Source organism: Ananas comosus, linkage group 11, assembly GCF_001540865.1.
Source record: "Ananas comosus cultivar F153 linkage group 11, ASM154086v1, whole genome shotgun sequence".
Classification (NCBI taxonomy): Eukaryota; Viridiplantae; Streptophyta; class Magnoliopsida; order Poales; family Bromeliaceae; genus Ananas; species Ananas comosus.
The window spans coordinates 12,706,355-12,827,707 of NC_033631.1; the positions used below are offsets into that span (position 1 = coordinate 12,706,355).

General features: G+C 37.3%; 17 protein-coding genes across 47 annotated transcripts; 6 read left to right on the plus strand and 11 right to left on the minus strand.

The window, feature by feature from the left end:
- Positions 6,665–10,059, minus strand: LOC109717281 (protein indeterminate-domain 2-like). Its single transcript, XM_020242959.1, has 3 exons — positions 9,057–10,059; positions 8,512–8,911; positions 6,665–7,777 (listed from the first exon to the last, which is right to left on the minus strand). The coding sequence occupies exons 1-3, from the start codon at positions 9,226–9,228 to the stop codon at positions 6,907–6,909; spliced, it is 1,443 nt and encodes a 480-aa protein (XP_020098548.1). The 5' UTR covers positions 9,229–10,059; the 3' UTR covers positions 6,665–6,906.
- LOC109717282 (5'-nucleotidase SurE-like) lies at positions 14,800–18,929 on the minus strand. Of its 2 annotated transcripts, XM_020242961.1 has the most exons (11): positions 18,687–18,929; positions 18,478–18,656; positions 18,195–18,289; positions 17,583–17,650; positions 17,440–17,483; positions 17,065–17,142; positions 16,823–16,976; positions 16,073–16,219; positions 15,848–15,958; positions 15,323–15,388; positions 14,800–15,232 (listed from the first exon to the last, which is right to left on the minus strand). In XM_020242961.1, the coding sequence occupies exons 1-11, from the start codon at positions 18,834–18,836 to the stop codon at positions 15,134–15,136; spliced, it is 1,191 nt and encodes a 396-aa protein (XP_020098550.1). In that variant the 5' UTR covers positions 18,837–18,929; the 3' UTR covers positions 14,800–15,133. The 2 variants fall into 2 exon arrangements, with proteins under 2 accessions (XP_020098550.1, XP_020098549.1); XM_020242960.1 differs by having other exon boundaries at positions 18,478–18,929.
- LOC109716915 (myb-related protein 330-like) lies at positions 23,069–28,568 on the minus strand. Of its 3 annotated transcripts, XM_020242530.1 has the most exons (5): positions 28,340–28,473; positions 24,518–24,694; positions 24,155–24,284; positions 23,941–24,068; positions 23,069–23,857 (listed from the first exon to the last, which is right to left on the minus strand). In XM_020242530.1, exons 2-5 carry the CDS (start codon positions 24,648–24,650, stop codon positions 23,346–23,348), a joined length of 903 nt encoding a protein of 300 aa, XP_020098119.1. In that variant the 5' UTR covers positions 24,651–24,694; positions 28,340–28,473; the 3' UTR covers positions 23,069–23,345. The 3 variants fall into 3 exon arrangements, with proteins under 3 accessions (XP_020098119.1, XP_020098118.1, XP_020098120.1); XM_020242529.1 differs by lacking the exon at positions 24,518–24,694 and having other exon boundaries at positions 28,340–28,568; XM_020242531.1 differs by lacking the exon at positions 28,340–28,473 and having other exon boundaries at positions 24,155–24,304; positions 24,518–24,632.
- Positions 30,169–32,017, minus strand: LOC109716916. Its single transcript, XM_020242532.1, has 3 exons — positions 31,679–32,017; positions 30,878–30,977; positions 30,169–30,446 (listed from the first exon to the last, which is right to left on the minus strand). Exons 1-3 carry the CDS (start codon positions 31,953–31,955, stop codon positions 30,374–30,376), a joined length of 450 nt encoding a protein of 149 aa, XP_020098121.1. The 5' UTR covers positions 31,956–32,017; the 3' UTR covers positions 30,169–30,373.
- LOC109717002 lies at positions 32,291–34,281 on the plus strand. Of its 3 annotated transcripts, none has more exons than XM_020242640.1 (3): positions 32,291–32,463; positions 33,238–33,504; positions 33,836–34,281. In XM_020242640.1, the coding sequence occupies exons 2-3, from the start codon at positions 33,318–33,320 to the stop codon at positions 34,057–34,059; spliced, it is 411 nt and encodes a 136-aa protein (XP_020098229.1). In that variant the 5' UTR covers positions 32,291–32,463; positions 33,238–33,317; the 3' UTR covers positions 34,060–34,281. The 3 variants fall into 3 exon arrangements, with proteins under 3 accessions (XP_020098229.1, XP_020098230.1, XP_020098228.1); XM_020242641.1 differs by having other exon boundaries at positions 33,241–33,504; XM_020242639.1 differs by having other exon boundaries at positions 32,292–32,463; positions 33,258–33,504.
- On the minus strand, positions 37,890–41,329 carry LOC109717393 (graves disease carrier protein-like). The gene is made up of 7 exons (XM_020243160.1): positions 40,501–41,329; positions 40,094–40,179; positions 39,784–39,991; positions 39,538–39,667; positions 39,030–39,214; positions 38,703–38,834; positions 37,890–38,410 (listed from the first exon to the last, which is right to left on the minus strand). Exons 1-7 carry the CDS (start codon positions 40,666–40,668, stop codon positions 38,294–38,296), a joined length of 1,026 nt encoding a protein of 341 aa, XP_020098749.1. The 5' UTR covers positions 40,669–41,329; the 3' UTR covers positions 37,890–38,293.
- LOC109717391 (protein IQ-DOMAIN 1-like) lies at positions 45,710–48,785 on the plus strand. The gene is made up of 5 exons (XM_020243159.1): positions 45,710–45,920; positions 46,043–46,282; positions 46,732–46,959; positions 47,717–47,830; positions 47,947–48,785. The coding sequence occupies exons 1-5, from the start codon at positions 45,855–45,857 to the stop codon at positions 48,661–48,663; spliced, it is 1,365 nt and encodes a 454-aa protein (XP_020098748.1). The 5' UTR covers positions 45,710–45,854; the 3' UTR covers positions 48,664–48,785.
- On the plus strand, positions 49,462–52,323 carry LOC109717394 (probable cytokinin riboside 5'-monophosphate phosphoribohydrolase LOGL1). Of its 3 annotated transcripts, XR_002218177.1 has the most exons (8): positions 49,462–50,362; positions 50,545–50,642; positions 50,784–50,814; positions 51,237–51,336; positions 51,452–51,522; positions 51,614–51,757; positions 51,932–52,080; positions 52,257–52,323. XR_002218177.1 is itself a non-coding variant. In XM_020243161.1 (7 exons), exons 1-7 carry the CDS (start codon positions 50,219–50,221, stop codon positions 52,019–52,021), a joined length of 678 nt encoding a protein of 225 aa, XP_020098750.1. In that variant the 5' UTR covers positions 49,463–50,218; the 3' UTR covers positions 52,022–52,232. The 3 variants fall into 3 exon arrangements, 2 of the variants coding, with proteins under 2 accessions (XP_020098750.1, XP_020098751.1); XM_020243161.1 differs by lacking the exon at positions 52,257–52,323 and having other exon boundaries at positions 49,463–50,362; positions 51,932–52,232; XM_020243162.1 differs by lacking the exons at positions 50,545–50,642; positions 52,257–52,323 and having other exon boundaries at positions 50,204–50,362; positions 51,932–52,232.
- Positions 53,957–59,537, minus strand: LOC109717573 (casein kinase 1-like protein 2). Its single transcript, XM_020243420.1, has 14 exons — positions 58,986–59,537; positions 58,845–58,885; positions 58,208–58,277; positions 57,968–58,116; positions 57,560–57,655; positions 57,391–57,461; positions 56,913–56,974; positions 56,359–56,422; positions 56,167–56,251; positions 55,958–56,084; positions 55,764–55,846; positions 55,620–55,680; positions 55,261–55,403; positions 53,957–54,617 (listed from the first exon to the last, which is right to left on the minus strand). The coding sequence occupies exons 1-14, from the start codon at positions 59,059–59,061 to the stop codon at positions 54,324–54,326; spliced, it is 1,422 nt and encodes a 473-aa protein (XP_020099009.1). The 5' UTR covers positions 59,062–59,537; the 3' UTR covers positions 53,957–54,323.
- Positions 61,649–67,168, minus strand: LOC109717608 (probable magnesium transporter NIPA9). 2 transcript variants are annotated; one of them, XM_020243466.1, is made up of 9 exons: positions 67,009–67,160; positions 66,162–66,260; positions 65,813–65,942; positions 65,203–65,291; positions 64,989–65,045; positions 64,838–64,896; positions 63,447–63,567; positions 63,044–63,192; positions 61,649–62,397 (listed from the first exon to the last, which is right to left on the minus strand). In XM_020243466.1, exons 1-9 carry the CDS (start codon positions 67,117–67,119, stop codon positions 62,178–62,180), a joined length of 1,035 nt encoding a protein of 344 aa, XP_020099055.1. In that variant the 5' UTR covers positions 67,120–67,160; the 3' UTR covers positions 61,649–62,177. The 2 variants fall into 2 exon arrangements, with proteins under 2 accessions (XP_020099055.1, XP_020099056.1); XM_020243467.1 differs by lacking the exon at positions 61,649–62,397 and adding an exon at positions 62,403–62,864 and having other exon boundaries at positions 67,009–67,168.
- LOC109717610 lies at positions 68,064–70,240 on the minus strand. 3 transcript variants are annotated; one of them, XM_020243471.1, is made up of 2 exons: positions 69,729–70,240; positions 68,064–68,436 (listed from the first exon to the last, which is right to left on the minus strand). In XM_020243471.1, exon 1 carries the CDS (start codon positions 70,101–70,103, stop codon positions 69,753–69,755), a length of 351 nt encoding a protein of 116 aa, XP_020099060.1. In that variant the 5' UTR covers positions 70,104–70,240; the 3' UTR covers positions 68,064–68,436; positions 69,729–69,752. The 3 variants fall into 3 exon arrangements, with proteins under 3 accessions (XP_020099060.1, XP_020099059.1, XP_020099058.1); XM_020243470.1 differs by having other exon boundaries at positions 68,064–68,466; XM_020243469.1 differs by having other exon boundaries at positions 68,064–68,347; positions 69,729–70,238.
- LOC109717609 (single myb histone 4) lies at positions 70,785–76,286 on the minus strand. Its single transcript, XM_020243468.1, has 5 exons — positions 75,916–76,286; positions 75,084–75,283; positions 73,898–73,982; positions 71,609–71,692; positions 70,785–71,310 (listed from the first exon to the last, which is right to left on the minus strand). The coding sequence occupies exons 1-5, from the start codon at positions 76,063–76,065 to the stop codon at positions 71,020–71,022; spliced, it is 810 nt and encodes a 269-aa protein (XP_020099057.1). The 5' UTR covers positions 76,066–76,286; the 3' UTR covers positions 70,785–71,019.
- Positions 77,402–92,510, plus strand: LOC109717607 (transcription factor bHLH87-like). Of its 12 annotated transcripts, XM_020243460.1 has the most exons (8): positions 77,402–77,610; positions 77,696–77,781; positions 78,950–79,001; positions 79,173–79,457; positions 80,862–80,910; positions 81,786–81,958; positions 89,863–90,069; positions 90,240–92,510. In XM_020243460.1, exon 8 carries the CDS (start codon positions 90,286–90,288, stop codon positions 91,519–91,521), a length of 1,236 nt encoding a protein of 411 aa, XP_020099049.1. In that variant the 5' UTR covers positions 77,402–77,610; positions 77,696–77,781; positions 78,950–79,001; positions 79,173–79,457; positions 80,862–80,910; positions 81,786–81,958; positions 89,863–90,069; positions 90,240–90,285; the 3' UTR covers positions 91,522–92,510. The 12 variants fall into 12 exon arrangements, 8 of the variants coding, with proteins under 8 accessions (XP_020099049.1, XP_020099047.1, XP_020099046.1 ...); XM_020243458.1 differs by lacking the exons at positions 77,696–77,781; positions 78,950–79,001 and adding an exon at positions 79,622–79,694; XM_020243457.1 differs by lacking the exons at positions 77,696–77,781; positions 78,950–79,001.
- On the minus strand, positions 94,268–96,653 carry LOC109717828 (protein transport protein Sec61 subunit beta-like). Of its 3 annotated transcripts, none has more exons than XM_020243755.1 (2): positions 96,551–96,653; positions 94,268–94,791 (listed from the first exon to the last, which is right to left on the minus strand). In XM_020243755.1, the coding sequence occupies exon 2, from the start codon at positions 94,772–94,774 to the stop codon at positions 94,532–94,534; it is 243 nt and encodes an 80-aa protein (XP_020099344.1). In that variant the 5' UTR covers positions 94,775–94,791; positions 96,551–96,653; the 3' UTR covers positions 94,268–94,531. The 3 variants fall into 3 exon arrangements, with proteins under 3 accessions (XP_020099344.1, XP_020099346.1, XP_020099347.1); XM_020243757.1 differs by having other exon boundaries at positions 96,464–96,600; XM_020243758.1 differs by lacking the exon at positions 96,551–96,653 and adding an exon at positions 95,301–96,415.
- On the plus strand, positions 97,047–98,765 carry LOC109717097 (40S ribosomal protein S30-like). Of its 2 annotated transcripts, none has more exons than XR_002218119.1 (4): positions 97,047–97,133; positions 97,285–97,422; positions 97,642–98,088; positions 98,228–98,765. XR_002218119.1 is itself a non-coding variant. In XM_020242772.1 (4 exons), exons 1-3 carry the CDS (start codon positions 97,130–97,132, stop codon positions 97,692–97,694), a joined length of 195 nt encoding a protein of 64 aa, XP_020098361.1. In that variant the 5' UTR covers positions 97,047–97,129; the 3' UTR covers positions 97,695–97,729; positions 98,228–98,765. The 2 variants fall into 2 exon arrangements, 1 of the variants encoding a protein (XP_020098361.1); XM_020242772.1 differs by having other exon boundaries at positions 97,642–97,729.
- Positions 100,028–105,828, minus strand: LOC109717096 (vesicle transport v-SNARE 11-like). 3 transcript variants are annotated; one of them, XM_020242771.1, is made up of 6 exons: positions 105,706–105,828; positions 102,752–102,887; positions 102,573–102,631; positions 102,293–102,481; positions 101,027–101,197; positions 100,028–100,414 (listed from the first exon to the last, which is right to left on the minus strand). In XM_020242771.1, exons 2-6 carry the CDS (start codon positions 102,843–102,845, stop codon positions 100,262–100,264), a joined length of 666 nt encoding a protein of 221 aa, XP_020098360.1. In that variant the 5' UTR covers positions 102,846–102,887; positions 105,706–105,828; the 3' UTR covers positions 100,028–100,261. The 3 variants fall into 3 exon arrangements, with proteins under 3 accessions (XP_020098360.1, XP_020098358.1, XP_020098359.1); XM_020242769.1 differs by lacking the exon at positions 105,706–105,828 and adding an exon at positions 103,165–103,324; XM_020242770.1 differs by lacking the exon at positions 105,706–105,828 and adding an exon at positions 103,030–103,313.
- LOC109717095 lies at positions 103,817–110,708 on the plus strand. 5 transcript variants are annotated; one of them, XM_020242763.1, is made up of 8 exons: positions 103,818–104,151; positions 104,235–104,501; positions 104,586–104,633; positions 104,738–104,799; positions 105,626–105,962; positions 108,647–108,929; positions 109,982–110,059; positions 110,207–110,708. In XM_020242763.1, the coding sequence occupies exons 5-8, from the start codon at positions 105,688–105,690 to the stop codon at positions 110,255–110,257; spliced, it is 687 nt and encodes a 228-aa protein (XP_020098352.1). In that variant the 5' UTR covers positions 103,818–104,151; positions 104,235–104,501; positions 104,586–104,633; positions 104,738–104,799; positions 105,626–105,687; the 3' UTR covers positions 110,258–110,708. The 5 variants fall into 5 exon arrangements, with proteins under 5 accessions (XP_020098357.1, XP_020098352.1, XP_020098355.1 ...); XM_020242766.1 differs by having other exon boundaries at positions 104,589–104,633; XM_020242765.1 differs by having other exon boundaries at positions 104,246–104,501.

A 121,353-nucleotide genomic window follows, 5' to 3' on the forward strand; every position in this document is an offset into this window, starting at 1 on the left:
CCTCGGCAAACACGGGCCCAGGTCGATCGATCTTGTCAAATTAGAGCATACTATAATTCTAAATTAGGCCTTCGGGCCCACTTATGTTGTCCTCTGGGCCGGTAAATATTGTATGGAGACCTCCCTCTACAATTGTAATACAATCAATCATATTTAAGGGTGGTGTTTGCTTCCTCACAAAAGAGTGAAAACTGTTTTTAAATTATGCTCTTTTTTTCTTTTTTTTTTTACAATTTTCGTTTTCCGGATAAAAAATTTGAATGACAAAAACGGTACTTTTACAAGAAATTTGAGAAATTTTTTTTACAGAATAATTATGTTTTTAGGATCCAGACAAGTAAAAAATATCTTTCCAATTAGAAAATTATTTTTTAAAAGATATTTTTTGGAAACCGAACATCGATCTCCTAAATCAAATACGTATTATAAAATTAGTGTAAAAGTAAACTTTTCATCGGCGGAATCAATTGCACTGTATGGGATGAGACGCTTGCTATAGATTTGTCCCGAGTCTCTTGACTTCTACAATGGTTCTGATTCCTTTATATCTAATCTTAATTACCTTTTACTACTTTTTAAGTTGTTTTAATCACACTTGTATAGCTTTTCAGAGAAAAAAAATCACCTTTTAATTAATCAATGTTCTCTTCGTTGACCACTCCGCTATTTGTGGGCAATAACATATACATGCTCATTAATATTGTTGACTTTTTTTTCTGGGGGAGAAAAAAAAAGAAAGAGAAAAAGCAGTGGATGATAATGTCGTTTGTAGGACCAACCGGAGTAGCTCATGAGATGATGAAAGACGAGAGGGGGGTGGGGTGTCACATGGGCACTTGTCTTCTCCCATTGGACGTCAAATCCCATGCTTTTCCCACCCATTTCTTTAACGAGCGAAAATTGAANGTACACACACATGACACACCACACACCATTACACCAACACCACACGTGAAAAGAAAACCCAATACATGCATTATTGGTAGTAGGATTATAATTTTACATCATCTTTATCTAAAGAATATTTTTTTCTAATAAATTTTTTTTTAATGAAAAATAAAAAAGAGTAAGCAAATATCGGGCACCTTTCGATGACAGGTTGTATTACACCCTCTTTTTCGTTTGGTAGTATTGTCGTTTTAAAATTTTCAAAATGCTATTTTTATATAATTTGATGTACTATAAAAAAAATTTCTTTATTGTTATAGTTAGCTAGCTTATAATATATATATATATAACTAAATGATAGAGGATAATTTATTAAAAAAGAAAAGCAAATGAAAATTTTCTTTAAGTTTTTGTTTTTTTACTGCCACCTAAAGGACTTTGGAATATTAAAGGATTAATTGCAAGTAATCCGCAATCCATACCTACACTTTTTGATATACAATTTTTTTTAAAAATGCAAAATAAATACAATATCAAAGAAGGCTTTAGCATTTCTTTAAGAATTAAAAGTGAAAAGTCTACAGTTAAGAGAGAGAGAGAGTTTGACTGGGCTACTATCGGTAGTAAACTGCTCGGTTTACTACCGATTTGTTTTTGATGATAGAGTTTTCAAATCGACGATCGGCACCGTTAAACATGATTTAGACCATTTATATTATCTAGAAATCAAATTTCATGATTTTTTTGGCATCACTAACTGAACGATCAAAGGGTCATAAAATCTGAGCCTGGAAGACATTGCTGGAGCCCTGAGTGATTCAAGATCAGATAATTTTAATGGTCGATATGGCGCGTTTGCTCGTTTAACGGTATAGAAGAGCTCAAATCAACTAAATTTTTGTTAAAAAATTCTTTAAACTATTTAAAATAAGATCTAGACTCTAGATCTCAAATATAAAAATTGTATCATCACTTTTTGAAGGATATTCATTTCCAGCCATTCATTTTTCTGTTCACTTGATGGACAAGAGAACAATATCGAAAATGTGTGAAATTTAATTTTTAGATAGTTTAAATAGTTTAGATCATGTTTAACGATGTCGATCGTCAATTTGGAAGCTGTATCATCGAAAATAAATCGGTAGTAAACCGAGCCGTTTACTACCGATTGTATTCTAGCAAAACTCTCTCTCTCTCTATATATATAGAACTAGGATGGAATACTATCAATAGCACCAAGCTATTGGTGCTATTGATTTTTTAGCCTTTGGATTAAGAAATGGGTGATTAGGATAATGTGGGCCCTCTGAGGTTGAGTAAATGGTTAGTTGAGTAGTATAATCTAACAGGTAAAAATAATCAAAGGGTTAAATCTAACAGTAGAAAACTCGGTAGCGCCAAGCGTTTGGTGCTATCGATAGTATCCCAGCCGGACTATATATATATATTATAATCCTACGAGGACCACTCAACCATAATGGACTAATATCATTCTAATCCTATAATTTTTCATCAAAATGTCAAAAACTTGATAGTAAAAGGGTCAAATATTTTCAATAGTATTCTGGTCCAACTCTATATATATACTTGAAAGAAAGATAGTATATATGGTCCGGACTTCTTTTATTTTTTAAAAATAAACTTAACTAAAAATATAAAGCAACTAGAGTTTGAACTTAAAACCTCAAGTATCAACTATCATGTCCTTAGTCAACTATGTTAGGTTTGACAATAGTTTGCTTAATTTTGTTTTTTTCATATATGTTATATCTTTTAATCAACTATACTATCCTACTTTGTTAGCCGTCCATACACGTATGTACATTGTGTCGGCAGGTGTAGATCGATTATTTGGCCCGGAGGGACAGGGCGATCGAGGCCCCACCCCACAAAGAATCCTAGGCTGCGTGATGTTTATCCTTTTACACAGGACATTCATTGCAATTACAATAAAAGAAAAATTAATTATCATAAACAAATATCAATCTTCAAGTATGTATACTTGGTTTAAGTGCTCGGGTCAATAGTGATTTAGTCTCCGAAATTTTCAATTAAAACTCTTTCATTTGCAAGTTTTCTCATGCACTGCAGTTGTATCAGTGAAAAAATTTTATTTACGTTCGATGGAGAGTACATACAGATCCTCTCACTCTCATATCATGTTTATAATAATAATAAAAGTAGTAGTACTAATTATAATAATTATAGTAGTAGTAACGACATATATATGTGCATTAGTTGTGATAAGAATCTTGAGATTTAACGAGTGGTTAGAATAGAATAAATTAAACTTGGACTGTCGAGTGAGAGAGAGAGAGAGAGAGAGGTTTTTGAATAGGCTAATTATGAAGTCAAATCAACACGTGGGATTGCTTGTGTGGTGACGAAGCAAGCTCTTTTTTAACTGTTGGAAAGGCCCACGGGAATGGACAGATTCTCATCGAAGCCATCAAAGGTTGTGGATATATAAGGCATTTGTACACTTTTATGTAGGTGATAAGAGTGCTACTACGTACGTACCAGCTTAAATTACAAGTGGAATTGAAGAGGGATATGCTGCGCAGTAGCACATTAACACATCTGTGAGAGGCTTAGACCTACAATTTTGAAGTTAAATAGGAACTAGGAAGCGAATTAACACCAAAAATATCATATGTATATAAGATTGATACTTAAGCTATATATCTAGCTACTCCCTTTTATTTCAAAAAAAATTAATAAAGCTTAGACCATCAGTTTTTCTCTGATTTTTTTTTCTCCTTCGTTTTTCTTTTTTATATTTTTTGTTGCTTAAGCGGAAGCAAATCTTTAAATTGGAGTTTGCTTAAGAGTAGAATCTTATTTCAACTTACGTTGATAAGTAAAGATGCTCTACATAAACTTTTTATCTGCTAAAAGCCAGTAGCTTCCCCATGAGGCAGGGAACCTGCTGAAAAAGCCAACTTAATTAATTCCAAGGCCCATCAGCCAACCAAACAGTGATGCTTCACCTCTATCTAAAAGACAGGAAATACCATGTATGTATGTAGGAAATTTCCTCTTTCTTTTTTTTTGTTACAGAAATGTATTAAATTATTTGCTTTTGTTAGTTTTTGTTAATAAATTCGGTTAGATATGTAAATTAACGAGGCTTTAAACTTGACACCACAAGTACTGTTAAATTATATAAAATACTCTTTTTTTTTCTTCTAAAAACTTAAACCATTAGCTAGATAACGGTATTAATATTTAGTATTTCTTTTTAACGCTTCTTCTTGTGTCTAGACTCGAGGCATTTTGATAGACTCAAAATATGGACTTTAATTAAATGGAATAAAGTTAAAATTGCTTGAAGCCTGACGGGATTCGAGTTCCAAACTCAGTACCTCCCACTTTAATATCATATTTAATTATACAAGCAATCGTTATCTTTTTAAGCTTTTAGAGAACAATAGTTATTTCATATAATTTAATAAATAATAACCACCAAATTCTTAGCTAATTGCGTTAGGCACGATGATCGTAGGTAGGAAATTTCAATTGGAGCAATATTATCTGTACACCTAAAATATGAATACAAATCTTATACCGCTTAAATATTAAAAAACTGAAAATATTATTTTAATCTTTGGATGAAAATGTGTAAAATTTAAACCTGTTGGCCTAATGGCCCTAATCGACTATTAGATTTTGATGATAACAAATAATCACGATTATTGAACTAATCATTTATCTTGAGTTTTGTGTTTTAGATCTCTCTATCTTCAAAAAGGACTCAAGATGGGCAATATTATAGCACCAAGCTTCACCACTTGAAGCTGTGTTTGCTTCCTTTGTCAAAAAGACAAACTCACTCCATTCTTAAATCTGATTAATATTTTTACTTATGATTAGAGTGAGAAATTTGAGCAAAGTTTAAACTATTCATCTTATCACCTTATAAACAAATTTCTAAATTTATGATTAGGTGAAAAGGACGGTTAAATATTCAAAATTGCTCAAATTCTGTGTTCTGTAAAGTTACAATTTCTGGACCCTGTTCTGGGCGCCCGAAAGAGGATCCGAATCTTTTGAGACCTTTTGGATCCTACCTGTTTGCTGTTCGGGTGATCCAGAAACACAAAGACTGTTTGACTTGACAGGTTGCGACAACAGGCGGCGCGAAATCTGGGCGCCCAGATTTTGTGGAAGCAGCGGCGCACGCAATCTGGACTGTCTGGCAAGAAAGTCAGCACAACTTTCTAAGCGCCCACAACTTTTGAAAAGTTGTCCCTCGAGATCTGGGCGCCCACAACTTTCTGACGGCCCAAATCCAGAGGAAGCGGCGCGTGTCAGAAAAGTGGCTCCTCGTGTTCTGTGCACCCACAACTTTTGACGGCCCAGAACTTACGAAGTCAAGAAAAGCTGCGCATGTCAGAAAAGCTGTTCCTCGAGATCTGGGCGCCCACAAATTTTTGACGGCCCAAACATACAAAGTCAAGAAAAGCGGCGCACGTGGTCCGAGAAGCAGCTGGCGTGCACAAACTTCTGGGCGCCCGGAAACAGTTTGTGGGCGCCCGAAAGTACAACTGACAGATCTGTCCGAGGCTATAAATAGATGGTATTGAGGCCTCACTTTGCAACAACTTGATAGTTCATTTTGAGCTTAAAAACTTCAGTGATCTTAATACTCTTAGCTCTCAATTCTCTCTCTAAACTTGAGTGAAACTTGTAGTGAGATTTAATCTTGTAAAAAGAGAGAAAAGCAAATTCTTGAAGCTTGAAAGAAGAAGGAGTTGATGTGAAGGCTTGGTGCTTGCCCGCAAAAGCATCATCTAGTGGAGATCCAACATTCTCGAGTGTTGAGAAGTTGGCGGGGACGTAGGCAAAGTGCCGAACCTCGAAACAAATTGATCGTGTGTTTTTCGAGTTTACATTTCTTTTATTTGCATCGGTTTTTTAATTTGCTTGATTATTTGGATTTTTATTTTAGAAACCTAATTCACCCCCCCTCTTAGGTTGCCATTTTGATCCTCAAAACCTACTTTTTAGATGTAAATCTTACACCTGTATCTAAGAGTTTTTTATTCCCATAATATCTAAATAAATGTACATCTGAAAAGTGACTTTATATCTTATTACACAATGTTCATCCAAAGATCAATATTTGTATACTATTATCAATAAACTTTTTAATATTAAAAATTCAAAGGAGAGTTTAAATCCTTAGATAGATAGGTGTAAATTTTTCACCTCATTTTTGAACGTACAAATAAAATTTCTTTATCTAAATGAATATTATTTAACTTATTAAGAAATCCAAAATTCTCGTTTGTGAATGTACGTACTTTGCATTAATTGAACATACAGTACTCCGTATCAATTAATTCTGATGATTTATCATAAAATATCCTAGCATTAATTATAAAAGGAAAAATAATAAGCGGAGATAGATCATATTTAAATGTCGAAATAAATTATTAATGGGCATAAAATTTTCTATCATAATTGGAAGCTAAATATATAGTGAAAATATAGAATAGAATAGTTATTCGGTATTCAAATTAAATTTTTTAGAATATATAAATAAAATCATCTATTATCGTACCAAATTACGGATATCTAAGTATTTTTTAAAAGTAAAAAAGTCAAACTCTTATCTTCAAATTACTCAAAAAAAAAATTTTATACCGAATAAATTATTTCGACAATCGAACAAGCCTAAATTGGATATATCGAAACATACGAAAAAACCAAAATCAAATGCATGCGGTAATGAACGGAATAAGAGGTGCAGGGAACATTCAACCCACAAACATTAAGCTGCAACTGGAATTTCCTCTTTTTGATTACTGTATACCAAAGAAAAAGAGAGATGCTGAAATTAACATACTCCTCTCTTGCGTTCGTTGAGAGAGAGAGAGAGAGAGAGAGAGAGAGAGAGAGAGATTTAAACCATTGAGCCTTATATGAGAGCTACAAAAGACTCAAAAAGTTACCCATGGAATGATTGTGCCAATCTCCTCCACATTGCTTCCTTTTTTGGTGGTTGGTAGCTTCTTAAGGTTGATGATAGGAAGAGGGATTCATGCAAGGATCAAACCCAGCCATGTTGAAGATCTCTCTGGGAGAGAAGGCCCTCAAACCCAGGAAGTCCCTGGTCAACCCATCACCAACACCACCACCACCACCGCCACCAACTCCTCCTCCCTCCTCATTCCTGCTCCCATGGCTGCTTCTTAAGCTTCCCACACCATTAATGGCCCCTTGAGGAAGAGACCCATCAAGACAAGAACCCGAAGAGAGAGAAGAGACCATCATGTCGTGGAACACAGGACCACTCCCACCCACTTCATGACTTGAACTCAGGCCCAGCCCAAAGCCCCCATAATTAGCACTTGTACTGGTACTGCTTGTGTAGTGAGTAGTAGACGTGTGACCATTCTGTGGGGCTCTACTCATAGTTACACCCATCTGAGCTGCTTTTTGGAGCAGTGCAGTGGCTGACAAGTGAGGAGAAGCTGCTGTACTTAGAGACTGTTGGTGCTGGTTCTCATTTGGGTAGAGAGAGAAGGGCTTTTCAGAGTGGTTTAGAGAAGCCCATGATGGGATGATCTCTTTATAATGAGCTTTAGCCATTGTCAAATACTGTTGTTGTTGTTGTTGTTGGTCATGGTGCTTTTCTTCTATGTTGGAGAGCTGATCTTGATGATGGAGATCAAGATCACCATGGTTGCTATTTGTGGTGTGATCTTGCAGTGTGGAGAAGTCATGTGATAGTGTGGGCTGATGAGAGAAGAGGAGAGGAGGAGGAGGAGGAGGTGGAGGAGGAAGAGGGTGGTGATCAGTAACAGTGTTTGCTGTGATGGACTTTGCAGTCTCTTCAGCCAATGCATCACAGAAGGCTCTGTGGGTAATAAAGCTGTCCCTCCTGCAACATAAGACAACACAATGAAACAATAGTAGATAAGAGAATCACAATACAAATATAAATATAAATATATATATATATATATATTAATAATAATAATAAATTAGAGTATATATTAGACATTAATGGATGCCTTTTCTCTCAAAAAGCCCATGAAACTCCCAAAAAGATGTAAAAGAGAAATAGAAGGTCGACAGGAAAATAGAAAGGAAAGAGGAAACTGTTGTGTCTGCATTCTCATGATTAATTTCTTTCCATGTCTTAATGGTATATTTAGCTCTTTTTTACATCTCTCTCTCTCTCTCTCTCACACACACACACACACACGCGCACACAAACACACACACAGTTTTTTGGGTTCTTCAACTTTCCTACTATGTACCTTCATGACTAAAGGTCTAAATTCCCAAAGAAATGATTGTTCAACTAGTTTTTTCTATTTGTGCATGCTATGCTTCTTTCCATTAATTAATGCAAAAGCAAAGAACTTCATATATATACAATATATATATAATATATATACTTATATTATATATTATATTATATATATATATTATATTATATATATATATACTTTATTGCTGTAATTGGCGCAATCTAAAATTACATATAATGAGTAGAGTAGCTCCTCGATCATTAATTAGAAATAACAAAAGTGATCGATCAGTTGGAACTTAATTGGAATTGGTTATATAGATATGACCATATATATCATTAGTGAAATATTGATTTACCTCGAGAAGAGAGTGCCACAGTCACACTTGTACTCCCTAGTGCCACAAATCTTGCTATGGGCTTTCCAGTCAGATTGAACAGCATACTTCTTGGAGCACTTGTCACACTTCCACTTCTTCTCCCCATGCTTCCTGAAGAAGTGCTTCTTGATCCCAGTGAGGTCCCCAAGAGCCCTAGAGGGGTCATGGTGCACGCAGGACACTTCTGGGCATATGTACACCTTCTTCCTCACCTCCTTGTTGCTTGCCTTCTGCTTCAGCCTCCATGGCAAGTTGTGGCCCCTTCTGTGGAGCTGCAGGTTTTGATCTCTTTGGAACCCTTTGCTGCAGATCTCACACACAAACCTATTTGTTGCCATCAGAGTTTTTGGGGACAGTGCTATTACTTCTGCATCTGGGTCTATAGGTATTAAAAAAACCCAAGTAATTACAAAAAAATAAGAACATATTAAAGCCATCATCATAAAATAAATGAGAAGATTATGCAATAATACTGATCAGAACAACAAACATAATAAAGTAAGTAAATAAAAAGCAAACTTGACCTGGGTTTCCTGGGAGGCTTCTCTTCTTCTTAGCAGGATTTGGATTTGGATTTGGAGAGGCTAAAGAGGATTGATGGTTTGAGGAGAGGGGAGAAGCAGCAGATGCTGAGGTAGAAAGATTAGACATGCTCTCATCCACAGCTTGCTGGTGCTGAATTTCAAGCTCCTTCATTACCAAACTGCTTTTGACTGCGCTTTTGTTTTAACAAGTAATTAGAAGAAGCAGATAGGATTTGAGGCCACAGCAGTACCGAGGGGGACAAAAGAAACACTCAAGACAGATCTGATTTTCTTCTTCTTCTTCTTCTTCTTCTCCTAATTTTCTACTCAACTATCAGAAGGGACAGAAAGATATCAGAAGCACCAATTTATAGTAGCTAGGTTGCATCTGTGATGGGTCTCTCACAATTGTTAACAGTAAAAGAAAAAAAAAGGAAAAAAAAAGAGCAGAATAAATTGAGAAACACTGGTAGGTTGATGATAACATATCTTCAATATCTTCTATTGAGTTCCCTGCTCTCTATAGATGAGTGAAAAGGCAAAAGTTCCCAAGCATGAGAAGGACTCTAGTAGGAGAGAGAGAGAGAGAGAGAGAGAGAGAGAGAGAGAGAGAGAGAATATGGAACTACACCAAACCCTCTATAGCAGCTTATTAAAGAAAGAGTAAAAGAAAAGGTGGCTTTTAGTTCTCCATTGGTTTATATGCCTTCTTGCTTGCCAAAGACCAAAACCATGACCTTAAACAATATCTTTATCCAAGTGTCAGCTAGAGAAAGGAAAGCAAAAGCTGATCATAGAGATCCAATTGGCAACAAACCTCCTCCTATGTCTAAAAGAAGCTAATTTAAAGGAACCTTAATCAAAACTGATCATAAGAACTAGTACTACTGTTGCAAAGCACAAAAACCCAACAAAAATTGATTAAAAGTGAAAAGAGAGAAAGAAAAGAACGAAAATAGAGAGAGAGAGAGAGAGAGAGTATTGTGGATGAGAAGAAGCAATGAAGTGTACAAATGTCCACTCATTGAATACCCACACACACACACACACACTCTCTCTCTCTCTCTCTCTCTCTCTCTCTCTCTCTCTCTATCTCTCACTACACTGCTCTGACGTTTGCACTTTGTGTCTTTTCCTCTGATCTCTATCATACACAGAAATTCTTTTTTCCGCCCTTTCTATTAAACTCTATTTACCTCATGGGGGACCTCATTGTATCCAACATCAACTCATTAACTCTCTACAGTACTTATTATGTTCTCATGATTATGATTAATCCCCCAATCTCGACCGGAAATTTCTGTTATGTTATGCACTAATTTTAGAGTCAAGAGTTATCTCTCCAAGTTTTAAGGCACGTACACTCACATAAGAGATATATCGACCGTACAAACAAGTAAAGGCTAAATTTCACGTTATTATAAGTTCACATCATATAGAAATGCTATGAAATGTATATATATATATATATATATATATATATATATATATATATTTTACAATCCTCCATCCACATGTTCAGAAAATTTCTTTTAGCTTTGTTTTAATAGGTGAGAGAGATAGGTAGCACGTTACTCACTTCGTTTATTTTATTTAAAAATAAACTTAGCTAGAAATATGAATCAACTAGGATTCGAACTTGGATCTCAAGTACCAACCACCAAACCGTTTGTCACTTGCTTTAGGGACGGTCGGTTATATCTTATTTTTAGTTACTTAAAAAAATTATATCCTGTATTTGGGAGATAAAAATATAATCGTGTGTTTAGAATAAATATCATATTCAATTTTTAATTTATTTTTTTAGAATAAAATAAGTCATTTCGTATATAAAATATATTATTTCATTAGATCATGAAAATCAATACTTTTAAGAGTAAAATTAAAATTTTTAACTGTCAACTGCATAAGAAAATGTTTACGTGTATCCTTGGTATATCAGGAACTACGGTTTAAGAGAGTTACAGAATATTGCCACTGCATTAGTGTTCAATTAAGGCAAGTACAAGTGGAGTCCAAATCTGCTTAGTGTTCAATCTTCTGTACATTAAAGTTTTCAACGTAAATAGTCATATATATATATATATATATATATATATATATATATATATATATATATATATATATATATATATATATATATATATATATATATTTACATGCAAATAAAAATTCATTAATCAAATGCCGAATAAAGTACCATGTAATTGTATCTAATTAATTGGCCACACTCATAAACAGAAGTTATTTTAATAAACAGAAGTTAACAATGGTAAAGTTCAAGCAATTCTAAAACAAATTTAATCTATGAACAAAAGTAAAACTACTTTGTTTCTACGTTTTAGATGGGACTTTCTCATGTAGTATTCCTCATGAGAACTCTGGGGATGATGTTAGGACCCTGTGGGAGGGATGAAGACAAAAAAAATTTCCCAAGAGCATAGAAAGAGATCGACGACTCTTGCAGGTATCTAGTGAATAATATGGTTGGAGAGAAATAATATAATTTTTAGAAATAAATGATCGGATTCGATAGTTCTAGACAAAATCAACTGATTAGTCAATCATTGGAGGAGGTTTGTGGTTAATTGTCTCAGTCACGTAGCTAAGTTGATCTCTCCCAATAAATTAATATATGGATAGCATGCATGTTCTCTCAAAAAAGAAAAAAAAAATCCTCATCATTTAAAAACTAAAGCTACAGTTTCACTTTTGTGCTTACACTGTTATGAAGCTATATTCCTTTTATTGCAGTAACTTAATTGCTCTCCAAAAGGAGTAAAAGTTAAATGTTTTCCCTGTTTGGTGAAACCATGGATCGAGGTAATGGTAAATAAAAAACACCTCTCTTCTTTAGCTTTTTCACGATCTACATTGACATGATTGGCTCATTGATTAAACCCATCGCTAGGTGACATGCAATGTATACTCGCACCTTCTTTCAACAAACTAAATAATAATATGGGCAGGTGTCCACTATGCATTTCTTTTTTTTTAAAAAAAAATGTGTCATAAATAAATCCTGATACTTAATTTGCTTGTTTTACTTGGTCTTTGATTCCGGAGTTATTTAATGGTGTACGCTAGTATAGTATATCTATATATATATATACGTGTCTATGAAGCCGAATATATATATATATATATATAGTAGGGCTACTATACTTTTATGAGTATTAGACACTTCGTACTCATAAGTTGTTTTCGATGATGGGGTTTCCGAATCGACGATCCTCTCCATTAAATATGATCTAGAGTATTTGAAACTTCTAAAAAATAAATTTCGTAATTTTTTAAAATCTTAATAAAGTCAATCAAACGGGCATAAAATGAACGGTGAAAATCAAACGATGTACTAAAAATGGATGATCGGATCTTTCAATTTAAGATCGGAGTTATTGATCTTTATCTAGGTAGTGAATAGAATTTTCTATCAAAAATTCAACCTATTCCAATTCTTTTACACCGTTAAACTAGCAAGAATCCCATACCGGCCGTTAAAAATTGTCATTTTTGTGAGCTTTTGATCATAAGGTAAATGTTGTCGAAAAATTATGAAATTTGATTTCTAAAAATTTTAAATGCTCTCGATAATATTTAACGGTATGGATCGTCGATTCGGAAGCTCTATCATCGAAAACAACTTATGAGTACGAAGGCGATCGTACTCATAAGAGTATAGTAGCCAGACTCTCTCTATATATATATACCCATTGTATATTGTTGTATTATTGTGTTGATGATAGCGATCGATGTGGATTAACAAATCACAACTACGAAGGCGTATAATTTGTTCTCGATCAATACAAATGGTGTAATATTATTTTTTAATAACTTAAATTTTTTAAATAACCTATATTAGTTTATGCGTAAAAATTTAAGTTATTAAAAAGCAATATTTTATATTGAAAATGTAGAGAATCTATTAATATATATGAAGCATCATTTGGGAAATAATATGCAAGAGATTCCACAAATATTAAAAGAGTATGATGCACTTATACTTGGTTGAATGATTAGAGAAAGGGAGTAGATATAATGACATGCCAACAATCGGTAGTATTTTTTCCATTTTTTATGACAAAAATTATACAAATAGAGCCAAACATGGTTTTTGGACAAAACTTTTGAATGCTAAATAAGGAAAGTTAGAGAAGATCGTATCTGCAATGATACCAATTGCAGAAAAAAGGAAACCCATGCATTAAATCATTACTGCTTCAGAGAAATGGGAACAAATTAAAATTAATTATTTTGTAATAGTAAAAAAAAAAAAGAAAAAAAGAGTAAGAGTTAAACATGGAAAGAGGTAATTAGAAAAGCTGTCGAAACTAAAAGACAATGATGTAATACCATTGTATTTCCCTTCAAAGACCCACACGATTCATTAATCAATAAGAAGCTATATATTTGAACTTGTAATACAGTTTATTCAAAAATGAATAAATAGAAAAGCAAAATTGTAAGTTCAAAAGCTGAAGCAGATTAGCGGATCCATCTACTGAGATTAAAGAAATGAAAGTGGAGAGGATGTCGAAAAATTCGTATGTTGCAGCTTTTTGGAGTTATCATGTTCCCAATGGGTCCTGTGGACCTGTATTCTAACTTGGAAAATAATTAAAAAAAAGAAATGTTTGGAAAGAATAGTTTATACAAGGAGATGTTTGTCGATATCTACTTGTTTTTTTATGTTCAGGGATATGGACAGAAGTGAAGACATGAAATCCCAGCTCATCACAAGTTCATAAATCCCCCACATTCAAAATTTAAATCATTTTTTGATCCACTTATTCTCTCTCTCTCTCTCTCTCTCTCTCTCTCTCTCTTAATGGGTCTGTTTCCTGTGTCACCAACTAATCTCTATTGAAGTTTCCCAAGGGAAAATCCTGATCCACTTGATTTCACAGAGAGAGTATCCTTCAATAGGAAATTTTCTTATCCTATAATCATAGAAATTTAAATAACACAACAAGAATTTAAGTGTTCATTAGTACAGACCTGCTATTCTTCAAATTAGTAAATAATTTTCTCAATAAAGTTCAAAAGATTTGATAAAGATATATAATAAATCGTTAAAATATTTTGTTGTTAAAGAAAATAAATATTTCACGCCATTATGTGTCGGCATATATGTATTTTTTATAACCGGCACGTATTGGCACTGTCCGACAAGCACCATGTCGGCAAGTTTTCAGCACGACTCAGTGCCACGAAACTTAAATCAATGTAATAGACTATTAGAAATGAAAATTTCTTATTCTATGAAATATATTTTTAGATAACAGGCTATAGGAAATGATACAGTTAGCAGTACATTTTTTGTTTAATTTTGATATTCAGAATTTTTCTGCACACGCTCTTCGACTCACTATCCATCAAATGAAAAGATCAAATAACCACCTTCTCTTTTTTTGGCTGACAGTTGAATCACCGCAATTGGTGGAGATTGGTCTTCCATTTTAGATGGATGTCAAGATCAGGAGTGTACAGAAAAAAATGCACGTAAGGTTGCAGGAGATCTATGCCTGATTCGATCATCCTCATTCTATGAAGTTTTGAAATCGACTCCCAACTGAATAACTTTTAAGAGATTAGCAGAGATGTGAGCCAGGAGGATCTCAAGACCAAGCAGAAAAACACCAGACACAGAACTGCAGGAAATCTATGGCCGGATTGATCCCCACGGTAATATGAAAGCAACATAAGTTGGAAATTCAAAAATAAATATGAGGAGACCATATCATTTGCATATATAAAACAACAGTCTCCACTATAACAGCATTGGAACAATTGCTACAAGTTCAGAGATTTCAAGGTTAACAAGTTTCTACTTGCGAAAAAAGAGGGGGGAAAGTACTAAACACCCAGGAAGATCAATATAAGGGATTAAGGCATGGACATCTTTATGGTACAAAGAACAATTACCAATCAAAGAAGAGAAATGGTTCAATCATCACAGATTTTGAAAAAAGGGGGAAAAACTTAACAAAATAAACACCTTTAATACAAGGAAGGAAACACGATAAAGCGACTATAAAGGTATAGGAGTTAAGCATGTTAGCAAAGCAGCAGAGAGCTTACTCCCCTCCTGTTAGAGCGGAGCTAAGCCAATCTGAAGCTGAGGATTGGATCTCAGATTCCACATACAATTGCAGATGTATAGGAGTGACAGATATCTGCATATTATTGAACAGACAATTATTCAGATTACAAGGGAGAGAGAGAGAGAGAGAGAGAGAGAGAGAGAGAGAGAGAGAGAGACTCACAAAACCATTTTCCAGAGCCCTGAAGTCAAGATCCTCATCTAAATCTTCATGCCCCTTCTCCAGAAACTGCATTTAAAATAGAAAAGGTAGTTGAAGTTTCCACACTTGTATTTCTACTTTATGTATGAGAAAAAGGCTTCAGAATATGGAAATAAAGTTTGGGAAAATAGCCTAGTAGATTGGCACAGTCAACCAGTGGGCATATTCTTAAAAGAAGCAATGTCTATCATCTGCATGTATAGTGGGGTTTCTATAACTGCTGCTCTACATTGAAAAGCAGCAACCAAGCACTGCAGGAGAAAAGTTTTCGAAACTTCACAGCTTTTGTCAAGGCGAGAAGTTCCAACTTGAAGTCTCTACTTCTACTGCAATATGATTTGGAAAGCTCCTAGTGAAATTTTAGTGAAAAGCTATTAGTACTTCTTTGAACAACTTTACTCCATACAGCATCTCCAGAATCTCTAGCTATAATAAGCACTACAACTCTGCACTGCTCTTGCATCAGCTTCAGTACACAAAAATCACCTCTAGACGAAAGAGCTTCTTCACCACTTCTTGACTTTCCGGTTTTCCAGCTGGAGCAACTGATTCTACTTCGACGGTTTTTCTTTGAGCACTACTGCGACGAACAGCTGCCTGAAAAAAAAAAAAAGGGAGAGAAATTTAGAAAACTAAAGTGGTTGTGACAAAGCAACAAACATCGAATACAATCAAGAGCATCCACTATATATGGAATAGAAAGGTACTAACTGCTGCAGAGGCATCACGACCGAGTTGTGCAAGCTGAATACCAATGCTTTGATGCATAGCCATGAGTTGAGATGGACGTTTGTTTGCTGATATAGCTTGCCAGCTTGGAGCATATCTCCACTGGCTGTGTCTTGTCAGCTTGAAGCCCTGGCAAAAAAAAAAACAAAATAAGTAGATATTTATATCATCAAAGTTGAAATTTCAAATAGCAAAATAGTAAACGAATGAAGAGAAAGACCAAGAAAGCATGAAATCAGGGAAAGATTTTGGTAATCATCCTAATCAGTGGAAAATTGCAATAAGTCAAAGTAGCTGGTATTCAAGAAAGTAACAAAAGAGAAGCTAGCTGCACTAAAAAAAGGGAAAGAAAGTACTGATGAATAAACTGCACGAGAGGAGGGGGGGAAGGGAATTCCAGAGTAAGGACTAGGGAGCTAATGACTATTATACCTACTCTGGCAGTTTCAAGTTTGAATCTACCCTAGTCTGTTTGCACATTTAAACGGATGATAGATTACCTGTGTTCTTCTTACAAAGTTGTGCAACAATTATTTATGGCAGATTAAATAGAGACGATATATGCATTTGAATGATGAATCAAATTAGAAAAAAATGAGAGAAAAAAGGAACTGGATTGGCAAATTTATAGCATGAGCGCTCAAAAAGTCCCAATGAATCGTTGATAGAGAGAGAAAAATATGTTCTGGGCAGAATCCAAAATAAATCCCTTGAGGCTCGGAAGATGCATACCTTATTTGTGGAAGGTGAGCTGGGAATTCCAATGTTCAGCAAGCAGCTTTTAGGGAAAACTCCCTTCTCGATATCCTTAATGGCTGCATGTATCAAGGGTATGCAAACATTGACTGCATCAGTAAAATCGCTCTCTTGACTTTCATCCTGCTTCCTAATACATTTATGTAAAGTCCATCATGAAATTATATTAAGATCTGTAAACAAGAAAATAGAACAACAGCCTAGGAATTTTCATTTACCAATTCAAAGAGATTGCAATAGAAGGTATGCCACACAATAAAGCCTCTCTAGCACCAGCAACAGCACCAGAGTAGATCCTGCACAAAATGTCCATAACAGACGAGGAGAGCTTTAGTCCAAACATCCAGGAAAATGCAAGAAACTAAAGCATTTAAAATCATTTAAGAATGAAATATGCAGTGAATTTGAATGAAATGCCAAAAATTTGCAAAAGATCTTTACTATAGGATACTAAATTGGAGTGCAAACTATAGTAAATATTAACAGGGGTGCGGCCTATGTTAAAGCAACTCGCACCATAACAAAGTAAATTCTAGGCATTAATAGGGGACTAATTGATAGGAACAGGTTTGAAAGATGGTAGGAGTACGTACATCTGATGACCACAATTTGATCCCCTGCTAATTCCACTGATAACCTAAGTACCAAAGTAAACATTCTTGAATTATTATTATTATTTTTTTACAGTACTAAATTGATAGCGACATTTTAACAAAAACAGATGCCAAATGCATACCAGAGCTGGTTTGGTCGAAGAAAACAATGCTCCAGATAATGCTAAAGAAACACAATCAGCAGGAGTCCCTGTTGAACCAAAAATCTCAATGCGTCGTCAAAATATTTAAAGCTTTAATTTTCGCATAAGAGATCTTAGAAAGTGTGTTTGGTCGAGAAACAAATTCTTTGGGAACAACTTCCTATTTTTCATTATTATTATTTTTTACCTAAGTTATTTCACTATCCCAAATAACAAAGAATAAAAGTAATTTTCCCATTTAAAGTTTGATTCCAGCCTATGGAGTCAACTATGATGATGACAGTGACAATTATAACACTAATGATTACATAGATAGCTAGGATAAAGAGAGGGATAACACGACTACAGGATTTGGCTAAGATATAAGTTTCTAACTCAGTCAGAGAATAATCTGATTAGACCAGCTAATATTGTAAGCTATTTTGGTGTATGTAAGAAAATATTGGGTTTTCTACAGAAAATTGCTACAAATTGTTCTGAAACTATTAATGTGATAAATTTACAAATAATCACTAACTAATAGAAGCACAGAAGATTGACCAAAAAAAAAAAAAAAAAAAACCTAAATAAGATAACCAAACTGGATCTTACCGGATACCTCGAAAGCACTAGCACCAGTAATTTCTACAGAGGTTGCAGCAAGGGTCTCTCGAACTGTAACCGAATGCCCAGAGGTGGATTTGTCCCTTCAAATCGAAAGCTATTCAAATGAGAAATAACCAAAAAAAAGCAGAGTAACATTATTATCACGACCATTAACATCACTGCTGAATCAGATCGCAGAGTACCAATTAAATCCCAAACAATGAGTGAGAAGAGAAGGAGAAGGGAATCTAAAAGGGGGGGGAGAGAGAGAGAGAGAGAGAGAGCCCACGATTCGGGAGCACAGACGCTGACTCGGCACAGCTCGCCGCGGACGAGGCCGTCGACGAGAGAGGTGAGCCCCGGGGATCGAATCCCCTCGGCGTTGGTGACGAGAACGATGGGCTTCTCTGATCCATCCGCGGCGGCGTCGGGCTCAGCGGCGCCGGAGGACGAGGAGGTGGCCGCCGCCGCCGCCGCCGCCGCCGCCGCCGCCGCCGCATCCCCCTCCTCCACTGGCTTCGCATCGCCGTGTACGGCGCCACCGCCGCCCCTCCTTGCGGCGAGGACGCTCTGGATATTGGCGACGAGGGAAGAGGGCAAAGGGTCGGTCGCCGTCGTCGTTTCCGTCTCCTCGGGGTTCATCGCCATTGGAGAGAGAGAGAGGGGGACGCGAAGAGAGAGAAAGAGAGCGCGTAGGGGGGGAGAGAGAGAGATGGATCGATTGGTGCAGAGGGGAAGTAACTGTTGTGCTTTACGTGTAGTTATTATAAGCTTTATGATATATATATATTTTTTTTCTTTTGCTGAAAGAAATTACTAGTTACTGCTGTCTTAATTAGAGCAACGCGCTTGGGCATTGCTAATTAAACTTGTCACTAAAAGTTGGTCGTACCATCCAACTATCAATTTTTATCCTTTTTAATATATTAAAATTTTAATAAGAATTGTGCAAATCGTAGCAAGCATGGGCTGTAAATAAGGGTGGCAATCCGGCTCGTTGTTCACGAGTCAACTCGTTTTCAGCTCGAAATGAGTTCAATATCGAATCGCTCATTTAGTAAACAAGTCGAATATAAGCTGAATTTTTCAGCTTATTTAATAATCGAGCCAAACACAAGCTGGATTAGTCTCTGTTTATATATGTCTATATAACAGATCGATATATATATATATATATATATATATATAGTTGAGCTATGATACTTTTACAAGTATCACCATTATAGTGCTATTAGGTTTTAAGCCATTAGATCTACTTTTTGATTATTAATAGCCTTTGGATTACTTACCACCACCTACCACCATCATCTCAACCTCACATCTCTCCTTCCAAGAACTAAAAACACACAAGTATCACCCCCATGATATTTTTACAAGTATTCTAGCCCTACTATATATATATATATATATATATATATATATAATTTGATTTTCAGTAAAAAAAATAAAAAACCGAGCTCAATTATAAAAGGACTCATTCATATATAAAATTTCAATCATTAGATGAAAATCTAATGGATAAGATTTTATAAATTTATGTTTTATATATGTACAATTTAATTCATTTAACTTATTATTTGCTGGCCACCGCGTGTTCAGATCGTTTATTAATAAGCCGAATACGAATTAAATTTTTTGCTCGATATTTTAGCAATCAAGCTTGTGTAGCTTGCACGTGTTCAGTTTGCTGATGTCCCTAACCGTTCCTTTTAGTTGTAAACCTATCATGTCTCTACGTACTTGTCCGGATACAAATGATTATGGAATTGTGATGTCTCTACAATCCAAGTAGAGTTGTAGCTCTATGATTTGATTATCTAAAATCTAGTTTTATTTAATTAGATTTTATTACTATTTTAATATAAAACCCAAACAGGCTTTTAAACTCTATAGACGAAGATTATAATTCTTGGATTAACGATTGTAATCCGACAATCTCTTTGGAAATTTCACTTAGCATTTTTCATACTAATAATTCTGTTTACATCTTAGATGATTTGTAAACTGTTTTTTTTTTTTTTTTAGAGAGAGATAGCACGCTACCCGCTTCGTTTATTTCATTTAGAAATAAACTTAGCTGGAAATGTGAATCAACTAGGATTCGAACTTGGATCTCGGGTACCAACTACCAAACCCTTTGCTATTTGCTCTAGAGACGGTTAGTGATGATTTATAAACTGTTACTAATAATGTCTGAGAGCCAGCCAGCTAAGGAGCCGGCAAGAGGAGACGTCTAAGAGTTAAAAATTCGATTAGAATCGATCTAGGACGACACCATATTATTTCATACTAATTAGATTTTCCACACAAATATAATAGATTTGATTATGCTTAAGAGGTCTTCGTGTCCGCTACAAATAAAATGCAGAATAATAATTTTTTAGGAGAAAATATAATAAAATGATTGTGGTTGATAGGTTTAGTAAAATTTGGTGAAACTAACTGGTACTACATATTCATACAGGAAAACTCTTTACAAAATCGCTTTCCAAATGCTTGGTAGTTATATATATGAATGAACAGCTAATTTTAACTGCTAGATAAGTGAAGTGCACAATGCAAACTGTTCGAATCGTCGCACTCTTTTTAAAGTGTTGCTGCTGGAGTAACTAAAAAAAAATGGCGAAGTAGAATAGAGTGATCATCAGGATCTTTAAAGTGATCCATAATTTATGTACAGAAATTTTTTTGCTCGCCAAATGATTTGACGTAAAACTCTTTATCAAAATTTGTGTTAGTTTTAAATATGAATCAAAGGCTAAATTCAAATTCTAATGAAATTAATTAAAGACCTTTACGGAAAATAGAGATAGTGACTTTAGAACGTTAAGCAATACAAGGAAAGCTTGTGATACCAATTTAAAAGTATGTTGTATTGCGATGTATATTTCTGAAGTTTATCATTTATTAAATTCATGAATTTGTTATCCATTCTCACCTTTCAAAAACAAAGTGGCCCCACACTTTCCCTACTGTCGGAAAGAGAAATTATTGCTTGGAATTGGTTCACCACAATCTGCCGGAGATTTGCGCGGCGATCCATCATTCATTCTGGCCTTTATTGAATTCACCATCACCCAATAATTTTTCATCATCTAAAATAACCGACCGTACTTACTTAACGTTATTGACCAATAATTTGATGATTTATATCTCAGATTTTAAGTTTAAATTCTAGTCACTTCATACTTTAAATTGAATTTATTTTTAAAAAATATAAAAAAAAGAAGGTATGTTTCTATATAAATGGTGAACTTTGAAAGGAAGTGACGGAATAAAGGATAAATTATTGGGAGGTCAATGGCTAAACTGATGGACCGAGTTTATGCAATAATTTCTAACATTAGGACGTGCGTTCATCTTCCATCTTCACGGACTCAAAAGCATGACCAGCCACTAATGTGACCAATCAAACCCCGCCCCAAAAAAAAAGAGAAAGAAAAAAGACAAATCCATTATCTATTATTTATTAACCTATATGAATGCTCAATGATGCAAGTTTTTCTCCACCCTCACTAACCTTTTTTTAAAATTAATCTTTATCATGGCTTTTCCCCCTCCCCTTCTCTCTATTCAATGACATATAATCAATGTGTTTTTAATTTATACGTTACTGAGTTTTTCCTCTTCAATATAAGTTCTTTCTTCTCCCTCAAACAATTATTAATATGCAAAATTAAAAGAGGAGAGGTTAGTTTTGATTTCATAATTGATGTGGCAGTTCTAACCATTTCATGCTCAAAAGGGTGCAAAATCATGCAAACTTCTATAAGATTTTCATCGCCATCGTCGTCATGATTGCAACATTATCATCTCCATCTTCATACGACTTTTGTAGATTTTTTTCTTTAAATGGTAATTCTAGACATTATCAATTTCAATGGTTATATTGGTTAGTTCAATTCATACATTTCCCTACCCAAAAAATAAAACACACTTGAATTTTTATTTTCCAAACTCCTTTCTTCATCCTCTTTAATATTTTTTATTTTTTTTTCTATTATTTATCCGCCGCATCGCGCTGGTTACTACACTAGTTAGAATAGTATTTGGTCAAAGCTCTTTTAAAGTGTTCATAACTAATACGAGTGGTGCCCCTCTTTTGTAAATAAAGACCTCGGCCCACAAATACTGCTCAAGTAGCAGTAGGCATGGTCCAATTTTGAGGCCCGCTCAATCATCTCACAGGAGGCCCATTGGTGAGCCACTTTAGGTTGCGGAGAACTGGGACCTAGGCCCATCTTTATGTTAAATATAAAATTATAAACACCGTTCTCTCACAGCTTAAGATTTTAGAATGCAACGATTGTTTAATATGATATGGTATCATAGCAGGAGGTTCTGAATTTGAATCATGCTGGTTCATATTTAATTCAAGTCCAGGTCATAAAAATGTATTAGCTCTTACAAGTTTAACATTTAGATCTACCAATTCTTTCGGACACGATTGTATAAGATCAACATGTTATAAAAATAATTGGCTTTGAGAAATATTTCGTGTTTCCCTCATTCTACATACCATTTCTCTCTAGTTTGGACTTTGGAGTGTGGGTGGGTGGTAGAGGTAGAGCTTACGAGCAATTAGTAAGAAAATAAAAGTAGTATTTTTCACTTCAACAACCACACGTGACTTTGCAGTCCAATGAGCCGTTGAGTATTTATTTCAACTGGCCCCTACATATCTTTTATCAGACCCTCGAAAGCTACAACGCATATTGGAATTTAACTCTTTATAGACGTACGTTTAGTCCCTTCCAAATAACAAGGCTATGCTCCTCATCCTTAAAAAATCTGCAGCTTTAATTGATTTGGCCTATGCATTGTATTCAGATGAGAAAGAGAGAGAGCATGCATCTATTGTCCATATTCCGAGCGTTTCATACAACGTCGACAAGCATATGTTAACTCATCAAATTAATGCCAGTTGTAAGAGGCACACAGTGAATTGAATTCACGGCCACATGAAGCAACAAAAGAAGCAAGTATAGGGAACTCACCATGTGATATTCTTCTCTTAGGCCTTCAACTCTGCAGCCCACATTAGATGTACTTCCCAATCAGTCCATATATATATATATATTATATATATGTATATATATATGTATATCATCTTAGAGAGAGAGAGAGAGAATATGAGAGAGAATATGAGAGAGATTCTCAAGGAACCCAATGTGGCTGAATGCCAGGGTTCATAGAAAGGCCATCACCCGAAACTGCCAACGAAGATGACCCCAAGATTACATCGAAGAAATCCCCTGGACCGATAGATTCTTGAAGAAGATCAGATACACAAGGCTGAGCTCGGAAATAGGCACTGACGTGAGCATTCGGATCGATCTCATTTGATGCCGAAAGCAATGGAACAGTGCATTTTTCGATCTCGATCGGTTGATCGTACCCATCCACAAGCTTCACATCAGCACACTTGGTTTCTGTTAACAGTGTATTGATGGTGTTTTCGCTGCAGAAGTTAAGAGTGCTGTAGTCCTTTACATTTTGGCGATCACAGTCGAGAAGATTGAACTGTTGAGGATTTGAAGGCCACAAGGAACCATATAGATGAGCTCGTGTTATTGAAGGTGCAATTGTTGTCTCGACAGCGTAGCCGGCCATGCATTGGCCATCATATCCTCTTGTCGTTGCTACGCCATCAGGAATGTAGTAACTATCTGATACACAAATACTTTGTTATTTATTTTTGTTTTCTTTGTAGTAGATTTGCGTAAGGTTTTACTGCTGAAAATTTCATCACCTGGAGAAGGAATAAGGTTGAGACCATCCACAGCATGAGAGATGAGCTTTTTCTTTATTGTTGAGTTCCAAAAGTTCTTCACCTCATTATCTGTTCTCCCTGGGAGGTGCTTGGCTATCTGCGCCCATCTGTAAAGAGAAAAAAGTTTTGTAAAGACACATCAGATGTTAGTGAATATACATTCACCACTTAGATAATGAGATGAAGCTAGTGCCTGTTTCCTAGCAGTTTGTGGAGTTCAACTATAAGGGTTTCTTCTTGGTGCGAGAAGCTTCCTCTTTTCAAGTCTGGCCTGAGGTAATTGATCCATCTCAACCTGCAACTTTTCCCACATCTTTGCAGGCCTGTACTCATGACAAAGTGACTGAGACAAACACCCTCTCTACATCATTATAACTTTAGATAGAGGCAGTATATCCAACAATACAGACATAAAGGCAACAAAACACGTACACCTTTTATCTCCAACAAACAACGGAGAAAAAGAGAGGACAGGTTAAACTTTGAAGTTGTTTCTAATTCTATATATATGTATATTGAAAAAGTAGTGTGTAGTTAAGGTGAGAGGGGGTTGCACCAGCTAGCCTTGGAACAGAGCTCCAGCAACCATGGCCATAGGTGGAAATGTACTTTCTGAGCTTCTCATCCTCCTCAGGAGACCACAGGCCCCTCCTAACCTTTTGTTTGTTGCAGCATGAGTGATGGCCCATTTGTTAGTTGGTGCTTCTCTCCTACCACACAAGCCAACCATAACCTGCAGAAGCAGGTTCTCAATTATCAGTGTGGGTGGGGGGGGAGGAGGGAGAAAGAGAGCTGCAACCCACCAGTGGAAAAGTGCACATCAGCTATATGAGTACCCTGATGGTTGAGTAATGCTGAAGGTGGCACTAGCATGACTAAGGCCTCTTGTAGGGGGCTACAGGGCATTCTAGTAATTTCATGTCCATTTTGGGACTATATCCTCCAATACCATAATAACATTGTTGAGTTTATTTGGGGAAGTTTCATAAGGTACCCTTGATCAGTAGCATGCTATTTTAGCATGGAGGTGGAAGTGGATAACTAGTTTTAGCTCTACCCCAAGCTAAGTGCTTTATGATAAACCGCTGGTTATGTCCACAATAAACATACTGCTCTGATTTATGTTTACATTGCCTACCACCAGTTATACATGCATCTTTGATCAAATAATTATGCACAATATGCATTGAATTAATTCATATGACAGTTAAACTAACAGTCTAAGATCTAGTTATTGTCTTTCTATACTTGGCAACTAAAGCAATTTGATAAAAATATAAGAGTATTCCACCTTGATCCATATGACTTAGCCCAGTATACAGTACTCTTATATTTAGAAAACACAAAGTTCTTAGGTACCTACTTGTCATTACATTTAATATCATGCATTTGCCCACATATATTATTTTTACACTCACATATGATCTCTTCATGATTTATCTCTCTTTCCTTTTGGATCGAGGTTCCTATGCATCTCTAATATATATGAACTTGTTAACTATAAACATTTTAATTTTATGAGTTATGCATGAATACCATAAAAAACTAATTACTGTACATGCTTTCACGTGGGGAGAGGGGGGAGAGAGAGAAGATCACAAGTTTACTTCACAGAGCCTAAGGCTCTATCACTCTGAACCCCAGCCATGTGATACTAGTGCATGGCTCATGCAAAGGGAAGAAACAAGACAACCAAGTACGTTGCATGAGATCTCGCTAAGTGGCGTGGCTATTACGGGCCGCATACAATGTCATGTTGCTGCCTTCAATGCGACGCCTATAAATAGCAAGCAACCCACCAGGCTCACCTCGCCCTAGGAGGGAAAGGGACAGAACAATTCTTCCCTTCCTCTCTTCCCCCGCCATCATCTGATGTGGAGGCCTTAACTGTCAAAACTCTCAAACCCTTTCCGACCCCTTATTTGTCCCTTTCGTTGTTGTGACTTCCTTAAGGGCTGATTTTTGTTTAGGATAACAAAAATAAAAAGAAAAGGAAGACTGGGTGTTGCTTTCCTTCATTTCTTGTATTGGAAGGAAATTTTATGCAGTCCCAAACATGAAATCACCAAACCCTTGTTCCGAATTTCCTTGGTTATGATTTAATTTGATGGTTGATCTCGACCATGAGATTTTACGTCTTCCTTTTCTTCACTTTTTTTCTTCAAATGTTGATGTTGGAAACACGAATGAACCTAAGAATCAACTCCAGCTCAAGCAAATTCACTAGAAATTATTAGTCTAGAGTAACCTCAAAATTCTGAAACAACTTCTAGAATTAAGGTTTCAGGATTTCAACCTAAACTGCAAATGTCCTTGATTTGCAGTTCAGATATTTTTGCTTTCTGTAAGTAGAGCATAAGTACTGCAAAATGCCTTTATCTTCATTTCTCTGTAAAGCACTGCAGAAGTCCTATTAAGTATTTATCCCGCAGCATACAATGCTTCGTTCAAATTCAGCATGAAGACTACTGATTACAGAATAAGAAAATAATCACAGAATAAAGCCATAAAGCACGCAGCAGTAAATTACACTGCAAAAGACCACCAGCAAGTTCTTTTATCATTAGGAAACACCAAAATATGTCACCCTATCTGGTTTATTTGATGTAACTATTTTGCTCGTTGAGCTTATTTTCATGACAAGAAGAAGTATACTTGGCTATAACAGTCTGAACTTATGATCTGTCTTGTATTATGTAGGCTTTGCTTAGTTGACGCTCTATGTCTATTTTCCTTGGAACTTAACTACTAATCACATCAAGATACATCATCAGAAGCTGTAAAATCCTTTCATTACATATAATGCATCATGCTACTAGTCATATCCTTTGAATGGCTCATGCTACCGAGAATTTGAATTCCATTTTCAGGGTTCAAGAGCAGAGAAACCATTGGATTGCATCAGTGCTACTTTATTCAGCATCAGATACTGATTCTTAGAATAGTTTTTGTTTCTTTTGAAACTTCAGGGGAAATCTAGACTAGATTAATGGATAATGTAGGAGTCTTTAAACAACTGTAAGAGGTAGACAAATTTGAGTCTTTCTCCAGTGGTGATGCTGTTGAGTTATAATTTTAGTAAACCACTGCGAAATTGCAGTTAAAAGAGCTCAACTGCAGTGATCTAATGAATATGACAACGTGCTTTGAGTAGCTGCCGTGTTTAATTGTAGGGAAACAAGGATATATGGCATGCTACTGCAAGAATATATGGTGTAGAAAAACAAGAAGATGGGATTCTTTTGTAGCTGCCCAACTAGGCAGTTTCTTTCTCTTCAAGGGAAAATGCAATTACAAGAAGCTCACTCTGTTCAAAAGAGAGCTTAATTCCTCATTGTCCTTAAATCTTCGTCTCTTTTGTTTACTCTCCAAGGGCTATGTTCTCCTTCTCATATTTCTACAGTATTTTTATAACTTTTGGGAGGTTGGGATCTTCTTGCTATCGGTTGTACACTGATGAGGAAGAAAGAAAAAGCAAAGACAAATCCCCACATATCTTCTATGTAGCCATGCAGCTATGAAAAGTCAGAAGTTCAACAAACTGGTTGTGATCCCATGTTTGCCCGAGCAAAATCCTTGTGGAAAGTTTACTCCAGCGGTCCAACCACTTGAGCGCGACACATGAACTTCCAAAGTTTCTAATACAGGCATTGCCTTGTAGTGTTTACATTGATTGGAGGACATTATGTGTTTGAAACAATCAACAGTGAGACCCACAGCATTGAGAACCGAATCAGAGTCATTTTAGCGAACATACAATGGACCTTCGAAATACTACATGCATTGACCGTCCAAGCACACAAAATAATTGACTAAATTGTCAGAATAGTGAGCTGAGCCTGAGTATCTACAAATTGCAGTATATCACCATTAAAACATGAACAGAATTTGCATTTATTATTAGATGTTTCAGAAAGCATCACACCTTTCAATCCAATTGCAGCCAACTAGAACCAAATCGGTGCAACGAGAGCACTAAGTATCCATTCACAAACAGGGGAGCCCCAAGGGACTAGTAAAACTAACATAACAACTTAACATGAAGAAGTTCACTAACAATGAAACAATCTCCACGAAAAGCGAGGAGGCCGATATAGGCTAACTCTCTCTCTTGTAAACCCTAATATTCAGTAATTTCTTTTTGAAATGACCAAATCCCCAAAAATGGAAGTCATTTTCACAGATTTCCTCACCGAACAGGATTACAAAGGGCCAAAATTTCAGCAATAAGAAAACACATTATACTGCAAAAGAATCAAAGCAAACAAAATGTTCGAGGGGACCAAATGCGTGAGGTTTTATAGCAGTTCTACTATGTTTATGCACCAAACAAACTAAGAAACAACAAATCAGGTCGAATAACTGTTTGAATTCGTACACTGAATTCGCAGACCGCTGTTCCAATTGAATGCTTCAATTCGATTCCAAAGAGGAGGAGGAGATGGAGACGGAGGAGGAGCTCCACTTGCTCCGACCAGCATGAGAGAACGAGAATGGTGATACCAATCAAGGAAGAGGACGACGAAGGGCGACATAGTTAGGGTTTGGATTGGGGGTGAGCGTCGGAGAGGAAGAAGAAGAACTGAAGAAGGCCTTGGCGCGGAGGAGACGAACACTAATTTGACGATTTCTAACTAAAAGTCGGTGACGATATTAATAAATCAGCCGGATTTAGCGGAATGCAGTGTCTTCAACTAAGTCGGCAATTCCGAAATTGAAGACATTGCCGTTGTCAGAACTCGGTGGTGTGAGAGTCCAAAATTGCCGGATTTAAGCTGAAGTTCACGGAATTCAGTTTTGGAAGCCATTATGCTCTATTAACTCTGCTTAACATTTTATGTGATTTGTAAAAGAAGCTGCAGCATATCAGCCTCCTACGGAATGAAGCTCGATAATTCGATCACAATCTGTCAAAAAGAAAGCACTTCAAATATCAAAGGATTCAAAAGGAACAATTAAGTTCCAATTTTTTTTTTTTTTTTTTTTTGGGAGAAATTATTCCACATATAGAGGGGAGATTAATAAGGTAGAACAGTTATGTATGAATTGAGAGGGGGGCCAGTGGCTGCAATAAACATTCCTCCTCCATTGCACAGGCTTTTCGCTGGTAAATTTCACCGAAATTTGTATGGTGGTTTTAGCTATAACAGTGGCAGTGGTAAGCTTATATTGAATGTGGTGGAAATAAGCTTTACTTTCAAGGAGACAAGAATCTCTGCAAAGTAAAGGCAACAAATACTAACTGCAGGAATTTGTACTTGTGTAAGTACAAAACTAACATTGTTGTTACTTGTGTTTCACGCAGGACGTCTTAATTTATGCCTTTGATTGTGATGATGGGGCGATTGCAGCTCGTATTCCTCCTTTCTTCGATACATGCCATCGCAACGAAACGGACCTGGCGGCCTTGCCGACTTTTGCATGCAGGTGGGCATGACATGCAGCTGGAGGCATCCCATGAGAGTGATGGCATTAGACCTCCCTGCTCGTGGCCTGGTCGGAATCATCTCTTCCTCAATAGGACACCTCACCTTCCTTCGTAGGATCGATCACCTTCACAGGAATTAATGGACTTTTACGTTCAAATACCTTCCATCCACTGTCGGCCGCCGGCACCGATTGCAGATCCTCAGCCTGACAGACAACTTACTCCAACAACTTACTCCATGATGTGATCCCTACAAACTTCAGCTTTTGCTCTCACCTCACGCATTTTACTCCTTGGCAGCAACCATTTACATCGGTAAATACCCGACAGCCTAGGTTCCTGGTCGATCCTTTATGTTCTGGCTCTTGACAATGACAGCTTCACGCGAACCACCCGCAATCGCTAGCTAATCTCTTGGTTCTCACTGTAATATCTATCACGAGCAACCATTTGGTAGGCCGATCCCCCATAACCTCGGTTTTTTTTAACTATTAGGCATCAACTGAAAATATAACTGTAGTTTGGTTTGCTAAAAAGTGGTAACATTTGTTAGATTTAATGGAATCACAGATAAACTTGGCAAAATTCCCAATCTAACAAACCTGAGATAACCAAGAAAAACAATCAAAATTGGGATGTAAATTGTCAAAAACAACATGGGGAGCAAGGGCCTCAACAAGAACAATTGAACAACAGGTTTAATCACAAGAGATGAGTCAAGAGATGAGTCAGCTGTGCTAGAAGCAGAATAAAATGCACATGGATCAAACAGGTGCTTGAAAGGAAAATGGAGCCAAACTTTAATATTGCTCACGAAACAAAAAGAGGAGGATAAAAGAAGATAAAATATTCCACTATTATTACAGATGAAATGAATCATTTTTTCTGTTTCAAAGTTTCTAATACGGTAGTGATAATTGACATCAAAACAGTCTCATGTTACTGAGAGCAGCTACAGCAGCATAAGGAAACATATTCTGCATGTTATACAGTGATTCTTGCTCTACCTTTTGCAATTCTTCGAGCAATCACCCTCCGTCCACCTTTGGTTGCTTTTCTGATAAAGGAAGTTCACAATGTCAACATACTAAACATTTAATGATTTTAAAACAGCAAATTTACTGTCTAATAAACATTTCATCAATTAGCTTGCTTGAAAAACACTAACTGAAGTTACTGATAATCCGAGTTATCAAAAGACTATCAATCCCATCTTCAACTGTTAAGTTAAAAATATAACTATATCATCCTAACAATTCCTTAACAGGAAGAAGTGATGGACAAACAAAATTAGAAAACCCATTGTAGATTTTGGCTAGCTGATAATAACAATAGTAAAATAGATCGTATATTTGAAAAACCTTAGCATCTTATCTAATTTCTGGAGAATCTGATCAGCTAAAGAAAGCTCATTAGAAGTACTTGTCAAAGAAGAGCTCATGGAACTTTTAGAGAGAGAGAGAGAGAGAGAGAGAGAGAGAGAGAGACCGTGCAAGGAAACCATGAGTTCTTTTGCGCTTGATGTGGCTTGGCTGGTATGTTCGTTTAGGGAGTAGAACCAATGGCTCATTAGGCAAACCATCATGTCCTGCAACTACCAAATATTATCATTAACTACAAACCAGTACTCGTCGTATCAAAATTATAAACACACCAATGCACGTCAAATTCAAATTCATCCCATGCAATCCGTTGAAAGAGTGTTTAGTTATCATCATGCATTCATGCTTACATTGGCATACTAAAATTTCAAAAGAACTGAATCAAAAATTTCCAGTACAATAGCAGAAGTGATGAGATCTTAAGCCGAATGGATTGAAGAGACAAGCTTTTAACACTTAAACAGACATTTTTTGTTCCATGACCAAAATTTTGCTCCAAATAACTGAATATATAAGAAAAACAGACCCTGCAAATACGAACTAAAAACGAATTAACATACACGAAAGTCATATAATCAGCAAAAGGAAAGTGCTATCAATTAGCAAAATATAGTTACTACAAAAAATGATACTCCTTTCTAGTTTCATCCCATCTGTCAAAAAGCTATCAACTGCAAAAAAAACTAATCACAATAAGAAGATAAAAATATAATGATGAAAAAAGATCAAATATTTCGGCTCTATACCAACCAAAAAAAAAAAAAAAGAGGATTTCGCTAACGATCTCCATCGAACAAAATCCACTACTGGGTACTGTTTAGATCCTCAAAAAAACTAGATTTTGATGAAATTGAACTCGACAATAAGCACAGTAAAGTTCAAAACTTGAGAATAAACTTCATCTCACCGTCCTCTATGAAGAATCGAAGCGAAGGCAAGCCACAGGGAAACAAGAACCCTTCGGGAGAAGACAATTTCCGTACAGCTTCGGCGTCCCCTCCCACTTCCGGAAGCGGAGTTCGGTCGATCTGAAACTCGGCTCGAAACGGAGGCGCCCACGACCGGGTCGAAGAGATTGTGGGTAGAACGAAGGGTTTCGGCATCGACGGGGAACGGGTCGGATTGGAAAGGAAGAGTCGATTGATGAGAGAAGCTCCTGTGCGAGCTAAGGTTTTGGACGACATGTTCGGCTTCGGGGGAGATCTCAAAACCCTAGTTTCGAGATTATCGACTTGGGAGGACGACGACGTTAACTTTAAACCGGCAAAAAGGTCACTCAAACCGGACCACTCCGGTCCAAGCGGTCCATATTATTATTTATTAAAAGATTTTTTTTCTTTTACAATATTAAATTATTAGGGGAAAAATTTTAAATAGTATTTAGATTAAAAAAAAGTCTTTTTCATAAAAAACGAAAACAAGCATTTCGGAAAAGCACTTTATATAAATACTTAAATATAATTAAATATTATATATTCTTTATTTAATATGTATCGTATGGTAAGAACCGAAGTCGGCAGTACAGTAGTAAGCATAGCCGACTTCAGTATCAGTTGTTGCGGCGCATAACGAAGAGCGGTGGCAAAAAGCGGTGGCCTCGTACTTTAGCCTCTCCCCTTTCCCTTGCTTCGCTCCCATCGCTCAATCCTTGATTCGCCCATACCATCTCTAATCGAAGAACCCAAGCGACAGGTAACGAAGCTCTCCTAACCCTAATTCTTACATCTTTCTCAATCCCTCCTCTCCCCTATTCTCCACTGAGATTCCTACTGCGCAAAGTTCTCTTATTTATCTATTTATTTTTCCACAATTTCTTATCCATATTGTATCGGAAGGATATTGGATTAGCTTATGCTAGCTTGAATCTTTGTTGGTTTTGAAGGATTTGTTCATTTATGCGAATAGTTGCGTCTATATGCTGCGTACAAATTATAAAAACTCGTTTTTTGTCCTATGATGGGTTAAAAGTGGTTTTGTTTTGGAAATTAAATACGAGTATGAGCTCCTCAAAGTTATCTTTTTGGTTGTTGTAATGGTTGTTTCCGCAGTGGAGGATCTAGCTAACACGAAAATGAAGCAATTCATTGCCCCATCCAATTTTCTTCTGAACTTACTGTAGTAGTGATTTGATTCGAAGCGACTCTTTTGAGGAACATTTTTTTCTATTTTCTGGCATTATTACTTGGTTTCTCATGATAATGACTTTATAAACTTGAATTTGGTGAATGCGCCTTGGCTGAGTTGCTGGATAAGTTAGCATTCTATATTTCTATGATGCAATGGGTTGTACTTGATTAGTATTCAGAAACACTTTTAAACATCATTCGACAATCGGCATAGAATTTTTCTCCGCATTTTACTGATTAATCATGTTATTTTGTACTTGATTAGTATTCAGAAACAGTTTTAAACATCATTCGATGGTATATTTTCTTGCACTGTACTGATTAATCATGTTATGTAAAGAAGCACTTTTTTGCTTCCAGTTGGTTGATCGACAACGCAGTGCAAGTCACCTTTTGTTATAAGAAGAGATCGAACTAAACATGCATAAGGAGAAAGCTCATCATAGGGAGACTCATGGAACGAGCGATGACATTGATGAGGACACACCGGTCAACAAAGTAAAAGGCCCGAATGTATTTGAACGAGCCAAGGAAGAGATTGAAGCTCTTCTGGAGACTATCCAGTCGAAGGATGAAGCTAATCGTGATTCATCTGAAAAGAAAGATGGTAATTTTTTTTCAATCTAATGAATCAAGCATTTTTTCTCTTTTATTCTGATTGTTTTGCTGGTCATTCCATATCAGATCACAGTGCTCAAAAATGCTTTAGTGCTCTTGCCTTTTCTCTATGTTGTATTCCCCTGATCTTTCTCTGTAAACAAGTTTGCCGCTTTTAAACTATGGTAGAACTCAACAAGATAAGATTTACTAGTAAGTATGAGAATGAGGCTTACTAGGTAATTCTAATTTTCTTCCAAAGAAGGTGGCTGTCTCGATTTCGTTACATCATATACAAAAAAAAGTCCATGAACTGTGCTTTCTTCTATTTTCGTCTACAGCGGGGAAAGAAGTGAAAGAACCTAATTCGGGAGAAAAAGCAAAGGAAGGGAGTGAAGGTAGCATGCTCAAGGGCAAAGCCCATACGACGGAGACTCATGGCACAAGCAGTGACGTGGACGAGAACACACCCATTGATAAGATCAAAGGTCCAAATGTGTTTGAACGAGCGATGGAAGAGATCGAGGCCATTGTAGAAGCGATTCACCCAAGAAGAAAGGACTGATTCAAACTTGCAGCCGAAGAAAAGTAGAATTCGGGGGTTATCTCCTGCAACAAAAGTTTGAGAAATCCTGTTCCGTTTTGAATAAGAATTAAGAGTACGAAGACCTAAAAAATCTTTCGCTAGGTTTCTCTCTTTTTTCATAAATTCTGATCTAAATGCCCAGGGATAATGTACTAAAAACTTCTCTTTTCTGTGGAATGAAATTGCTGGTTGTTCATGGAATTGATTTGTTGTCAATGTCAGGTCATACATGATATCTGTTGATTGCAAGAAGGGTTATAGGAAGATGAATGGAAGAGGAACATTAACCAAAGAAAGACAGAAATTCTATGAGGACGACAATACAAATGCAAGACCTAAGTATGAAGATGTGTAAAATCTGATGTGTAAGTATAATAATCAATCTTACCTGCAAAGATCAAGAGGAATGAGAGATGCTATAGTACTATACGACTACTAGAAAACTTTGAGAAGGGTCTCCCTGGTTTCTAGGCTGTAAAATGTCCAGCACCTATTATATACACCATTTTGAAGCGCACTGCGCTTTGAACCTGGGAACTTTCGGTCCCCACTCAGATACCCACCAACTAGGTTACACTTAGGTCACTTCTCAAGATTTCTTGTTGGAGAGCAAAATCTATGAAAGTTAGCAAAATGCACACAAAAGAACATTGTCGCCTTTTCTTGTGCAGGATTTGCATGCCATGCATGAATTTTAGGGGTAATATATCATTGAGATCATTATCACTATAATCAATACTAGTTGGTTTTGAATCAAGACCAAGCTGGATAGAATCAACTCTTCTTTTTTTTCTTTTTTTTTCCTTCTTCTGAGTTGCAATATATGAATCACAAAATAAGCAAACCAATATACATATACATTCAGTCATCAAGGTTAGAGCAGGAGAGGAGAAAGAAGAAACCAATCCCAAACTAAAACTGCATCATAGGCATAATGCAACAAAAGAAACACAGGAAAAAGAAATAATTGATGATCAACATAGAAATATTCTTCTAGCTCCTTGACTTCTCGCAGAACTCGACTCCTCCTTGAGGTATCCCGGGAAATCCTATTTTCGTGCAAGCGTTGTCGCACCCCTCCGCACATTTCTCCGACGTCATCACAACCAAAGAGAGGCAGTGACTCACGCATTCGCAGAAGCAGTTTTGTCGCGCCTCACTCCGTTCTACAGAGGATAGAACTGCAATTAAGCAGAAACAAACCAAAATAGTTGCAGCCACCCTCTTGTGAGCCATTTCTTTCTTTTCTCCTTCCCTCTCCCCCTTTCTTTCTTTACTTGCACCTTTATATTGTTTTAGGGTGGTGAATGACTGAATATAGGAGAAAGTGTTTTAGTATGGGTTGGGTTTGTAGGGAAGGGTGGGTGGTTGGTTGGTTTTTTCTATGTTTGGTGTGTACTTAATTTCTATATTAGAGGAGCAATGAAATGGTGTTCCACTATTCTGAGATGGGCTTTTCTTTAGGTACTCCTTTAGTAAAGATGGAGGTTACCTGAATTAGTCAGGTGTGTTTTGTCCTGTCAACTCTATTCGACCAAAATTAGAGTTTCTATTTTTCCACAAGCCATAAAAATTCTGGTAGCAGATGCCTAAATTTGGCTGGTTTGACTTTCGTTACTCGGATTAGAAAACTCAATTTTAGTAGGGATTGTGAAGACTACATTGGATTAGAAAAAAAGCAAATTGGAGGTGTTGCAAATCATCTGAAAACGAATGGACTTTTTTTTTTTCTTTTTTTCTCTTGATATATTTTCCTTTTCCACTATTGAAAGGTCTACACTGCCCGTGATACCTTAGCTAGGGCTGGCAAATGAGCGAGCCGGCTCGCGTTAAACTCGCGTTCGACTCGATATTTGGCTCGCTCGAGCTCGACTCGAAATTAAATGAGCCGAGCTTGAACAAAAAAAAAGGCTCGAAATTCATTTCAAGCCGAGCTTGAGTATTACTTGGCTCGTTCGAATTAGGCTCGAAAAGCTCGAAAAGCTCGAATATGTATATATAGTAGAGCTACTATGCTATCGAAAGTATAGAGATATGGTGCTTTCGATTTTTTAATTCTTAGATCAATCCCTTTAATCGTTTTTTATCTTTGGATTAATATTATTATTACATTGTAGGGACCACTCAATCCTTAGACAGCGTTTAGTTAGGGGATAGGGATAAGAATAGGCCCTTACGCTAATTTTTTATCCGAGAATAGTAGTTCTCTGTTATCCCCATCAACACCTCCATTTTTTATATAAAACTACCTAAAATTGTTTTATCGCCGGGAACAACCCAATTTTCATCCAAACACTATTTTTCTTATCCCCATATTTGTACCTATCCCTGTAATAGCTAGTTCTTACTTATACCCGAACCAAACAGTACCTAAGAGTATTATTTAATCCTAGGGGAGACCGCAATCATCCCAACCATACAAATTTTAATCAAAGGGTCAAAAATTCAAAAACATCAAATTCTCTATATTTTCGATAGCATAGTAATTCTACACTATGCTATATAAATATAATATATTTTAATTATATATAGCTTGAGTGAATAATGTGAGTTTAGTTAAAATTGGGCCAATGTTGTTGGCCCATAAAAACAAACCCAATAGACAAATAAAAGAGCAAACTTTTACTAAATTTATATATTTTTCCTTCATTTCTTTCTTTCTTTCACAGAGCTCTAAATTTTCAATATGTTTCTCTCTTTCTCTTTTCCTGTCTCTCACCTTAAGTGGCCAAGCCGAAAGCCCTCTAAGTTACCAAGTAACATCATATGCCCGCCGTTGCCTACCTTGTTATTAATTGTATGCTTGAGAAAATATACGGAATATTTTTAAAGTAAAAAATTATTATTCATATAAAATTTTAATTTTAGTTATATATGATTGGATAGTTTAATCCAATATTTATTTATATAATTTATTTATTTTTGACTGCATAAATGAAAATGAATAATATAGAGATCGATGGCGGAAGAAAAGACATGTAAAGCTGAAAATATTAGATATTCAACTCATAAATTATTTTTTTTCATATTATAATACTATATTTCATATAATTATTTTGTACTTTGAACTATTAGACATATTTTTGTATCAAATTATAGATAATGTTCTATACAAATTAAACTATTGATCGTATAATGTTGAGAATTTCAAGCGGCTCGTTTAGGGCTCGAGCTCGCTCGACTTGAAATTAGGCTCGCTCGAGCTCGGCTCGAATTAATTTCAATCCAAGCTTGAGCTTAAATTTAGGCTCGAAATTAATTTCAAGCCGAATTTGAGCCGAGGTAAGGTCGCTCGAGCTCGGCTTGTTTCCACCCCTAACCTTAGCTGCGATTACTGCTTATGGCCAGTTTTTTTTTATAATACCGTACATATTCTTATCTACACCGAGCTTAATGGATGGGACCTAGAAAAAAGACCTCAAGAATGATTTGGATTTAAGCTCCCTCAAAATTGTTGGTGTTGGTGTTAACTAATTTTTCCTGAAGCCATGAACATTGATTAGTTGGCTTAGAATTGGTTGTTTGGTACTCTCCGGAGCTTAGATTTCTCATTGACAGAACACAGCAGCAGGTGGTGGAAAACGAAAATAAACGTGAGCAACCAAACGAGCTTACAATTTCACCTTTCTTTGAGCTGTAATTCACCTCAACAGGGGAATATACAAATCCAACGCACCTCACAGGAGAGGATGGTCTCCCACACAGATAGGCTACTCCTACTAATTAAAATAACAAGCCAAGAAAACCAATGAAAAGGAATACTATTTAAGTCCCATGATTCATGCAGAAATTGTCATTTCACAGCAGACTAGAGAGGAATGAAGGATAGTTGTGATAGCAATGGTTGCTCCTTATTACTTCGGACCAAAGTCTGTACATGAATAAAGCAAAAGGAAGCAATTACCGAAGAAGAAACAACCACAAATTGGACTTCAATCTTAGTCGGTTACAATGTATGAGGAAAAATAGAAACCAGAATAGTCTCCCAAGCCAGTGCTATACCAAATTAAAAATTGTAAAAGCTCAAACAATCTGTTTGCCAATTGTCACAATCAACTGGAATTGGAAATGACAAATCGGAGATGCACTCATTTCTTCCTTGTCCAACAATTTATGCAGATGCTATTTTCCATTTTGTGTTAGGGTCTGCGATGATTTTGTACAGGAGTTGTCTGAAAGGCAAATCCCAATCACTATTACAGCACAAGTTGCTTCATGCGGCAGCAGGAGCTGAAGCAGTGGTCTTCTGACTATTCTCTCTCGGAGGCACCCGTAGTAAAGTCTTCATCATGTCGTATGCTGTGAAACCAATGGCCACTGAAGGAACCACCTGCACATTTTATAAATTCATCACCTATACAATAAGGGAACTGAAAGAAGATCTTTGAATTATCCACAAAAAGCTGCCTGCTTTAAAATAATAACAGCAAGTTTATTACAAATATAGTATCAGATTGTACAATGTGCGATAAGAAGTTGTCAGGCAAATTACATTGTTGTTAGAAACTATATATTACTTATTAGAATCTAGTACCAGAAGTGGATATTTTTCCTCATCCCTCATCATGGATGATGATTTGTAACAAATAGGGGCTTACTATTTCATTGATGTACATCATTACCTTGACATAGTTGAGGCTCAGGCCAGCAAACAGTTGCTTCCACCCCTGATTATGAACTATCGTATAAAGCCCCTGTAACGTTCCTGTGATGCGAGGACCACCAAGATGATTCATTGGTTGCCGACTCTGGACCTATACATGAAGCTCAAAGATTAATAATTAATAAGGGGAAAGAAAGCCCCAGACTACCTATACTTTGGACTGCTTGCAAGTCGCTGTCCGAAGTTTAAAAAGTTCCAGCCCAATAGGAACCTTAAATAATATCTGATGGCACCCATTAAGCAAGAAAAACAGCTAGAAGGCACAGCTAGTAATAAAATAAGATACCTGCATCTGTCTCCTGACAACATCCAGTGGGTACGTAAGAGTCTGCCCGAAAAGACCAGCTAGGGCTCCACAAGAGAGGCGAAGTATGACAGACTTCTTGTACTCTTCAGGAACTTGGCTCTTCAGCTCTTCATATATGTAGAACTTCAGACCAGCATAAGGAAGGATGCCGATGAGTGTTGGGCCTGAAAAAACATAGAGTAATATAGGAGCCTCAACCCTATAAAACTAACACCTGAATATCATTCATCAACTGATTTTCTCAGAGACAAAGTCCTAAATAAAAGAACAAGATGGTGCAATTTATGAAGCCGCCTACTGGGAATTCTGCGACTATTTTCAGGCGATATGAGTTCAAATCTTTTACCGACAATAAACAAAGCTAGAAAGAAAAAAACCACTGTACAAAGATTCCACTGATGATATAATATGAGGAAGATATGCCATGTCAAATATCATCTTTTTCCCCATACGAATATTAGATGCATGATATAGGGAGTAATTATACCTACTCCACGGTAGAGAGAACGCACACCACCTTCAGAATACACACTCCTAAAAACATCTTTTACCCCACCATATGTTGGCTGGACATTAAAACCCCTTAAGCCATTACCAAGCTGACCTGGATTTGTGACCTGTGAGAATGAGTCAATAAGACTTTTAGCACCCAGGTTGATGGCCGCTACATAGAGGTTCAAATTATCCGACAGGAGTGAATAAACTGACCCTTCTAAACAAATATTTGTATTACCTGGTAGGCAAGCTTAGTCCGGGCCAAGTCCAAGGGATAGGTACACAGAACAGCAGTTCCACCAGCAGCTGAGCCAGCTAAAAGATCTACAATAGGTCCTGTGCCCAGTGAAGAATAATTATTCAAAATCCAACACCTATATTGCTCGTATGTCATGTAGTGAAGAGCTGCATATGGAACAATCCGAAGCACACTAGCACCATTTCCTCTAAAAAAAGAAAAAAGAGAGAGAGAGAAAAGACCAGAAGTTAATACAAGATATTAGATAATTCGGAAGGCAGGCACGTAAATCCACTCTCTTGTGACTTACTTGTAGAAGCCCTTAAAACCTTCATGTTGCCTCAGCTTCCTAAGAGATTTAAAAATTCCTAGGGATTTAAATCCTTCAGTCCTTGTCTACAAAATATAACAGAAAAGAAGAAGAAAAAAAAAAACATGTCAGTCTTTTATATGAACACATGTTTTGACAATATCTAAAGGGAATGTGTGATTTCGACAATTTTGAAACGCTGAATCAACAAAGAGAGAAGCAAAGAGAAGATTTTTCACCTACAAAGAAGTGATGCAACAAAGGATCATTACAGATCATAGTATCGCGACAAAGCTGTCTCACTCTTACTTACAAAAGCACCAAATTCGCCAAAGGTGATAAAGCATACATGTATTTGATGCATAAACAAGACAAGTAAGAATAACATAGAGGGCAAAGGAAAGAACCTGCAATAGAATCTTAACACGTTCCAAAGGGGCCACCGTCGTCTTTGAGAAGGCCCCGGCAGCTCCGCCGGCAATCAACTCCTTCACATAAACGGGCAACAAATCCAGCACACGCACATCAACATCCGCCGCCGCAGAAGTCAGCGTAGACCCTTGAGAGGAACCCATCTCTCCCAATCCCAGTAAAGCTCAAATCTTCAAACTTCAATAATAAGTAATTGTGAAAATGGCTATACAATCAATAATCAGAGCGAAGCTAGGGTTTTCCAAGCCGTAACCCTAGTCACCCCGCCTGCAATACGGCGAACTCCTTATCCCATCGATCTCTGGGGAGGCAAAAGGCGACGCCTTTGCGGTGGAAGAAGGGGATTCCACGCGCGGAACGAATGCCAAGAAACTGGAAGGGTTCCTTCGCATCCGAATCGGGCCCGGAGAGGAGAAGATACATCAAACGGCGAGAAAAATCGGAATTTTGGCCTTCAAAACCACACCAAAAGCTCAATTAAACCCAAACTTGCAACAAATACGAATCATTCCCATGGATCTACCACGATTTCGCAAATACCCATCAAAATTGAACTCAAAAGCGCCACCGAAATCGTGACCGAGAGCGAGCGAGAGAGATAGAGCGAAAAGAGAAGAACCGATCGAGGAAAGGGAAAGCGCGTGGCGTCGAAGAGAAGCGGGGACCGTTCTAGGGTTTGCTCCGTGACTTGATCGTCTCGGAACCCTCCTTCTCTTCTCCGCCCCTTTTTTAGGGTTTCCTCCTCTTCTCTTTCCTGCTCTTCTTTGTTCCTTCCTCCTCGATCTCGTGAGCGTCTCTTTCTCGCCGTTTATTAAAAGGGACACAGTCACGAGGGTGGGCAAGGTTCGCGCATACAGATTATTATGCGGAGACACCGCATAGAGGAATTGGCCCCGTGATTTCGGCCTTGGACTTCGTTAGAAGACGTTCACAGCGAGGAATTCTACGCTGTCACACTTGTACAACGTCATCAATAACAAGCCAATCACATTCCTTCATTTTAAACAAAAGTACAATAAAAAAATTTTTTTACAATCATGATGGGACATATATTCTTAAAAGGATTAATTTGATTGATTTGTTACGCCACGTCACTAATATACCCGTTGCATTCTAAAATTTTTCGTTCACAGCAAACCGAATAGTGCGTACAAATAATTATGGGTTAAGAGCTAAATGTGTCCCTAAATTTTAGCTATTTCCAAAAATATTTCTAATTTTCTAATTTTTACAATCAATTTCTAAACTTCACCAAACTGCTCTACAGACGATAAGAAAATATGTATAGAACACAGAGTTGATTGAGATATAAACCTTTATTCGATAAATTCTAAATAGACTAATAAGACGAAAACGATAAAAATTATAATTTATTACAGAATATATGAAAAAATAAGCTGTGTATCACGTAAAAAATTTGAACTCTGGAGTTGAAAGTATCAGCTACTAATGAAAATATTAGTTTCTAACGTCACATAGACAAAAAAGTTTGTGCATCTAACCCAATATTTACATGAGGAATCTATCTCCTATATGAATATTGAAGTTTATGCACGTGTCCTAACACTTGTTCTAATAAATTTATAATTTAACGAAAGAATGTATTTAGTGGAACAGGAATGTTAATGTCGGGTGACAGCTTGAATGGTGCATCTAATAACTTGTTTCTCAATTAGATTGCTTTCACAACTTGCACTTGCACCAGTAAAATTCTCCTCATTCATATAGTAATTAAATCGCTGGATAATCTATATCGATATTTATATCTATATCTATATCTATATCTATTCTATATAAATATATGAAAAGAGAGTTTCGGATACAGGTGGCGGAACAAAGCAGGGTGCGGGGTGGGCGGGGAGCGGGAAGGAGAGGGGTGGGGGTGGGCCCAGGCGGGTGGGGCCTATTCTTTTTTATATTTTTTATATTTTTAATTTTTATTTTTTCTATTAATTTTGAAAAGTGGATTTTTTTTAAAAAAAAATCTAATATAATTTTTCTCTCTTATTATAAAAATTTAAAATATATGCGTACTTTTAAATAGTTTAGATTATATATCTTAAATATAAATTTTAATTTTATAATATCGATCACTTAGATATAAATTGTATAATAAAAAATAAAAAAGCGATGGATGAAGTTTAAGTTAACTACTTATTTAATAAATTTTGTTGCGAAAATTACATGAAATACAAATTAAATTTGTAAAACTAAACGATACATTCAAAATTTGAAGTCAAAGTATCATTAACTAACTTAAATTTAACGTATAAAAAAGTTAAATTGTAAAAATAAAATTTTGAAAGGTTAGATATCTGATTTAAAATCGTTCATAGTCCAAAAATGTTCTGTACGTTTTTACTTTGATTTTAATATTAAACTTCAATACCATGTTTATAGTCTGATAAGCGATCAATTTCGTATTTAAAATATTTTGGAATATCCAAAATATGACCGGTCGATCTTTAATTTTAACAATTAAATATTTTAAAATTTATTAGATAGTTTAATATATTCTTTCCTCAAATAAAACTCAATTATATCTTTGTCTGAAATTAAAATATAAAAAGAATAAATTACACTTTTAATTCTCAAACTATAAGACATATGCCATTTTAGTTCTCGAATTTTAATAAGTTATATTTTTTTGCTCAAAGCATGAGGCACGTGAAGGTTTAGTTCTCAAACTTTAATGAGCTGCAATTTTGAACTCTAACTACTGCTGTTATAAATATAATTTATTATTCTTATATTTTTTTATTTTTTTTATCCTTTTTATATTTTTATTCTCATACTTTATTATAACAATTATTTTTTTAATTTTTTTTAGATTTATTTGTTTCAATGGAATTGATCCGCCGCAACGGGCGGATGCCTTCACTAGTGTCACATTATTGTAAAGATACGTGCAACAATATTCGTGTTCATCAAAATATTTGTGGCCATTTGGAATCTGAAAATCCCTACTAAAGTTAAATTTTCTTATGACTAGCTCTCAGAAAAAGACTGCCTATCATGGACAATCTTCTCAAAAGAGGATGGTCAGGATGTAACATTTGCTTCTTGTGTACGGTAGACCATTTGCTTGGAGGATGCATGGTTAGCAAGTTTCTTCTTTTCGTGCACCTTGGAGAGTGTCTCGTATACCCCCCCGTATACCCCCCCAACGAAGATATTAACACCGTCTGGAAGCGACTGCTAGAGAGACGTCTAAAGAGCGACAGTCGGAAGGCTCAGACACTAGTGGCGGCCACTTGGTGGACAATCTGGCGAGATAGGAATAACGCCATTTTTAAAGATCTACTCACTGACGTTTCTTTATCTTCCTATCGTATCGGAATGTTGGCAAAAGAGTGGGCCGAGCACTGTAAAACCAAGTGATGGAGGTGTATTGGTCTAGATCTAGGTTTGATTTTTTTCTTGTTTTTGCTTAAACCTTTTTTTTGGTCGCTTCTTCGCCCTTTCGAGGCCCTGGCTGCCTCACCTTATGTAGCCAAATTTATTGACTTAATGAATGAAACAGATAGCGTGCTACCTCTTTCTCAAAAAAAAAAAAAAAAATTCATGTTCATCAGAAGAAAAGGCACACTCGGCAGCGTTAAATTAATTTGAGTTGTCAATTTAAGTAGTCAACAAAAATATAGGAGTTTGTTGACATGATTTTTTTTTCGTTTACCAAATCACCAAACATTTTTACTTATTAGTATTTATAATTATTATACAAACAAGTCATAATACCTGACTCCAATTAATTAATTCAACACAATTTATACGTAGGCGCATGTTTTCTGCAATTCTAAATGCTAGTAAATTTTCCAAGTATGCGCATTTTTTATACAAGGAGTTGTTTTCTCTTGTTGAATCGAACCGACTTCGTCCTGCGCCCTGTTTAATTTGAGTTCTTTTTGTTAAATCGAGTTAAAAAAATTTGTACCAAAGAGTCGGTTTAGTTCACGATTTATAATATTCCAATATTTTTATATATTATATTGAAAATATTCAAATTGTTACTATACCTCACATTTGCATAGTTGCAAGAGGTATTAATAAAACAGTAAAATCACTATAAATTTCTAAATGGTATAAATACTATATTATTATAAATTACAAAGTATTCTTATTATAAAAATCATTAGTAGCCATGAATATGCTAGTTCTTAATTACTTTCGAACCATAAGTGGTTTCATATGAGCTAATAATGAATTTGCCTTTCCAAATAAAAAGTATATAATGTTTTCGAAATATTTTAAATTTTGAACTAAAAGTTTAAACTAATAGAGAACGATCTTCTTATATTTATGTATTTAACTTTTTTTTTTTTTTTTTTTTTTTNATATATCTTTTCTGCATAGATTATATTGGTCAGGTTTAATCTCTTTTGGGTTCCTTGTTATCGTGGGCCAGGGTTGAAGTCATCATAAACAAAGTAGGCGACATACTCCCGTAGAATTAAGGATTTTACAACCACTAATAAAAATGTCTACCAATCAGGAAAGCAATAAGAATAGCCTTGCTGCGCCCAATAAAGCTATTTTTTCCACCTTTGTTGATATGCTCATGGAGACTTTATACGAGAAGGAAACACGTCTTGCTTGTTCTTTACTTAATAGAACACCACGAATTCACGACGATTCATGAATATTTATTTATTATTTATTGTGACAATTAAAAAAAAAGTATCATCTTATCTCCGAAAGTAAATATTATTCAAACTTTGTTGAAATGAATAATATGCCAATGCGTGAGGAGGGGAATCAGGTAACGTGGAAAGAATTAGGCAAAAGGAAACAAAATCTCGGAATTGTTTAAAACAAATTACACGATCGAGGGTGAGGAATATAAAAATATTTAATCGGACGGGTTAGAACAGTGATTATACTGTGCATCCGCAACGAGACGAACATCCGAACCAGGAGGGAGACCCGTACGTCCTACGTACCAAACCCGGTCAAACTCTGTGGCCTGTAGGAGAGATGGCAGGGGCAGAGATGTAATTATAAGTAAACAGGAGGGTCAGTTGTGAGAGCCGATATCCCACAAAGCGAAAGCGCCGGAGCGGGTTCTCGGCTTTTCTCGCCCGTTGGGGGTTGGGTGGGCCCCAGATCCGCTCCGCCTCGCTTTCTTTTCAAAATTCAAATCCCGAACGGCTACAAACGTCGTGGAGCCACCACTTCCCCCCCCCCACTCCCTCGCGCTCTCTCTATCTCTCTCTCGCTCGTTTCAAGTTTCAACTCAGTATTATAATAACGAAGCACTCTACGCTCCCTTATCTCTCTCTAAACGATCTGAAAACTGTTCCTTTGGTTTTTGTGTTTTTGGGCGGGGGAGATGGGTGGATCAGGGAAATGGGTGAAGTCGCTCATCGGCCTCAAAAAGTCGGAGAAGGATGATCAGGTAATGAGCCTCCATAACCCCCCTATATCTCTTATCAAAATCAAATTTTTTTCTCACTGTGTTCGTGCTTTGAGACGGGTTTAAACTGAAGTGGGTGATCATGAAAATTGCATCTTTTGAAGGAGAAGGTGAGTGGTGGTGGTGGTGGAAGAAGCGGGAAGTGGAAGCTGTGGAGGAGCTCCTCCGGATCGAGAAGCGGAGGCCAGCGATCGGCTTCGGAGGCCTCCGACACTTCATCGGTTGCCGCCGATGCCTTCAATTCGGCGGTGGCGGCGGTGGTGAGAGCGCCTCCGAAGGACTTCAGGGTCGTGAAGCAGGAATGGGCCGCTATCCGCATTCAAACTGCTTTCCGTGGCTTTTTGGTATTAAAATAAAAAATTTGTTATTAGTTGTTACTACTATTCTGACACTCTTATGCTGATCTCTGGCGCATTTGAGTGGGTGATTTAAATTGCTTCTAATTTTGCAAAAGTTTGCTCGTGTTTGTTAGAACTTTAAACTTCCTAGTCATAAAATTGTGGTTTCTCTGTTTGTTATAGTATGTAATATTTTACAAAAGAAGTTATAAAATTGTTAATTTTGATGAAGAGATACTTCAATCAGATACACATAATAATAATAATGGGGTGCGCGTTGCGTGTGTACCTAAGTAGTGCCCATTTCAAAATGAGCTATTGTTGTTGTTCAGGTTGGTGTTATTACAATGTTTTTGAAGAATAATCAGTGCAGAATAAAAAGAAAAATTATTCCCTTTTTTTGGGGTTTAAATTTTGGCTTATATATATATATATATATATATGGGGTGTTTTAGGCAAGAAGAGCATTGAGGGCATTGAAGGGGATCGTAAGGCTCCAGGCGTTGGTTCGGGGGCGGCAGGTGAGGAAGCAGGCGGCGCTGACGCTCAAGTGCATGCAGGCGCTGGTGCGAGTGCAGGCGCGTGTCCGGGCCCACCGTGCGCAGCTCTCCGCCGAGGGCCAGGATGCCGACGACATGCTTGAGAATAGCCGCAGCGACTCGGATCCCGTGAAACAAGCTGAGGTGATTTTACTCTCCATCCTTCATCTCTTGCTTTCTTTCGGGTGTTTTAGTGGGAGATGCATTTATTGTGTTGTGCAAATGGTAGTGTAAGGATGCATTTCGTATTTAGGATTGGATTGGATAGGATAAAATGACGGTGATGTTGAGGGTGAGAGAGGTCGCTCACATGCGTCGGGAGTCGCTGAGGGGACAGCATGGGTCTGGTGGATCCAATGCATTGTTTCAAATCCAATCTTATACTTAGTCCCAACCTCGCAGGCGGGATTTGATTATACAGTTTTGGTAGGATTAATTGACAAAACCGGTTCCCACAATAATCCCAAACGCTCGCAACGTGTGACACCTCCTATCCGATCCAATCGTGGATGCCAAATGGGGCCTCGATGATTTCATTGTTTACCACTAAATTCTAACAATTTCAGTTGGAGTAGCACATGGTTGACTGTTATTACAATACTGCGCCTTATGTTGAACTGAGAATTCTGTGAATATTTGAAATTGTATCGCTTAGACCGATGTAAACACTCCACGGTAGTGCGTGCCATTTGTAGTTTGCAAGAAATATATATTATCAGTTTTCCTGCAGAGATTCATGGATGTAACTGAGAGTTCAATCTATTTAGCCCCTGAGTGAACAATCTTATGCAGTCAGATTATACTCTTTGAGAAATTAACTCATGGAGATAGCTTAGCCTTGCTTTGTTGACAAATTTTTTATGTCAACAAGATGAATCGGACAAGTTTGTGAATTTTGCAGGAAGGATGGTGTAACAGTCAAGGCACCGTCGAGGAAGTTAGAACAAAGCTGCAGATGAGGCAAGAGGGCGCCATTAAGCGCGAAAGGGCGAAGGCTTACGCTCTTTCTCAACAGGTATAAATTTGGCTTAAAGGCTGGAATTATACACTGTTACGCAGGAAACGACATAATTACACGTCCTTAGATATCAAATTCAGTTCTTAATAAAAATAAAGTAGTTCCTTTTGCAGCAATCAAGATCATCTCGGAATGGAAGATCTAACACTTCAGTGAATTCTCTGAAACATCATGAGACCGATAAAAACAATAGAAATTATAGCTGGTTGGACCGTTGGATGGCAACAAAACCATGGGAGAACAGGCTGTTGGAACAAAGCCAGATCGAATCACCTGATACACATTATTCAAAATGCTTTGAAGAAATCCAAGAACCAGGGTCTCAAGTTTCTAATTTCAGCTTGGTAAAGGTTAAAAGAAGCAATATCAGTACAAGGGTTTCAGCAAAACCTCCTCCTTTACTTCGTAACAACCGGTACGGAGCTCAATCTGCTTCCTCTTCTGATTTTCAGTATGAAGAGAGCTCTCCTTCATCTCCTTCTATTTGTACTTCAACTCCGATTTCTGGTAACAATCTCTTAGCATCAGAAAGAACAGAAGAAGCTGGTCATAATAGGCCCAGCTATATGAGCTTGACAAAATCGGTCAAGGCGAGACAAGGAGTATGTGCTGGTAAGGGAAATACAATTCAAAGACATGAATCTAGGGATTTGCAGTACCACAAAAAGTTGCCATTCTCTTCTACGATTGATTCGAAGAGCATTTCAGAATCGGATCCTTCGGTTTCCCTGAAGAAACTTAATCTAGCTTCTTTGAAGGGTAGGAGCTTGACGAGAAGCTTAGATAAGGAGAACTCATATTCTGACGGTAGATCGGCTTCTTTGTATTAGCAAGTTGCATGTAGGATTTTGATGCCTCGAAACTTAGAGATATGTGAGTTCTTTGTGCATGGTCTTTAGTTCCAACATCTTGTTGTTATTTGTGAAAATCGAATGTGTGGTGGTTCACTTAAGGGGAAATCTTGTACAATAGATACTACTTCTCTTTTCTTAAAAATGTATGGATGCTGATTGCTTAATGTTTTTCTTGCACTTTGGTTTCTATGTCATTTCTTTTTCTTCTTTCCCTTTTTACTTGGTTTCTACATCGTTGGTTGCGCTTCTAGTTTCGGGCTCATGTTCCTATTTCCTTTGTAGAAATCGCTGCAAAATGGAGTGAATTCCATATGTTTACTGATTAGTAGAGAGAGAGAGAGAGAGAGAAACTAACCTTTTCAAAAAGAGAGAGATAAATAGTGAGGTGGCAAATGATGAAAAAGGATTCCTTGGAAAAGCTATCAGAAAATTTTCTGGCCATGTTTTAAATTGGTTAATTAATCTGTGTCAGCCATCCATTCACAAGCTCCTTATCTGTGACCAGGGAATGATACACATTAATACATATATATATCTGAAGAGCTGAAATTGTCTGTAAAACTCCCCATCCACAAGATGTTTGCAGTGCTATTTTTGATTGGAAAGATGTTTCATATCCATATCTCTCAAACTGACTGAGAGGCCATTTATCTCAGTAAATGTCAAGTTCCCAAACTGAATCCACAAGACCGAGCCTGATCTATCCGTCGCAACGGTTTGGGTTTAGCCCGAGTTTAAAAACCGTAAACAAATTTCAATCAGGGTTGAATTGGGCTTCACATCAAATCTAACATGAATCAACCTAACCTGACATGCGAGCAACCAGAGTCGATCAGATTCAAACCAACCGAATCCGTCCTCATCCTGATTTTAGCCCAATCAAACATAAGGTTCAATTATTGGGGCTGATAAAATAATGAACAAGATTGATTGGATTAAGGAAACAAAATCCCGAGCAGAGGATATAAAAAGTTTGGATCAGTGTTGGAGGCTTCATGTGTTGGATTCCACCCAAAATGACACAGTTGCAGTCCTAACCAAATATATACAGAAACTTTTTTAAAAGCAAAGCAGTGTGAGTGAAAGGAAACAGGTTATGTCATATGGTGGTATGCGCAGCGTAAGGCGCAAATATTGGCCCTGAGACAAACATTCAGATCACCTGAATAACAAAGATAAGATAAAATTAAAAATTTAAGAAAATAAAATAAACTTAAATTAAAGAGACGTGAGGGAGCTTTCTCTCTTTCGGTCGACTTCCCCTCCTCCTCAACCTCAACCCTCTCTCTCTTTTTTTTTTTCCTTTTTTTTTTTATTTTTGTATCTTTCTTTTTCCCACCATGCTGTGAAAGAGATAGGACGTCAAAAGATTAAATTTTTAGGAGAAAGATAGAGAGACAAGAGATAGTTGTTGACCCTTTTTTGGGATTCGTTTGGAAACATATTGATTACAAGTAGAAAGAAGAAGAGGATTCTCCTCGATTTGGGTTCTATTGGATTCCGATTCCTGGTGCGTAATAACACAGTGGTAATGGAAACATCAGCAGCAACAACAACAACAACCATGGAAGGAGAGATTTTGAGCAAGTTTAAGAGGATTTGCGTCTTCTGTGGAAGTAACTCTGGGTATCGGAAGGTGTTCAGCGATGCGGCTCTCGATTTGGGTCACGAATTGGTACTCCCTTCTCTTCTGGGTTTCCTTAAAAATCTCATCTTGGATTTGCTTTGAAGCGTCTGGTTTTGTATCTTATTGGGTTGCTTTGGTTCCTGGGTTGTGGTGATGAGGTTGGATAGTTTATGGGTTTTCCTTGGCTTTGTGTTTATGTTAGCATTGGTGTGTGTTTGGATGGATTGTAGGTGAAGAGAAAGATTGAGTTGGTTTATGGTGGAGGGAGTGTGGGGTTGATGGGTTTGATCTCTCAAACTGTTCATCATGGAGGTTGCCATGTACTTGGGTAATCACTCTACTTATTTATAACTTTCTATTTGGTGGGGTTTTACTATGAATTTTATGGTTTTATTTTCTCTTCTAGTGAATTATTGTTAGCAAATTTACTGTTTATGTTTTGATACTAATAGTGCTAAATGATATGCAGGGTAATTCCCGCGGCCCTCAAGCCTCTAGAGGTACACAAAATTTTCCAAGTTTTCCTTTTTTTTTGGTCATTTTGTTCCAATTTGGTTCCTTGATGTTTTCTGTTTGTGTATTTGACTTTGGATATCTTAACCTTCTATTATACAAAATTGTTCTCGTCCTCTCATATCCTCACCTCTTCTCATGTAGTATGACAAGTGAGAAAGAAAGGATGTAAAATATGATAAAATTGCTCTCTTTACATACTGTAATGCAATTACTTGCATGAACAACTGATGTATGAGTCGTAAGTTTTGTAATTTAAGGGAGTTAATTTTCGAATAGTCCATACGGAATGCACAATCGTCTGTGGATTCACCACGTATCAGAAAGACTCTTTCTTTTGCGGTGATGTTACTTACTTTTTGGCTAAATTTTGTTGATCATTTACTGGTAGCAAGATCTATTTTTGTAGATATCAGGTGAAAGCATCGGGGAAGTAAAGACCGTTGCGGACATGCATGAACGGAAAGCCGAAATGGCTCGACAAGCAGATGCTTTTATCGCTCTTCCAGGTTTTTTTTTTTTCTTTAGCTTTTGAGCTTTTTGTTCAAGTTTTAGCACTCACAAACACCGGCAATTCAATCCTACAAAAAGGATCTTAAATTTTGCTTATTTTGGATCTTCAAGGAGGATTTGGAACGATGGAAGAGGTACTAGAGATGATTACATGGTCACAATTAGGAATTCATGAAAAACCAGTTAGTACCGATCTATTTGCCATCACAATTTAATGTGAATCCTTTAGTTAAAACCGAAATACCTAAATAACCGTCATCTATTTCTACGCAGGTTGGCTTGCTAAATGTTGATGGATACTACAATTCGTTACTCGCTCTATTCGACGACGGCGTGAAGGAAGGTTTTATAAAGCCCGCATGTAGGGATATAGTTGTTTCTGCTCCAACTGCAACAGAACTGCTAGTGAAGATGGAGGTTAGCTATCCATTTTAGTTTCTTATTCTATTATGTGAAGCTCACAGGACCTATTCTCTCTCTCGGATCGAGAACTTCTTACGGCATTACGCTAATTCTTTAAAACTGGACTACATACTCTTTTGTTTTTCTTTTTTGCGCCCTCTTATACTTTTTTCTTTTTTTGAATTTCAGCAATACACACCATCTCACCAAGAGGTTGCCCCGCGAAAGAGCTGGGAGATTTCGCAACTAGGCTATTCGAAAGCACCGAGTCCGACTTAATTGGTTCCTTGCACACCATATCTCTGATTCTTCTTCTTTTGGCAATTTGTGTCTCAGAGGTGCTTCCATTGGCCTTGACTGTTTAGAATAGTTTTCTATCTTACAATTGATATCCTAATAAAATTGTCGGTGCTTGTTTTGTGATGAACTGCGAATTAAGAATCTCTGTCCTTTTGCCAATAATTAAAGGTCGGAGCTTAGTGTGATTGAATTGAACTTTCTATCTTTTTCGCAGTATTGAAGCAATAGAGTGTGACCCAGAAGCTTATCTTAATTAAGAAGGTATTACTTTGACGTGTTCTCATCTCTTTGTCCTGGTTTGTAGGGGTGAGTCATGCACAATTAAGCTGACATAATTTCTTGAGTGTTTTTCAATTAATCGGAGAAGAAGTCATGCTAGTGATGGGATGGCATGTTTGGCTTGTTTCAGCCATTTGCTTTTAACTATATGCGTCCGTGCATGCACGCGTTTCTCTCAATCATTAGTTTAGTTGCAGTTGATTACATCACTTACTTGTTTAATGCCCAAATCGTTTTGTTTTGTGGTACTAGAGGTGACTTAATTTGTTTTGTCAAACATAAGTTAAATACAAATGATGCAGAGAATCGTAGATTCTGGGCCAATTTGTAATAAAAAATAGTTTCATATGATGTACTCTGAGGTGTATGTTGGGTCCTTCATTACCAACCTTTTTGCGTAGAAGCATGACCATTAGATTGTAACTAAGTGTTCCATAATTATAGCTCACCTGAAAATTAGAAATATATATGGAGCCAATAGAAATGAATGGTGATATAAATGCTGATAAAATAAGAGGTGGGAGCTGTTACAAGAGTTAAAAATGATCTTCCGTTAGAATAATAAAAAAAAAAATTCTAGAAGAGTAGGTTAGTATGCTGAGAAGATGAACAGTTTTTGTGGTTTAGGCTTAAAAGTATTTGACTGATAGATTAGAATAATACTGTAGTTGTTGGCAAGAACATGGGTGAGGTTGGAGACTTGCTTAGTGAAATGTTGGTCTTCTTGCTCGTTATTGATATAGGGAAGAAGAAGAAGATAAATCTTTATCAATATATTAAGAGAGTTGAAAACAGATCCAACTTCTTGAATTTGGTCAAAAGGATCAAATATTTGTTGCGGGCAACTCGGGGAAAAACAACTCAGAAACTAGTTGTGCAAAAGCAATACTATCTGTACATCTAAAAATGAATGTAAATCTTACACACTTTTCGTTTGTAGACTAATTTTTTTACACTAATCTTATCATAATTTTATTTTTTAATACTAAAAACTTAAAATAGTTCTCTAAACTCTTGGATTGGATTGGTGTAAAATTTACACTTAAAAGTTGGATGTACAATTGACATTTTTCATTGTGAAAAACAAGGCATACTCTTTAACTAAAAAAAGAGTACCCTATATACAAGTGACAGAGGTTTCGTTTCAATTTTTTTGTTTTTTTTTTTTTTTTGGGAAAAGTTATTGTGCTTAAAATTGTTGCATTAAAATGCATGATTTTGGTTGAAAGAATTCTTCCTAACTGTGCCACTTGTGAGGAGAAGATCATGACAGCGCCAAGTATCTGCTAATCTCAACTCCCACAACATTTTCAATTAAACAAATGGATCCACTAGGTAGCCAGCAAAATACATAGAGGCCATCTTGGCCCCAGAAGTCACTTTTGCAATGCAACAAATTAATTTTTATATTGTTTAAATGTTAGACAACCAAATGCAGCTTTCATAGTTTGTTTCATTACTCAAAAATAAATGGTTGATTTCGCCATCCAGACCAATCTCCAGTATGTCTGGCATGCCTTTGTCATGCCCTCTTCATTCCATCAATATTCCATATTTGCGACATTTTTAGCTTAGTTTTGGGAAGAAAAGAAGGCGAAAACATCAAACCATTAGACACATTACAAGCCTAAGAAATTTCGAACATCTTAGCAACCATCAGATGATAAACATTTGATGTCAAATGCGAACACAAAAGAATATTCAAGCAAGAAAATCGAATCACAAAGACCAAAAGACATGAAAGAGGAGCCCATCCACAGACCACCCATCACAATTTACAGACCCATGACTCAGTTTTTTTTGTTAAAAAAAAAAAAGGAAGTTGAAAGGCGCCTCTTCAGGCCCACCCTTTTCTTTTGCTCCCGTCGTTCACAACTGAAGGGGAATGAACGGGGATGAAAGAAACATACAGACCATATCCTGTCCTCTACATTACTAATTCTTTTCTCTTTTTTTCCTTTTTTTCTTTTTTTACAGGGTGCATATAGCATTTGCCGCGTACTTAGTAGTGGAGCCTCTCGTTGTGGTCGAAACTAAGGCCTTCAATGCCTTTCAAGGTCGACTCATAGCTCTTGACATTAGATGGGTGCCTCCCAGAAGAGATGTGCCGGGACTCAGCAGGGCCGAAAGGTGAGCTCCCCTGAGAAGCGGAAACCATCCGTAAAGCCCCAGGGCTTGCGTCCGTCATTCGGGTTCGTGAGGGGTCAGAGTCAGTGGGAAAGGCGTCCCGGCTGCTAGAAACAGCAGCTCGCCTTGAGGATCCGCTTGGCCGTCCCAAGAAAGTCGCACTGGATAGCTACATCATATAAGCTTTCTCAGTCAGAAATTACAAGGTAAACAATTATTAAAATATTGTACTTCTCATGGCAACGATATAGCCCTTTTTAGCAGAGCCACAAATCAACAGGGTTGACTAGGATTTACAAATAGGCTTTCAATTTGAATTCCGTGCCCACTCAAATCGCAAAGATGCGACAAAAACAAAGTGGAATGGTAAGGAAGATGCAGATATTTGACAAGCGACAAAATTACTATATACTGAAGGAAATAACGCAATGGAAATAGTTCTGTGAAAAAAAAAAAAAAATCAGCATTGTAAAGAATTTGCACAAGCAGCTCAGCAACCACAGTATCTGAATATGTGACTTTATGGCTAGAACATTTTGATATTTTTCGATGTTGCATGGAAGATCTAAGGCCCCAAGTAATTCTTTCATGAAGCACGATAAACAATTTGTTGCTATCTACGCGAACGCTGGGCTTGTCTAGTCTTTAGACTTTGGGACTGCAGTTCATCACGCAAGACTCCGATATATTCAAAGCAACATTCAAATATTTAAATACCCAGCAGAGAGATAAATTAATCAAATCTCATCTACTCTCCTTAAAAACAGGTGACTGCATAGAAGAAAAGCAGATCGAGTGAAAATAGAACTGACCATGGCATCTTTAGAAGCAGATGGATCATTCCCCACAGGACTCTTCTGCTTGGACGAGCTGCCTGTATTAACTACTGGAAGTGGGGCCCGCCGACGAGAAGGATCCATTGCTGCCCAACCACTTGTCCTACCTTCTTCACCACCTAAAGCAATTTAAAGAGCCGATTGAATCATCTGTTCAAAGAAACTATACAAACTCCACATACAGATAATAGGATGGAAGTATTTCTAAAATTAATAAAATTTTAGATAATTGTATTTCCGTAACTCAACAGGAACCAAAAGACCAGCTAATTACAGCTAAAAGATAGAAGCAAAATTGTAGCATCAGGGACGATGTCTAAAGATGAACAGTATACCTGATTGCCTCTCATTCACCACGGCGGGAGCCATGCCAGAGCTTTGTCCAGCCCCAGTACCCTGAGAAACATAAGAATATCAGCCACTCCTCCAAGAGCAGAAAATTCAGGAAAAAAAAGAGAGAATTTATGTGTGGGACTAACATGAACACGCTGAGGAGCACTAGCAATCTGTGACTGCTGATACTTCAGAATCGTCCAGTCAAATACATAATCAAACTGAAATCCTGCAAGACAGTGATAAGAACAATTATCACCCTTAAAAACCCAAATTTTCTACACATTCCTCAGTAATGGTACAAAAATCCCTTTGACTGAAGTATGAATGGAAAACCAACCCTCGCGGATGAAAAGGTCCCTGAACAATCTTTTAAGGTATGGATAATCTGGCTTATCATCAAACCGCAGGGAACGACAGTAGTGAAAATATGATGCAAATTCAGAAGGATATCCACGACATAAAGCCTGAAATTTGACAGAAAAAAAGGGATTAACTAACATAAGAGGAAATAGGACACGTAAGCTCCAAAACCTCATGCCTTGTTACCTCAATTGAAGTCGCAACTTTTCTTTCACTAATTTTTTCATACTTCTGCTTTTTGGTTCCGGCTTTTAGGCCCTGCCATGGAAGGCTAATAACAACAAAGACATGACTTAGATGATACGTACGTATAATGACTAAGACTGATACATACATTACAGGAAAAGGAAAAAAAAACAGTCAAATAGGGCAACAGACCTTCCTCTTAGGAAGTACATAAGTACATAACCAAGAGATTCCAAATCGTCCCTCCGGCTTTGTTCTGAGGCCCAAACAAAACAATGTCAAAATCTGAACAAGGATGCGCATCACACAACGGATATGACACAGAAAATATTCTACAAAGCAGTACTACGTGGATCAGCACGTGAATTATATGCTTATGCTGTTGCTTAACCACATCGCATAGAATGAACAGTCTAGAACAAATACAACACACAAAGATACATACTTAGACACTAGTACGATGCTTTTTACATAAAGCTATGTAAGCAATGAATATAGTTAAAACACTTGGGCATTAATTTCTACTTGCAGATGTTTATAGTTTTCACTAGCATTACATATAACGCAGAAATGTTTCACCAGCCACATACCACAGGTACCTTTCAGAACACCAGAAAAAAGCAAGAACAGTAAAGAACAAATGAAGACAAACTAACACATAGTGAATTAAATTAAGCACTTAAAATAGCTAGATCCTAAACGAATGTAAAGTTTCAAAAGCAGCACTGTGAAGACACTCTACTCACCAATGCCAAGATGCGTATTGACACTTGCATATCTCGCCGTCCCGGTTAAATTTTTGTTCTCTCTGCATTATTTGTGAGCGCATTAGACTAGAAAAAGGAGTTCCACTAATCCAACATTCAATACAACATCAATAGACAAGAAGTGGAAAGTTCAGTGCTATTGCTTCCAATTATAATGTCACTGAAGGATAAACTAAGTAAAGGGAAACAACTAAACTTAATCACTTCCATTAGAGTGGTTATTAACCCAAACTATCCCAACAGCTTAAAAAAGAAAAAGCACCATCTGCATAAGATGGTCCAATTATATCTCCAAACAAAAAAAAGAAAACGATGCCCATTGGTTTGTATGTTTTCTTAACATTGGATTGAGCTAGATTGCAACAATAAGCTAAAAAAATATACAAAACAATGAAACTGCAGTTCCCTTCATACATACAAGATAACAGACAAAAAATTAGTTATGAAAATATAATACCTATATGGAATATGCTGGTGCGTTGTAGTATCCCTGTACTTCTTGGCCAGGCCAAAATCTATCATGTAGACCTATAGGCACTCAAAGTAACAAAAAGAAATAGATAATAAACTTTATAGCAATAGATGTGTGGGAAAATACATATAATCGGGAAAGTATGGTGGTTCACCTGATTAGCTCTCCTTCCAAGACCCATAAGAAAATTATCTGGCTTGATGTCTCGATGGAGAAATGATTTGGAATGAACAAACTCCACTCGATTGATCTATAAAAGAAACTAACCAGAATTAGCAGCAATCACATTGATCTATTGTGACAGAAAACATCTGAAAAGAGCAGATCAATGAAGTATGATTAGGTGGAAGAAGATTTAAAAAAAAGTGTGAAAAGGGGCAGATTGCACTGGAGAAAGAATTTGAAAACATTCTGAGAAATTTGAAGAAATCAATGTACGTAACCACAAGTAAGAACATCCATTCGACCATTACAACAACAATACTCAAATACAGGATTGCAAAAGGTTCAACAACAATGGTGCAATTGGAAGTCCCATCAGGAACATTATCTAATACCATACCATCTGGTCGGCAAGCATCAGAACAGTCTTTAAAGACAGCTTTCTGCTACAAAAGTTGAAAAGATCTTCAAGACTCGGCCCTAGTAGGTCCATGACAAGGACATTATAGTCCCCTTCAACACCAAACCATCTGACGTTTGGAATTCCAGCTGCCAAAACCAGACCAGAGGAAGAGAGGTTAAGACATCCAAGAGTACAATTCTCAGGTGACATAAAAGAAGATGCAGGAGTTTCTATTACTTCCTCCTAGTAGAATCTTGTAAAGCTTTGATTCATATAGCAATTGGGGATGCTTCGTCTTCACATTTTCCTGTCAGATTTTCATAATAAATCAGAAAACAAATTTCAGCATAAAAAAAGCGAAGAGAATCACTGTTACAAACTTTGGCATAAAATTCATCATTCTAGGATAGTTTACTTTTTCAATTCCTAATAGTAATAAGGTTAGCGATAAAAGGAAAAGAGCAGTCTAAACTGCAATATACTCGCTAACTCTTCGAAGTAGTCAACCAGTTCCACAAAATATAAATAAATATAGATATAAATATCTTAAAAAATAGCAGGAATGCAAGAAGATAAGGGACATGTATGCGATCTTTTGAAAGCCTTCTCTAGCCTCAGGCAAAAACTAACGTGTATGATAAAACAAACAGTGTGAGTTGGTAGTGAAAAAAAAAAAAGGGAATGGGTTGTGACTTGTGAGGCAGCGAAGCTTCTTAGTTTACAAACTGCAACAAGTTATTAATAAAAACTTGACCTGAGAAATCACCAAATCATAATTTTCTAAACTATTCAGATACATTAATCACAAAACTAAGTAGCCACAATAGACCTTTACAACACCCAATATGTAAACTCCTAATGCTATGATACTTACAAGCTTAATCGCGACATCTTCATTGGTCTGAATATTAGTACCTACAAGAGTGTATCAAAAACAATAACGATCAGAAGTGCTAAAAAAATAAAAAATTGAACAAGAGGAAAAAAATTACATTCCCCAGGGATCAGCACAAACCTAGATAGATCTCACCAAACGAGCCGCTCCCGATCTTGCGACCGAGGCGGAACTTGCTGCCGACGCGAGGCTCCATCACCGCGATCAGAGATTCCGCACCTTAAAAATCCAAACCCTAGCCGCAGAATCCAAAATAATAATAAAAAAAGAAATGTAAACCGAGGAAAAGCCCCTCCTTTGATCGCCCTAGAGGATGGCAAAATCACCCGAGACCAAAAGAAACAACGGGCGCCGCAACAACACCGAAAAAGTAGCTGAGATCGACACCCATCGCGCTCAAAAACCAACAAAAAGATGAAAAAACGGCGAAGCAACGGAACAGAATCAGAGATCGATCCGAAAATGTAGAAGGGGTTGATTAAATAAATAGCGAGGAGGGGAAATTTTTTCTTCGATTTTTTTCTCTTTTGTTCTGATTTCTAGGGTTTCAGAGGAGACGAGGGGAGGAGACGAAGAGGGGGGGAATTAAGGGAGGAAACGGTCCCGAGATATATCGTATTAACGCATGCATCGAAACAGCGGCTGCGGTAGCGGATACCCAGTTCCCCGTTTTGCCCCCACCTTTCTCTCTCTCCAGTCTTATTCCTTTCTTTTCTTTTCTTTTTTTCCTTTTTTTCCTTTTTGGTCCGCTATCAGGCGTGATCTTTTTCTCTCCCCGGATTAGGTTTAGGGACGAGAGATTGTTGACCAAGGAATACACGCAAGTAAATATTATTTGTTACCCCTATTTGATTTGTATATGCATACAAGTGTGTTTTTCTGTTTATGTGTGTGTTTATTGAGAGGTTTGTTACGGTCTTAGTATTTTTATTTGTATAGTCCGTGCGGTTGTACAGTCCGTGCGGTGCTCGCTTTTCTATTCGAAGATGAGCAAATCTAGCTTATTATTGTAAGTCCGGACCTCCACGCCTTACGACTACGTATGCAACAAGGAGAGAAGAGATATAGACGTTCTCAAAAAATTAGTATTTCACTATTTAGAAAAATAAAATTATAATACACAACTCTTTGGTGTCACTATTTATTTTGGCCTTAGCCGACCCTTCTATTTATAGGCTTTTAAATATAATGAATCTAACTTATACTAAGTCACTACTGAGTGCACATTAAAACACAAATTAACTCATTCACTATCATATAATAATAAGCTCTTATAAATGTCTAGTGATCCCAAGAGTTGTCCATGACCTTTGAGTTTTCACTGGTGGTTTTAAAGACATTAAATCCAGCAGTTACGTCATCATTTGTCTCCCATAATGACAACTAATTTTGGGCCTCCTTTATAGCCCGCTCCGTTAGGAAAGTTATATCAGGGACTCAGATTGCACAATAATATCGTTAAATTCCTGACAGATTGCTGTGCATTTAGTGCAGAGTGATAACATTTTATTAGCATGCTCATGCCTCGGTGATGTGAGAAAAACACAGGAGAGATGGAAAAACGAATTTTTCTCCCAAGCCAAATTGGCTCTTAGAAACCGCGAATATGCGGTTGCTTAAAGGCCTCTTTTTGGTGTATTCTGTTCTATTTTACCTTTACCCCGGAGACGATGAATGACTTGCATACAAGTACACATTATGTATATAAGTGTATGTACGTGGATGCGTGCGCACAAGAAGGGTACGTTGCTACCTTTGGATTCAGGCACACGGGTGTCTTAAGCTTGGTTTTAAGTGCCCGTCAGTACGGATCGTATTCACCGTGTCGTATTGTACCAACAAGATATCGACACGATACAAATCTTGTGCCGATGACACAGATCAAAATACTCTATTCTTTAAATTAATAAATAATTTTTTCAATAAAGTTAAAAAGATGTAATAAAAAGATATAATAAATAGTTAGAATATTTTGTTGCTAAAGAAAATAAATATTTTATACTATTATGTGTCAGCATAATAATTTTTTTAACCGGCACATATCAATATGGCTCAGCATGTACCGTGCCGTAAGGTAAATTTCCAGCACGACCCTGTATCACGATACTTAAATCTTTGGTCGCAAGTTGAACAAAAGATCCCATTCTGCAGGAGCATCTCATCTCCTGGCAAAGGAGTCGTCAGCCGCCATATTTCGTCAAAGTTTCAGTTGGTCCATCCCCTAGAAATCGTCTTCTCCGGGGGATTGACCAACTCAGAAAAGCCTTGCAGAGAAAATGACTAGTCTCCCTTTCATTGGTTATCCAACGACATAACAGGCGTGGGCGACTTTTTCCTGTCTTACTTTCAATCCTTGTTGATCTTGAGCTATTTTGCCCAACCTAAAATTCAAATGGTAGGTGTTACATAGCAACCTAACTCCAAAGCATTATCCAACCTTATCTTCATAACAACAACAGCAACAGCGAACTCCAACAAAGAACAAATCAGAAACGTTAAAGCTGACTCTGATTACTCGTTCAACCAACAAAATAAGACAAGAGTACTGAGGTTCAAACGATTCAGGCGGTGGAGAAATAGTAGCTCACCCCCCCGCATTGAAAGCAAAACTGTAATAAAATTTTCAATTAGCAGCCGCCATCAGAGAGACCATGAAGATTTAAAATTTTAATTCCGTACATCATGCATGTATTGCAACCCACACACCACCCCAGAAGCAGAATCAGGATACTTTAAACACAACAATCAGATTTTTATCTCCTTTCCAATGCAACGTATCTTAATTTGACTGCTTCAAACAACATAATTTGAGTACTACTGGCATGCACGCACCATGAATACAGAGATAGACTACAAGGTACTTGTTGCAATACCTAACTTTCAGGTATTCTATAAAGTAGGCACGCGAACAATATGCAGCACACCAAGAAAAAAACAAGGGGGGTTCCGCAACAAATTCAAGTGCAGAGAGATGGGCAATATGGTATAGCACAATCCAAGCATCTAAACCCGGTAGATTGTACATCCTTCAGTCTAGATAAAGAACAATGTTTACAACACAGCTATCAAATCAAATCAAGAATATGTACCCCACCATGATCAAAACGAGTCCTGAAACAAATTAATGTAAAGAATGTTTTCCCTTTTTTTAAAAAAAGAGCATCAGAATCTGAAATCTTGAGCCCACTAAACTGACACCATTTATGCCGGGTTTGCGGCATGTATACAGGGCTTCTGCATCATCAAAACTTGAATTTGAGAATCGGGTGGTGTCGCAGTGTCATCACTATAAAGATCCTTTTTGATGGTTATCTAAGCCTTTTCTTTTGCTGAAGAACTAATTACATGATGCAGAGTTGACGCATGGACTACTGTGCTTGGGCTTGAATCCTTGATACGGACTGAGCCAGTCCGCCTAATATTGTGATTCCTTTCGATATTACTCCTCACTAATCGCCGCAAAGGCCTAGGTAGGAGTGCAATTATGCGAGCCGAACTAACAAGAAGAATCACCCCAACAATGATGAAGACCCTGCAGAAAATAAAATTGGAGCATTTTACTATCACTCCATTGGTGTACTTAAATGTATGTAATAGTAATAACAATACTTGTAGCTATCCCACTATATTACAACGCCTCCAGAAAGAAAAACAAATGCCTGCACGTATATACTTCTGTGCAACACCCATCGATCAACTCTCCATCATCTCATATGTCAATCTCTGCTGCCCACTTAGGCCCTAGTTTGGTGATACATTCTCCAAAAGTAACCCCTTTGATGCCATAGAAACCCAAAAATTGGAAAGCACTCAGGAGCTCAACTGTTTGATGACACAAAATCACGGTGTGAACCCCCATGGGAGAAGCAACCAGCTTGACGCTTCTCTTGTGGAGATTTCCACTGCCAATTCATGACATAGGACCGAAGCTTCAAAGTGTTTGGAAACACACTCCGAAAACAGGCTTCAAAGTCTTTGGAAACACACTCTGAAAACAGGCTTCAGTTGCAGCATTTTCTTAAATTAAAAATCAAATAATTGGATAAAAGGAAGGTGATACTATGGAGGCATGATAGATAGGTGGCACACTGATTTATAGATGCACCTTCATTAAAATGAAGGTGAATGATTTGGGAAAGCTGATAATGAGAATAAACAAAAAGTTTTAGCAATGTTACCATCCAAGTAAGAGAGAGAATCGCGCGGCAGGAGCTGCTGGTATATGCTCACCAAGAGCAAGCATACCAGCTAGCACACCAGTCACAATAGCTGCCACAGCGGCACAAGTAGATACTACAATAGCCCTTCCATGCTTCAGACCTCGAGTCTGCCCAAATTATCCAAGAACTTATTCAATATTACAGCTAAGCTCAACCTCATAGATAAAAAAACTGAGTTGATTTGCATCATCAACATATGAATCTAGTACATAAAGCTGCCAAAATATGCATTGGAGCCATGTAGGGTAATCTGTTAAAGGAGGAAAAAAAATGGGGGCACAGAATATAGAAGTTACGTGGCATGCCACATTTGTAGCAAGTTTAAGGATCTTCAAAACTAAAGGGAATAAACTAAGAATACCTGATAGACGAATCCCATGGCACTACAGCAAGCACTGATGGAAATGGATACAGGAACAACAATCTTTGAAAAGCCTTTCTCTGAGAGAACAAAACCCATCTTTGATATCACAGATGAAATCCTGCAAATATCATGTAGCTATATTAACATTCAACACAGCATGTCCATAAAATGGGCTTCAAGAAAACAAGAGCAGTTAGGACTCGTGGCAATACAAAAAACTAGAACGAGAAACAAAGAACTTGGATGAGAGTAGTCTTTAGTAAGGTTATAAATTAGGAAAATCATCAGAGTACCGGATATGCTGAACTCATTAAGTAGAATTCAAGTAGTCGATGTTCTGTGATCTGCTGGTCGGATGTTTTACCATATCCTTTATTTGATCTGGGTTAAATTCAAGATCTCTCATTTTAAGGCCTAGTTTGGTAATGTGGTAGCTAAAAGCACTATTTTTATATTATAGAAAGCCTAAAAGTTCCAAAAGCGCTTTCAATCTTCACTTTTTTATAATTTATACTATAAAACTACGGTTGCAGCTGCCATTGGAGAAGCGTGTGGCTACATGCTTCGCTAGTGACGGTTGCTACCGCAATTTTGAAGCATTGGAGGAGGAAAAACTGTAAACACATTAGACTTTTGGGCCTTCTATAATATAAAAATAGTACTTTTAACCACCACATAACGAAACTAGGCCTAAGTCCGATAACTGTTTTAAGGGACCAGACTCAAAGGCCAGTTGCATAATCTGGAAAGGTTCGAGGACTTCATATGACAGTTCTAGCTAGCTCTCTTATTTAAGAACTAATAACAAGCTTTCTACTGCAAAAATCTATAGTGGGAATAGAAAACTATCAGAAGTGATTAGCTACGTTAAATTACAGTAATTGCAAGTGAAATATCACATTAATTACTCACTACTGAACTTAGAAGTCTATGCATAAAAATGGTAAGAAAGCTTTTTATATAGAATGAAGCCACAAAAGTCTATCTCCATTCTTCAAATGGACAATTTATGATACTCATCAATGGAAAAAGACCAGTCAGATTATGGATATAACTAGCTCACATCTGAAGATGGAATACTATCTTGTAGCTGCTGCACGCATATAAAAAAATTGTTAAATTATTTAGCATTCATAAATCAGACTGAGATCACCTCATTACGGATGTAGGATTCCAGTGACCTTTGTCAACATAAAGAAATGCAGATGCCTAGTATAGCATATAGCACTTTCTATATGACCAACAAGACAGTTAAAGAAATCATCAAATTATCCACTATTATATCCTCAATTCACATTTCACAAATAAAATAATAAAAGAAAGATAAATTAAACTAGATATGAATATCAGTTTGTGCACAAAGAAAGAGAGGGACATCACAACATTACCCAAATAAGATGCCTGATTCCAGACCGAATATAATTTCCTCAACGACTTCAGAGTTCGTCTGCAAAGAAGATAAAGCATGGAAAATATTGCAACATTCACAAAATTGTATAGATTTTTCTAATTACAAGAATGCCTAAGAGAAATGCTAACCAGTTCCTGTTCACGCCGCCGACTTTTATACGCATGAAGCCAAGCATTCAGGAGGACCTGCAGTCTCATGTACATCATCAAAAAGTTCTCAGAAGGTAATAATATACAAATCACAGAGGGAATAATCGAACGAGCTGACAATTAAGATCGTCTGTTTTGCTACCTAAAAAGTAAATCAAAGATTGTGAAATGCAGAATAGGTAACTGGACTCACAAACAAGCTGGCAACTGATATAACAAGCCAAGGTATGCTGAAAAGAGAAACATCAGAACCATCTTGCTCCTCACCTCCAATACCAACTCCTGCAATAATAATATAAGCACAACTTTCTGATCGATCAAGTAGTTCTATTTAGTGTGAGATGACCCTAAATACTATGCTTCAATTAATAACGAATTGATGCCCCATGAGGATCAAACAAACCAAGTGCCGCCTAAACCGTTTGAATATGCATTAGAAGAACAAACAACGGTGGCCAAAGAGAGCTGTTCTGGGGTCTATACAAGGTAAATATTAGGCATCATTCACATTTTTTTTTTCCTCTGAAAACAAATTCTCGGACAACTATACAAGGTAAATCTTAGGCCATGATTGGTACTGTTGCCCCTTTAGGGGATGCACCAATGAGCAGTCAGTTATTTATGCTCTTTAAGTAAGGACTAAGTAAACATTTAAAAGTTTGGGGTATCAAATGTCCAACTCAAAATTCAAGAACCGAATTAAAACTCAACATGTAAGTTTAGGAACTAGTAATACAATTTACTCCACCAACATTTTATTGGCAGCAGCAAGAGAAAAGTAATCAAGTGAGAACTTACATTACCTATGGTGCCAATACCAGCTAATGTGATGCCCACCCAATCAAGAGCATTCATTACCTCCTTGAGATAGAAATGGGAGAACACTGAAAGTATAGCAAGTCCACAACCAGAAACAGGCTGAATAACAGAGACCTGCAAAAAGAGTATGGCCATTACAACAAGGTATGACAGTAAGCATACAAAAGGAAAGTTCTTCTCTTCATTATGCTCAATAGCTTTGGATGCAAAATAATGGAAGAAAGTAAGGGGCGTGCAAGGAGACGATCAGATGATACAAGAATGAAGATGGCTACTAAGCACAATAAGTTGAATTGTTGAGGAAGGGGAAAGTGAAAATTTGAGCTTACTAACCGGGGCTTGAGATAGCGCAATCAGCATCAGTACAGCACCGGATATATCCATAAGGAAGCCTGATATCCATAATTTGTTGAAAACATATGATCTGACCACCTAAAATAGAATATTCATGTCATATTATGGGAATTTCGGGTACTATGAAGAGTTAACTTCTTTACAAGTTGCATAACAAACAATAAAACAAATAGAGCTAACAGGCAAATAACCAAGTGACTCCATTCACCGCCCACATGGTTGAATATCACATGCCGAGAAATCACGCATAGATTTTTCTAATCTCTATGGTTTAGAATCTTAGATTGACGCTAACAAGTTTTGAAGTTTTCAGTATCTCGATCCATTCATTCCTATGAATCTCTGGCATGGCAGATAATGCACGACAACAAAAGATTATCATATTTGGAAGGCATTCAATGTTATTGACTACAATTTCACTACTACCCAGATGTCAAGGATTTAAAAAAAGTTAATCATGAATTGATAGCCCAATGCAGAATTTGAAGCTTCATGCTAATTGGTATGATAACCCATAAATAATTAGCTACTTCATGCGTTATATTCAATAACCACAAAATCAAAATCTTCTCCAGAATCCAGATGCTATACGTTCGTAAATAAATTACACGTAATTGCATCCAAATACTGTTTCACCGATAGGAATCACTATAGGGATGTCATATTATTCGAGGAACTAGCATTTGATCGCACTTCTTAGCGCTGTAAACTATTGAAACTAAATCCACGCTATGCGAATCGAAACCTAATCTCATCGAAATAAGAAAAGAAGCAACCACGATGGGGATTAAAAGGCGCAATAAGATCGGCACAGCGAATCATATACCTTGAGCTTGAAGGAGAGGGGAGGGAGAATGAGGGTGCCCTTCTTCTGCAGCACCTTCCCGATGTTGTTCCCCGCGGTCGCCAACAGCGTTAAGCAAATCGATTCCCACATCGCGAGATCCCGATCCCCGATCCCCGATCCCCCACCACCACCACCGCCTCCTCCTCCTCCTCCTCTCTCTCTCTCTCTCTCTCTCCCCTTGCGATCTCGGCGAGGTTGGGTTTTGGAGGGCGAGAGCTTCTCCTTCCGATGGCTCGAAATGGTTTCCTTTTCCACCTTGGCCCTTTTAAATGTTGGAAATGGGGAGCTGCGTCCCTCTCCTCCTCCGCTTACGTGTAAAGAGTGGGGCGTCCGCGTCCACGAGTTCACTCTTCATGGGCGGAGCGGATACAAGTAGTTGGAGCGGCGTATGGATCCGAATACCCGTTAACCTGGCCTACTTTCCTGGGCTTAAATTGGAGGCCCATTTTGTATTTATGCTGCCTAACACTACTGGACTAAAAGGAGTTTCCTACCCCAAATACGCTCTTCCCGCAAAAAAACAAAAAATAAAAAAGAAAAAGAAGAAAAAGGGTAAATGACCACTCTCTTTGTAAACTCTTACTTGGACTTTGTCTATCTATACCCTTTTTTTAATATATATTCCCTTTTGGGCCGGGGAGTTTTAAGTTGACCTCACCACCATTATTTTGAAGATGGGCTTGGGTGAAGTGGGCTCAAACCAGGAGGGCTCATCAGTCAAAGCCTATTTGATCTTCCTAAAATCCTGCTATCCAAATCTCACCCAGATAATACTGTAATGCAATTTATTAACTTACTAAATGTTAAAACATGAGAATGGAACTGCAACCTCACAGAACAAAAGGAGTTTAAGAGTTGTTGTTCTCTTAGTACCATGTTACATACCGAATCAATCCCATAAGAAATTGTCTAGCAATGTACTGAACAACAAAAAGCAATCACCCCTTAATGGAATTGCAATTTAACCTTCTCCAAGAACAAAAATACCATCTCAGCAACCACATATCCCAATCTACACTCGAAATGCAAGAAGGTTACAAAGGAAAAGTCAGATCTTATTACCAACATTGCGAACTACACAATGTATTGTTCATAGATATGCAGAACTTCGGCAAACAAAAAAGGATTAATATAGAAGAGTTGCAGCAGCCTTAGGCAGCTCAAATAAATACATCTTCCAACTGGATAAAATAAACTAATAATGGTTACTTTATAACAAGCTAATGCTGCACTTTGGAGTCGGAGCTACGAACAAAACTCTGAGAAAGAATGATCCAACTGAAGAATCTCCAGCACTAACCAAGGCGGCCACTGTTCCCTGTCAATGCATCAACACAGCATAACTTAGTGCACCGGAGTTTGTCTTCTTTCCCCAATCAAATGTACCGGAAATGGTAATCTGTAATGCTGCAGTTTATAATCTCTAGAAAGCTTAGTCTGCAAAGACATGCATATTAATGAAATATAGTGCAAAGAAAATGGGGAAGGAGATGAAGAATGCAATGAAAATGATAAGCTTTCAATACCGCAGTCCATAATATTAAGAAATTTTAGTTCGCAAAGCAATGTAAATTTAAGAGAAATGCAAAAAAAAAAAAAAAAAAGGAGATGGAGAATCACAATTTGTTCTTTTGTTTATCGGAAACAACAGATCACACTTGATGTGTAAGAAAACAAGCAACCGAATCAGCCCAAAACCTTACTAATGTTAAGAAGCATGTCAACTATCGAAAATAACAGCAGCTAGGATATCCTACCATGCTAAACTTATTTACACGAAAAAAAAAGAGAGGATGTGTTACTGTGCTTGAATTTTGGAAGGTTGTAACCACAAAGTTCGATCATAAGATGAATCACAAACTAAACTAAAACATAAGATCGGATTGGAAATATCTTATCTTGTTAAGGATATATTTGAATGCTAATGAAAATCAAAAGGGAACAACAATGTTCCGCGAGATAGTTAACAGTCATCGATGATTATAACAATTTCCCCGAGACTGATGAACTATCTCCTATTTTAGCTTCCCAAAGAAGATGTTCATTTTCCTTCCTGAGTAAGTACTTGGAGATATACCGAAACATCGAATTCTACTGCATGGTGTTGTTGTTCTCAAAAATCAAACTTGAAACCGTATGGTTGCACTCGTGCTTTTAGAGATACACCAAGAATTAAGCCTACATCATCCAAATTAACTGCCTAACATGTATATTGAACATTAGGATCTTAAAATAAGGAGAAATTCCAATTGGTATTGCAACAACAGCATACAAATTTCCACAGGATTATTAACTGATTAAGTTCCTCTACCACATTCAGCTTTACAATTAAAAAAAAAAAAAAAAAAACATTAAGAGGTAAAATTAAACAAGCACAAGCACATGGTCACTAATTTGGGCATAAGCATGCAAAAATAGGAAATCCAATAATAGAAAAAGAAAAAAAATACTAGTCGAAGGATCCTACTGAGGAGTAGATTTTGAGAGAAAGCACTACACTAAGCAATACGGATAATAAGATGAAAAAGCAAACACTCCATGTGATGGGGCAAAGAAAAGGAAAAAGTTCCCAATTTTAATCAAATGCAATCAAGTTGAAAAAAAAAAAAAAACCCTTAAAAACCCAATTATTGATCAAATCAAGCAAAACCCGACAAAAAGTTCTCAGCTTTATAAGCATGTGATACCATTATACCAACCTGGGGGGGGCGGAATCGAAGGATTCACCACCAACCGTAGAGGACCTCATGATACCTATCCTTGAACCACCTAAAGCTCTTCCTAAACGATCCCTTCACCTTCCCCTCCACGGAGTAGGCCTTGTACGAGGCCACCCTCTTCTTCCTCTGCAGCTCCGGGTCGATGAAGCCCCAGCCGTTCTTAAAGGACTTGGATCTCCTCGCCTCGATCTCTCCGGCGCCGCGAGATGGGGCGGGGGAGGACGAGGCGTAGGAGGTGCTATACGACCTCAAAGGAGGAGGAAGAGGAAGAGGAGGCGTGGTGGGTCCGTTGCCGTACGGCTGTATCTGCATGCGGGCGTCCGCATACGAGGTCGATCGGAACCCCCCCTCCATGGATGCTCCTCTCTCTCTCTCTCTCTCTCTCTCCTCTCTCTGTCCCCGCGGGTGTTTTGGTGTCGTCGGGGTGGACTGGGAACAGGGGAGAGGAACTTTCCAGGGCGATGGTGGGACTCTACGACGCGCAATAATAAGCGTACGTATATTTATGGGTAAAATGTATGTATAGACCTCGTACTCTCCCGATTTTGCGTTTCGCACCTTAGAAATATTTTGAATCAAAATTTTAAAACTTACTTGGTAGAAAATTTTTTTGATTTGATAGTTGAAATTGAAAGGGTAACTAAGTTGAATTAACGAAATTTATATTTAGCCAACTTTGATTACAGCTAAAAAGAGAAGCATTTATATAGCTTGTCATTGAAGATCCTTTACATCTTCTAGAGACGCCATAGGCAAAAACTTTTTGCAGTTAGAAGTTCGTTTCAGCTCCATGCTCAAGTCTATACCGAATATCTGACTTCTTACTTCTTCTAGAAAGCTGAAAAAAGCGAGGCAGATAGAGAGAAAAATCTAATTGACTAGAGTAACACCAGGCCCACAAAGCACGTTATCATAGTTGAAATATCGACCAGGAAATGCGCTGTTCTGATGTAGATGATGATTAAGGGGAAATTTGACATACGTAACAAGGGAATAGGACAACTGGTCAAAGAAGCTCTGTCATGCATAGCGCACTTAACCATACATCTGGGGTTGTTCAATTAGTAAGGTAACCGGTGAAGCAAGTTTTAATGTACAAAAAATTCGAAAGCCACTGAAGTTGTTCTCCAGAAGCATCATAAAAGATCCACAATGCCGCTTAAGCCGTCATAACTACTTCACCCCGAGAACCTGTAACATAAAAAAAGAATACGAAAAAGGAAGTACATGCGACAACTCGAAAGAAAAACAAATTGCTAGAAGTAAACAATCAACATAATTTCTCTGTACATCTTTCAAAAATCTCTCTAGCTAGGGATAACAGTGCGTCGCTCTCCTCCGCCAACTTCGCGATCTTCTCAGCCTCCTTGACTGCTTCTGACGCTAGAAATGATTTTGCCTCGGCTTCTGCTATTTTGTATGCCACCGCCTCTGCGTGGCTTATTGTGTTAGAGTTCGCACAGCTCTGTGCCACTCTCGAGCGGTTGGCAGGATCTTTTTGTTTCGGGACTGGAGTTTTTATTGCAAAGGAAGAATCCTTCAGCCTGTAACCCTTCTGCACCTGCAATTACCAAAATTTCAAATTATTGCCATCCCGTTAGTTGGATTTTGAGGATGGATTCATCTTTCTCATGCATGTGTATGAAGGCAGGTCCTCTATTTTACAGATTGATACATTTAGAGAAGAGAATTGTAAAATTTCCCTTGAGCACTTCAATTTAAGATTAGCTCCAATAGAACCATTAGTACCTCAATTGAGTGGAACTGGACCCCAAAAAACTATAGATTTACATGAACACATAGAATACATATACTACATAGCAAAAGGAGCAGGAGCAGGATTTGAAAACCACATTTACCTTTTCTATTTTACTCTGGGCAGCAAGCCGCCTTAACTTTGAACTAAGCAACCTCCTAAAAGTTTGTGGCACCTCATGCTTTTGCTGCATCAAACAACAAAGAAGCCGAATCAAGTTATCAAGGAATATGCAACATTAATCTCAATCACTATGGAATTATCATGGCAATATTTGATAATATATATATATATATATATATAGAGAGAGAGAGAGAGAGAGAGAGAGAGAGAGAGAGAGNGGCTGGAGTACTATAGATAGCACCAAGAGCTTGGTACTATCGAGTTTTCCACTGTTAGATTTAACCCTATGATTATTTTTACCCGTTAGATTATACTATTCAACCAACCACCCACTCAACCCTAGGGGGCCCACATTACCGCACATTTCTCAATCCAAGGGCTAAAAAACTAATAGCACCAATAGCTTTGTGCTATTGATATATATATAGAACTAGGCTGGAATACTATCAATACATAGGGTTAAATCTAACGGTGGAAAACTCGATAGCACAAAATCCTTGGTGCTATCAATAGTATCCCAGCCGAACTCTCTCTCTCTCTCTCTCTCTCTCTCTATATATATATATATATATATATATATATATAGCTCAATCCTAGGGGGCCCACATCATCCTAACCGCATATTTCTCAATCCAAGGGCTAAAAAACTAATAACACCAATAGCTTGGTGCTATTGATATATATATAGAACTAGGCTGGAATACTATAAATACATAGGGTTAAATCTAACGGTGGAAAACTCGATAGCACCAAATCCTTGGTGCTATCAATAGTATCCCAGCCGAACTCTATATATATATATATATATATAGCTCAATCCTAGAGGGCACACATCATCCTAACCACATATTTCTCAATCCAAGGGCTAAAAAACTAATAGCACCAATAGCTTGGTGCTATTGATAGTATTAGCACCAATAGCTTGGTGCTATTGATAGTATTCCAGCCTAGTTCTATATAGAGTCCGGCCGGGATACTACCTCTAAAATTTTTAGGTGTTTAACCTATGTTTCTGAGATAAAGTTTGACAATGAGAATCTAAAGCAAGTTTGCAGGACCACGTGGATGGAACATCAACAACCATATAAATACAGTAGATTAGAGAAATAAACAGTTTAGGCTTGCATAGGTTTGTTGAAGTCCTACAACATGAACCTTAGAAGAATTATTAGTCCGTAAGTTTAAAAAGTGGAATTAAATTAGTAAAACTGAATGAGTCTAGGGATGCAAACGGAGCGGATCTGGGGGCGGGAGCCCTTCCCCACCCCGCCTCCGGCCCCGACTAGCAAAATCCCGCCCCGCCTCCCGCCCCGAATCCGTGATGGGTTAAAAAATACATCCCATAATCCGCCCCGCCTTGTAACCCGCCTCCCGCCGGCGCCCCAAATCTGCCCCGCCAACTAATATTTTTTATAAAATTATAATATTATTAATATTTTGTAAAATATAAATTAATAATTTTTAATAATATTGTATATATAATTTAACAATATTAATTATAAAAATAAAAAATATCAATCACAATTCAAAACAAAATTCAAAAGTTTCAAATATATTAGAAATGAGAGTACTAAGTTATTTGTATTTTGAACTTTTTTGTAAATACATTAATTATTTTTTAGAAATATTTTTTTAAAATATAAATAATTTTCGGGGTGGATTCGGGGCAGATCATGGCGGGGAGGATTCGGGGCGGATCAAAATTTCTCCCGTTTCCTGCCTCGAATCCGTCTCGGATCATAAAATTTGCCCCGTTTCCCGCCCCGAATCCATTTATCTTCTCCCATTTACTGCCCCCGTCGGGGCGGATCGGAGCGGGAGCTCCACCAACCCGGATCCGTTTGCATCCCTAAATGAGTCCCATAGAAAACATATCAACCAGCAACAAGCAAAAAATAGTAGCAAGCATTATTTAACTATGGAACATTACCATAATTTAGATGTTCGTCAGGCATTTCTATCAGCTAATATATATGCATATTTGCAAATTATTAGACAAATTATGCATGATACTTGGGCAACTAGTAAGAGGCCAGTCGAAATAGGAGGTCATAAAGTATAACTAGTACGGATCTAGTAAAATAAAGCAAACCAAAAACATTTCCTACCTATGACTAATCTTAAGACCCTATTTATTCACGTAAGCCTTGGGCAATTGTACTTAATAGGAGGCGAGCATTTTTTTTTTAAAAGAAAAACAATTTTACTACTCTTAACTGAAAAAAAGGAGCCAACAATTGAATTTCATTTGGCAGAAACCTTAAACAACCTCTATAAAGCTACATATTGCACCAATTTCCGACCCATTTGGTTCTTGTAATGCAGCAAGAGCTTCGATGATCATTGCATTGTACCTGATAAATGCAAATTCAAACAAACAACATAAGGCTCCAAATCCAGACGTGAGCGACTCAAAAGCAGCAATGTAGAAGTTTAGTTTAACAGGAAAAAAATGTTTCCAGTCATAACTAACTCATTAATATTTCAACCACTAGGCCACTTAATACGGTTCCTCACAGAAGTGAGTGGTAACTACCACAAAGAACTAAGATAAAGTAGTATCTTCATTGTCCAATCAGCAAGCAAAAGGTATACCCGGAAATGGACAAGGAGCATAAAGTATACCCGGAAATGGACAAGGAGCATTTATGCCAGAGGGTGTGGCAAGTGGGGGAAATATGGGGCGTTATTAGGAAGTAGTGAGATGTGGGGAAAAGGAAGAAGGGGCTTACCACTCTGACTTCGGTGTGGTGGGGTATTTGGCTTCAAAGAAATAATGACATTTTTAGGGGAAGGAGTAGATCACCAAGGCAGGTATAGATGGAAACAAGTAGGACAGTCGAACTAAGGAGTGAACATTGCAAACGTTAGTATCGTGGGTGTAGGAAGGCGGAGCCCTCTAAGCCTTCTTATTATGTCTTCTTTGTTTTCCTTTTGTTTTTCTTTTATTTTGCCAGACATCTGGAGACCTTTTTGAGTCAAGCTTGGTTTACTTATGTAATGAATGAAGCTACATCTTTTTCACAAAAAAAAGGGCAAAAAAGAAGCAACTTACATTTCTCCATTGAAAAGAAACAATTTAATGCACTCAATTCATGAATAGTTACAAATTTAAGCCTTGAAGCTTGACCATCATTTCAAGTTCGTCCTCATAGTTGAATATGACAGTTTAGTCCCAGAAGCCTATTCTCCACAGTTATACCATCCGAAAAAGGCACAACATAAGTTGCATAATTATACTATTCTTAGTTGAAATAGAAAAATTGAAGACTAAATTGAAAACGCAATCGAACTTCAGGGACTAAATTGTTAGAATCAAAACTCTGGGAGATGTAATCGAAATGACGGAGGATTACATGTTGCAATTGAAACAGTGAGGGCGAAACTGAATAACAGATCAAACTTGTGAGGGTGAATTTGCAATCAACTCCAAGAAAATAAAAGCAAGAAATTACCGAGGAGGATTTTTTGCATCTTGTGAGCTGTTTGCACGATCTACTGCTGCTGTTGTTGCTTCATCTTTACGCTGGACAGAGACAGCGACCCCCTGAGAGCTAGACGATGGGGTGGCTTGCAGGCTCTTCACCTTTGGAGTCCTCACCTTTTCTCTGGTACCTTGCCCATTGGCACTAATACTCATATTCCTCCATTTGTCCTGAATATAACAAAGAGAAGTTATATTTGTCCTGAATATAACAGACGGGATGATACGCATGAAAGCACATTAGTATTTTGATAGAACCGGATACACAAAGACAAGAAACATTATGAGAACACTTCAATAAACAGGAGGAACTAAGATGATATAACTCGCCAATTGAATAACTTAACCACTAACCTAACAAGCAAAATACCTAGCTATAGTATCCAGAATGATGCTGTTTATAGTATTCTGAATTTCTGACTTAATCATTCATGTTTTCCATCTATTTGAGAATTTAACACTTTTCAAATCTTTCAACTTATGATTCATCTTCAAAGATTAAACTCTACAGTTGAGCGAATGTGCTGCAACAAATTAATAAAACATTAAAAACAGCGAATAATCTACTCAATAAAACCAAAACCAAACCACATTACAAACCTTGATTCATATCATCATGACTCGTAAGGAGTTAGCAACTCACAAGTTTTCACTTTTCTTTTCTCTCTTCATGTCGTGCAAATTAAACGGGTAAAGAAGGGATCAAACCTCCACCAAATATTTGCTCAAATTGGGTTAAGAATTGCTTAAAAAAAACCATCCAAAAAGAAAAAGAGAAAAGAAGAGAAGGGATCGGATGGGACCTTGAGATCGATGTTGGAGCGGGTGGCGAGGCAATGGCTGAACTCGGGATCCTTCTGGATGGTTCGCCACTTCCCGGCGCCGTGCTTGTCCACGCCGGCCCTCAGCGCCTCCTCCTCCTCCGACGTCCACTTCTGCTTCGGAGCCCCCATCACTCTCCCCCACCTCTCTCTCTCTCTCTCTCTCTCTCTCTCTCTCTACCCCGCACTTCGTCTTCCTCCTGCTGCTTCGACGCTCCCGAACCCTAACCCTAATAAGTCTCAGTGACTTCCGAAACAGATCGGAAGTCGAAAGTCGGAACCCTAATATTCATACACTTGTTGGGGACGATATTCACTTGTTGGGGACGATGATTAATTTGACAAATTTATTTATTTCATTTTTTCAGCCTCATTGTTAATAAAAATTTTAAAAAAACTAATTAGCATTCTATAATTTTATTTCTTATTATAAAATATAAACTAATAATTAAAATAAAATAAAATAAAATATTATTTTATAATTTATAATATAATTTTGTTATTTATATAATTATAGTTTGTTGCGGTCCTAATTAACTATAAACTTTTATGGTAAAACAAAACAAATACAGAATAATAGGATGAAAAAATTTAAATTATAAAAATGGCAATAAAATGTTAGTTGCCGATTTGATGAATAAAATAATTGTTAATTAAAAATTTTAAATTAGTAAAATAATATGGTAGATAACTATAGCATTCCTCTCGTTTTTTTTTAATTAATAAATTATTTAAGCCGAATGCTCAAATGAGTTTCTAATGGCTATATTTTTCTTTCTAATGGAGGATGTATATTACAACATTTGTCACCAAACTTTTGTTGATATTTTTATGTAAATTGTCGAACTTTAATTATCTCAATAAAAGTATAAAATTTTACTTCATGTTTTAATTTTATTTTGCTGCACATTTTTATCTACTATTAACTATTGAGTAGCATTAACTAATTCAACCATTAGTACAACAACGTCGTATTAACTGCAATTCATGTACCATAATTTTATTTATTAAATCATCACTAATGTTATTTATTTATTTCATATTACGAAAGTGGAAATTTGACAGCTAAATTTAAAAATAAATTATGTTTAAAACATAAATTAATAGTTATGTGGTCTCTAGTGGACGATATATGACGATTTAGGTTTAATTATAAAATTCCTCTGCACTTTATCTTATATCTCAAATATCTTTATGTATAAAAAATTAAATAGCATCAATTCTCCACTTTGTTAATTTTTGACGGGAATGTTACAAAATTAGTTAATGCAAAAAAATACTTAAATTATAGCATGTAAATATTTTTTATAATTTTTTAAATTTTTAATACCGAAAGTTGTATTTGAAGGAGCTTAAATGGACTTAAAAACATATTATCTCAACATGTTATCGTTAAAAGTTTTTATGCAAAGTAGAGGACGTTGTCTTAATTAAGCCCGGAATTAACTATAATTTTATTATTTTATTTAGAAAATAAAATTAAAGTTTGATGTTTTTAATTGAAAAATGAAATTCGAATGATTCGCAAGTTGTTCTCTCTTATTAGTTCATCGTCTCTCTACTCCCCCGCTACGTCGTCGTCTTCGTTCGCTCCGCGGTAATCCTCTCCAACTCCGATAAATTATAAAGCGAATTGCTTCCGATCGTCTCTTCCTCAACCTCGAACTCCTTGCCGAGGTAATCACCATTCGCCTCTCTTTCTCTCTCTCTCGTCTCATCTTCTTCGATCCTCTGATTCCAAGTATCGACGTGTTCATCTTAGGTTTCCCCTTTTCATCTGAGGGATCTTCATAAGCATTTAGGGTTTGAATCCTTTTGCGGAGCCGTCAATCGCTAGGAGCTATTTTCGTATGATTTCTACGCCTATTTCTGGTTAAATTATCGCCTCGTGTTATCGCTAGGAGCTATTTTCGTATGATATTTATGCCTATTCTGGTTAAATTATCTCCTCGTGTTGGTCTTATACTAGTCATTTGATGCAAACGCTCGTTTAGCTGTTATTCTGGATCACGAGAGCAAATTTTACAGGGACTGTGAACGAACTGTGTACGCGTACTCATTTGTTCTCTCAAATGCTGAATTAAAGAGACATTTGTAATATGCTGTTGAAGAAGTGCTAGAATTAGAGCATCCACGTTAGAATGGGAATAGTTTGGACTTGGATGTATAATCTATTAAATTTGCCTCTGATTCATTAAGACAATAGTGAAATGCTAACTGCCTAAACCCTAATAGTATTGTGCTATTTTTCTATTTTCAAAATATTTTTTTTTTCATTCGATGTTTCTTTACATTTTTCGTATAGTATATCTGCCACCACTCATCAAAGTATTACACATATCATCGAAAGATATATATAAGTTTTTTTAGATTTTCCTCGAGGGCCTTTGCTGTAATGTATGACAATTAATAAGAAGATAGGAATGAGGAGCAGAGGCTACGACATATTGTTGCGGCAGGTGCATTTAGCCTTTGCGATGGGATAAAATGATTTGAGGCATCGAAGGATGAACTGCTGGAGAGAATGTTTTGCTGTTTGATTAAGTTATACTGTCATGCTATTTGTGTTAATTCTTACTCCCAGAGGAAAGTGGATCCGAATGTAGTTAGCATGTCAAGTTGTCAACGATGCGTTACTCTTGTTATTATGCCTTAAATTTGATTTAGGCCTATTTGGATGTCAAAATAAGTTATTCAATGACAACTTATTCTGTATATAGATTTTTTGTTTTGTGTGATCGAAAGCAAGGAGTTTGAGTTTTGCTCTTTGAAAGATCTCAACATGCATTATTTTGTAGGATAGCATATTTCATCTGCAAGATGAAATATTTTATTTCGAAAAAATGACTTGAAGATCAAATATGGTGTCTAATCAAGGCATTTGATCACATTCCTCATCAAGTAGATACTACATGATTGGATGGTAAACCAAATAGATCTACTGAGTAAGATGTTTACGTATCCAAACAGGGCCTTAACAAAGATTTACTAATGAAGAGATATATTTGTGATATAGGCTAGTGTAGTTTTGACTTTGCAACAGCTAGAAATGCAGAGGGGTGACCGAGGTAAACAAGGATTTTCAGGCTTGGTAGTTGTAATTTAGCTCAAATTATCTGAAAGTATACACTAAATTGCTACTGTGGCTAAAACTAAGCTTCGTCTTATTTGCACTATTGATTGCTTTGTCGCTGAAAATTATATTGATAAAAAATTAAACGGATCGTCTATTATTTCAGGACATTGGAATGATTAAGGATTTCTATGCCGGGTGGAATTGAGGACTTGTGCAGGCTGCTATTGTGCTACTGCATTCCAATGCATGCTGACACCTAATGTTTATAGTAGGTTGGGGTTGAGGATTTTTCCTCTTTTTTTTTTTTTTCGGATGTGTCTAAGAACATGCTAAATGGAACTTATCATGATGGTGGTCGGTCGGCTGCCCCCAAAATGGATATGGCCATGCTTTCGCTCACACAATAAGCCATAGCACTTAGCATTTCAACATGCTTGTATTGAATCATGTGAGCACTTTGTTCTTTTCAATTTATTTTTCATGAAGAACATAATTATCATAGCTTTGGGACCTCATAATTGGTCATTATCTTGCTAGTATCTCTTTAATTAGTGCTTTAAGAAACCTGCCATGGTGAAGTTATTTATTTCCTGCATTGTTGATCTGAGGCAGTTTGTATGTGGATACGTCTGTCAACTGATGTCAACTGATTTTTGATACATGCTTTTGCCTTTTTACAGCTGAGGTAATTATCTTTCTAGTATCTCCTTATTTTTGCTTCTAGGATTGTATTTTCTGAACATGCTTTCTCATAATTGTTTGATTTACTTTGTTTTTTTTATTTTTACAACTGCTTTGAGCTTATAGTGCAAGAAATAATAGTTAAAGTTTCCAATTTTCAATTATCCTCATTCACATAAAGCTGTACGTCCTGCATCTTTCTAAGTCTGTTAATATTTGTTGTTTGGGTGCTCTATGTAATGTAGGGCTTTACTTTTGTAGGTTAACCGACTTTACTTTTGTTTAGCACAAAGAAGGAGATGCCCTCCTTGTCAAAAGCTAAGCAGATAATAAAGCATTCTAAGATTTTCTTTTCTTTTCTTTTCTTTTTTTCATTTCTTTATCCCTGAACCAGTAAATGTAAGATTTATTGTACTGTTTTCTCTAACAAAAGACCCATAAGTCCATAATTAATATTTATCTTCTAGAAAGCCTAAACTCTCTGATTAAGTTGTTGCATTCTGTGCCTCTGGAACTGCAAAGGAACTTCTTTGATGCCTGTTGTAATTCATCCTGCATTTGGGTGATTTTCTTGGTACAGTGCTACAAATTGCATACACCAACTTTTTGGTATGAACACTTTGTAAAGTCATTGCACTTTTCCTGTTCAAGCTATTTCCCTTTTGATGCTTATCAGCGCTCCACTAGTTTCTTTGTTTACCGCAAACACTTTCTGTTGCTGCTAAAATGGGACAGTTACTCTGTGTTGTACGCTAATGAAGTCTGTTATGCATAAACTCAGCACTATATAAGCACGAGTTCTGAACAATCTTTTTTCTGCATAGTTATCAAGATTGGCATAATTTTTAAATTAACATATCACTTTGGCTTTGGGTCCACAATATCTCTTGCTTGTTTACCCCAGATGCCTGCTAAATTTTATCTCTGGTATTGCTTCTCTTTATAGTACTGCCATTATCCAACAAGTTTGAGCATTTATCTTTGTGTCTTTAAAGAAACATTGGTTTGCTGCTTTTTCAAAATGTTCTGTTATTCTCTATATTATAAAGGCTTTATCTTTACAAAAAGATGCTGGACGGATACTATTGATTGCTTGTATTATGCTGGTTATTCTAATCAAAACTTGCTTCGTCTAGATGTCTAACTTTTGATTCTTTATCCCTGACAACAGTGTGAACTATGAGCTAACAACAAGATGTTGATCGACCAATCTGGGTGGGGTTAGTCACACTTCTTTTATATTGACAAACATTATGAAAGAGTTGTACATGTCAAGAGGAGTAATATCATGTTACTCAAAAGATCAATGTAACAAGAAGTTGTCCAAGAACATATTTAATGCTCGCGTTCACTTGCTGAATGGATATGACACTTGGGATTGACAGACAAGATAAGAGAGGATTTAACTCATAAAATTAATCCATTAAATGGATGTTGAAATTTGGGATTTAACCCACAACATTAAGGCAGGAGTTGAGAATTGACTCCGATATCATGTGAAATATTGTTTTGTCCCAAAAAGCTCAAGCTGCCCAAGAATGGTGTTTTCATATTTTTATTTTAAAAAATAACGAAGAAAGAGAAAAGGATTACTAAGTGCAACTTACCCTTTTTGAGCCTTGGAAAAATCAAAATTGGCTCCTATTGGGAATTTATGATGTACTTACAAAATCTTTGCTCAGGATGTACTGTCCACTATTATAAAAAAAAATCCAAATGGGTTAGTATGTTTAGCTTTCCAGGAATGGAAAGTGACGAAATTAGAAAATATGTGAGATAGCGATGTCAGTGCAAAATTTGTTAGCATAGGCATTAGATATTGTGGAGGTGAGCTGGAAATGTTTGGTAACCGTTGTTCTCCTTCGTAATCTTTTTTTTTATGGTTGCTGCGTCTTCCTCACACTAATTGGCTGGAGAATGTTCATGTGACTAAGAGGACTACTATTGTTGATTTCACAATTTTATCGAAAGGGGGAAACTGTCTTTAAATGAAATTATAATAAATGTTACTCTTTATTTACATTCAATCACAACATTCAACATTCAGTTCCTATTGCATCCAAATGATCTGTTTTGCCTGAATCTTTTGTCGCAGGGCATTAAAGATGGAGCGGACCCATCGATCCACTGATTGGGTGCATTCCAAATCTGAAGACTTGGTACCAACAATGTGGACCCTAGCATGTGATGCATCCCCCACATGGACCACCTGTCTCAGTCTGCTCCAAATTGCTCTCAATTTACTCTCCTCTGGTTCACTCCAGCAAGGTATGATTGACGGTTCAAAAGATTTATCTTATGCCTCTTATATTTTATCTTCCTTCTTGATTTTTACTTACGTTTTGACTTTTCAATGCATTTCCATTAGACAGTTTGAGCCAGTAGTGACGGATATACGCACTTATTTTAGTGGTAAATCTCCCCTCTTTTTAGTGCCTACCCCTTTCTTAATTGGAGGAAATTTTGGTCAGATCCCAAATTGCACTTATTCCTAGGACCATGCCATTGTACTTATCACATCAGTAGGGTAGAAGTTGGTAGATCAATTGTCTATGGATGGGGATGAGAGAGAGAGAGAGAGAGAGAAGGTGGTGGTGTTTTTGAAGTGGACAAAATGCTTAAGAGAGGGCATGCATGAACTAGTGGATGAACATTCAATTGACCTGGGCGGGACGGCGAAAACGATTGCCATGTGATGGCGATGGTGATGGCGATTGTGGCTATTCGTGGTCCACCAGAAGCTTCTTGCAAAATCTCATGCTGTCCCTGCCAGGAAGTGAAACAATTGAAAACTAGTGTCAAACCAAAATGGCCTAAGAAAATATTGTGGCTACGAGTGAAAAAAGGATTACATGTGAAAGGTTCAAGTGATTGGTTCTAGGAAATAAAAAACAGTACTACCATGTCATTCCTTCATGTTTGAAATTGGAGAGGGCGACAGCGGAGATTTAATCCTGAAGGTGGTGCATAGAGTTGTCACAACCAACCCAAAATATTCATGTGCAGGATAATGCCAAACTTCTCAGACTCTCTTCTCTCTCCCCTCCCTAAAAAAACCTAAAACACGTACACACACTGCTCAGTCATCTTCCTGGAAGAGATTTGTGCTCCTTAGAAGGTCACACTCCCATTATTAACATCCTTCCTTTAGGAATTGTGATAGCTAATAACCTGTCCACTCTATTGCTACAGTGATTATTATTTTGAGCAATTACATAGTTAGGCATAGACATGGACATGGAAGATGATGCCTTTGTGCAAATACAGTATTTATTTTCACATATCGTTTTGTCATTTTTCGAGGATTTTGATTGATGTGGCTATCGATATGTCGGTTAGGAGATCGGTCAAATAATTTACTCTATACGACTGAGATGTTACACTTTTCATTGGGGCCCTCTTTGCAGTGGTAGAAGACAATGCGCCATTGTCACATTATGAGGAGCCAAAATGTATACTTCCAACCTGAAATTGTAACAACTTGAAAAGAAATTGGAAGGTGTCTGAACACAACAAAAAAACATGATTTAAATAATTAAGATCAGTTTAGGACGACCCTAGATATTTGAATCTATACAAATCATTTGATACTTGCAAAAATAATTCCGGTAAATCTTAGGGACACTGTCAAATTGACGTGCCTTTTAGCAATTGACACATTTGTAGTTGTTTTATAGATCATTACGCCCAAGTGCTAGAATAAGTTTTCGTAGATACTCCATGAGAACTGGTTTAATATAGTTGTGCAATTTTGCTCTTCAACAAAGAGAATGGGGAGCATAATAATTGCATATACTTGATTGGTTTCCACGATATAAAAGTGTTCCAGCTGAGTAGGGGCTTATTTGTTTTGTCTATCGAAAGTAAATTTTGGGTCGTCGAAGTGGACTTCAGTTGAAATGGACTTCATGTAAAAATTATTTCTTTTTCAGTTGTTTATTTTTATAGCTATGAAAATGAAGTTTATCGTTTTTACTGGTTGTTTGACAGGAAGTGAATGGTATAAAAGTTAAATCTTATTTATTTATTCATAAATAATACCTAACTTTATAAATAATAAGCTATAAATATAAGAAAGAATAATATAATTGTATTCCTATATAATTAAAAAGTATAATTTAAGATAATTAAATTAAATATTTTATACATAAATTCTAATAATACAATAATAAAATCATAGAGTGAAAAAAAATATCAATACTCAACTAATCAATTTTTATCATCATATTTTAAATATGTAAACTATAGAGATAGTAAACTTAACTAATCAATTTTTGTCATATTTTAAACATGTTACCTAAATAAAAAAATAATTAGTACTAAAATCAAGAGTCTTGCTAAGGTGCTTTTAAAAGCACCAAGTTGTTTGTAAGTTTTTCACAGTTAGATCGATTACTTTGATCAATTCCATCTCTTAGTGTTTTTAAAAGTATAGGAGCTCAATTCTTAAAATTAATTATATTTAACTATAGTTAGCATTGTCCATTGTATTAATTTGTTTTTAATCAAAGTTAATTACATTATTTTGAAAAACTTGAGTTTCCACTGTATCTATATTATGATGAACCAAACAGCATAACTAGTTATTTACAATGGAAAATAATATTGGCCTTCTCCATATTCATCCAAACAAACATGCCTTAAGAATTATAACTCGTGTCGGCTGACACGAGTGATGGATTAGTGGCAGGTTATATTTTTACTCCATTTGTTTGGCTGTAAAAGCAGAAACATTGATGTAACCGACCTCTTCTTTTTTTCTTTTTCTTTTTTTTTTTTTTTTCTCTTTCATTCCCCCTCTTTTGTTGTGTTTCTTCAGAAAACACCATGCAGCATCTGTAGGGTGCTTAAAGAAATGTTACTTAGTTCAAATCTTTTCACCAACTTTGTGTTGCCTTGGGAAGAAAAGCCTCGAACATCCTCCTATAACAAAAACCTTACCCTTTTGTCTAGCACAATTGACTAGAAATTTGATAGTTAATACTTAAAATTTTAAGTTCGTAGTTTAATTATTTTATATTTCTAGTTGGCCTTATTTCTTGAAAAAAAATATTGAATAGCTTATTATCTTTCTTTTATAAAAAAAAATGAGAACTCAACACTTATGTGGAAACTAATAGTGTACAAATGGAAATCAAAACAAACTCGATGGGTACCGAACGTTACTCATTATGCAAAATACAAAACCCCGACTCACACATAAACTACTACACAAGCAGTGAGCGCGGAAACATCAACTGCTTAATTATTTTCGTTTTACTCCTCACTTTTAATTATTTTTATCATCGGCAATGATATATGTACATCTGTTCCCTCGATGTACAATTTACGTCGGATGTAGGATCTACCTGTAGAGAGTTGAGAGTCAGGGTGTGTTTGATTGCTTGTAAAATTACTCCGAAAATTAGTTTTCACACAAAAAATAGTTTTTTGGATGTTGGTTGTTTGTTAAAAAATTTTCTCAGATTTTTTTTTTTTTTAGATTCCCTGAAAATATTAGATTTTAGTTTTTCGCTCAAAGAAAGCGACAAGCCAAAATCTACAGTAAAAACACGCGGCCTACTTAAGATAGTGCATGCGGTCCACGAAGTCCACTTCATCTCGTGGACCGCGTGTGAGAGAGAGTCCATTACCATGATGGACCCCTCTCTCTCTCCCTCTTTCATTAAATATAATATATATATAATATAATGATAATATTTTATTTTTTATATAAATATGCTATTATATAACAATTTCTTATAAATATTTATTTTATACTATTAAATGTATACTATTATATATTATTACATCGTATAATATATTTTAAATATATTTTATTGATAAATATAACTTATAATAATAATATATGATTAGCATTATAATTATTATATATTAATAATATATAATATGTAAATAGAAAAAATATGTAAAATATTTTTTATTTGTTTTTTCTTTCTTCTTTCAATCAAATAACCATGATGAAAATATTTTTTATTTTTACAAATAAATACTAAAGAGCGTAAATTATTTTCTTTCAAAAAGATTTTTCACTACATTTTTTTTTCACGTAAATTCTAAATTTCATCCAGTCTCTATAAAATATAATAAATGACAAATATTTCTTACAAATTTATTTTTTATATATTAATGTTTTAAATATATTTTTACTGTTAGAATCGTTAGAAAATTAATTACATATGGTTAAATACTTAATCTTAATTAGTTTTCGATATTTTTATTTTTTTTATATTATACTGTTATGATTTTTAAAAGAATATATTTGTGATGGCAAAATTAAAAATAAAAACGGTTCGTTAACGGTAATGAATCAGATGGATAGATTTGAAAATATTAAAGTTCTTATAAGAATAATAATATAAGATAGTTGAATTTTGTAAAAATATATTTATCATCCACGGTATTTATAAGAATACGTATGAAATTAATCCTTTTCTTTACTGCGCTCCGAGTGGTCCTGTATCCGTGTGCGGGGCCGTCCAGAGGTAGAGGTAGAGGTAGCTAATGGCTCCGGCAACCAACCAATGGGAGCGGTCCATGTGTCGACGCAATCCCATAGCCACGAACCCCTTCCCACCAGTAAACGCGCGGACCTCGGGCCCCACCGCGGCCTGGTCTAGTCCGGCCCACCGTAACGGCTTCCGGCTCGGCCGGTTCGGTTCAGGCGTGACGTGGGTGGCCACTGGCCAGCTCGCACCTCGAACGGAAACGCTGCGCGGGTCGAAAAGGCACCGTTCAATTTGACCCGTTTCCCGGACCCCCCGAGTGAACGGTTGGAACGGCTCCTATCAATCATTGACGAGCGATGCGGGCCCCACAACTTGCACGGGCGCGGTCACCACGTGGTCCCAAATCCTGGTTGGTACTTGGCGTCATCATCCGGCGCATGACACCAATATACTAAACCAAAAAATAACGCCACGCCATTCCTCAATCCCCTCCGCTCCACCAACGCACCCAAAAAAAAAAAAAAAAAAAAAAAAAAAAAAAAAAAAAAAAAACACAACNAATTAAAGAATACTAAAGTGAATATTCGATAAACTATAGGCGGGATATTTAAAGTTTTTTGTATATGATTTAATGAAAAGTTAACGAAGGAGTTGACGAAAGGAAAAAAATAAAATCACATAGTATTAAATTGATACACTTTAAACCAGAGGGATACTAAAGTGAAAAAGTGCGAAAGCATATGGATAATATTTAAAATTATCCATAAAAAAATGCTACCACCATACGGCAAAATAGAGCGTATATTTTTCACCATATTTATTTTCGAGCTGAAATAATATTTTTATATTTTTAGTAATAGAAAGGTAGAACTGTAATGCAATAAAATTTATGGTTGAATGAGTATATGAGTATAAAATTTATATCTAGTTTTGAATGTAGAGGCACCTATATGACTTGGAGTACATAGTGTTGATTCTTTCACAATTTGGGTGCAATTATTTCCCTTTTTTAATTTTAGGGCTACCTCTAATGTCAAAAGGGCGACATAACAGTGTGCAAGTTGTGGGTTACGGTTACGCTAGTAATAAATAAAAAGGTTGGCTCTCTCTCTCTCTCTCTCTCTCTCTCTCTCTCTCTCTCTCGGTTTAGAGTTTTTCCACTCTCTACTCTCTAGCTGATGTGTATTCCGTTCGTTATTATTTGAATAGTGCCACTGGTGAGGTATATAATTAATGATTTATATGCTTCTCTTATCTTCTGAATATTTATTTATTATTATTCAAGTACATTATGAGGTGCCCATTTTGATTTTGATTCAGCAATATCAATTATTGGTTGTAACAATATTGCAGTGCAATGCATTTCCTGTATTAAATATTTGGAAAGCTTACTTTCTATCCCAAGTAAAAACTGCAAATTAGAGATTCTATTTTTGAGACTTCTTATTCGACCTCCAACTTTCTATTAGAAGATGCATTATTAGTTTCATAACGTTCGATTTATCGAATGCTTTTTAGCGTTGGAAAAAGTAATTAGTTCAAGGTCAGAGATGATTAATTTGCGGAGATGAAATAAACTCCTTAATTAGGGCTACTCGATCGTGCATTTAAGCTGTTTAAAATGGTGAGAACACAATTACAATGAGCTGTACATGGTGGTAAGCATGTGAAAGCCCCAGTTATCCATATAGCCAATCATATATGCATTCAAACTAAATAATAATAGTAGGCCAATTATATATCCTAGCAACAAGTTGATCTATATATTTCTCTCTCTCTCTCTCTCTCTCTCTCTCTCTCTCTCTGCACCCTAAAAGGAATTTGAAGTGTACAATAATATAATAATAATATTAGTATATCAATTTCGATAGCTCATCACTAAAGGCTCCTCCGTAATATATGTCTCCAGCCCCAAATCTTAACACTTCTTTTTCCTTGATATATTCCTTGTCAGAATTTTGGAGGGCATCCACCGAAGTATATATATGTATGCATTCATTAATACTCCCATGTGCACAGTATCTCTTATTTTGATCACTTGTTCCCAACATCCCCTAGTTTCTAATTAATTTTTACCAGTGACAACATTTGTTTTGCAACTATATATATATATATATATATATAGTTCCAAAAACAACTGGCATATTGGGTCCACTTAATTTCACTCTCATTTTGTAGCGAGAGAAAGCACGAATAAAGAATTAAACTAAAATCTGAGTCTCATTAATTGTTGTTTAACAATTGCATCGACAAGCTGGTCCCTAACCTATAGTCGATGTGGTTTTCAACAAGAAGGACAAAAACAAGAGTTGATGAAATTTTCCAGTTATACCTATCATGTGTACAGTAAATATTAATTCTTTCGTTTTCAACGCGCGAGTCATCTTTTTCAGTAATCCTTTGTTGCTTTCCTATTCTGGATTATTTGCAAAAAGCCAACAAATTTCTTTAATATATGCAAATATTACGCATCTCTCTCTTCCCAAAAAGAAAAAAATTTCTCTTAGTTGGTATGATACCCATCCATCGATCTTTTTATGAGTAACATCTTGTTGGTTTATTCTTGTCCTGTTTTGCAGAAACAAACTAATCTCTCTCTCTCTCTCTCTGTCTCTCTCTCTCTCTCGTGTACATGTGTGAGTGTTGTGCGTGTGTACGCTGCATATTTACGTCTGCGTAAGAAATTACATTTCGTCCATACTCAAGTAATCAAGTTCAACTTGGGCGCGTAGAAATTGAATAACTTCAAATACTCCACCCCATGTAGTTTTTACTGTATGATTTGTCGGTGGCAATATTAAAGCAACTAATAATTAAACTTGTCGATATATATACATAACTTGTCGATATATATACATATATATGTAAAATAACGTTTAATAGTTAACATACTAGCTACTTATAATTTGTACCATTTGTGTATATATATAAAATAATAATTCAGACAAAAGAAGGTGGAACTCGCAAGCTCTCACTGCATGGCCCAGAGAAAGCAAGTTAATTGGTAGATCTCAGGGAATAATATATATAGTAAGTATATTATAATGAAATAAAGAGGGGTTTCATATATACGTACTAAAGAAGCAATCACTAGAGAGGTGCAGCTCTTTTCCCATCTTAGCATATTGCTTTATTCATAATCCTCATATATATATATATATAAATAATGTTATTCTCTATCCTCTTTGACAAGTCTTTCATATGCTGCCCATCTGCTTTCCCCACTAAACTGTCCCCCAAAAAAAGCCTTATCTTTTCAAATCCAACACAACTCAAACCATTTAAAAAAAGGTTTTTTTTTTTTTTTTTTTAAAAAAAAGAAGATCTAGCTAGTTACCTAGCCCTTGTAAGAGTATTTGCGAGGGACCATTAAACTCTAGCTAGCTCCTCTTTATAAGCCCATATGCACTTTCTTGGAAGAGAGAATGTTACATAGATCAACTCATTTAATTCCCTTCTCCCCCCCCCCCCCCCCACACCGCAACCCCAACCCCAACCCCAACCCCAACCCTTCCTCAGTAGCAGTACCACCGAGTTAAGGTAAGAGTTACATGCGTGAATTTGTTAATAGCTTCTGATCTCTGTTCTTTCCCTTTCCTGGGGGTGACATAATCAATGGTCATATGTGATGATTTGAACTAGCTAGGGTCATGAGGGCTAATTCAATGCTTTGTCTCCTACTAAAACCCGCGTTAGCGACGGCTGTTTTGGTCCTCTTTGCAGTAGATGTCGCGGTGGCTGATGAATGATATCTATCATCGTGACGCGCGGAGATTAACTACAAGCTCATACAATATGCCTACCTATATTGTTCCTATCCACCACATTCCCTCCAACTCCCATAGACTAGGTTGAGATATTTTCTCCAAAGGGACACGATCGCGCGGTCCGTTCGGTGCTTTAGCGTCTCCTCGGTCGGATTTGCACAAGGTATGTGCGCAATAGCTAGCACTTTGTGTTTATATACATATATATATATGCGTACCTTTGTGTGTGTATATATATGTATGTTGTGCTTCCAAATTGTATTCTTTGATCTTTGTGATCTCATGTTAAGATTCAGAACAGGAGTAGCAGTGCTGATTCAATTTGATTTGCAGGCCCAGAAGAAGAGGCTTAGCTTAATTAATTATTCGGTGTTGATTAATGGATAGTTTGGGTTGGAGCAATCCGACACCCATCCAACATGAGATTTCCACTTCGACATGCATTTGGAGCACCCAGTACGATAACTTCTCCGAACCGAAGGAGTACTACAGCAACATAAATGATGACGTTGAGCTCCACGAGTGTATCTACAGCACAGGTTTGGAGCTTCAAGGCGTTCGCGCATGCGACACGATTAGTTCGAGTAACATCGAAGGAGTTTGTGATGATCAGATGGTGGGAATGCTCGCTCCAGCGCCTTTCGACTCCATGGATGGCATTTCAAGTCTCGATCTCTTGCAGCCCCAGCCCCAGGAAATTATCAAGTTGGTGGCCGATTCATCAGTTCTCGCGAGATCACAACAAGCGACGACCGCGTGGTGCGCCGATATTATTCTTTCTAGTTCTGATCAGTTGTTATGCTCTTCTCTCGTGCCGATCAGTAGACCCACGTTCGTCGATTCACAGCGCGCTCTACTCGAAAACCTTTCGAGCGGTGAAAATTTCCAAAACTTGAGTTACAGTACCGGCAACATCTCTTCGGGGGAGTCCGAGAACTGTGCTTCCTTCGACCGCAACACGCTGAATCGGGACGAGGCGGCATCGCAGAGCTCTTCGAACCCGGAGCCTCCCCAGCTTGAGTTCTTTAACCCGAAGGCACCGAACCCTCATAAGAGAAAGCTGGAGGAGGAGTGTGAAGGAATATTGTTGGGAGAGAAGAGCCATTTATGCAGCCTTCTTCGATCCAGCTCTCCGGCTATGGAAGGAGGCTTCCAGATAGTCTTCGGCGGAAATAGCAGCAACTCGTCGAAAGGCAAGAGATCGAAAGGCGAGAAGAATTCGGGGCAGTCGACGAGCAACAACATCGAATTTTCTCAGGAGAGCAACTACGAGCCCGACACGGAGGCGATCGCGCAGGTGAAGGAGATGATATACAGGGCTGCGGCCATGAGGCCGTTGAATCTTGGGGCGGAAGAGGCGGCGGAGAGGCCGAAGAGGAAGAATGTGAGGATCTCAAGCGACCCGCAAACTGTTGCAGCAAGGCATAGGAGAGAGAGGATAAGCGAAAGGCTTAGGGTTCTTCAGAGGCTGGTCCCAGGAGGGAGCAAGATGGACACCGCATCCATGCTTGATGAGGCTGCAAACTATCTCAAGTTCCTCAAGTCCCAGGTCAGAGCATTGGAAACCCTAGGAGGAAGCAAGGTTGATGGTTCCATCATCAACAGCATGCAGTAGCACATCAGTTATACTACTACTACCCACTTCTACTTCTACTGCTACTGCTACTGCTGCTGCTGCTGCTACTGTTACTTCCTCCTCCCCCAACAATATTATTACTCATGAGCCAAACTTTTCCCATGCAGGCCTTTTCCCCCTCCCAAAACCCTAAACCTCAAAAGGGAAAAAGGGAATTAATTAAGCTCCCCAAAAAACCCACAAGTCGTATCATCCCATGCATCATTAGGGGTTGGTGTTTAGGGCAACACCTGTTCATTTTAGCTCTCTCATTTAGACACACTTTTTCCCTAACCAAATCCTAATTCCAACACCCAAAAACCCAAAAAGTGGGGGAGGGGGTTGGGGGGGGAGGAGGGATGAGAAAAGGTTAACCTTTTTGATCAAATTGTTGTGTACACTCTCCCTTTTTATCTTTGGCCACCTTTTCACCATGCCAAAGCCTCTTTTCATGTCCATAAAGCAAACTTGGCCAGACAGTACTACTCTCATCTCCTTTTATCATCATCATCATCATCATCATCATTAACTTTAAACCTTAATCTAGAGTTTCTTCTTCTTTCTTCTTCTTTTTTCCTCTTTGTTTTTTCTTTATTTTGCCTTTTAATGATCTATCTGTGCCATGCAGAAACCCTAGCTTAGATAAGCCCCAAAAAACTCATATCATAGGCTTCATGATTACTTACTTTCATGTTGCTTTAACTAAGGAGCTTTTATGCCAGTGTACTTCAAAGAGTGTGAGGAAAATATTAATCATGTCACCTATGATTAAGAGCCCAAGGAAAAGGGGTGTTAGACTTAAATTTGTCTTGAGAGTGATCACCCACCCACCTCAAAATTAATGCTTCTATGGAATGGAATCCTCCCCCTCCCCCTCCCCCCCCCCTTTTTTGTATTATTTTTGACATATATTTTTCTATTGTTTGTATTTCTCGAAATGTGCTGAACATCGATGGTCAGAATCCGAGTGTGGTAGCTTTCCTGTTTAAGTTAAAATTGGTATATATATATGATCTGTACCACATGGGGCTCCCCAATGCCAAAAGACATTCCCTTTGGGCCTGACCATGTGTGGCAGAGGGCACTGTCCCCTTTAATTCGAGCCGAGCGTGCCCTTGAGAAGGCCACCAACTTTGTTGCTCCGCACATGCCTGCTGTGCTCAACACTTCCCCCCACCCCCTCCCCTCAAAAAAAAAAAAGAAAAAAGAAAAAAGAAAAAAAGCCCATGCTATTGCTATTATACATCTCTCTCTGCTCTCTCTATCTCTGCTCTCTCTCTGTCTCGCGCGTATAGGATGCGTAATATATTAGACTAATCATTAATTATCATATCAGATCGATAAGGTTAAATAAATTGAAAGTATTATATTAGTCGTTACAAACATAGAAAAGATGATTGAAGTTAATTTAGTTAGCGGGCTACTGTACCGAACGGTATTATTTGATTGAACTATTATGTATATATTCTATATATAGAGTTAATCTATGACTTACGAGTGCCAAAAGAAGTCACTTAATTTCCAACTCAACTTGCCCTTGTAACAAACTAGACTTGTTACATCACCCAAGGAAGGGGATTTTCATTTTCTTTTCTTTTTTCTGGACTAGAAAGGGCATGGAGATGATTCCAAAAATGGGAGAGAGAGAAAGAGAGAGAGTAAGATCAAAATTTGGGTTGAGGGATAGATGATGGACGTAACGAACTGGGGGCGTTTTTGATGATGCAGTGGGGTATGTTGGCAAAGGGGGAAAGGGGCTTTTGCATTAGCTCCCTTTTGTACGTCATGCGCGTACCCCGTCTTTTCCTCCTCCCTTTTTTTTTTTTTTTTTTTTTTTTTTTTTTTCTCCTCCCTCTTTTTGACATTTCAAAACCTCTTTTTGACATTTCAAAAAGGTATGTTTGATGCTTTCATGAATACAGAGGTGGTTCTGGCCGTTGAAATGGTTTGATCAAGCCGGGATTTCTCGCATGGCCTCATTCAAACATTACGACTCTTCATATCCAACACCTTTTTGTTCTCATTTCGCTATTTTTCTTTCTCCTCCTTTTCCCTTTTTTGTAATTTTTTTTTGCTCTGAACTGGACGAATATAATGAATATGAATTATCTTATCTTTTTTTTTTTGAGAGAGAAGAATATATAGTTGAACAAAGAAAACTTTTCTTCCCTGCATTCAGTTGTACGTTGTTCATCGCTTTTTTCATACTGCGCATGGGCGTGTAATAGAAAATTTATTTATTTATTTATTTATTTTATTAATGAAATAAATTGTGGGCATATCAAAAGCACTTTTGGTGGGTCGGACAAGTTTGATTGTGTCTCATCATTAGGCTTTGCCTGCGCGCACCAAAAGTTACCGAAAGAGAGTAACAACGACTTATCAATCTCTCTCTCTCTCTCTCTCTCTCTCTCTCGGCCCATGTGGAGCGTTGCGAATCTTGTTATCCATTTTAACGTTGGTGATTTCTAAGTGGAAGACACAGTGAATTTGCAACTTTTACTTGGGCATACAAGATACGAGGCTAAATTACGAATAAGAGGCCCAGATCATGACCGATGCCTTTTCACTTAAGCACACATATTATGAATGGGAGGCCTGGAACGTGACCCACCCCCCTAATTACAATTCAGCTCAACTACAACCTAATCAATCGGTTGAGATTCATAATAACACCTCGGGGAGATGGATTACTTGCCCAAACAAGATTAATAATCCCCAAAACATTCTCCTCCAACATCACAAATGAACACAATATAGAATAGCAGCACTTAACCAGGTTAGTTAAATCAGTAACAGGCTCAAACTGAATGTTAAACAGACATTTAACAGGACAAGAACAAATCCATTTTCCAATCCTGTAGGAACAAAGTTCACTGATTCACTCATCCATGTCTCACTAATAATTATTCTATAGAATTTTCCAACTAAATTGCCAATGCTTGTTATAGTAAAAGAAAGAAAGGGAGGGGAAAAGGCTAGAGCAAATTCAGATCTGACTCACACCGAACTACTGGGGGCCTCTGTAGAGCTTACCAAAGACATGGAGGACGGCGACAACAGCGATGAACCCAATGCTCATGATGAGGACAGTGTTGGGGGATATCTTGCGCCCTGCGGTCTCATCCGTGTAGAACTGGAGCATCGTGCTGGCACCCCCTGCTCCCCCACCGCCACCTGTCGCCCTCCGCCTCCGCAGACCTGCGGCAGCCGCAGCGCTTCCCCTAGGTGGTGCTTCCCCATTTGCCACCATCTTGATCGACTCTGTGCCTGAAAAATAGGATGAGACATAAACAACAAGCAATACACACACGGACATGATGCACTGTTGGGAGTTATATAAGTGGCCAAAGATGCATAAAACCAATAACAATGTATTACTATTCAGTGTAGAATATATATTACCCCGCCCCGGGACAGTTAATGCTTACAAAAAATAACAAAAAACAATATTCTTGGGGTCATAAATTGGACAAACTTATGTGCCTGTTTAGATGCATGAATATGTTGTTCAGCACGTCTTCTGTTTACACAAAGGAAATGCAGTAATTAGTTGATGGGGAGTATGAAAAACCTGTCTAAAACCCTATAAGTATATGGCCTCCAAATATTTTCCGGGGAATGCAACATACGTCATCTTGTAGGCAGGTTTAACCATTTGAAGAAGTCGTAAGTATTAAAATTTCGAAGTAGGTAAAAATAAACTTTTCGTTGCAAGTTCGCTAAGGTAATTACAACATAATAATAATCATGATTTTTCAAGACAAAAGTATTCTAACCAGAAGAACTTATTCAAGCCTCGAAACAGGCAATTGGCCTGCTTGGATGTCCAAATTTGTCATCCTCTAACCTGCCTAACAAAGTAGCATGAAGTATTACAGTATACGCAAAACTTTTAACCCAGCAATAGCAATAGACGGTCTTCTCTGCATTTTCAGAATTATGTTGGCGGTAACCGGTGTCATTCGAACTGTAAGAAACATAACACTCACGGCAGCTGCATTACTGGTGACCTTTACACAAGAGGCCTAAAAATGTGACTTTTGGCACGTTATTGCAAGGTTTGGTCCCATAGAAATTGGTGAAGTTTTATATTGAAGGAATTGAACAAAGTCTCAATGCAGTGGAGCTCAGATTAGAATGAAGATACATAACCCAAGCCGGTAGGCAAAAAAGATCAATCCCCTGCTTATATAGCCAGATGATGATGCATGATTTTAGGGGAAACAAATAGTTCATGGATTGTGAGAAACCAACTGACCTGCCTCACAAACTAAGAAGGACAGCTACCAAGTAGAATTATGCTAACATTGTTTTGACGAACCATAAATTGAAATTGACGGTCTAAATTACGACACAAAGAGAAAATTGAAAAAGTACAAAGAATAAACAGGAATCAGAAAATTTAGCAGAAAATACCATCTTCTCTCTCCGACTCTTTATACGTATATTATCTTCAACCCACGATTTTGTACAATACATAAGGAAACATATAAGATTCTAGCATGAAGGCTCTAAAACCCTAAGAGATCTAAAGCCAAAATGCCAAGTTTTGAAAAGTATGATTTTCTGAAAATCCAGCAACATGCAAATCCATTTGCAGGTCAAAAAAGAACGGATTAAAGGAAAAACATAATTCTAATGATCTGAACAACACGATCCAAGCATAGGATCGGAGGCAAAGGAATAAGCAACTGCAAAAAATGAAAGGAACAATTACTTGAAAAAATCAGGATAAATCTCTCTACTCAACCAATTTTAAAATATTCCTCGGCAATATAATCGACATATCGCATCAAAATGCCACGATCTTTCGATCGAGTTCAAAAAACATAAAATCCTACAACAACTGATCCAAAAAGAATCAACGAAACAATCAAATCAAAAATACCCAAAAAAAACGATGTATCAACAGATCCAGCGCCGATCTACCGAGACACACCAGATCTACTACCAACGATAGTTGCTACGAGACCCTAATTCTCACGAGCTTGAGGAGGAGATCCGGAGGGGGAAGGAGAAAGCGTACCAGAATAACAAGAAGAAGAAGCGTTGCCCTAGCTCCTCCTCTCGATTTGCTTTTGGTACAAATAAGGAAGAAGACGAAAACGGACGCACCCTTGGATCCACTCACAATGTTCAGTACGGGTTTACTTATCCATGGGCCGGCCCAAAATTTTCTGGGCCTCGCTGTAGTTTGCTAACTGGGCTTCAGTTGGTCCAGCTAAGCGGAGTATAATGGGCTGGGCCCCCTTACTTGGGCATTTGTAGAAAATTGGACTAGGGCGGGAAAGCCAGATACCGGAGAAATTATTCCCTACACCATGTGTATCCGTACTAATATTGGACGGTAGATATTTACATGTAAAGTGGAGTAGACGGTCGATAGATTACCTGTGCAAGGAGGCATATGTGGACATGGTTCAGCGGAAAAACTTCCGGTGGGGGCACCCTTTTGCGAAAAGGTTTCGGCCCACTATATAAGTCCTCGTATTGGCACGCAAGACCCTAGAGTAGTAGAAGAAGCCTCGAACTTTTCGTCGTCTTCTTCCCTCTTCCTCCCTCCTCGCGCTCTCGCTGCAACAAAACCCTAGCGACCAAATCAACCATGGGTAAGAAGCGCGTCTCCTCCGTCCTCTTCGTCTTATTCCTCTTCTATCTAGGGTTTTCTCGTGTGATACCATACTACGGTTTTGTGAATGTGGTTGTTAAGTTAAATCTCTCTACCTAATCAGTATCATTCATTATACGTGTGCCTCGCAGGAAAGGTGCACGGATCTCTTGCGCGTGCGGGGAAGGTGAAGGGCCAAACGCCGAAGATGGAGAAGACGAACTTGAGAGGGAAGCCGTACGGCCGCGCCCGCAAGCGCATGCAATACAACCGCCGATTCGTCACCGCCGGTATCTTAATTCTTCTTCCCATTGTAAATTTTATATGAATTTCGAGTGTATCATAACCGATTTGGCCATCGATATGCTTGTGTTACATTACGTTTACTCAATGCATGTGTTTCTTTTTTTTCGAGTCTTTTGATTTTATTTGGTGTGAAAGAATTTTAGTGATTTGATAGGTAAATATAGTTCTTATGATGTGTTATGTATGTAAATTTTGTTCTTCAGTTGTTGGATTTGGGAGGAAGAGAGGGCCTAACTCGGGCGAGAAGTCTAAATAGTCGAAGAAGTAAAGATGGAGATCGATACACAGCTGGTAGTAGCTGCTAACTATTCTAAACTCGTTCCGCCCTTTTATTTTCTAGGGTTTTGTTTTTAGCGTTACTATAGTTTGTTATAGTTGAGTTGACCAGCGTTATGAGACTGCTTTACGGGACTACAGTTTTGCTGGGATGATAGTACATTGATCCCTTCTTTCAGATATTAACATAGTTGGATTCTTCCGTGGATAATATACCTTAGTAGTTTACTGATTTCCCTCAAAAGTTGGCTTGTTTTGGTGTTCCTTTATGCTTGATGTTTTTTTTTTATGTGACCATGATATTTGTTTATTTTCACTAGTAAGTGAAGACCGAAGAATGATGCTCTTGTTCTTTCGAATATTTATTACGACTGGTGAGGATGGCAAGCCATCCAAAAGTTTTTAGTTGGATGCTTTGTGTGGCAAGAGATGTATTACATAATTGTGCTTAATGTTAGTTTATAATAGTAAGAGCTGTTGATTTTTGATGGCTTTTTTGGCTCTTTCTGGCAGCTTGGGCGAGGGTTGGTTGATCATCTCAGTGCTCCCCTTTTTGAAGGACACAAGTTTTCATGTGTAAATGGGTTTTTTGGCGGAATAGGTATGTGGTCGAGTATCCAATACAGAGTGGAAGGGATTAACTGGGAGGGATTTACAAGGTGGAGAATATGAACTAAGAAGGTTTTTGGTAGGACATATAGCAATTGTAGTGGAGGTTTTTGGTGTATAGGGACTTGGGGAGTAAACCAAAGCTTAGTTGAAGATAATATTTTGAGATAGGGCCATTCACTCACACTCTTCAAAGTTTTGGTTATTGAAACCAAAGTGACTACGTACACAATTTCATTGATTTAAAAGGTGCTGCAAAATTCTTCTTCTTAACTAGTGTTTGAATGAAAATTACAGGTAGAAGCCAGAAACAATATGTTCCTTTTGTCTTCTTGAGAAATAGAGGATGAATGACTGACTATGTAGAGTGGTTGTAGCAAACTACAGGTTGAAGTGGAGTCCAATTATTTATATACATGCTCTTTTTTGTGATGTCCTTTAATTTCCTTGGTACTAGCTGAGCATGAGATGTGTCAGCTCATCTGCTTTTTTCATTGTCTTTTCCCTGTTGCTTAATCTTTCCACCATTAGAGGCAATTTCTCTGAGATTAGACCATTTTCTCCCTAAATAAGTCGTCTATCGGTGCTTGACTGCTTGAGGATTGAGTTTGCTTCCAGAGATTTCATGTCTCTAACCCGAGACTAGAATCAACAACTAGCAAACATGGCTTTAATAAGCGTGTTTGTGCCACCAGCCCACCACCCATTTTCATGTTCTTGCTTCTTTCGGTAGAAAACCCTGATGTGGTACCTTTTTTCCTATCAATATTCATTAGGGGCCCTTCATTTTTTCTGAAGTGATGGTCAAGTGTAGCTTTTGAATTGTGATATTTGATGTCACACTTCAAGACATAACTGGTGGTAAATTTTCATGCAACATTTCTTAAGTCGTGAATTGTAATGAGCTGAGATATGGTTGTCAAACTTTGATGCCATGTTTTCTTTTTTCTTTTTTCTTTTTTCTTTTTTTTCTTTTGTTTGCTCTCCTCTGTTACGGAGAAACTGCATGTTGAAATGCTTACACCGGGAAGATGGTTTGTTAACTCTTTTCTACTTTTCTTTCTCAAAAGGAAAAGAAAATCTCTTAGTAACTTTTCTGAAGTTTTTTCTGTGTTTGGCTCTGGTAATAGGGAGTTTCCGTTCTGCCTTCATCCCTCACCGTAAAAAGTGCTCTATTGTTTTGTAACTACACTTTTTTTCTTCTAGATCGGAATGAATGTTTCGGTTGTTGCAATTAGTTCTATATTCTAGGGAGACGAGTGAGGTTGGAGAAGTCCTATTCCATGGATGGGGATAGGGATTCAAAGGGAATTAACTCAAAATCAATTTTTTTTTCAATATATTTCACTCGAGACTCGAGAGCTATACTAGATTGGCCTCATTAATTACGTAAGTACGGAAAGGCACGTGCTATTTCTAATTTTCTATTGGTTGAGAGGGAGGTTTATCGTACGTAAGAGTTCTACCAAACTTTTAAATGTAGGATTGCATTTACTTCTCCGTGCCTTGTCGCCAGGGAATCCTAGAATATCAGACCAACGGCTGAAAAGGGCATTGTCGACCTCTCCTAATGACCGGGCATAATATTATGTCCCAAGGCACCCATAAGCTGCTGAGCTAGTAAAGGAGGATTTATAGCTTTATGTGCGACCAAAAAGGAACTATACATTCTTCACTCAGCATGCTTCTTAATACATAATGAGATGATAGATCTAAAAGTAACTCCCTTAATCATGCCTGGAAATCACTTCAACAGCACACCAATGAAATTTACAGTTCAACGCACGCAATGGGTCAGAAGACAAACAGCAGTTCTACATATACGTACAAGCAATAAAAGAGGGAACATTGAAAAAGAAAAAACAAAATGTACAGCAGTCACTGGACTTTAAACACACGGAATTAAGGAACATACTAGAGGCACCTCTGGAACAATATTTAATGAGCAAGCTTAAAGTATAGGATGAGGAGGATGGCCAGCGCCAGGGCAGCAATAATGCCCCCGATGATCCATTTATTCCTGTCCATTCTTTTTGACATGGCTGATAGGATCTTCTTGCTCTTGCCAATGTTATCATCCACCCCATGAAGCTGCAAAACAGGAACAGTTCACACGCGCCCCATGGTTATTACAGTACCATGCAGAGAGAGAGAAAGGGGGGCACACTAGTCTTTCCTCACCACAATAGATGTCAGTTAGGATATTATTATTGGAAATGCATGCCATTCAGAATGGCATATCGTTAAATTTGACAAATAGTAATCAGTTGATTATTCTCAGTGATCAGATAAGGGAGGGAAAACTGAGAGACCAACTCACGGATACTGAGTACAAGTAAACTTAACAGACTTTGTCCTGTAATTTGGCTAACCGACTAATCAAACTCTATATCTCTCTATCAACAATTGTGATTCATGATCCTATAGCCACATATCTACAGGATTTCTAATCTTCTTAAGATTGAATTTGAAGTGACAGAATACATTACTAAAGAAGCACAAGCCTAAACATAAACCAGTTAGTTCATCTGTTCTGTCCAGTCTGTATATCCGGCCTTGTCTAGTTTCAAATGTGTGACAAAATATAGCTAAGAATCACAAAGACAAATACAGGGGGGGGGGGGGAGACATTTAAGTTATTAATAGATCACATACTATACTCGAAAAGAAGTGTAAAAATGCAAACAAAGGCATGAAACATACTGTATTGTGGGCATGCAAGAGAGACTGCCGTTGTTGATGCAGGTCCTGCAGAATCGACACGCCAAGTTCCTCCGTCTCCAACATAGTTCTTCGACTCTCCTTAATTCTGTCAGTCGACTGATTCAGCCTTTCTGTTGATATCAACAATCTTCCTCTCTGATCAGAGGACACCTGCACCATGAAAATAATACAGCATAAGATAATACAATACGGGAGAAAGTAAGATTCCTGTTACACTAAAAAACAGTCATAAAACACTGTAAAACACTAGAGGATGGTTAGACATCATTTGTTAAGGATCATCGTACAGTACTTATCCTGTTGAAAAATGAGTACAATTATCAACAAGAATGGGAAAACCGATGCGCAGTACATGGAGAACTGCCACCTATTTCAGTATACAATATTTTAATCTGCAATAATACCAAATAGTAAAAACTAAAATTAACATGCACGAGATATATCCCCCCTGATTTTCTTGGCATGAGCCGTAGTCAAAAGGTCCCTCTCTTGACAAAGGAGGACGGCACCAAACTAAAGAAGCATAATGATATAGGTATAAAAAAAATTACATATGCTTAGTTTAATTGTGAAAATAGTACCAACCATAGTTATAAGATTTAACAGATGAGAAAGGCTGAGTACGAAGGAATAACATTATTTTTCAGTTCACAACAATAGACAAGATCAAGCCAAAAATGAACATGTGGAACAAGACGTGAAAGTACCATCTATTCACATTCTCTACAAGACTCACATAGGAGAAGACAAAGACTTTCTTGGACTCCAAAAATGATAATATCTCCATCTATGACTTATCAATATGGGTTCCAAATCGTGGACTGAATTTACTTAGTAATATTTATAATTTCTTTACAGGCATATGCTTCGACAAGGTGATAATAGTGTTTAATTGAGAAGTGAAACATCAGAAAAAGCAAGCACTATGATTCTTCTTTCGAAAAGTGACATGCAATGCTTTTTCTGCATAATGATTCGTCCTAAGCACCCACTGCAGTTTTATGTAGAGAGATGTCTCGAAAAGCTGAGCGACACTGTATAAAATATAAGATGGGGTTAGACCATTTCCAGTTACGAGTTATCCACAGAAGGAGGGAAATAATTAATCAGAAAAGCACCAAGCATCTATATACTAGCCAACAACCGATCTCTCTTTTCCTGACAAAGATAACTCAGCTTTAGTTTGAAATAAAATTAAATGCTTACTGAATTTGCTTCAAGTTGTATCAAAAGAGAAGAACATACCGCCAAAGTATCGGCCATCCCAGACTCCAACAGCTCCTCTCTCGTCGCCTGGTTAGCGTTAGTGGTGGTAATCCTTTTAAGCTCACTCTTCAAGTTGTTCAGATCTGACTTATACTCCCTCAGCTTAACCAGCAATCCGGCCTTCACACTCGGCTGCAAACTTCTAGCCTCTAAATCCATCTTTCGTATCTGAATCGATTACATCGCACGCGGTTGATAGACCATTCTTGTTTGCATTATTTTAAACTAGATCAGACTATTCTTGAAAGAAAAATCATACCAGAGCTTCCGCCTCTTCCAATCCGGATTTGATTTCTGAAACTTTCTGCTTCTTTTGTTCTATAAAACCCACAAAAATGCGGTTAATGCTGTGTAAGTTTGCTACAAATTGTTATAAAAACTTTTTAAAAGCAAGCGCTCATGAGGAATTATTTGGAACATAAGACGATCAAAAATTACCTCCATCTAGAACAGCCGCCGATGAGCATTTCCGCGAGAGAGAAGCGGAGATCTCACAGTACTGTCGCTCGTACCCTTCAAAAACTTCACTCATCTCGTATATCTATACCGATTATTCCCAATTAAAGTCCAAATTCTGGAGAAAATCACCATCAAAAGACAAATTAAGATGGGAAGTCGAGTGCCTTGACAGATCTAAGCCCTAATTATAACTTTGCAAGCATCAAGCTTGCAGCTAGAGATAGATGAATAGAAGCAATCGAAATTAGGAATCTCACCTAGGGCAACTCCCAAATTACCGAAACCAGTTCAATTCGATCCACAACAGATCAAATTAAAACAGAAGATAGAAGAAAAATTCGCAGATGTAATCAATCAAAATTGAAATTACTACAAAAGAAGTAGATTCTCACGATTATTGCTCCAACTATTGGGGGAAAGAGGGGATTTGGCTCCCGACGAAGAATGTCGACGAAGGAAAAATAAAAAGAAAAAGGGGGGGGAGAGATGGTGCGAAACGGTATCCGAGTTTCTACCGAGTCGAATTGTTGTGGTTACCGCGTGGGCTTCCGAGTTCCAACCGCGCGAAAAGTCGAGCCTGGTGGGCCATGGGCCCATATGTGATGAGGATCCAATTTGGCATCTATTGAGACGTTAATTATTAATATATTAGTACTAATAATGATAATAATAATAATAATGCACAGTTCCCGCTTTAATTAAACCGGAACTTCTGCTTCGAGGTTCGAACCCTAGAAGCGTCCTATGCATCACGGCTGAAGTGCTCGTTCAGGAATCAACACCGTCCGATGATGAACAGGCGGTGGACGTTGCTCCAGTGTCCAGTGATTGCTAGTTAAAGGGGAAAAAAAAAAAAATTACGCCAGTAAAATGAGAAAAATAGTTATTTAAGATATTAACGCCGTTAAGCCTAACGTCACGGCATAAGACGGAGATCAAACGGAGCGCCGTGACGGTAATCGCAGGAAAAGAGGACCGTCGATAAGTTGATGAAGGGGGGAGAACGGTTCGATCTGGTTTTAAGGGGATGGAATGGGAGCAGGGGAGGGGAGGGGAAGGAAACGGGGGTGTGTTATATAAAGCCTTTTGGGCTTTTGCAGAGACGGAGGAGAAGAAGAAGCCTTAGAGCATTTCATCCGATCAAAAGAGCTCGTAGTTTTTCCCTCATTCTCTTCCTTTTTTCTACGCCCTGAGAACGGAGATCGATTTCGGAGACAAGTTACTACAAGAATCCGAGCTCTCGAAGCCCAATTACTGAGAGATTCTTCTCATTTCTTCTTCTTCTTCTTCTTCTTCTTCTTCTTCTTCTTCCTCATCTCTGTATGGTGGAATCGAAGGATTACAAACGTTTTGAGGAAAAGTGAAATTCGAGTTTGAAGGTTTGTTCTCTGCCATTGTTGTGGGAAATTTGTGGATTATACTTGCTTATTTTTAAACTTTTTTGCGATTTGCGTATTTAAAGGTGGTTTTCAGGGAAGTGGAAGGATCTAATCTTCGTGGAAAACTATTTTAACGAGATACTAAGAGATCGACGTCCGAATCGGCGGTTTCATTTCCTACTCTTCATCAATTGATGAGAGGCCGTAGCGTGCTCGTAGATGAGCGATCGATTAAGAGCCCTATTGTTTCAGCTGCATTTGGAGCTCAGATCCTCAATTTCTGCTTCGTTTCGTTGAAGTCTGATGAAATCCTCTTTGTAAGCAAATTATATTGGAGCGAGAATTCGAAGGTGGGTTCGACGATCTTCTTATTTTTTTGTCGTTTAGAGGGATTTATTATGGCCGTTTACCGATTTGTTCTTCGTGTAATATAGAAGGGCGAGGAGGGGAGGCGATGATCGTCACAAAGTTCAAAATCTAAGGTGATTAGAGATTAGTGATGTTACAACTTCGACATGCCTACACTCCGATCTGTCTGATTCTCCTCCCCTCCCCCTAATTTTATCTCCTGTTGTTCTATATTCAGGTATTTGAAGAGATTTTCCGAGTCCTTGACGCCTCTGTGGTACCATCAAAAGGCAAATCAAGGTAACTAATTATCTTCTTCTTCTTCTTCTTCTTCTTCGTGCAATCACCTAGTATCCGTGACTGCAATTGGGCTCTTCTCTTTTTCCTCTTTGATTCCCAATTATTTCATCGTTTCCCTCTTTTCGCTGTCTCCTACGCCTATTTTCCCTCCCGTCTTCTGATTTCTCATCTCTAGAGTTCATAATTCTACCATCTCATTCTTTGCGATCCATGTAAATTATTTCTTTCCCTGATCAACAATCCCCTATTCGTGCCCCATGTCCCATTTGATGAGAGAGTGTGTTAATGGTGCTCGTCCTCTTTCTCTGTTGCTTTTTCTCGTTTGCTTCTTCCTCCTCCGCGAGAGAGAGAGAGAAAGAGATCTTCGTCCTCTTTCTCTCAGTTTCCTTCCGTGTGTGTGAGGGAGCGAGAGAATCGCCTTCGTGTTCTTTCTTTCAGTTTCGTTCCCCGTGTGTGTGTGTGTGTGTGAGAGAGAGAGAGAGAGAGAGAGAGAGAGAGGGCATCGCCTTCTTCGTCTTGATCTCTGATTTTGCGTGTGTGAGAGGGAGATGGAGAGTTAATCGAATCGTCTTCTCCCTCTTTCTCTTTGTTTTCTTCTCTGATCTTCCTCTCCTCCATTTTTTTTTTTTCAGATATTTATCATCGTTCCTCTGCTTTAGAAGCGCTTTTCCTTTTCTATATCCCTTCTTCTCTCTGAATGAGAGAGAGTGAGAGAGACGCCATGGAGCTCTCCTTTTCCTCCTTTATTAATTTCCATTTCCTAAACGCCATTAATGTTTAGTAAACACTAACCGGAAGTTACGCCGTTATGGTTGGCACGTGTCAGATTCGGTGGTACACAGTAGCAAGCAAGCAAGGAGAGAGGGAAGGTAATAAAAGGGCCCTCGGATGGAGAAGAATCACTACCACACGCGAGGATCGACGAGAGTGGGCGTGGCGGGGTTCATAAATGCTAACGGCGTCAGCGAGGATCCGTCAAGTTTAACGGAGCCGGATCTGCCGCTGCAGTGGGGGAATCGGAAGCGATCGAGGTGCGTCAAGACTCTGCGCAAGGACGCCGCCGACAAGATCAGGGCCGATCACCGCCTCCCCCGCCCCGATAACTCCAATCTCCTCCTCCGCCACACCTCCTCCCCCTCCCCGTGCCACCCTCGAAACCTCAGGTACCAACTCTCTCTCTCTCTTTCTCTCTCTTCAAATATTTAATCTCGTCTTTTGTGTGTGTGTGTGTGTGTGTGTGTGTGTGTGTTACGACCAACTAAGAAGAGGGGTAGGTTTCGATCCGAGATAACAACGTCGCATCGCGAAGAATAGTGCTCTCTAGATTTTTTTTTGTTTTTTATGTTGTTATATTTCTGTGCTGTGAGAAAATGGTAAGAATTTATGGGATCCGCTCGGCAATAGGCCATTCTAAAATGACCTCTTAATTTTTTTATTGTTAATTTTAAGAACACTCTTTTTTGATAATTTTACTTCTTAAATATTTCAATTGAGTTAAATTATTAATAATTAACTGGTATAAATTTCTTAATTTAATAAAATTAAATTAAATAGTAATATTGTAGCAGTACCAATTTAAAAGCCCCGACACCATTTTCTTAACATTTATAAAGAAAACACTTACCCTTTTCTCCCCTATTGGTATGTGATCGCTGGTTTGATGGTAGACGTTGATTTGTTTTTTTTGACCCCGTAGTTGTCCTATTTACAGAATGGCTTTGAGATTCGTGCTTCTTTTTTCACGGATCCCCAGCTATTTTTTTATTATTTTTGTCCTTCACGGGGTTCAATTTGCGGAGCGAAATGTGTATCGCCTTGAGTCGAGTTGGATGAGAGGAGGTTGAGGTGGCCACGCAGCATAGGCTAGTTCCTACATGTGTGCTAATTACGTTCTTATCCTTTTCTTTTTTTTTTCCCCCTTTTTTCTTTTTTTGGTTTTATATTACTTCTCAATTCTGATAAAATTGGTCACGGACAATGCCTATGTTAGAGTGCGAGGCACGGCTGGCTCACTCCTTTGATTCGAGACTGAATCTGATGAAGGGTAAAAATTTATTTGGGCATCGTCTCCAAACAACCCCAAACAAGTTGTTTGGGGACGATCCCATCGTGACTCTCGGTAACCCAAAAGAAAATAAAAATTTGTGAGCTCCGTTTTTTAGAGAGTGAGAGAAAGAAGTTGGTGGAGGGGAGAGGAGGGTGAGGATGGGTGCGCTATGCGCCCATCCGCATCCCCTCCCCAAACTAAAGTTTAGTTTGGGGAGGATGCCCATATAATTTTTGCCGTCTGATGAACCATGTGTTGATTTGATTTGATGGAAGAAGAAAAGCAAATGTAAGAGGATGTAACTGCCGACTGTATTTTCTCATTCAAAAAAAAAAAAAAAACTTCGGTACATCTAAATTGTTTTCAACTTTAGGACTTTCGAACCGACGTTCGGTTTCGTTAAACTTGATTTAGAGTATTTGAAATACCTAAAAAATAAATTTTATGATTTTTTGGAATCATTTGCTTCAACGGCTAATAATAAAAATTTTACAAAATATAATGATATGACATTATAATTTAAAGTAAAGATATTGATCTTGTTTTATATAGTATAAATAATTTTTTATTAGAATTTTACGGGTTTTAAATATTTTTACACTGTTAAACTTGTAAACAGCTCACCACGGTCGTTAAAATTATTAATTTTGAGCTCCTTCGATCACTAAGCAAATGATATTGAAAAATTATAAAATTTACTTTTTAGGTATTTTAAATATTCTATATCAAGTCTAACGGAGTCGATTATCAATTCGAAAGTTCCAACATTGAAAACTACTTGAAAGCACGAAAGGCTTCTTATTTCCATATCAACTTCAGTCTCTCTCTATATATATAGAGAGAGAGAGAGAGAGTTCGGCTATTAGACTATCGAAAGTATTTTTTGGTATTATCAAGTTTTATGTCGCTAGATTTACTTTTTGTTTATTTTCACTCGTTAGATTATACTATTTAAACAACCACTCGTTTAACCTTAGGGGACCATTATTATTTCGATCATATTTTTTTCATCCAACAACTGAAAATTTAATAGCACCAATCGCTTGATATTATAGATAATATAGTAGCATAATTCTATATTGTTTGTTCTGTAAATCAATAAGTTATATGGCGTGAAGCCGTGAACTGGTGATGGACATCATTTACCCGGGGTGCCAAAAGGCAGCGAACTCCCCCTCTGAGGCCTGCTTTTGTTGGCAGAGGAAAAGCCCACTAATGGTTGTGTCGTGGCGCACGTTGCGGTGGAAGTTTGTTCATGCACTTGGTGCACCAACTCATCCGTGGGCTGCTGTTCATTCTACTCTCCGTCCATGGCCGAAGTAGTGAATCAGGTCCAGCCATAGTTTACGCACGTTTGGGGTCTACCCCCACTCGACCTTGATTGGAGGAGGTGCAGCAGATAAGCGGCGTTGGATTTCCCTTTCTTTCATCCAGCCGTTCACGGGTGTGAGATCAATCACCAGACACACGCTCCTACCTCGCAGCAGAGCTGTGAATCCTGTGATCACGCCCCACAGCGTGTGGATGCTCTTTGTTTCTCGTTCCATCGTGTCAAAGTCAGAGGCGCATTTTATTAATTTTAGGTCCTTAAACCCTTCTCTTAATCAAACCCTTCACTCCAATCAACTCTTTTTTTTAAAAAAATATATATATATATATATATTTTAAAAAATAAGAAGCAAAGTGCGCGTAGTACACGCACCTAGTGAGTAACCTGCCGCAGCTTCTATTCGTGCTCATTGATTCAAAATTTCGGATTCATTTTTTTTTTCTTTAAATTTTTGCTTTCCTCAATCTCAGGAATACGGAAGCGACGGCGACGATGAGAGCGGCGGGTGGTCATCAGCAGCCGCGCAACGGAGGAGCGAGAGTTGGGGGAGCGTCGGCGTCGCCGGATCGGGCGAAGGGGGCTTGGTCGGAGGAGAGGAAGGGTTCGTCGTCGGGGAGCGAGGGGGCGGTGTGGCCCAAATTCGCCATCGCCCTCACCAACAAGGAGAAGGAGGAGGACTTCTTGGCGTTCAAGGGTTCCAAGCTCCCTCAGCGGCCCAAGAAGCGAGCTAAGATCATCCAGAGGACCCTCAACGTACGTGTGCTCCTCCCATCAATCTCAATAATAATTTTTTTTTTCTTTTTTTAATATAATTTTTAGTTTTATTATTTTAGTTTTTTCGAATTAATTTCATAGTGTTTAATTTTGAGAAATCTTAGTTAATTATTATTAGCAGGGGCAGTTTTCGGTCGCAAAGTATGACTTTGCGGTAGCGAGGGGTCATGATTTGCGGAAAATGTTTGGTTGGTTTGGTTTTGTTCGCGTCCGTGGGGCCCCGTCATAAAACCTTTTGAATAATAATAATATATATATATATATATATATAAAAGTCAGAGCAGACAGCTCTTTCTGAATTTTGGACTAACTATGATGTAGAAGCCACCATTTTTCTAGTGAGTTTTACTTGAGGCCAACCNAAAAAGTTTCTATCCTCTATTTTTGAACTTAAGCAAATATTTGGTTTTCGATCCCTTTTTTTCCAATTATAAAATTTGTTCCCTGACCATGAACAAAAAGAAAAAAGAACTAAACTACCGGCTGTCAAAGTTTAACTTGGTGGGAGAAAATTCGTTCGGAAACAAACAGAGAAAGACCTGAAAACCGCTTAGTTGTGAGATTCGGCAAGGGATGATTGTTTGTTCTGTGAAATGAAGGGGATTCTAAAATGTTGTCGACGGACTAGTCCTGAGTGATATATTTGTCACTCCGACACTGCTCCTCATATTAAAACAATCTTCAAAGCTTGGAACGTGAATTGACATAGCATTAGTCCTCAGAACAAAACTAAAAATATGTGGAGTTGCGACAGTCAATGTTGCTTGATATCCTTTTTCTTTTTAACTAGTTTTGCGGTTTTATAGGATGAATTTTTGCAATCGAATTTTTATTTTACTTTGATGCTTGAATATCTCCCAACCGATCGATATTAAATCTTCGCTAATGTATTGTTTGAGGAATTGTTTCTTCATCATTGACTAAACGTCATGTTAGTGGTAGCTAAAACGTAGTAACTTTAGAAGTGCTTTCATTGTGATGTCAACATATTGAAATTATTGATGTTAATTCTTTGATTCTCTGTTCCATAGCTGGTGAGCCCGGGGGCTTGGCTTTGCGATCTTACTCTAGAAAGATATGAAGTCCGAGAAAAGAAGATATCTAAAAAGGTTAGCGAAAATTTCACTTCGAAAATGATGACTTGAAAGAAGTTTAGAGCAAGAGGAAGAGGGAGAGGAAGAGGAAGAGGAAGATAGCGATGACAAGATTCAGCCATTTGGCTTTCTAAGTTTCTAATATAGTCTTTTGTCTTGCAGCGGCCCAGGGGTTTGAAAGCTATGCAAAACATGGAAAGCGACTCGGATTAGTTGGGATGAGGATAGCAGGCGAAGAGAAGCATGAGGAAGTTAAACACTCAGCTGAGCTGGATGTGGGGCATTTCATCATATGGTATATATGGTTTGGAGGGATGAGAGTTGTACAACCAATCAAGCATACGAAGAACCTTAGTATCTTAATGCTAAACAAGCAAATGCACAGTAGATTATATTTCCCTCTATTTGAGAGCCATTGTGGCACCCAACAGCTCCTTGGATGGGGTTCGCTGGAGCGCTAGCAGAGATATTTGAATCCATGGCGATCCGCAACCTTCTTCTATCAACTGTTGGCCTTTTCTATCAATTATGCTAACGGTCGAAAAAACAACTTCCTGTCAAATAGATGTGCTGCTTCTTTCTTGTATTATGTGTCTCTGGTTTGGCTCTTTACTTGGAATTTAATACAAGGGTTCATCAATTGCAGTTGGGCTTTTCTTTTCAAGTTCTTGTTGTTTTTGTCGCGCCTTAATAGCTCCACATTGGATTACGCAGGGACCATTGCTTCTTTCTTTTATCATAACCTCAACAACCCTTTTCTGTTTCTGGAATGATTCCACATTGTCTTATGCTGTAAAAGTAATCAAACCCAATTTATAGAAATAAATCAAATCCAAAACTAGTTCAGAAATTATTAGTACAATTTTCTAATTCCGAGGGCGCGCATGTGAACTCTATGGGCGCCGAGTGATGGGGAGGTCATATTATTGCAAGATACGATCAACGGGTCGAAGTTTTAGTTGACGAGCAATGTTAAAGCCAATAGCTTCTTCGCAACTCTACGCTGGTCCAAACCGCTTACTTATGCCTATTTTGGAACTACACGGATGTAACAAATGGTCTCTTTTTGGGCATTTTATTTATGGGCCACTTCGCAGTTGCACTCAGCCGATCCACAATCGCTAAAACAAACATGTATCATCAGAAACAAAATCAGGGCCCAGTGAAAGAAAAAGAACTAAAATAATTTAAAAATATAAAAGATAATCGAAAAGAAACACAATTCCGACAACGCACGTGAAACTTTCGGCGCAGTAGCTGCAAGCTGTAAGCGTCAGCTTAAAGCTGACGCGAGTAGCACACATAAGAGAGGTTAAAAAACTTCACATATCACCACTTTTTATTTTAATATTTTATAATTTAAAATAATATCGATTTAGTATTCGTAATTTTTTTTATTATTATTTCTATAATAAAAAAATTAAAATTAAAATTAAAAAAATAGTAAAGTGAATAATAGATCATCCTAAATAGAGTATATGAAATTTTTTTTGTATATCTAAAATACGCGTCTGGTAATAGGCACAGAAGCAAATGGTAACAGAGGAAAAAGCATCATACGCTACCCACAAATACATGCAAACATCCATCCATATTTTCAGTTGAATCATACGTGCACAAAAAACCCCAGAAATTTATTAAAAGATTTTTCTTTTTGATCTAAAGCATGTTAATTAATAGAGAGAAAATCCAAACAATGAGGGCGCTAATAGAAGGTAACAGAGGAAAATAAGAGAGACAGAGAGAAAATAATAAAGTGGAGAACACGTACACAGTACACACAGTACGACGGAGTAGTACAGAAGCCGAAAGAAAAAAAGTTCAAAAAAAAAAAAGAAAAAAAAGAGATCGCGCGATTAAACAAGCATCATACGCTACGGAATCGAACAGATCGCAACCGAAGATTTGGATCGGATCCTTCAACGGCGGAGGGATCCGAAGAGGAGCGCCACGGCGGGGCAGAGGAGAGCGCCGACGAGCGGCGACGAGAGAGCCACCGCGCCGGAAGTGGGGCTCGGCGCCGGGGCATCTCCGGCGGCGGCGGCGAACCCGGCGAGGGAAGCGACGATCCCAACCGCCACGAGGAGGAGGGAGAAAACCCTAGACTCTACGCGAACCATTCTCTCTCTCTCTCCTTCTCTCTCTCTCTCTCAGTTGCGAAATTTTGGTAGGGCTCGGAATTAGGGTTAGGGATTTGAAGGGCCTGTTAAGGGAAAGGGAAGGGAAAAGAAGTGGGAAGGAGGAGAGAGGAAGTGAACATCAAGGAAAGGAAAGGAAAGGAAAGGGCTAAGATTAGAACTTCGGGCAGAGTGTGTTGTGTACTGGTGTAGTGTTGTGTCGGACGGGGCAGCTGCCCGTAAGTAACAACGGTCTGGCGATTTCTTTCTTAATTTGTGGGTCCCGCTCCCGCATTAGTAAGTGGATCTTTTCCTTTTCTCATATGTATATAATAATATATACATTCTACATTCATCAATATTTAACGAAGAAGAAGATACTGTATTAATTCTGCCCTCTTTCTTCTATTAGATCCCGTCAATTATGATTCAGCATGAAATGTCTTGCCATTTTATTATTACTATTATTATTATTATTATTATTATTATTATTATTGGAATGAATAGACACTAGCACACAGCATATATATGAACTCGATCCTTCCGCATGCGCCAAAGGGAAATAATGTGGCATCCTGGCCGCTATCCTAGTCGTGTTCAAGCCAATTAAATGCATATTTTTTATATTTGATAGTGCAAAAATTCAACCAACCGACCACTAGTCCTCACGTAAATGATAAAAAATCTGGTGATTGGTATTTAAAACTTTAAGTTCAAAATTTAATTCTTTCACATTAAACATGATAGCATACGAGATGGTCTTAGCATTCGGATGCACGTGTTAGATTGAATCTGAGTCGATCTATTTATTTTTTTATTAACTGAAAGAAAGACGTGATAAGACTTAGGTAGTAATTAGCAAAAAAAGCAAAGGACACAAATATAGTAGATCCAGAGAGAGAGAGAGAGACAGAGACAGAGAGATATGAGATGCTCTCACTCGTTGCTAATTTTGAGCGAGAGAATGTCTGATCCAAATATATATAAATATCGTTCACAAAAAAGAAATTAAGGAAAAAAAAAAGAAAAAGAAAGAGGGGGAAGGTGCGCAATGAATAGCATCCAAACGAGGACCGGCAGGTAGCGATTTTGATTTGAAAATGTGGAAAGCGAAGCGAGGGTCCATCAGATAGATATTCAGGCATTCAGGCTTTCAGCACACACCACATGCTGCGCTTTCGCATGTTCGCCAGCTGATGCTGAATAATGCTAATGCTGTGCTATTCATGTGGGTGCATGGTCGCCCTCTTTAGTCTTTAATTTTTTCCCTCCTCATCTCCTCAGGTGCTCACAAGGAAACTTTTAACTCCACTGCTGTTGTTAGAACCTCAAAACAACAAAGGAATGAAGAGACAAGGTGATAAAGATTAAGAGGGTCATAGCTGCTTCCATCCTGTAACGCTTAGTTCATTTTGCTTAATGAATGAAACAAATATAGCGTGCTATCTTTTTCTTAAAAGCAAAAAAAAAAACAAACAAAGGAATGAGGGAGGCTCTGAAGTTGAAGTAAGCTTTTAAGTTTTAGAGTTCGTTTGACTCTGACTCTGACTCTGTCAAATGTGCAGTTACGACTGTTTAAATGTATAATATACTGCATATATGTATAAACCCAACATCTGTTTTATCCCCTTTTTTTTTCTTTTTTTTTCTCTTTCTTTTTTTTTTTCTCTCTCTGGAAGAATAGCCACAGCAGAATCAAATAGATTCTTGTTAAAAACTAGAGAGCGCTATAAGTTAAAACCTCACACTTCTTTACTAACAGCAAAATGATATTGTAAAGGAAAAAAAAAAAAAAGAAGACTAATTTCGTATAATTTTCTATAAAAGTAAATATATTTTTATAAAATTTAATTTTTCATATTTATTTCTATAAAAATTTAGTAATATTTATATCTATCTCTCTAATTTATTACTGTTAGAGTACTGTTTATTTTTTAATAAAAAATAAATAAAATAATATTTTTATTATCACAAATATATTCGTTTAAAAATTCTAACTGTTAGAATTATACATAAATATCCTCATAAAAATCTCTAACGATTCTTTTCTTCTTCTCTACCATCACAAATAATATAAGAGGAGTAAAAAAGTCAATTTACCTGATTCACTAATCAGGATTAAATATTTTATCTATAATTAACTAACAAGTTCTAACAGAAGAGGTATATTTAAAAATATTAAAATTTTTGTAAGAATTAATATAAAAAATTTGAACTTTATAAAAATATATCTATTATTTGATATATTTATAGAAAGCTATATGCAGTTGATCGCCTCGCGAACCTTTCCAATTACGAGAGTAAACAAAATATAATATTAGAGTGTACAGTTATGTACTCATTCCCGTTGCTTCATAATTAGATGTGTACAGAGTATTAAATATATATATAGCTGTTGTTTCATGTGATCATGGGATGTTGGTTGAAGCTTCAATTTGGAAGAGAAATTAAACCCAAGGTACATAAGCTCACAAGTATATTCCCAGCTTTAAGCCTTTAACACCGAAGTGGATTTAGATTGGCTGTTTATTAAAGTAATCCCCACTTAATTAAGTTTAATTTAGATAAAACCATCGAGTGAAAAGAAGATTGTACAGGTAGCGAAATGCAAGAAAAACCACAACTGAGGAGCTCAGAGTTTTCCAGAGCTATAACATAAACTTTAACTTATCCTACTGTGCGCAATTAACTAAAAACTTAATAATTAATATTTATTTAAAATCTAATTATTTTATGTTTTTAACTAAAATAATTTTACATAAAGGAATAACACATGAGCTTCAAAGGCGTCAGGAATGTCACTGTCAAAAATGTGCATAAATAAATAAATATATATATATATATATAGTAGGGTTAGAATACTTGTAAAAGTATCATGGGGGTGATACTTGTGTGTTTTTAGCCCTTGGATGGAGAGATGTGAGGTTGAGATGATGGTGGTAGGTGTGGGTAAGTTAAGAATGGATAGGTGGAATAGTATTTAATCCAGGGCTATTAATAATCAAAAAGATATCCATGGCTAAAACCTAATAGCACCAATGATGGTGATATTGTAAAAGTATCATAGCTCAACTCTATATAATATATATATATATATATAATATATTATATATATTATAATATATATATATTCATTTGTCAATACAATAATAATAATCCAAGCTTCCCGAAGAAACTAGGATGCTAGCTTGATAGTATCTTTCGGAGGTGGCAATGTTAATTTGAACGGCCCATTTCTTTTCGAAGATTTAAAATTCAAAATACAAAGTTCACAATCCGGAAAGACTCAACGCGGACCGAGGTCTTGTTCGTTATAAAACTGCCCATCCGAGTTTTAAATTTGCAAACTTGTTCGGGATTCACGACTCGAGTGAGATTTTTTATGTTGTTTTGTTTTTATATTACTATTGCAGGTTCCGAATCCTTGGCGTGGGGCACTTCCAACAATATTGATATATATATATATATATATATATATATATATATATATATATATATATATATAGAGTTGGACTGAGCTATACTATAAGTACCAAAATTTCATTGTTGTTATCAGTTTTTTAGCTTTTAGATCAACTCTTTTCATTATTTCTAACTATTGGATTAAATACTATAACCCAGTTGGGGCAACTCAACCCTAGGGGGACAACTCAACTCTAACCGACTAATATCATCCTGATCCTATAATTTTTCATCCAAAGGTTAAAAACTTGATAACAAAAAGAGCGTTTTACTATTAATAGTATTCCAGTCTAATTCTATATAGCAAAAAGAGCGTTCCGGTAAACCCAATTAGTACAGCTCAAGAGGCAAAGTACAAAGTACAATTGTACTGAGCCCTCTTCAACTATAGAAGCAAGTCCCTTAGTGTTTTTTTTTTTTTTTTTGAGAAAACTTTAAAAACTGTACCCTATGATTTAAAATGTATGAAGTTAGTATCATGTGGTTTCTTACTTTATCATTTTAGTACCCTGTGGTTTAAAGTGTATCAAGTTAGTACCCTGTGGTTTTGCACTTTATCACTTTAGTACTCTGTGATTTTAATTTTGTATCAAGTGAGTACCCTATAGTTTTTTAAACCATAGGGTACTAAAGTGATAAAGTGTGAAATTATAGGGTACTAAAGTGATAAAGTGCAAAATCACAGGGTACTAACTTGATACACTTTAAACCATAAGGTACTAAAGTGATAAAGTGAGAAACCACAGAATATTAAGTTGATACACTTTAAACCACAGGATACTAAAATAAAAAAGTGTGAAATCACAGGAGGGGGTTTTTGAAGTTTTCCCTCTTTTTTTTTTGTTGGGTATGAACATCCCCAGCTTTCAATTTTTCTTACTTAACGTTTATTCTACAGGATCAGCTGAAGATTTCACTAAATTTACTATATCAAGTAATTATTATCAGTCATTAATTGTTAAAATTGTATTTACTGAAAAACTAATTAAACTTCGCAAAACTATTATTTGAATTTAATAAAATCCTTAATCTATGTAATTTAAAATTACTTAAATTTTACCCTATATATATATATAATCCTTAATCTATGTAATTTAAAATTACTTAAATTTTACCCTATATATATATNATAAGATGAGGAGTCATTCAAAAATAAAAAGTTCAAGGCCATTCCAAAGTTTATAACTGGAGAAATTATTCTTTGTAGGATTTTCTTTTCTTTCTTTTTTTTTTTTAGTTCTTCTCATTTTATGCCTGTAGTAGAGGGAGTCCATTTCGCCCCCCCCACCCAACACACAGTGAACGACATGAAAAACGATTGATCAAATTTTAACCTAGAACCGCACCCATGCAGATCTCAGGACTGCATCTGCAAATTTACCCAAGCCACACTACTGGTGCTGCACCACGCACGTGATAGCGCTGTGTACTGTGTAGAAACAAGATTTGAATGGGGGACGCTTAAAGGGTATGCGTAGCATTTCACCTTATAAACGAAGTTGGGAGACCGAGTAATAATAACACTAACTTCAAATTTGAAAACTTCCAAAACAATTCTTAGGCCACCACCAAACTGATCGGTAATAAAACGAAGAAAGTAAAATTAAATCAGCATTAAAACAAAGATAGCACACATCCACAGCTGGATCTATCAAAAGTGAAAGAGTGAATGAAAATAGCCACAACAATGGTGTGAAATAATAGCAAACTGTATATATAGATATATATATCAAACTATCAGGCGGAACTCACATACATATCTACAGAACGACGCAAACCACATAGAAATGCAAATTTATTACCTAGCGACACAGCTCGACCCGGATGAAAACCCTAACGCCTAGATCGGACCACGATCTGGACAATGCTGTGAAAGAACAAAGACACGGCGTGCTGAAGAGGGGGCGCATACGAAGCGTACGGAGAGAGGGAGAGGCCGATCGTTCCGCAACCGAACCAGAGAGACCCGGATCGGGCTGGCGCGTCGGGAAGCTTCTTCAGTGGCGGAAGAAGGAGAGGATGAGCGCGGCGGCGGAGGCGAGGAACGCGGCGGCCAGCGGGGCAGAGAGGGTTCCCGCTGCGGAGGTGGGGCTCGGCGCCGGGGCCTCGGCGGCGGAAGCTACGGCGGCGAGGGATGCCGCGGCCACGGCCGCGACGCAGATCGCGAGATCCTTGCTAACGATGGGCGCCATTGCTCTCTCCTTCTCCTTCTTCGTGGGATCCTCGAAGAGGAGGAAGAAAATGAGGAAGGAGAGATCGGAGGCTAGGGTTTTGGTGGGAGGAGGGGAAAGGAGCGAGTTCTCGGAGACGGAGTGGTGACGGGAGAGAAAGTAGGGAGGGCGGGTATATATAACAAAGTAGGCGGAACGAGCGGGCAGGAGGGGGGATGACAGCTGGCGAAGGGCCGTATGACAGCCTGCTGTAGTGGTGGCCCCGCGTGGGATTTCCTCCCTCACCACTCGATTTCCCATAATGCCCTTCCCTTTTTGTTAAATAAATTAAGCACCTAGCCTGATATTCTCACACCTTTCCAACCAAATATCCTACTAAATTAATTTTATTTATTAACTTGTATTCAAAAAATTTTGGAAAAACTTCAAAAACCCCCCTGTGGTTTCACAATTTTTTATTTTCATACCCTGTGGTTTAAAGTTTATCAAATTAGTACCATGTGGTTTCTTACTTTATCACTTTAGTACCCTGTGGTTTAAAGTGTATCAAGTTAGTACCCTGTGGTTTTGCACTTTATCACTTTAGTACCCTGTGGTTTTGCACTTTATCACTTTAGTACCCTGTGGTTTCACACTTTATCACTTTAGTACCATTTGATTTAAAAAACCACAGGGTACTAACTTGATACAAAATTAAAACCACGGGGTGCTAAAGTGATAAAATGTAAAACCACAGGGTACTAACTTGATACACTTTAAACCACAGGGTACTAAAGTGATAAAGTGAGAAACCACAGGGTACTAACTTGATACATTTTAAACCACAGGGTACTAAAGTGAAAAAAATTGAAACCACAAGGGGGGTTTTTGAAGTTTTCCCAAAAATTATTCTATAAAAATATTTATGCAAACCGTACGTATACAATTTACAAAAATACAAAAGCAAGAAAAAAAAATAAAAAAATTAAAAAAGTATATAAGGGTGAATTTAGCAGTGGGAAACCACTTGGCCGACGGTTTCAAAATCGCTTTATTATTAGTTGCTTGTTTCTGTGCGTTACCAATAATAATAATAATAATAATAATAATAATAATAATTAATTAATTAATAAAGAAAAACTGTAACGCAAAGCCCAAAATGGGAACGTTGAGAAGGGCTTTTCGGTCATTTGGCAGGAGGGGGGGAGAGCGGTTGGGGAGTCGGTTCGACTACTCTCCCCTTTCAGGGAGGCCTACGCTCTGCGCTGTTGGCTGTTGCGGTCTGCTGCCGCGGCTTCCTCTGCCGTGTCGCTTTCTTGCGAGGCTGTGCCACGTTCAGTTTCGTCCCATTTTCAGGAGGAATTCTACACTGTCACACTTGCACCACGTCATCAATAACAAGCCAATCATATTCCTTTTTTTTAAACAAAAGTACAATAAAAATACTTTTTTACAATCATGATGGGATATATATTCTTAAAAGGATTAATTTGATTGGTTTGTTACGCCACGTCACTAATATACCCGTTGCATTCTAGAATTTTTCCATTTTCAGAAACTCATATATCATTATTAGTAAAAATTAAGCTAAATATAACGGACAGTCCCTAGAGCAAGTAATAAAAGACTTGTTGGTTGGTACTCGAGATTTAAGTTCGAATTCTAGTTGATTCACATATCTAGCTAAATTTATATCTAAATAAAATAAACGAAGCGGGTAATGTGCTATCTATTTCTCAAAAAAACAATAAAAAAGTAAATATAAGAATGCAATGGAGGAAGGGTGGACCAATTTTGTTGATTTTAACTACTATTTCCTTCATCCTCATTAAGTAGTTGTTACTTGGGCCGCCGTCTTAGAGGTCAAGGTTTAATTGCAGCCGTAGATTTTAGAACTGGGGTTTTGAATCTTCCAGTATAGAAGATATATACTTGAGGAGGATAGTGGGTGCAGTTTATTCAAAAAGAGGGGGCTTGTAATTCGTGATATTTTTGAGGAAAATGAATGTATTGTGTGCATGTAAATTTATTGGTTGGTTCATAAATAACAATTCAAATGGATTGCAGATAAAAAGAACGATTCCATTTGTCATGCATCCTGCTGTTTAAATGCACGCGGTACCAACAAAGAAAAATTTTACTGCATTTTACTACAACTCAGAGAACTTTTGATCATTTTTCTAATAACAATGGATAAAACATTAGTAGCATATGACGGAACATACAACAAGTAAAAACAACTTCATTTGGCAAGTAAACCATGATTAGGACATCTAGAATACGAGGAAAAGATTAAATAAACTCCAAGGCAACAAGAGTCTTGTGCACAGGTTTTTATTATCACAAAGGACCGTCAAACCTAACACAGCCAAACAAGGATTTACTTGTAACATTTTGAGGGACATAACTTACAGTAAAAGCTCACATTTTGACATACGTGTAGCTTTCAATGAACCAGTTGAGTGGCTATCTGTTGCTTGAAGTAATACTAATGATCACATTATTAATTAATGTTACATTATTATTGAGATTTTGTGTTCATAAGAAAACCCATTTTAAAGAACACCCTGAGCCACATGTATGTAACCCCACTTAAGGCTTTAGCTAATAAGCAAACTTATTATATGCTCTCACCATCATCATCATCACTTATTTGTACTTAGCTTGTGCACCGTTGGACTGTCTTTATATATAAGGCATAGGATGACTACGAAGACAAAGATGTATCGACCAAAATAGAGAATAAAATGTCACCATATAATTTGATCTCTCTCTCTCTCTCTCTCTCTCTCTCTCTCTCTCCCTCTCATGCAACCACTTTAGTGCACGACCATCAGCTTCGCACATCCAAAAAAATGAGAGAAAAGCTTAAACCTTATTCAATAACCAATATTTTATACTAGTCTTATTAATTTTTTTTTTCATATTAGAAATTTTAAAAAGGTGTCTACATTCATGGATGGTGGATTTAAAATTTGCTTCTACTTTTAAATGTACAAGTAACATTTGTTTTTGTGCAATGCCAATGGCTGTGGCCATCACCAACCAGAAACAAGAGAACATACATAGTGGTTTATTGAGCTGTATGAATATGGGTTGTCTAGTTTTGGCACATGGAGACTGGGTAGCTGCTTCTCTGTTTTTGTGGTGTTTCTTGGAATCTTCAAAGCAAAGCTACCCCACAACCTACTGTAATTCTTAATGGAAAATGATTATACAAACACCTGGTCTCAAAGCATTATCTCAAACTCTTTAATATCCTGTGTTGGGTGAACACAGGATCAGCCAATAGGATGGGAGAAAATTTCGGTAAAATTATGTCCGTTGCCCACAAAAAAAAAGAAAGAAAAGAGAACATGAGATCATATACAGCTTTACTAGCATAGGCTTCATGCTTTTACAATCCAATACAGATAAGGAAAGAAAGGCAAAATAGGAGGGTAAAAGAAAACACAAATAGAAGGAGATGAGCGATCGAAAAGGAGAAACGACGAAGCAGAAGCGAGAGTCAACTAATGATTGTTCTTCTTTGTTTTACATTTGCTGTTTAACCATATTGTTCATATTGTTCTGATTTGAT

What these genes read in the sequence shown, in the direction of transcription:
- LOC109717608 (XM_020243466.1), bottom strand. Translation starts at nt 67,119, where the DNA reads ATGTGGGAATCGATTTGCTTAACGCTGTTGGCGACCGCGGGGAACAAC. An exon ending in CCCTCTCCTTCAAGCTCAAG is followed by an intron (nt 66,261 to 67,008) that starts GTATATGATTCG and finishes ATTCTATTTTAG; the next exon opens with GTGGTCAGATCATATGTTTT. An exon ending in TATCAGTTGCCAGCTTGTTT is followed by an intron (nt 65,046 to 65,202) that starts GTGAGTCCAGTT and finishes ATGAGACTGCAG; the next exon opens with GTCCTCCTGAATGCTTGGCT.
- LOC109717002 (XM_020242640.1), top strand. Translation starts at nt 33,318, where the DNA reads ATGCATAAGGAGAAAGCTCATCATAGGGAGACTCATGGAACGAGCGAT. An exon ending in TTCATCTGAAAAGAAAGATG is followed by an intron (nt 33,505 to 33,835) that starts GTAATTTTTTTT and finishes TTTCGTCTACAG; the next exon opens with CGGGGAAAGAAGTGAAAGAA.
- LOC109717281 (XM_020242959.1), bottom strand. Translation starts at nt 9,228, where the DNA reads ATGAAGGAGCTTGAAATTCAGCACCAGCAAGCTGTGGATGAGAGCATG. An exon ending in AAGCCTCCCAGGAAACCCAG is followed by an intron (nt 8,912 to 9,056) that starts GTCAAGTTTGCT and finishes TAATACCTATAG; the next exon opens with ACCCAGATGCAGAAGTAATA. An exon ending in TGTGGCACTCTCTTCTCGAG is followed by an intron (nt 7,778 to 8,511) that starts GTAAATCAATAT and finishes CTTATGTTGCAG; the next exon opens with GAGGGACAGCTTTATTACCC.
- LOC109717609 (XM_020243468.1), bottom strand. Translation starts at nt 76,065, where the DNA reads ATGGGGGCTCCGAAGCAGAAGTGGACGTCGGAGGAGGAGGAGGCGCTG. An exon ending in GCTCCAACATCGATCTCAAG is followed by an intron (nt 75,284 to 75,915) that starts GTCCCATCCGAT and finishes TGTTATATTCAG; the next exon opens with GACAAATGGAGGAATATGAG. An exon ending in CAATATGTAGCTTTATAGAG is followed by an intron (nt 71,693 to 73,897) that starts GTTGTTTAAGGT and finishes TGTTTGATGCAG; the next exon opens with CAAAAGCATGAGGTGCCACA.
- LOC109717394 (XM_020243161.1), top strand. Translation starts at nt 50,219, where the DNA reads ATGGAAACATCAGCAGCAACAACAACAACAACCATGGAAGGAGAGATT. An exon ending in TCGATTTGGGTCACGAATTG is followed by an intron (nt 50,363 to 50,544) that starts GTACTCCCTTCT and finishes GATGGATTGTAG; the next exon opens with GTGAAGAGAAAGATTGAGTT. An exon ending in GGAGGTTGCCATGTACTTGG is followed by an intron (nt 50,643 to 50,783) that starts GTAATCACTCTA and finishes AATGATATGCAG; the next exon opens with GGTAATTCCCGCGGCCCTCA.
- LOC109717282 (XM_020242960.1), bottom strand. Translation starts at nt 18,836, where the DNA reads ATGGCGATGAACCCCGAGGAGACGGAAACGACGACGGCGACCGACCCT. An exon ending in CTTCGACCAAACCAGCTCTG is followed by an intron (nt 17,484 to 17,582) that starts GTATGCATTTGG and finishes TTTGGTACTTAG; the next exon opens with GTTATCAGTGGAATTAGCAG. An exon ending in ATTGCAATCTCTTTGAATTG is followed by an intron (nt 16,977 to 17,064) that starts GTAAATGAAAAT and finishes TAAATGTATTAG; the next exon opens with GAAGCAGGATGAAAGTCAAG.
- LOC109717393 (XM_020243160.1), bottom strand. Translation starts at nt 40,668, where the DNA reads ATGGGTTCCTCTCAAGGGTCTACGCTGACTTCTGCGGCGGCGGATGTT. An exon ending in GGTTTTAAGGGCTTCTACAA is followed by an intron (nt 39,992 to 40,093) that starts GTAAGTCACAAG and finishes TTCTTTTTTTAG; the next exon opens with AGGAAATGGTGCTAGTGTGC. An exon ending in TTGTCAGGAGACAGATGCAG is followed by an intron (nt 38,835 to 39,029) that starts GTATCTTATTTT and finishes CTTCATGTATAG; the next exon opens with GTCCAGAGTCGGCAACCAAT.
- LOC109717610 (XM_020243471.1), bottom strand. Translation starts at nt 70,103, where the DNA reads ATGGAGGGGGGGTTCCGATCGACCTCGTATGCGGACGCCCGCATGCAG.
- LOC109717607 (XM_020243460.1), top strand. Translation starts at nt 90,286, where the DNA reads ATGGATAGTTTGGGTTGGAGCAATCCGACACCCATCCAACATGAGATT.
- LOC109717391 (XM_020243159.1), top strand. Translation starts at nt 45,855, where the DNA reads ATGGGTGGATCAGGGAAATGGGTGAAGTCGCTCATCGGCCTCAAAAAG. An exon ending in ATCCCGTGAAACAAGCTGAG is followed by an intron (nt 46,960 to 47,716) that starts GTGATTTTACTC and finishes TGAATTTTGCAG; the next exon opens with GAAGGATGGTGTAACAGTCA. An exon ending in CTTACGCTCTTTCTCAACAG is followed by an intron (nt 47,831 to 47,946) that starts GTATAAATTTGG and finishes TTCCTTTTGCAG; the next exon opens with CAATCAAGATCATCTCGGAA.
- LOC109717828 (XM_020243755.1), bottom strand. Translation starts at nt 94,774, where the DNA reads ATGGTGGCAAATGGGGAAGCACCACCTAGGGGAAGCGCTGCGGCTGCC.
- LOC109716915 (XM_020242529.1), bottom strand. Translation starts at nt 28,496, where the DNA reads ATGTCGCCCTTCGTCGTCCTCTTCCTTGATTGGTATCACCATTCTCGT. An exon ending in CACAAACTGCTAGGAAACAG is followed by an intron (nt 24,069 to 24,154) that starts GCACTAGCTTCA and finishes TTCTCTTTACAG; the next exon opens with ATGGGCGCAGATAGCCAAGC. An exon ending in CAACCTTATTCCTTCTCCAG is followed by an intron (nt 23,858 to 23,940) that starts GTGATGAAATTT and finishes TTTGTGTATCAG; the next exon opens with ATAGTTACTACATTCCTGAT.
- LOC109716916 (XM_020242532.1), bottom strand. Translation starts at nt 31,955, where the DNA reads ATGTCGTCCAAAACCTTAGCTCGCACAGGAGCTTCTCTCATCAATCGA. An exon ending in TCGATTCTTCATAGAGGACG is followed by an intron (nt 30,978 to 31,678) that starts GTGAGATGAAGT and finishes TGGTAGTTGCAG; the next exon opens with GACATGATGGTTTGCCTAAT. An exon ending in ACTCATGGTTTCCTTGCACG is followed by an intron (nt 30,447 to 30,877) that starts GTCTCTCTCTCT and finishes TTCCTTTATCAG; the next exon opens with AAAAGCAACCAAAGGTGGAC.
- LOC109717095 (XM_020242768.1), top strand. Translation starts at nt 105,688, where the DNA reads ATGGAGAAGAATCACTACCACACGCGAGGATCGACGAGAGTGGGCGTG. An exon ending in TGCCACCCTCGAAACCTCAG is followed by an intron (nt 105,963 to 108,646) that starts GTACCAACTCTC and finishes CCTCAATCTCAG; the next exon opens with GAATACGGAAGCGACGGCGA. An exon ending in TCATCCAGAGGACCCTCAAC is followed by an intron (nt 108,930 to 109,981) that starts GTACGTGTGCTC and finishes TCTGTTCCATAG; the next exon opens with CTGGTGAGCCCGGGGGCTTG.
- LOC109717573 (XM_020243420.1), bottom strand. Translation starts at nt 59,061, where the DNA reads ATGGAGCCTCGCGTCGGCAGCAAGTTCCGCCTCGGTCGCAAGATCGGG. An exon ending in TTGGAAGGAGAGCTAATCAG is followed by an intron (nt 57,462 to 57,559) that starts GTGAACCACCAT and finishes GAGTGCCTATAG; the next exon opens with GTCTACATGATAGATTTTGG. An exon ending in GGTGAATGAGAGGCAATCAG is followed by an intron (nt 55,404 to 55,619) that starts GTATACTGTTCA and finishes AAATTGCTTTAG; the next exon opens with GTGGTGAAGAAGGTAGGACA.
- LOC109717096 (XM_020242771.1), bottom strand. Translation starts at nt 102,845, where the DNA reads ATGAGTGAAGTTTTTGAAGGGTACGAGCGACAGTACTGTGAGATCTCC. An exon ending in GGCGGCTGTTCTAGATGGAG is followed by an intron (nt 102,632 to 102,751) that starts GTAATTTTTGAT and finishes TGGGTTTTATAG; the next exon opens with AACAAAAGAAGCAGAAAGTT. An exon ending in TGGAAGAGGCGGAAGCTCTG is followed by an intron (nt 102,482 to 102,572) that starts GTATGATTTTTC and finishes TAATCGATTCAG; the next exon opens with ATACGAAAGATGGATTTAGA.
- LOC109717097 (XM_020242772.1), top strand. An exon ending in CCGCCGATTCGTCACCGCCG is followed by an intron (nt 97,423 to 97,641) that starts GTATCTTAATTC and finishes TTTGTTCTTCAG; the next exon opens with TTGTTGGATTTGGGAGGAAG.